This window comes from Trichoderma citrinoviride (genome assembly GCF_003025115.1).
Source record: "Trichoderma citrinoviride strain TUCIM 6016 unplaced genomic scaffold BBK36scaffold_2, whole genome shotgun sequence".
Taxonomy (NCBI): domain Eukaryota; kingdom Fungi; phylum Ascomycota; class Sordariomycetes; order Hypocreales; family Hypocreaceae; genus Trichoderma; species Trichoderma citrinoviride.
The window spans coordinates 1,880,601-2,012,578 of record NW_020194710.1 but is presented as its reverse complement, the minus strand read 5'-3'; the positions used below and the strand labels follow the sequence as shown (position 1 = coordinate 2,012,578).

Sequence of the window (131,978 nt, the reverse complement as noted above, 5' to 3'; positions counted from 1 at the left end):
TTGCACAGGGCTCGGGCCGACGCTACCTGCCGTATGATCTCGAGGCGCTGCGTGTCTTCCTGGAGCATCAGCCGCAGGAGAATATCTTTGTGGCGTTCCAGGATAGTGAAGGGTTTGATAGTGGGTTGCTGTCTGATATCATTACCCTGCTTAGGTGCGTTCTTTTTTCTTTTCCCCCCATGAGAGGCTTCTATCTGGCTTGTCCTGTATTAACACGAGCACAGTTCATGGCGGCCGCAGATCCCTTTCACTCTCCTCTTCGGTATTGCTACGTCCATTGATCTACTGGAAAGTCGTCTGCTCAAGGCAGCGTGCCGGTTGATTTACGGCGCGCAGTTTGATTGTGTGCAGACGGAGACTATTCTGGAGAGCGTCTTCATGGGCGCTGTGGTCTCCAGCGATGTTCCCCTGAGGCTGGGGCCGCAAATCCTTCGGGGCATGCTTGACCGCCAACGAGATCAGATGGCGGGTATCCAGGCATTCATCAGCTCGTTGAAGGTATGTAACGATGATGACTGGAAGCCCTTCGGCTATGAATCTGACGAATTCTAGTACGTTTACATGTGCCATTTTTACGCCAACGCACTCAGTGTCTTAATGGCCCCCGAAACGGAAAAGGAGGAAAGAACCCTTCAATCTGGGCATCTCGAAGCGCTGCGGCATGTTCCCTCGTTCCGGCATGAGGTGGAGACGGCAGTTGAGCGTGCAACCGCCGATAGCCTTGAGCATGCGCGCTTGCTGCTAGAGGACGACGAGTATCTGCTCGCGCAAGCTCGGGCCAGTAATGAGCGTCGACAGGATTGGATGGATAACCACCTACGCTTACTCCTGGTCAGGGAGGCCGCCGGAGCAATTCAGCCCCCATTCTCACGGGCGTACGTCGATTCACTCTCTGCGGCTTATCCCGCGTCTGGAAATGGCAGCTTGACGGAACACATCCGACGGATGGGCTCGGGCGCACTCGCCAGCATGCTACGTCGGGTCATCTCTATATTCAAGGAGGGAGAATCGAGCGTCCAGCTGAAGCCTGCGTCAAAGGAGCGCGACACCTCCCTACTGAGCTTCCTGGAGGATACGCTCGCCCGCCTGGAGAAGCTGGACGCAGACGCAGAGAGCGCGGGCATGACGCTGCACACGAAATACAGCAGCCAGAGCAAAGTGATGCGGACAACCGTCATCGCGCAGCGCGTCCAGCTGAGCCGCGACTCGGCAGCCCTCCGCGACGAGGACAGGCAGTTGACGGCCATCGTGGACGCCGTGTCAGAGCGGCTGACGGCTCACTTCGGGCCAAGACGCCCCGAGAGGGAGCTCTTCTCGGAGGCGTGGCTGTACGACAGCAGGTCGCCTCTGCGGGACGTCATGGTGCCACGGCCGCGGGTGACGTTCAGGCGCAGCTTGGCGCGGCCGTACGACTACCTCTCCTGCGGCTGTTGCAGGGGCGGCGGAGACGACGATGCCGGTGCCGGTGCTGGTGCCGGTGCTGGTGCTGGTGCTGGTGCTGGTGGTGTTGTGCAGCCGACGCTTCCCGCCGTTTCGATCTTGTACCACTTGTATCTTGAGGCGGGGAGCCTGATCAACGTTGCTGATTTGTGGTCAGCGTTCTACGCGCTAGTGCGCGAGGAGAAGGAGGAGGAGAAGAAGAAGGGAGACGATGGTGTCGCGGGCGAGGGCGAGGATGACGAGGCTGATGGCGAGCAGAGGGAGGAGCTCCGGCGGCAAAAGGACGAGCGGAGGGCGCTGGTGCAGTTCTATCGCGGCTTGGCCGAGCTCAAGGCCATGGGGTTCGTCAAGAGCAGCAAGAAGAAGGCGGACCACATTGCAAAGGTGAGGTGGCTGTGAATTGAATGAGGGGAGTCTCCGCTGTGTTGTGTAAGTCAGTAGACGGGGGAGAAAGCTGTTGGGAAGACGGAAAGGATTCGGGCGCGGACGCCCAGGGGGCATCGTGTGGAGGAGAGTGAGGAAGACGATGGAATACGTCAAGCCGAGAAGGGGGGGAAGCAAAAGGATGCGGAATCATCAAATGACACATCGATTAAGGCGACTCTAAGTGAGGCTATATAGATTGAAGACATATTGAAACCCCCAAAACTCATTCTGGCGTGGCTTCATCCCCCTCACCACCCCTCCTCCTCCTCCCCTCCTCCTCTTCTTCCCTCCCCCCTCCAGCGCTTCACCAAGTCTCTTTCCTCTTTCCTTCAAGAAGTACCTTACCCAGAGAGAAGAGGAATGACCAAACCCCCCCCCCTCTCCGCCGGCGCATTCTCTAACATAAGGCGAAGGCCCTCACTTTTCGTTCTGTCGCCACGTGCGGCTGAATGGGTTAACAAAGGGGGTGAGGAATGAAAAAAAAAAAAATGAACAAAAATCGGTACTTGATCAGCTGAGCATTTCCCAAGCCTCTTTTTTTACCTTATACACACATGGCCACTTACACTACACAACCTATACACACTCGCTCGCTCGCTCGCTCAACCCATCCTTTCCTGTCTTGCGTCGCTATTTAAACTTATAGTACGGCGGTTGTTGGGTCCAAGTCATTCTGATTTCCGTACCGTCTGTTTTCTTCTTATTGAAGGGTGTGAACATGACCAAATCGGGAGTGTGATCACGGGCACGATTATTCCACGGGAATACATTTCCTGAAAGGGAGATTTCAAGTACTGATACCCTTTTACACACTCACATTATAAGCACGGAAATAGGTGTGAGTCGTATGAATCAAGTTTAGAGTAGAGCAGGGTTACCTACTCTAAGCTACCTTACTACTATGTCCTCACAGTGAAGAATAATAACCTTGTGACCGTTGGGAAAAGAACAGTTTGGGTACCGAAATGACAGCCAAGCCATTTCCACTGACTTTGACTCAAACGAAACACCCATCAAGCGAGACACGCCAAAAACTAAAAAATAAAAAGTTTGATTGGGAAAATACATAAGAGACAAGGGTATCGGACGTTTCATTGGGAAAATGTCTTGGTTTTTTTCTTTTTGGTGTTGCTCCTGTCTAATACTATCTACTAAGTGCATCGCACGTCAGTCACCTACATTGTCTCATGCTTGTTGGTCGGTGCAAGCGGTTATACTAAACACCGTAGCAGCAGCAGCAGCAGCAGTAACAGTAACAGTGACAGGTTGATGAAGAAAACATACCTTACCCTGATGCAGTATCAAGAAGCAGAAAGAAAGGGCAAGGTAGGGTATGTATGTAGGCAAGTAGGTAAGCAAATATTGGAAACAGTATATTACGTCAACTAATCAGCATATCCGTCACGCGGGTTCACTGAGCCTTGAAATAGGTATAAAGTAATAAGCGTAGAGTAACATTTTCGCTGTCAAGCAATGACACAGTCTACCGTTCACTGGACGGAATGAACGTGTAACGCAAAATACTACTCCAGGTAGGTTGTACTCGGTCAATCTCTCACCGACATCTTGGGAAAAAGCTGGGAAAATAGAAAACGAGACAAAGGCGGCAGGGATCAGAGTCGTATGGGACTGCGTAGTTTTGGTATGCAGTGCTACGCCCCGTGTCTTTGTTGGGTTGATACCCAAACGCCTCCTCCTGCAGAAGGGATTCCTCTTTATAAGCCCTCACTAATAAAGCAAGTCAATATGGCAAAAAAAGGCATCAAAGGAGGCGAATAGGAGGAAAGAAAAAGAAGATAATAAAACAGTATCAAGTCTATCTTACCGACAGAGACGGAATGCCTGACACAGAGGTGTCATTCTGTAACAAGAAGCGGCAGGTATGATGGCTTGTTACTATTTTTCGCTCATGGCGTAAAACATCCGGCAGGGTCCAGAGGCAAAAGAGGCTGAAAGCTGAAAAAGAAAGCCGCGGCGTGTAAGTACATCCAATGTAAGGGCGGCCGGTCCGGGCACACGGGACCGAGTGCCGCTGCCTGATGAGTGATCTGATTGATTGATTCATGTTGGTGATACCAGAGCATCGGGGTTGAATCACGTCTGGTGGACAACAGCGGAAATTCCTTGTACTCACAACCCAAGTCAGGTTGGCTGAGGGAGTAACAGTTGTTTGTCTCGGAGAGAACAAAGATGGACCAGGATCCAGCAAATTTGGGTGTCAAATTCTTTCTCGCTCGAACCTCTTCTTCCTCTCTTCTCCTCTCCTTCACCCAGGGGTCCCTTTTCCGAGCTGAAAACAAGCAAGCCCAGCTTTAATTGGAGGGGCCGGAAAATGAATCACATCACGATGCATCTTCATGTTGCTCTTGTTCCCTTAGCTCGGGTCACAGCACCAACCAACATGGGGGGAGAGCCTCTCGAGATATTGCCAGGTAGGAACACGGCGTTTGCTTCTCCGTTTCCAGAGTCGTATCGTAGACGGCCAAGTCACCCAGCAGGCGGGCACTTGCAAGGCGAAATTGGGCTTGCTGGTTCCACCGCGCTGGGGGGGATTTGAGACATGTAAGATTGAGAGATGGCCATGGGTAACAGTGGCATTGGGTACGGAGAAATCTCACCTTTGCGGCGCCCTACGTGTACGTGTACGTGCATCAACCCGGGTGCTGCAGCGTAGGAGTCGTTTAGGCGAGAGCGAGGTGACGCTTCTCCTGCGACTCTCCGGCCGAATGGTGCTTTGTTGATGGATGTCGTTGCGACCACGATTGCCACGTATGCTGTGTACAGTATGTATGAGAGCGGCCCTCCCAGAGGAGGTGAATCCAACCTGCAGATGAAACCGCAAGAGTTGTCACCTCGGAGCATGTCCCAGGACGGAAGTGCGGCTCAGGAGGAGACATCGTGAATGGCATCCAATGGAGGCGTCGACTGACTCAACTGAGCTCGATAATCAACAAGCCCAAAATGCCACCACAATGACTCTCAAACTCGCCCTGCAGCTTGCTGGACCCGGCCGTGGTCTATTTATTGTCTCTGCTAGTGCATGTCTCAAAGTGACACACGCAGAAGCTCTACGCAGGCCGGCTGAGCGGCTATGCCGTAGACAGTCCATGCAATGGAGCAGGCTGTCCAAAGGGTGATTCCCCTTTCAACTTCAAGCAGCCGTTTAGCAGTGGGCCGCGGTCTTCTGGAAGCAGAGAGAAAAAGGCAGACAAGCGGAATCCATGCCATTTCAGGCTGCGATGGAATTGGCGGAAGCCGATGGGATTTCACATTCGAGGTTGGAACAAAGGCCTGCCGGACAGTACACTACATGCGCTGTCGATCACGCTCCCCGGACCGGCTGTTGTCAATACATTAGACTCGACTTCTGTTGGTTTGCGAACGGCCGCTTGGGCTCGGCTAGAGCTTGCAGTAGTAACTGTAGACATGCACCCAACTCGGCAGCACGGAGCAGGCGGAATCCAAGCAATAGATTGGCCGCCAGTCACAGCGGCTTGCCTCTGCCCATTAGACATCTCCAAACCATCCGCAGGGAGAGTGCAATAGTCGTATGCAGGCCACCTTATATGCAAGTATTCGGGTCATGAAGTGGCGAGTGGCTGGCGGCTGGTAGTTCTGGCGTGTCTGGCGGCCACATGGCTGGCTGGACGGTCCAGACGCCCATGTGCCACCCGATCCTTTGATGGCATGGGCAAATTGCAGATCGTGCGCGCAAGGGCAGGCAGAGAGAAGTAGGGCACCAATTGTCTGCAAACATGTCGCCGGTTTGTGGCTTGAGCATCAGCATCGTGACCGAGTAAATGCCGTGTTAGTAAAACCCACGAACGAAGCCGATTTGCCGGAAAGGAGGCAAAAAGAAAGCACCGCGAGGGATCAAAGGGCGAGCAACAGGCCGAAAATAGGACGCTGATGGGATTTGTAAAAGTGCCGTCTCCGCCAGAGCATTCCAGCCCAGCCGCACCAGCGCGACTTGGGACCTGGCGCTGTCTCTCCTTCATGTACGAAGTCTCCATCTTGTCGTCTCGGGTGGCCGGACTCAGCCCGGGGCCTTTCTCGCTTTGCTTCCGCGTCCTTCAGGTGCTCTGTGCTGTGCTCAGCACTCGAGACGAGACGTGGGGCGGCTTCTGCCTCCGGTCTTGGATGGTTGGAGCCTCTGCCCGGAACCAGCATCGCCGGCTTCTGCTGCCCGCCCTGAACCCTTGTGTGTATTACAGGTTGTACGACAGTATGTACGAGTACGCCGTGCAGCGTCCAAGCCTCAAGGCACGAGGACAGGCGGATCCGGGACCGAAGCCTTTCGGCCCAACGTCGACGGAGACATGTTGGCGGTCTCGGGCATCCTCAAGGCTGTTGGGTTCCATAGCCGGTGTTGGCCAAGTGACGATATGCGAAGCCAGTACGAGAATGATATCGGCCATTGTTCGCTGGCAGCACGATGTTACCGCGGACGGAGCAGCGAATCTCCTGCTGTCATGCTCATGCACAGAGCCAAGTCGGTACTCGTACTCGTACGGTAGCATTCAACCATCATCCTTCGTCACGCTCTGTTTGTTCCTTGGGGCCTGCGCCCAGGGTTCTCTCCTCTTGGAGGGTCAGCTCTGGCTAGCAATGTCTCACTCTGGGCGTCGTCGCTGCGTCCGTCGCAAAGCTCAACCCCCCCATGGAGATTAACCCCCCAGACAAGGTAGCGTCCGACCGTCATTGTGGTAAAGGTTGGCTCGTAGTCGCAGAGCGCGTATGAGCAGTCGTATGTCATAGTTGGGTTTTCCGTACACGTACCAGGTAGCGGTTTCCAGGGCGTGTAGGTACGAAGTAGCATTGGACCGAGTACACATCAGCTCTCGTCAGCTTGCCGCACACTCGGAGACAAATCGACTGATGGGGAAAATCTGCATCTGGAGAGCACGGCGACAGGGGAATGCGGGACGAAGCCGCGGGAAATGGACCAGACGGCAGCAGTTTCTTTGTCGCAGCGCTGAGAGTCAGCGTTCCAGGTGGCCGCTTAGACGATTCAGGGCTCCATGTAGTGGTGTTCAGCCTGTAACTCAGTGGCCACCGTACCAGAGCAGCGGGCGGGGGGCCCCCTAAAGCGTCCCCAGAGATGCAGCACGCGAGCGGCGGCTCCGTCGCCATACAGGCCAGGTACCGGTATCGCTGGCGACGACACCAGCGCCGGCGCCTTGCCCAGAGCAGTAGCAGCTGCGTGGATGGTGGGGACGACAGACGCTGGTGATTGCGAGAATCGTGAGGCCTAGCAGAACGAGGCGCTTCCAATGGCATGGCGTGGCTGGCAGGCGGGCAGAGGCTGAGGGCCAGCTGCCAGGGCTGCCCGAATCCCGGCTCCAGACTCCGGCCTAGACGCCAGCGCTCCAGACTCCTGGGCTCGCTCATGGGACTACTGACACCCCCCGAGGCGGTATCAACCCCCGGAGGATGACGATGCAGTGCCAATCCCAAGGTGAGTCTAAGGCTGTACAAGTGAGCACATGTCGATTGCCCGCATAGACGGTATATAAACCAGGCATTGGGGCCGTTTGCCTGGGGAGTCGACTGCCCGTCCCAGCTGGGGTATATAAAGAAGGTGTAAGAGCTGACCTTGGAGTCCCTCACCTGCTTGCTGTTTGCTTGTCTCGCGCCCACGTACTGTTATACCGCATCACCAACTTGGAAGTTCAAAGTACCTAAGGTATCCTTTATTCCATATTCCTTTCGCCAGAGTCAGACAGCACCTGACCTCCTCGGATCCTCCGCCCCATCAGCAATCCGCACCAGCAGGAGCAGCCTCGTCGCCTCATCCAGCGCTCTTGCCGGTTGCCGCCGACAGGAAAACGGAAAGAGCTGCCAACCAGTCACTCAATCAATCCAAAGGGGAAGCTAGGACCTGCTGTGACGGCTGGCAACTGCCACTGATTTGACTGCTCTTGCTTGGTTGTCTCGCATCCGGTGCACGGCGGCTGCGGTGTGAATAAGGAAAGAGCCAACAACCGCAAGTGGCGCTCCTTCCATCTATAAGCAGCCAGGGGGGCTATATCCGCAGCTTTGCTTTCAGTCAGCCGCTTTCTCTCTTCTCTTTCATTTCTATTCCTCTTTCGTTTTCATACAAAGGGGTGGGAAGCCCGAGCTGAACAAGCCTCGTTCGCCTTGTCTCTGGACCTTGTCTTTGGCTCTTGAAACGGACTCGTACTTTGTGTGCACGCAAAACCACCAGCGTCACCCGGGCCAGACACTCCGCATTCACACAGCGCCCTTCCGAGAACGGTCAGTCTGAGCGCAAAAGCAAAGACGCAGCAACAACCGATCTCACATCGCGATCTGGGCATCGATCGAGCGCCTGAAACTCTCTCTTATTTAAAACAACCAGTTTCCCTGTTGTGCATCATTCCGGCAAACGTCTATTGGGTGTTGCATCGTCGGGTTGGGCATTTTGGCAGCGAATTCACACATTGTAACCACCATCACCATCAGCCTCAGCCAAGCCTCAAGGAACCGGCTGTCCAAGAGCACAAGGGAGGAAAAAGGACCAAGGAGAATCCACCAAGATACCTTCTTCACGAGATACTTCACCACACATCATGATGCATCATCGTCGCCTGCCTTCTCACCACCACAGCCAAAGCGCCCTTCGGCGCCGTCTCGCCAAGAACCCGGAGCTCGCTCATAAGCTACACCAGATGGCTCTGCCCCTGTCTCCTCTCGTCCAGCTCACAACCGGTGCCGTCCACCCTCACTTTCCGCGCACCGTGCTGCAGTTCTGGCTACTCACGGATGCTCAACTCGAGTCCCTCGCCCACTTCTACCACCAGCGCACTCCCTCTCCTTGGTCTCGACAATACCCCTGCCCGGTCAACTGGCGTTCTGACGCACCACTGGAAGAGAAGCGTCGCAAGATGGGCAGGTTCATTGGCCTGAGAGGCTGTGATAGCCCGACACTTATGCTCAAGACGGAGGAGCAAATTGCACGAGACGCCAGCAGAAACGCCGCCGCCGAGGACGCCTTGAGGCGAAAGATGAATCCCTTCTCTCAGCAGTGACGGACGGTGCCCGTCTTCTCTTTGTTTGCGACCCCAGACATGTGTTTTATCGTTTACCCACCATCGGTCTAGAATTGGCATTATGGTCCTGGAGTTATATGGTTTTATGGCGTTTGTTTGCTTTTAGTATTCACCATTGGATGAGGCGTTTACCTCGGAACGGCTGTTACTTGCATCTTAGATTGGCGACTTGAGACCGTCACCGGCCACCCCATACGTTGTTTGCGTACATATCATGTATATATCCTGGTGTCGAACTACAGGCTGCGTGGCCTGCAAAGTACGCTTACAGCATACAAGGAGCATCGGAGGGAGAGGTGGACTCATCATTGGTAGCGGTCGGCGTAGAACAACTTCAGCAATGATTTGGCATGATATAATCCCCTATTTTATTAAGACAATACAAGACAAATGCATCATCCTTCGCCTTCTCATCTGTGATAACCAGTCAAACGCCTTGGATTTTCTACCCATCAAGAAACCGCTGCACTTGCTGGCATGATGCAGATGCAGTTTCGGTGAACACAATTGCCCATTCGTCGTCCTGGCTGTCCCCTTCTCCCCCAGAATGTCGATATATGTACACTGGCACCATCTTGTGCCATACCTGCCCCCTCTTCCCTGAACTTATTCCTGATTGTCGCCGTTGTGGTCCACCTCTTGCGCTTTTATTTCTTGCCTCCCTTCTTGGAAGGGGAGTCAACTACCACGGCATCATCCTCGTGACCGTCCTTTGTTGAGCCCTTTTCTGATTCGTCAAGCTCCTTCATGAACTCGGCCTGGATCTGGCTCCGCTTCTTCAACCACCAAGCCTTCTCGGCCTCGGTCTGCGACTGAATCTCCTCAAGGCGCTGGCGGAGCTTGGTGTTGGCGGCGATTTCGTGCGCAGACTGGAAGATGATGGGGCCCCAGTTTGGTGCCAGGGCGTTGGCCTACAGTATCTGCGTTAGCGGTCTTTCTCCGGGGTATATACACATATATATATATATATATATATATATATATATATAGGAGTTGAAATGGCTTGATGACATATAGGCGCAAAGACTTACCTCGGTAACGACGTCTCTCAGCTCCTCCTCCATTTCCTTCTCCGCGCGTAGAAATCGCTGCCACAAGTCATCACCGACGCTTCCCCTCTGGAGCAGCGCTCCGCACGCCTGCTTCGCGGTCTTAATGTGGATCAGGCGCTCAATGTCCTCGACGGCGCGCCGGAGCAGGGCGGCTCGCAGGACGCCGTCGGGAACCTTGGGGGCCTTTTCGGAGCCCTCTTCGGGATCGAGATGCAGGAGGGAGAGGTAGATGTCGCGCTGGAGGTGAGGGCCGAACCAGGGCGCGAGGTTTGCGCTTTCAGCTGTGCGGGAGGTTGTTTGTTAGCGTTTGCGGCGATGCATGACGATATGGCGTTTTTGGAGGGGGAGGGAAGAAGAAGGGTTTGAGGGTTGCCGTACCGGCCTTCCGTCTTCGATAGATTGTGGAAAAGGTCATGAGGGCGCCGCCGAGGACGATGAGGTAGGCGAATGGAAGGGCAAGGCCCTTCCAGTCAATGTCGAGCATTTTGGTGTGATATACTGCTGAAAGGTCGTCTATCGCGGGATGCAAATATCGAAAAGAGAAGACTGGGCGTTGCTTTCCTCTCCGTCAACGAGCTGATTCTCTTAATAAACAAATCACACGTAAGAGAATAAAATGAGCGGACGAGAAGAAGCGCAGAAAAGAAACATGCAGTGCCGTGATCCCTGTCTGCGATGTCGAGGGTTGCAAGTTGACGCTCCCTGGCGATGGTAAAGAACAGAGTGCGCTGGCGCTCGACATAAGATTGCGGCTTATCGACACGTCGCACACATGCCACCGGTTTTCTTCTGGCCACATTGGCGGCAGCGCTTGCAAGGCTGTCGCGGGGACCGGAGGTACTTGGGTACGTACCGACCAACTGCCGCTTCCAGCCAGCAGAACTCGGAGCTGCGGGTCCAGTGGCATGGAAGCACCTGCACTGGCAGCTTCCAAGTTGTACCGAAGTACCGTGCCTTAGTAATCAAGCGGACCGATGAATCTTCCCCCTTCGTTGACAGAACGACAAGCCTGCTTACCTCAGCAATGTGGCGCCCGCTTCAGGCACACTGTGAATGACGCTCTTGCTTGACGTACCTACTTTGTGCTGCCACCAATTCCCGAGCTGGAGCTCTCATGATTCAATAAGCTTCAACCGCCTCTTTTTCGCCGTTCTTCTCTATGCTTGCGCAGCTTTGACGTGCAGCAGCGCGGCCTCTACGTGGATTCATAAACCCCGTTTCCGCTTTTTCTTCCTTCTTCTTTTTCTTTCTACTTCCTTTTTGGCTCTCCTCTACATCTCGAGTCACGTTTCTGCTTGATATATCACAGCTCCTGCCAAATCGCCTACATAAAGTTGACGTAGGCCCGGAATCTTCTCCCCACTCAACGAACCGCACAATAGCATCCGGTGCTGCAGCCACAGGTCGCCCGTCATGTTGATCAGACTGCGCGGGCCGGATGGCATGATTCGCCTGACGGTCGAGCCGACGACTACCTTTGGCGACTTGGGACAACAGGTGAGGGAGCCCCAGACAGGCATCGTTGATGCGTCTCTGCGGCGGGAGGAAGATGTTCTAACTGAATCTTGCTATAGCTACTCACTCACCTACCTTCGACCGTCGATCCCAAGACCATCGTTCTGTCCAACTCACCAACGGGCCGCGACGCCAAGAGACTGGGGGATATTATTCAGTTCCAGATCGGGCAGATCGGCCTCAAGTACGCCGTTGAACATGACCCTTCTCGTACGAGGCGGAGGGCCGGGATAGGCTGCTAACATATTGACTTACAGACATGGCGACTTGATATTCCTTAGCTACCAACACCAATCCGACGGCGGGGCCGCGAACGGCGATGACCCCGCGCCGGTAGTCTCTGCCAGGCTGAACGGCAAGCCGGTGCTGCCCACGGAGGACCACCCCATCAACCCCAAACCCGAAAGAATCTCGAAGCCATGGGAAACTGTAAAGCAATCGGCGCTAGATGACCGCCTAGACAAGCTGGATGGAAAGATCCCTCGGGGGCGGGGCAGGATGTGCCGACACGGACCCAAGGGCATGTGCGATTACTGCCAACCCATGGACCCTTTCGATCCGGGCTATCTGGCAGACAATGGCATCAAGTACCTTTCCTTCCACTCATATCTGCGCAAGATCAACGCTGCGACGAACAAGCCCGAGTCCGGAACGTCTTACATACCTCCTCTTGTCGAGCCGTACTTCCGAGTCAAGCGCGATTGTCCGTCCGGCCATCCGGCCTGGCCAGAAGGCATTTGCACAAGTTGCCAACCGAGCGCCATCACGCTGAACCCTCAACCTTTTCGAATGGTGGACCATGTCGAGTTCTCCAGCCCTTCCATTATTGACGGCTTTATTGACGCCTGGCGGAAGACTGGCTCGCAGCGACTGGGCTACCTCTACGGTCGATACGCAGAGTACACCAAAGTGCCACTGGGAGTGAAGGCCGTTGTGGAGGCCATCTATGAGCCACCACAGGTCGATGAACTTGACGGCATCACCATGAACGCTTGGGAGAACCAGAAGGAGGTTGACCACATTGCCAAGCTCTGCGGGCTGGAGCCTGTAGGCGTTATCTGGACCGACTTACTCGACTCCGGCCGTGGCGACGGATCCGTTGTCTGCAAGCGCCACCTCGAATCATACTACCTATCATCTCTCGAGATTTGCTTCTCCTCCAGACTACAAGCCCAGTACCCTAAGCCGTCAAAGTGGAGTGACTCTGGCCAGTTCGGTTCCAACTTTGTCACATGCGTGATTACGGGCGATGAAGATGGAAATATTGCCATCTCAGCATATCAGATGTCTAACGAGGCTGTCGAGATGGTGCGAGCTGACATTGTGGAGCCGTCAGCAGACCCCAACTCCATGCTTGTCCGCGAAGAGGAGGAAGACGACGGCTCCGTCAGTCGCACGAGATACATCCCTGAAGTATTCTACAGCAAGATCAACGAGTATGGAGCCAAAGTACAGCAGAACGCCAAGCCGGCGTTTCCCGTCGAATACCTCTTCGTCACCTTGACACACGGCTTTCCCGAAGAGTCCAAGCCCTTATTCACCCAGACAGGGTTCCCTATCGAGAATCGCGAGTACATTGGCGAAAGTCAAGAGCACTCTGCTCTGGCGCGAGCCCTGAATCTGCGACCAGGCCAGAAGCCTAGTGATAACGGCCAAGAAGTGTCAAACTTTCATATTCTCTGCTTCATCCATCACCTCGGAGTTCTTTCAAAGGTTTGCCCCTCTTTGCAGTTTCCTCTCCGCTCTGCATCTCTCAAGTACAGCCCTTACTAACCGTGATCTTTACGCCTGCTGTAGGAAGAGGAGGCCCTTCTCTGTCGCGTTGCAACCCAGCATGACCTCGCCGACTCGTTCCAGCTCCGCTCTACGGGAGGCTGGCAGACACTACAAGTCATCCTGAACTCGACTGGTGAGCGAATCCCCAAGCGTCCACGAGAGGGCGGTGGAGGTCTGCCAATGACCTCATCATCGGTTGCGCCGCCTCCATCGTCTTCGCCGTCTTCACCTCATCACAATACCCCTTCTGTTGTCAGTGAGCGGGATGAACCACTTGCTAAACGGTTTGCTGCCTTCAGGCTGAACGAGCGTCGTTCCGCGACCCCGAGCAATCCTTTGCCGCCGCCGCCGCCGCCTCCCTGAGCGTCCAACTGTGAGTTTGAAGAGAGCGATTCAACGTTGATTGCTGTTCTCCCTGAAAGACGGGGCAGTACTTGCAAGGGGAGTTGGGGAGACTGGGCTTAGATTCGTGTATATCTGGGTGGAATGGATCTTGAGCAGAATTCCAAATCATGTATAATGGATCAGAATGGTTTGATATGGGGATCGGGCAGGCGGCAATATTGCTTAGGGATAGCGCGGGCATAGATTCGGAATAAGATACAGTTAATACCATTTGGGACGACGCGTAAAGGAGTACATACAGAGTTGCGGTGCTATATATCATGGCTTCATCCCCTCATATCGGTGTACTACCCATTACTCTCGCTGTCAAGGCTACGGGGATGCGATTCTTTAAAGGGTTCTGTAAGAGGATGGCTGGCCCGCACTCAGACTTGGCTATCTAATATTCCAAGACTATTGCGTTAGGTGAAAGGAAGAAGCTGGATTCACTATGGCCCGTTTACTAGCATTTATATTATATGGCGAGATTAGAGATATATACCTAGCGATAGTAGCAGAAAGTAAAGGTCTTATCTTCTATTCAGGCCAGTGGTAATAGATTTCAAACGACGACTGTTGTCCCTGGGCAATGATTATTGCCCTCTATGGACAGAAGATGTCTCTTCTTATAGGGGCAATTGTCTCGATAACGGTCATCGAGACAGAGTAGCTCAGCCAGACGACGGATATTGGCCTCCATGGCCCTTACCTATGACGACCGTAGTCCAGTTAGTCTAAGAACCAAGCTTCCTTTCACACACATCATCGTCTCTTTGTGACAATTGGTAGTAGATTGCTAGGCTGCTGGATAGCCAAGTTGGGGTACTAGCTACGCAGCCACTGCTAAGAAATATGGCTGTGCAATGCCTACGGCACGCAAACCCATCTTGACACCTATAAGAAGTCTCAAGATGCACACCAAGGCCGCTGTCGCAGCCGAGGCCCTTGATTCCCCTGAGTCTGGTGGTTCCCTTGGGGCTGATGGTATCGCTGAGTCTGGTGACTCCTCTGAGGCTTTGCTTCCCCCAAGTTTCCTGCCTCTGCATACTCGCACAAAGACGATATCTGCCAGGACACCGGGCTACATAATGACACTGCTAAGGTTATGTTATGGAGTTACTTCTATTCTTCAAAGATGTTGTCGCTGTTATGCTGGACCAGGGCACAACGCCTTCTGAGCGAGGCCAGCAGCTCGAGCTTGATGCCTCGAGTGGACGCCGGCCTTATAGACTTGATATTCAAGGTCGTGGTGTCTGAAACAGCTACCTTGATAGTTATCGTATCTATCATACGCGTATGTAGGTGGCCTGTATATCGAGGCATCAAGCTGCCAGCTGACTGGTCTCGTGCCACTAGAAAGTCTCATCTGAAAGAGCTTTTCCTTCGCTTCTTCCTCTTCTTCTCTTTTCTTTTTCATCTTGCTTTCCGTTCAGAAGCTTCCAACAAACATGTTGCCATCTCAAAGCCCGTCTCCTGACTACATATATGAAGAGTCCATCACTAGTGGTGAGTTGAACATTCTTTATGTGCACGATACTATAATGTCTAATATTAACACTCTTCCAGACGCAGTTTCAGACGCAGTTCCAGACGCAGTTCCAGACGCGGTTCCAGACGACCCCAAAGAGTCCATAGAGGATGCAGAAAACCTGGCTCGCGCAGACCTCTTTCCATGGGTAGACCAACACTCCAACGTCATCACACGCCACGTAGGAAAGGCACTCATTAGAGCACACCAGGAGGAATCCAAGACCTGGACTTGGGAGATGAACTTCGAGTTCAGGCACATTGCTCCAACACTCAATTTCTCCATCTATGCGCAGACGGGAATCATCACCAGTCACAGGATCGGCAAGAATGTGAGGAAGAATGGCGCCACCTGGGTTCACTTTTGGTTCCTGCGCGTCATGTTTGGCCCGCAAGCGTGCTCGAGACAGCCCTGGTTTGCAGAGCTGGCTGAGAAGCATCCTTGGATTCTCAACGAGGCTCCCGGGGGCGTGGTCCCTTGGAGTGCAAGGGCCATTATTGAGTCTGGGCAGGAGGATTGGGTGCCTGTAACGCCGATAATGGAAACCCCCATCTTCCATACTATCACAAGGCCGAAGCGAGAGGCTGCCGAGAGCATCTCAAACCCACGACCGAACAAGACGCCTAGAGCATCTGTTCCATACTCAAAGGAGACGGCCGGAGTGTCGGACGAGACGGATGTGTGGACACAGCTTGATGACGTTGACCTCTGGGAGCCTCTCAACATGAAGTCTCCATCGAAATCGGACGAACAGTTAGAGGAGCTCAAAGTGAAGCACGAAGCGTTGCAATCGGCACACGAAGCTCTTTTCGAGAAGCACAGGACGCTGGAGGGCAAGTACAAGAAGCAGGAGAAGAAGCTGGAGAAACTCTGCACGCGGCTGATTCAGCTTGGGAGCTTGGTGAAGCAGCAGAACGGGGTTTGAGTATGGGATATGCATTGGGATGGGACAGAAGGGTTACAGATGGTTTCTCGGGATGCTTACACGATACCATTTTGCTATCTAAGCTAAGACAACAGATATTAAGTTTGCAAATACCATTACATGTGCAGAGGCGGATGATGGGCTGAGAGAGACTTGAGGAAACGGCGATGAGACCGAGCCAGGGGGCCGCTCATATAGAGGGCTGGTCTGGTGGAAGGCCTTGCGGTGGAGCTTGCGACCACCCGAAATTTGCGGCAAGAGTCGTAGTATTGGAATTGCCGTCTGTTGAAATGCTCGAGGTAAACTTGACGCTGTTTGTTTGACATTCGAGTCGCAAGTTGCTAGTAGGTCTTTACCTGCGTCACCGAGCTCTGGACGTTGGATTGGAGCCGAACCTACTCGCCCAGCGAAAGGTCCCCAAGCTATGGCAATTAAAGTGGAAGGAATCGGGCGACGTCTGGATGCCATCGACACCAAACTTGAGCAGGGCGTCACCCGTCTTACGACCAGCATAGAACACGCCAACGACCGGGTGTCCCAGGCCATTGACATACTGGTGACCCAGCCCTCCCGCCTAGGCCAATCATCCATTATTAAACGGATAGTTATATCAGTAATTTGGGCACCAAAGCCGTCCCAGGACTTGGTCGCGTTGTGCGTTTCTTCTCTAAGTTTGATAGAGAGGTCCTTCGAGAACGTAGATAGCCTAAAGGTCTTGCTGGCTAACGTCTTTCAGGCAGAATGATGGGGAAGATACATCCGCCCATTCGGGGAGTAACTCAGTTTCGTCCACATCGGATAAGAACCTGGCATAGAACGGATTGATAATGTGCGTGAGCATTGTTCTGATAGATGCCGTGGTATGGAGAGGGAGCGTCTTTTTAACTGAGACTGACATGGCGTGGGAGGAATCGCTGTTGATGTGATACCAAACGGTGAGATGACATGACTAGAGAGTAAGGGGATCGGATGGATAGGTGTATTGCTCTATGTAGGCGAGATAATCGGGCTTTTCTGTAAAAATAAGGATATTTCAGCAAGAAGGAAGGAAGTAGTGAAGCAACAAAGACAATTGCACTCTGCTCTTCTATTGCAATGGTCCGTTGGCGTGTTCTCCAGGGCAATGATATACAAATCGTAAAGATGAAAAGCGAACAATATCCTTCCTAACAAGATGATACTCTACAAGCGCGTCCCACAGTGGTTTCCGTCGCCCTTCACGCATTCTCCAGCATAGCAACCTTTTCCTGTAGCACTTTGATCTCGTGAGTCATCGCCACCAGGACAGCCATCATCTGGGTCTCAAGGGCATCAACCCGTTGCTCGAGCCTGTGAATGGCATTTGCCGACGTCTTAGGCTTTGCCGAAGTAGTTGCTGGAGACTGGAGTCTTTGAATCATGCTCTCAAAGGTGTCTTGTTTCGTGTCCTGCCTTTTAATAGACATCGTCGGAGTCGGACCTGATGGGCCACGCTTTGTCCCCCCTGAGAGGGCAGAGGAGACGCTGGCGTCCTCCTCGGCGTCTGCGTCGTTAATCACAGTGGGGACCGACAGTTGCGAGCTCTGTGGCTGTGAGACAGTTTGTATTGAGGCGTAGGGGGCAGCAGTCACTGTCGCTATAGGGGCCCTGGTGATTGGCGTCGAGAAGATGAGCTTGGCTGTTGTAAAGGCTTGGGTATGTCGCGATCCTGGCTTGTCAAGCGTCATGTGGTCGGGCACCTGCTGTGTATCTGGATGAACCTGGGTATCTACAGTCACCGCCGCTGGTATTGTGACTGGGAGAGCCGATGCCGTGGTTGGCGCGGTCGAGGCGACTGTATCCTGCTCTTTCTTGCGGTAGATTGTTGGCGTGTTTTTCAACTTGGGCCAGGCTTTACGGTATGCCTCTCCTTCGGGCGTATCTGTGTTGTATCGTATCGGAAGGACTGTGTTTGGAAACACTTTCAGATAGTCATCCGTGTGGTCTTCCAACACCGTCGGGAGGTTTCTCTCTCTGATGGCCGCCAAATATGACATAGGAAGCCTTTTGTATAGTGCATTCAGGATGAGAAAGTCTGGCCACGAGAAGCCGTCTCTCCGATGAAGACGATGGTGACCCGCGCATTCTCGACTGGATTTCGTGTGTGCGAATTCTCTGTCAATGACAAGCTGCCTCATCACCCTCTGCGACTTTGCGTCCAACTGTGATGCCTGGCTCCAGTATGCCTGCACACACGCAACAGCGTCCGCGAAGATTTCGTCGTCTTCGTGTAGCCATAGGTCGGCAATCGTCAGCTCTTGGATTGCTAGCTGGGAGGCCATGTTGCTGGTAGACGAAACCGGCCAAGTCCGACGACGCGCTGCAGGAAAGACTTTTGCTGTGACGTGGAGAGAAAAGAGGAGAAAACAGATGAAGACAAACGAAAAAGAAGCGTTTACTCTTTTGTTATTGTCGCCCGTTGTCGCCCCAGTTGCCCATCATCTCGTCGCCAGCTGCCCGCCACCCGATGCCAGCTGTGCGCCATGTCCTGGTTCAGTCGCAGCCGCAAGATGGCTATCACGGAGATTGCTGACTTGGAAACGCAATATTTTGGCTCCAGTGTTCCTGGGATGGTGCTCGTGGACATTGCTCAGCGCGAGATAGTATAGCAACAGGAGGGCGAGGGTAGTTAGGGGCTCGACCGAGGACTGATTCCCGAGACTGCTCAAGTGACGGCTCCTGTCCGCATACTTTCGCTGAGTGCGTGAGGCTGCGTGAGATGTTGGACCATTCGGATCATATGTAGTCCTCTCTACCCACGAGCTATGTAGTATATCGTTACCAATGCAGATTTCGTGTTTGGAAGGCATATACTCGATAACATGCAGGGTAAAGAAATGACCGGACGACGGTAAACAGGAGCAGTCTGAAAGTGTCCAGGTGAGAGAATGGTATCCTAAGATGCATCTCATCTGCTATATGTCTTACCCAGGCCGATCAGGTAAAAAGTTGGAGAAAGAAGTAAAGAAAGGAGAGCAATTGGCCATGATCAGGCGATGGAGGTCGCGCGGCTCCATGGCTCGGTAGCACCTAAAACAGCTGCATGACCATCATTGGTGACAATATCGATCATGGCATGGCATCGACGTCGTGGAAAAATAGAATCTAGAAGAGTATATGCATACTCTCTGCTGATGATCCTAATATGCAGCATCTGGAACTATGGCACTTCCAGATATTGTCTGATGTCTTCGGGGTAGGAAACAGGCCATTCTTACTATAGCCGCGATACGGAGCAACGCTTTAAGTTGCAAGCCGTTGAAGGGAAACATCGATTCCACGTTGATGAAAGAAGACGATACATCTACATCTATTTGATATTATGAAACTCATAGGGAACTGTTCAATTGAGAATACTTGGGTTCGAGTTGTACTTCCAACAAGCCTGCATTATATGCAGGTATGTGGTGTCATAGATTCAGGTACTTGTAGCCTGTAAGAGCAACCCTGTAGAAGAAAGCATTACAGCATAAAGTATACACTTGCCGAGGCATTGGGGTGATTCGAACCAGAAATCAAGGTGCAACGCAAGTTGATCCGTAAACTGATCCATCGTCAGAGTCATGACCAGTCGTGCAGAGGTTCGACTCATCCGTGTTTGCGATACCGGAGCTGCGCTGAAGTGAGGTGCAAAGAGACGCAGACGGGCCAGCGGCAGCTACGGTTGAATTGATCTGGGCGATGGCCCGTGCAGTCGCCGATTCAGACAGGGATGCGGTTGATGCAGCGCGAGATTGGCTCCAGCCTAGCTCCGGTGTCTGAGCCGGGATCCTGCTGGGGCTGATAGTAGTACATAGCAATAGACTGGTATGGACTGCGATGAGAGAGACGGCGAGAGGCTAACGGCCAGAACGCGGCGACGCTCATTGGCGGGCTCAGACATGGCTGGGATGGCATCAGGCAGATCCAATGACATTAGTCTGCTCAACTAGTAATAACAGGTTGAACCAAGATTGGGCCAACGGCTAGGGTTGGAGGCTGTCACCCCGTGGTGATGTTCGCACAACACCAATCTCGCAGCCACCATGTTGGTGTATACAAACCTGCTTCTACGAGTCGACGATTAGACTACTAGGACTCAATGGACGATGCCAATGCTTTGACAAGCCCACGATTCTTGCAATTGATATCATAACATGAGTTCGCGTGCGTCAATAAAGGAAGATACTAACATGTTTGCTCCCCTGAGTGGCGTCCTGCAGTGTCGTGCTTCCTGCTACTATGCTCCCCACAACGTCATGAAATTTTTCTCCTGGGTCACATCTGATGGAGCCCGCATCAGAATCCATCTCGGATTGGATCTGCTCCACAAGCTTCTGCCGGGGTTCGACTTGTTCTTGGGTCTTTATCTCTGGCCAGAATAGGCTCATAGCAAGAGAAAGAGAGAAAAAAAGCTGGGGGACGCTCCGATTGATCGTTATCTAATCGGTGACTCGTTGCGCTCCAGAAATCGGCGGCCGCTCTGCTTTTTGTTTGGCCCGATCCTGCTAAAGCCCGTGCAACCTCTTAAACCCCCACCAAGGTGTAAACATTTTTCTCACGACACCCGTCGCCGAGCTTCCTCTTCCTTTTCTTTTTCCCTTCTTTTCAAGCTCACAAACCGGTCAATTGGGAAACCTGGAACAAGGGCCCGGCTGCTCGTTGGACGGAGCAACTCTCGCATTGATCAGCTCGCAATGCCCGCGACAATGTCTTCAGCCGCGCTGGCCGCTGCCCGGGCGCCGGCTCTGCTCCGGAGCGGCGCCCGACTCCCGCGAACGCTCCCGACTCGTCTCTTCACCACAGCCGCTCTGCGCACTCAGGCCAGGGCCTCATTGCCGGCCAAGGCGACCAAGAGGCTGGGCACGATCTCCGTCTTCCGACCGTATTCTGCGACTACGCAGGCGGCGCCCAACCCCAAGGCCTATCTCGACAGCGGCGTCATCAAGCCCAAGGTGAACGTCGATGTCAAGAAGGTCCTGGTTATTGGCAGCGGTGGTCTGGCCATTGGACAGGCCGGTGAATTCGACTACTCCGGTGGGTTTTACTCCCTTTCCTGTATCATTCTAATCGGCGCCTTGGTGCTCAAGCTGGAGCCTCGCTTCTTGGCTCTGTCAACAGGCAGCCGGTAACACGATATGAGGATTTACTGACGAGACCACACTTTACAGGTTCACAAGCTCTGAAAGCCCTTAAAGAGGCAGGCGTCTCTTCCGTTCTCATCAATCCTAACATTGCCACGATTCAAACCAACCATTCGCTTGCGGATGAAGTCTACTACCTCCCCGTCACCCCCGAATATGTCAGCTATGTCATCGAGAAAGAGAAATGCGACGCCATTTTCCTCAGCTTTGGTTAGAGATTCTCTCATTCTCGCAATTTTATATATGCCATGCTAACATATATTGCGAATAGGTGGCCAGACTGCCCTCAACCTGGGTGTGCAGATGCAGCGACAGGGTCTCTTTGAGAAGTACGGCGTCAAGGTCCTCGGCACCAGCGTGAGGACCCTCGAGGTCAGCGAGGACCGAGATCTTTTCGCAAAGGCGCTTGAGGAGATCAACATCCCCATTGCCAAGTCGATCGCTGTCAGCACCGTCGACGAAGCTCTCGATGCTGCCTCAAAAATCGGATACCCCATCATTGTCCGCGCTGCCTATGCCCTGGGTGGTCTGGGTTCCGGCTTTGCCAACAACGAGGAGGAGCTTCGCAACATGGCCGCTCGGTCTCTCACTCTTTCCCCGCAAATCCTGGTGGAGAAGTCACTCAAGGGCTGGAAGGAGGTCGAGTATGAAGTTGTCCGAGACGCCAACAACAACTGCATTACTGTTTGCAACATGGAGAACTTCGACCCCCTGGGCATCCACACCGGTGATTCTATTGTCGTCGCTCCCAGTCAAACCCTGAGCGACGAAGAGTACCACATGCTTAGAACCGCGGCTATTAAGATCGTCCGGCACCTGGGGGTTGTCGGGGAGTGCAATGTTCAATACGCCTTGCAGCCAGACGGCCTGGATTACCGTGTTATCGAGGTCAACGCCCGTCTTTCGCGATCTTCTGCCCTTGCTTCTAAAGCTACCGGATATCCTCTTGCCTACACTGCTGCCAAAATCGGCCTGGGACACAGCCTGCCCGAGCTTCCCAACGCTGTGACCAAGACCACCACCGCCAACTTTGAGCCCTCTCTCGACTACATTGTCACCAAGATCCCTCGATGGGATCTCTCCAAATTCCAGCACGTGAAGCGCGACATTGGAAGTGCCATGAAATCGGTGGGAGAGGTGATGGCCATCGGCCGAACCTTTGAAGAGTCTTTCCAGAAGGCCATCCGTCAAGTTGACCCCAGGTTCGTCGGCTTCCAGGGCGACAAGTTTGACGACCTCGACTACGAGCTCCAAAACCCCACCGATCGCCGATGGCTCGCTGTCGGACAGGCCATGCTGCACGAGAACTACTCCGTTGACAAGGTGCACGAGTTGACCAAGATTGACAAGTGGTTCCTGTACAAGCTGCAGAACCTTGTTGACTGCACCCGTGAGCTCGAAGCTGCCGGTAGCCTCGATGCGCTGCAGAAGGAGCAGATCTTGAAGGCGAAGAAGATGGGCTTCTCCGACCGACAGATCGCAAATGCTGTCAAGAGCACCGAAGACGAAGTCCGAGCCCGTCGTTTGAGCTTCAACATTCGCCCCTGGGTCAAGAAGATCGATACTCTGGCTGCAGAATTCCCCGCCGACACAAACTACCTCTACACCACCTACAATGGCTCCTCCCACGACGTCACCTTTGAGGACAAGGGCATTGTGATCCTTGGCAGCGGTGTCTATCGCATTGGTAGCTCAGTAGAGTTTGATTGGTGTGCTGTTGGCGCTACTCAGGCACTGCGCGAGATGGGTGAGAAGACGGTCATGATCAACTGTAAGTCCACCGCCCTTGAACCCTTCTTCCCACCTCCAAAACACCAAAACAACACAGCACGACCCCCAATAACATCAAAAATTGCTAATTCGACGTTCCAGACAACCCAGAGACGTACAGTACCGATTTCGACACTGCCGATAAGCTTTATTTCGAAGAGTTGAGCTATGAGCGTGTCATGGATATCTACGAGCTTGAGTCCGCCAAGGGCGTTGTGGTCTCGGTGGGAGGCCAGCTCCCGCAGAACATCGCACTCCGCCTGCAGGAAACTGGCGGCGCCAATGTTCTGGGAACTGATCCCAAGGACATCGACAAGGCTGAGGACCGTCAAAAGTTCTCGGAGATCCTCGACAGCATCGGCGTCGACCAGCCTGCGTGGAAGGAACTCACCTCGGTTGAGGAGGCTGAAAAGTTTGCTGAGCAAGTGGGCTACCCCGTTCTGGTTCGTCCCAGTTACGTCCTGTCCGGAGCTGCCATGACCGTCATCCGCAGCCAGGAGGACCTCAAGGAGAAGCTCGAGGCTGCGGCCAACGTCTCCCCCGACCACCCCGTTGTCATCACCAAGTTCATCGAGGGCGCGCAGGAAATCGATGTCGATGGTGTTGCCTCCGAGGGCAACCTGATCGTCCACGCCGTCAGTGAACACGTTGAACAGGCTGGTGTCCACTCCGGCGACGCTACCCTGGTTCTGCCCCCTGTCAACCTCGATGCCACCACCATGGACCGCCTCAAGGAGATTGCCCAGAAGGTCGCCAAGGCCTGGAAGATCACCGGTCCCTTCAACATGCAGATCATCAAGGCCGAGAACCCCGAGGGTGGTGAGCCTCTGCTCAAGGTCATTGAGTGCAACCTGCGTGCTTCCCGATCGTTCCCCTTTGTCAGCAAGGTTCTCGGCAAGAACTTCATCGATGTCGCCACCAAGGCCCTCGTTGGCAAGAATGTCCCTGAGCCTACCGACCTGATGGCCGTCAAGCGCGACTACGTTGCCACCAAGGTTCCCCAGTTCTCGTGGACCCGTCTCGCTGGCGCCGACCCCTTCTTGGGCGTCGAGATGGCTTCCACTGGTGAGATTGCTTGCTTTGGCAAGGACCTCGTCGAGGCCTACTGGACTTCCCTGCAGTCCACCATGAACTTCCGCATCCCCGAGCCTGGCGAGGGTCTGCTCTTCGGTGGTGAGCTGAACAAGCCCTGGTTGACCCAGGTCGTCGACTACCTGGCTCCTCTCGGCTACACTCTGTACGCCGCCAGCAACGACGTCAAGAAGTTCATCGAGTCCAGCTCAAAACACAACGTCAAGGTGGAGGTGATTGAGTTCCCCACCGACGACAAGCGTGCCCTCCGTGAGGTGTTCAAGAAGTACGACATCCGCGGCGTCTTCAACCTGGCTCTTGCCCGTGGCAAGACCACTTCGGATGTCGACTACGTGATGCGCCGAAACGCCGTCGACTTTGGCGTGCCCCTGTTCATGGAGCCCCAGGTAAGCCATTTTCACTCCATATTGTCTACATTTTATCTTTTCAAAGATAACATCTGTACTGATATTTTTCAAACTAGACCGCTATCCTGTTCGCTCAGTGCATGAGCGAGAAGCTCCCTCGCCCCGAGGGCATCCCCTCGGAGGTCCGCGCCTGGTCTGACTTCATCGGCGGCAAGCCCCTGTAAAATTATATATACCCTTGTATACAAATAATCCCCGTTTTCTACTTTGTTTCTGTAATAAAGCCTTGAGGTGACGACTCTTTTCTACGTCACCTATATGCAAATAGGCATGGTGGAGAGGGAGGGGGTGGGTAGGTAGGGAAAAATGGACGGCTGGGTAAGCGGGAAGAGAGAAGAAAAAAAAATATAGGATAACTAGGCGTTCTCTTTCACATTAGAAAAGCTTGTCTTTACAGAAGATTATAAACTGTTTTCACAACTGGTGATTATCGCCGTCTGTTGTTTATTTGAGCATGCAATGTTCTGTCGACGACGACGTCCAGCTACGAGTCGAGGCACGACAAGTTGCACAACAGTGATAAGCGAAATCTAATAATCAGGACTAGACAGCGGATAATATGCAATAGGCTATAAAGGATATGTATTAGTTCTATGTAGATATATATATACATCTCAGTCTACTTAGTTCTACTTATATTACTTATATTACTCTGTACATAAATCTAGATATTTTATTTCATATATTATTAAATATCCATCTATATATTAAATTAACTTTCTACTATAGTATACTTACATTAGTATTACCTACCTCTCTTCTCTTTCTAGTTCTTTTCTCCCTCCTGCTTCCTTATCAAGTGGTACTGTCTAGACTGAGACAACTGACTTCATAAGAATGACTGGGCTCTATTGTGTCTTGGGCGGTTACATGTATGCTTCCAGCCCGGTTCGACGTTACACTTTATACTTTACACTACAACGACATGGAGAGATGGATGCTGATTCTGGCCTCAAACTTTATGCCCCTTTAGACTAAAAGGCAGCCTCACTCCAGCCTTTGGACCTTACGACGTTTTTACCTTTTCTTCCTGCCATCTTTCACGCATACATAACCGACTTGTTCTCCCCCCTACATCCAATGTCCTCCTCCTTTCTCCTCAGCATAAACTTCACAAGACGCATCAATATCACAAAAGCTCCTCCAACCGGCCAAGTTCCAAGCACAAACAAACAAACCTCCACAATGTCAACCCGCCTAGACGCAGTCGCCCTAACAAAGCTCTTCAAGAAGGCCTACTCCGACCTGCGCCGCGCAAGGCGGGTCTACCTACGCGAGGCCAAAGCCCTGGAGAACCAGACGGACGACAGGCGGCAGCTCTCCCGAGGACTACGCAAGGTGGCGCACGAGGTGGTGAAGATGTCGGAACATCTACTTCGCCTGCGGGAGCTCGCGAGGGACTGCGGGATTGACTGTGGGGTGATGCCTGAGGACATGGAGCGTCTTGGTTTGGAGCTTGAGGATGACTTTCTGCGGTTGTTGAGGGAGGATCGGGAGGTGCATTGTCGGAAGTATAGGGTTGGAGTTGAGCAGACCACGGCGGAGGTCTCTCAGGGGAGGGAATAGGCTGACTAGGCATGGATATTGACTTGAAGAGGGAAGTATTGAAGGACTCTTTCTACGGTTTGCGTTGGGTATGCGGCGACCCTGCTGCTGTGATGGATAGGAGAGGATGAACTATGGGACATGGGATCGTCACTTTGTTTAGTTCTACGGATACGCATGGTTATGACGCATTGTTTCGAGTTGATAGTGATACCAACAATGATACAAAGCCGTCATGTATGTAAGGATGAAAATGGCATTGCGTGCTGATTGCAGAGTGTTGTCCCATACGTACCTTAGTTCGGAATGTATTCACGAGTTCCAATGCTGCTCCAAACCCCTTATCTCAAAAACCCAACACCATGGCTCCAGTTACTTCTAGGAATGCGAGAAGTCTACATACAGCAGAACGATAACAATGGCATAGTAGTTTTCATTTCACATTGACCAGAATTAAATACAAAGTAACCTCACACGCGCTGCTTTATGGTCTGCCACCATGCATCATATCACCCAATATTTACTGAGCCGTGAAAGCAATGGCCTACGCAACACTCGACAAGGAATAGGGTAATAAGGCCGATCTGGAGCTCGGTATGTGTACAATTACAAGCCTCGTGTTGGTCTGCACGATCTTCATGGAGCAATTCCACGTCGCCACCTTCTCCCTTACCCATGTCGGGAGTCAAGGGAGAGAAACGTGCTTTAGCTTCCGCTGGGGCGGGTGCTCCCGACCCCTTTTCTCCGGAAGTGTGTTGCTTTAAAGACTGCAGTTAGCTCCAGTACCATGGAATGCACTTCATTTTACCTTCCAGGGCAGATGTATGTCGATTCCTACTTGGAAGCCGATTCCCTCTTCACAATACCAGGCACCAACGCGGGATCAAATTCTCCCGTCTGAATCATATAGAATTCTCAGCGCCAGGCTCCAGACCCTTCTCATTCGGCGACGATCCTCTACTAGCAGCAAACCCGCATTGGCTTCTGGTTCATCTTCATCCAGTCTACGTTCCATCAGGTGTGTTGTTTGCGAGTTGGTCGAGAGCTGCCCTCCTCGCCCAGTTCCGACAACAGGCATGAAGATCCCCAGAGCAGCGGACCGTTTCGCCCGAGACAAAGGACATTGATCTTATCAAATCATGGAATCTTCAATTATAAGAAGAGATTCCCTTCAGTCTCTGCCAAGCGGCCGGCAGAAGTGACCCTCTGTGCTTCTTATCTGGACTGGCATCACGGCGCCTCCAGTTTCTTTGTGATTTTGTTCATTCTTCTCTGAGTCTTGGCTTTCATCATAAGATTCAAGATGAAGCTGAGCACATCCTTGATTCTCGTCGCTGCTCTTGCGGGGACCTCAGTGGCAGCGCCTACCAGGTCTTCTGCTCTACAGGCTCGACAGCCGGAGTCTGACTCTCTGACGTTGTTGGCTTCTCATCTTTCGACGGGTCAACTCACTCAGTCCGATCGCGAACTCCTGAACAGGCTTCTGGTGACGGCTTCCCTCAGCAAACGCGATGAAGCGGGCACATTCAGTGATATCGGTGGCACCATCGGCAGCAATCTGGGAACGGGCATCGGCGCCATCATCGATACAATCTTCGGCCTCTTCAATGGCGTGTTGAACAGTGCCGCCAATAGTGCCTCTGGCGGTGCCCAGGGCAATGGCACTGGACTCAATCTTCCTCTGAACGGCACTACTGCCGGCTCCTCAGGAGGCGCAGTGCCCAGTCTGAGCCAGTTGCTGAGCAACCTCGGCATCGACGCCCAGGGAAACATCAATCTGAATGTCATCATCAACAGGCTGGGAATCACTCCCACGAATCTCCCCGACATCTTCAGACAGCTCGGTGCTGACTCGAACGGCGTTGTGCCTTTGAGCTCCCTGCTGCAGAGGCTTGGCCTTGGCAGCAACATTGGAAGCTTGGACTTGAGCAACGTCCTGGGCAATGCCGGAGGATCAGGTGGCAATGGCACTCTCAACTTGAACAGCCTTCTCAGGGGGCTTGGACTCAACAACAACGCCATTTTAAGCCTTCTCAGAAGCCTCGGTGCTGATCAGAACGGCAACATCTCAGCGGCCGGCCTGCTCAGAGGTCTTGGCCTCACAGGCCAAGGAGATGTTAACCTTGGCTCGATCCTCCAGGGCCTCAATGGAGCTGCTAGCAGGGCGGGCGTAGACCTGAGCGGCGTCTTGAATGGCCTCACTGGCATTCTCAACGGCCTCGCCAGTGCTGTCCCCAGTGGCACAACGACAAACACACCTGCTCCTGCGGGCAGCAATGCCGCGACAGCCATTCCGGGCCTGAATAATGTTACCAACAGTGTTGCGGAAGGCATTTACAGGGGATTGTTGGGAGGGCTGGACAACGCAACGATCCAGGACCTCATCGGCATCATCCGGAACGCCAGGGGCAACCCGCAAATTGCTACTATCAACATCGAGCTGTACGCTTCCTTGCACGGCCTCGACCCTAACCTGATCTTCCAGAGCCTGAAGAACGTCATGGCTCTCGGCACCTCAGACGACAGCCTCGGCAGCGTGCTCAAGGATTCAAACGGGCTCTTGGGCGGCCTCATAAACGCTCTCGACGGCTTGAACACCGGCAGAGAGGGTCTTCCTTCGCTCAGCCCGCCGGGTATTCTGGGCGGACTCGTGCCCGGAACACTTACAAACGTCACCAATGGCACTGGCACCGTTACCAACGGCACCGCCACCACCCCCCCGAGACTGACCACACAGGAGCTCCAGCAGCTGCTCGACTTTGTCCGGAACGCCACCAGCCAGGACCTTGTTACGCAAGTCGTCAGCCAATTTGCTGCCTCGCACGGTTTCGATCCCGTCCAGCTTGCTCGTCTTCTGCAGACTCTCTTGGACTCCGGCAACACTGTCAGCGGCAACAACGGTACCTCGAACGGCAATGCCCCTCCCAACGTGGCACCTGTTCTGAACGGAACCCTTGGTAACTTGACCAGCATTCTCGGAGGCCTTGCCAACGGCACCAATGGCGGCATCAACCCGGGCGGCGGTGCTCCTGGTTCTCTGCTCCCGAACCTCGGTGGGCTGAACGGCACTCTCCCGAATTTGACCAGCCTTCTCAACGGAAGCCTTGCAAACCCCGGGGCCCTCGGCGGCCTTGGTGGTCTGGGTGGTCTGGGTGGCCTCGGTGGCCTCGGTGGTCTAGGTAGTGGCCTCGGTGGTCTAGGTAGTGGCCTCGGTGGTCTGGGTGGCCTCGGCGGCTTGACTGGTGGTTTGGGTGGACTTGGACTTTCACCCCTGCTTCGTCTATACCTCCAACGAATCTTGTCACTCCTGGGCGGAGGCGGACTCGGTGGTCTTGGTGGCCTTGGAGGATTGGGAGGCCTTGGGGGGCTGGGAGGCCTGGGCCCTCTCGCCAACTTGACGGGAACCCCCCTAGCTGGGAACAATTCGACGGGGGGTCTTGGTAACTTGACCTCCAATCCTGCTGCCCTCCTTGCTGGACTTTTGGGTGCTCTTCCTGCCGGAAGCCTAGCAAACCTGACTGGAGCCCTTGGCAACCTGACGGGGCCTCTTGGTTCTCTGCCTGCCGGAGGACTAGGCAACTTGACTGGACTTCCCACTGGAGCCCTCGGAAACCTGACTGGGGCCCTTGGAAACCTGACAGGAGGTCTCGGCTCTCTCCCACCTGGAGGTCTGGGCAACTTGACTGGGCTTCCCACCACTGGAGCCCCTGGCAACCTGACGGGACCTATTGGTTCTCTCCCCGGAGGCCTAGGCAATCTGACTGGACTCCCCACTGGAGCCCTGGGCAACCTGACGGGAGGCCCCGGCGGTCTCCCGGCTGGAGGTCTTGGAAACTTGACCGGAGCCCTCGACCCCCTCGTCGGCAACCTGACAGGCGCCGCTGGCAACCTCACCAACACGATCGGCAACCTCACCGGCGGCGGTCTTCCGGCCACTCCAGGAACCGCTGCACCAGGGAACCTGACATCAGCTATTTCTGGTGTTAGCTCCAACCTGGGCTCAGCTGCCTCTGATATTGGTTCAGCGGCCTCCGATCTGACCTCAGCTGCCTCGGGGTTGAACAATATCGCGTCCGGTTTGGGTACTGCAGCGGCCAACCTGGGATCTGCTGCCAACGGTCTCGGATCGAGCGCTCCTGGAGCAGGATCGGCCACTCCCGGCGCAGGTACAGGTGTCCCTGGCCTCGGATCACCACTCGGCGGCCTCGCTGGCTCAGGCCTTGGAACTGGCCTGAATCTGGGATCCATCATCGCCGGCCTAGGCTCGACACTCTCCGGCGTCGGCTCAGGCATTTCCGGACTCGGCGGGGCACTCGGGGGCGCGGGATCCCCCGCTGCCGGCTCAGCCCTACCCGCCGCTGTCCTCGGATCTGCTCTGGCCGGTGCTGCTGCGGCCCCTGCCGCCGCCCTGGGGGCCTTGATCAACTCGACGCTCGGCCTGCTCCCGTCCGTCGCCCTGAACGCGACCCTCTCCGCAGAGCTCGGCGGGCTTCTCAACTCCACAGCCCCCCTCGGATTGGGCCTGGGCGCCAACCTCGGCCTCGGCGGTGGCCTCCTCAACACCACAGCCCCGGCCCTTGGATTGGGCCTGGGGGCCAACCTCGGCCTCGGCGGCGGACTCCTCAACACCACAGCCCCAGCAGCCCTCAAACTGGCCGCAGCAGCTCCTCAATCCAACGGGACAAAACTCGTCTTCCATCCCAGCGAGTCTGAGGAGGAGAGCTCTTCCCGGTCGAACGTCAGACGGTCTCGCGCTGCGCGAGGCAGGGCTGCGATTCGCAAGGGCAACGCTGGAGCGGCTTAAATCACATTTGACGTTACTTTCGTCACTTTCAGTAGCTCATGTCGACTGTCAAAACGGGGAATTTCAATGCTATGAGGAGAAGAAAACCAAAAGGTCCATCGCCGAAAGCCCCCCTTCGCAAGAGATCATGGCCAATGGTTGGAACCATGACAAAGACCAAGTTTCACTTCCGCCCTTCTAAGTCGGCCGAGAAGATGACGGATAATGTTGAAGAGGTTTCATTGGCAACGGCTACTCTTTTTTTTTTCTGTAATATTAATATTTTCGGGTGGTTTGCTATGTACCTTGTGCCGTATGGGATTCACTGAATACGAGATACTGTGATTTGCTTTCCTTCGAAATCCTCGGATTCCCCTCCTCACTATCTAATTTGTAAGTATGACCGTGAATGCAAGTACACGCGCTGCTTCACGCATACAGCATGTATCGATCACCATGGCTCTAGATCAGCTGTTCACGTCGTAATCTGTGGGAGAGCATCTCTTCTCCTTTGCTACCGACTTGTTAGAAGTCCGTCCGTAAGAGCGCCATGGAGCAACCCCATCCCCGAGCCTAACAAGCTGCGTGTTTCTTCATTATCCTAAGCAGTTTGTTCAATATAGAACCAAATCACCTCAGCGTCTCGCAGATACACTTGTTCTTAATAGCAGAACGAACCATTGCAACGCCCGTCAAATCCCCATCCGCCATCTCAATAACGCCGCACCCATTCACTAACGCCCCTTTCAAGAGTCCAACGACCGACTCACAGTAACTCGCAAGACCACCACAACCTACACCTCCTTGCATCCATTGCAAAAAGCGCTGAGGAATACATGTTCTTCGACCCTTCTTCAGAACACAATGGCGTTCACAGAACCAAAGCGCACGTCGCCTCCCGTATTGAACAGCATCTCTGTGCATCTGTTTGCAAATCAAACCGACTTTATAAGACGCACGGGCATGCCGGCCAAAGGCACCAGCCTTACCATCAAGTCTATTTGCACCCTCACCCAAGTTCATCTATGAATGAAATCAGACTGGTGCTGCCGATAGAAAGGATGTGCGAACAAATCATCAAATACGACTGCGGCCACATGTGTCGTCGCATGATCCCCAGCATCCAACGAGAGCCCAAGCACCACCATTCACTCACTTGCTTCTCTGCCCTCTCCCTCCATTCCTACGGACCAGAGCGCCATGAGACACCAAAGTTCGAGCGGCGCGCTACTCTCTGCCCAAAGTGCGAAGCAAAGGGTGAAGACGGCGAAGTATATGTCAACGGTACCAGGCGGGCAAGCGCTCCCCAGGTCGGGACAAGGCAGGAATCCAAGTTGGTGCGGCAGGGCGAGAAGACCACGGCCACCAAGGTGAGTGCCGGCATCGGCCGTTCAGTATCAAATCCTGTGAGACCTCCTCTTCCCCGTCTGAGGCGAGTTCGAGATACGGGCAACAGCTCACTGCGCAACGAGTATCATCGTCTCGAGCCACTTCTTGACCCACGTCCTGCGCCACGCCCCGAACCACGAACTGCATCACGTCCTGAATCTCACCCTGGGCCACATCCTGCATCTCGTCTCGAAACACTCCGAAATCCTGGTTTTGAGGCTCGCCGCGGTCGAAAACACCGCCCAGAGGACATAGTCACCCAAGATGTCGACTTGGACTGGTTTGCGGCCTCCATGGTTCCGCTATGTGAGAGGTCTCCAACAAGCCCTACCAGCTTCACAGGTCTGCTGGAGTACAATCAGCGCAACCACAATATGTCGACCCTATCGCTTGGTAGGCTCAGCCGATCAACTTCGGTACTGAAGATGCTCCAAAAGGGTCTCCAAAGACAGCCCTCGATGGAATCATTTGTCTGCGCATCAGCAAAAGAGGTGGAAAGAGGCGAAGAATGAGAATTGAGTTTTGATGATTTTTTTTTTGTTCAGAGCCTATGGCTGGTAAATGTTACAAAAGTTGTTAATCAAACAAAATGGCATACCGTACTTTTTTCGTATTGCCCGCCACATCCTTGATACATTGTGTGATATGAGTCCAGATGCAGTGCACTTCTCCATTGTAGATAGGTAGCTTTCGAGGCACCGTTGCTGCTTGCAATCGCTGTAGAAATGAAAAACTTTTTTGGCGGCTTTAGCCCATCTGGCACTGCAGATGATTGAGAGCGCTTGCTTGCAGTATCAAGATTCTCCGCTAAAATCAGTTAATGAGATGGGTGGCTTGTAGATTGGAGGTCGACGTGGTGTGAGATTTAGTCGTTTCGGTCATGTTTTTGATCTTATCCGGTCCCGGGTACAGCGCCAAGTCCGTTGGTTGAATGGTAAACTGTGAGTTGTTGTGGTGGTTTGAGAGAAAACATTTTCAAGCCTCGAGCATTGACCAAGGAATGGGAGCTGCCACTCAAAGCCAGAGCCTTTGGCTTTAGGCCATGCTGGATCAGTTGGCCTTGCCGTTCTTCGACGCCTTCTGAAACTTGGCAATTTCCTTCGAAACGGCCTTCTCAACACGGGCATGGAGCTCACGTCGGTATCCAAGCTTAAAGAGCATCTCGAGCCAGACAAACATGGGGGCCAGGAAGATGGCCTGGATGAGGTTGTCCACCAAGGCGGGGGCGCGGCCCTCGAAAACACCGTGACCAATAAACTGTATGATCCAACAAACGATGTGAACTCCAAGGGCAACCTGGAAGGTCGTGGTGGGATCACTGAGGTGCCATGAGTTGACAACAGCGGTGCTGCCGAGACAGAAGGCGGCCAACACGAAGCCCGCCACCGGCTCTAATAGCAGGTAAAGTGCTGCATACAGGATGGCGGCGATGGTGCCCAGGTTGAGGTCCAGGTACGGGACGGTGAGCCAGCTAGGCAAGTGAATGAGTGTGCCCGTATACGTGGCCTATTGCAGAGAGTAAGTAGAAAAGGAGGATGTCAGAAATACCAGCTAGCTGAACACTGTTGAGTTGACAAGGGCCCTGAACGTACCAGAGTGAAACCTGATACAAGGAGGAGCGGCACGCAGATCATGTGAATGGCCACATTGACCGGATTATGGTGATAGGCGCCATACTGAGAAGGGGGTTCTACAGTCAGCTAGAAAGGACACAACAGGCGCAGGAGAGGCGAGATGTGCTCACAAACGTCAAGTGCCTTTCCAGATCCAGAGACATCTTCACGCGGGAGAAAGGAGGCGAGAGGACCAGGCCGGGAAGCGCTCAACAAAATGCGGATAGCCAAGTCCTGCCGCCAGTCCAGTCGGAAGAATTGGCGCGACCAGCCGGCACGTGAGTGAAGAAAAAGCAATCGGACACGGTGGCACGGCAGAGAGGCGCGGGAGAGGCGACGCGAATAGGCGCAGGGCAGTGCTATCGAGGTTGAAGCGTCGAGGAGAGCCGGTCCGGCATGGGAGAAGGAAGGGAAGAAAAGCTGGAAGCGACAGGAGATGCGATGCAAGAGGTCAGGAGGATGGTGGAAACGTCGCGGCGCCGGAAGCGCTGAAAGCTGTGCTGTGCGGGCCACTGAAGGCCGCTGTGGAGGAATGCGCTGATGGTCCCCCGAAGCGGTGGGGATTTGGCGATTGAGCAGCTGGAGCCTCGGGTCAATCCTCTCCACTGCCGCCGCGCGCCTGGGGCCCTGGAGGTCAGCAGCGTGCAGACACGGTGAGAGGGACGGGATTCAGAGCACGGTGTTATTAGGGGATTGATGCATATCAACTGTATGTACAATGACACGATGCGACGCTCGAAAAGGGGTGTCTCTTGACCGTAACTCAACCGTCTCGTGTTCAGCGTCTGCTGGTGTTGCGGCTCTTGGGTTGCCATGGAACACCGTGGACGTTACTCGAATCAGGCGTGAAGCCATGAAGCAGGCCTATAGTTTGAACGAGTCTCCATACCAAGTGGGCGGCGTCATGGTCAAGTCATTCATGTTTACTTGTACTTTGCTCTGCTTCCACGGTAACGATGCTGCGCAGTAATTGATTGAATCGGATTCTACGGAGTATCATTGTCGATTCCGCTCATCTCAATCTCATGGACCTTACATAACGGGCTGCATATGTACATACAGCTTGTGCTACCCTACCTTCAGATCACCTCCGACAATATCACGGCATTCACCAGGCCTTTCCTTCCTCTTCATCCGTCCAATCAAACATGTGATGGACCCCTACTTTGACTTGTTATGCGGAGTAAATAGGCTCTGCGTCCTCCCCCAATCCCGACTGCAGCGCAATCGCACAAATGACCTCAGGCTGCTGTTTTCCGCTGCTCTGTCCAATGCTGCCGATGAGTGTCAAGGCTGCGCCAATGCACTGCAACTGCAGCCTTACCTAATCAGCTCAGCCGCATGAGGAACCGCCGCACAGACCACCTGCGAAAGCCTTAGCGCCGGCTCTGGAGAAATTCCCAGCCAGAGCATCGCAGCCTCGTCGCGTTCCATCTTCTTCCACCTCAGCGCCAGCTCCTTCAGTCCAGCCGAGGCAGCAACGCACACCCGAAAGCGCAGAGATTCAGCCCTGTGCGTGTTGCGTCTGCTTCGACGGCCCTCACCTCTGATCGTCCCGTTATCGGCCTCACGCCTCGTCGCCGGCCTCGCTCCGCCCTCTCTCTCTCCGCCGACTTCGATTGCCTCTCCTTTGTCTTGACCGATTGACCACCTGATATCCCCTGCCGCGCGCGTGCGCTCACGCGAGTTCGAGATACGCCTTCATATGGGAACTTGAAGCTATATCCTGAGAGGCTCACCTGTCGCTTTCCGCCCCAAGCCCTCGATCGCCTGTTCCCGCCGTTTCCCTGGAGCCGTTGTTGCCACGAAACCTTCTCTCTCGCTGCCCATCATGTTCTTCCTCTACAACATGGAGCGCAGGGTCACCCTGCATCCGTCCTACTTTGGCCGCAACATGCACGAGCTCGTGACCAGCAAGCTGCTGAAAGACGTCGAAGGCACCTGCGCCGGCAGCTACTACATCATCTCCATCATGGACACGTTTGACATTTCCGAGGGCCGCATCTTGCCAGGCAATGGACTTGCAGAGTTCACCGTTGGCTACCGTGCCGTCGTGTGGCGGCCATTCAAAGGAGAGACGGTAAGGCGAATTCTGCGCCCGTTGTGGGAAGCAGTTGTCTGACCCTGATCAGGTTGATGCCGTTGTCTACTCCATCAATCCGCAGGGTTTCTTCGCCCAGGCTGGTCCGCTCAGGCTCTTCGTGTCTGCCCATGTGCGTTCCTCTCCACCCACGATCCGAGATGGCTACTTGGAGCTTTGCTGATCTGCAGGACTGCAGCTGATACCCAGCGATATCAAATGGGATCCCAACGCGACGCCCCCTCAATTCACCAACAATGAAGACACCGTCATCGAGCCGGGCACGCATGTGCGTGTCAAGATCATCGGCACGCGAACAGAAGTCGGCGAAATGTGGGCCATTGGAAGCATCAAGGAGGACTACCTAGGGTATGGCGCATGATGGGACTGTTCACGACGAATGGTCTGCTAACGCTGATGAACAGATGCCTCCAAGACTAATGGATTATAAACATCCATTCATCCCCCAAGCCTTACAGCGATCAAGCGCAGGATTGAGTGCGCCTACGCTCATATGTGGCCAGAGCAACAATAGCCGCCGACATTGCAGTCTCATCACCAGCTCCCCGGTGCGCCTTGATTTCGCACGAGTTCAGCCAAAGGAGATTGGGTAACACCCCCTTTGGAGCTTCGAATAAAAGCAGAAAAAGATCTCAAACAGACAAAGATCACAACCAGCTATGCGTGCTTGAGGACTTTTGACTTTTTCAAGGTTCTCTCTTTTTTTTTCGATAGAATAACCGGACAGGCAGTCTGTTTTTCCCACCGAGTATTAGATTCTGAGATTGGACTCGATCATAATCAACGGATGGCTTCTTTTGTTGGCGTATGGGAATGGGAAAATAAATGAACGAAAACCCGGAACCAGAGTCGTTTCTACATGTACCGAAAGACCGATCCAATCTGATAGACCAATGGATATCACCTGATTTTTGCTCGCTCTCTGGCCATACTCGTACGCGCTGACGAGACTCCGTCTCTCTCGAGTCTGACACCCATTGCCAGTCAGACAATTACGAATACTTAGGCTAGAAGTTGCAAGCCGGAGATTTCAGCAGATAATCACCAACCATAATCACCAACCATAAGCAGCCAATCGATCAGTCCTTGATACCTCGGGATTACCAGTGACAGCTGTCGGTAGATGGAAGCCCCGTGTCTCTCGTTATTCCCCCACATGCATGCATCTTGGCCCCTCCGCCGCTCTCCCCGCACTGTCCTTGCCTAGGTAGTACTACAACATCCGCAACGGAAACCCATGACCCTCTCGGTGTAAGTCTCACTCGACCCGAATATCCCACAAAGGGTGCCATTTCACACATCCAGGCAAATCAACTCTGAGCAGCCCTTACACGGAGAAAACGAATTTCCCCGGTCCCCTCTGACGTACCGGCCCCTCTCACCCACTCTCACCCCGATCCCTGTTACACCTACTGAACCCCCTCTCTCTGTTTTCAAGCACGTACTACTCAATCAGGCATGACATACAGCTTCTTAAGAGCCGCCGCAGCCCCTCGCCTGATACTCCGGAACCGGCCAGCCTTTCAGTTCAGCAACCCCTTCAAAATGTCCTACATCGCAGCGGGAGCGACGTCCGGCGGCGCGCAGGCGACAGTCCGCGACGGCAACAAGCTCAAGGCGCTGTTCGACGCGAACAAGCCTGCTCTGGGCGGGTGGCAGATGATTCCCGGGGCGACCATTTCGAGGCTCTTGGCTCAGTCGGGCGTGGATTGGGTGGTGGTGGATTGCGAGCATGGAAGCATGGATGGTGCGTTTTTTCTTTTCGTTGACTTTGAGGTGGTGATGATGATGATGGTGATGCGAGTTCTTGAGATGGGAGATTGGTGAGCTGACGCGGTGTACATTGGATGCTTGGGGGTTGGGCAGATCGGGCGATGCATGAGGCGGTTCCTGCTATTGCGGCCTTGGGAGTGTCTCCTGTTGTCAGGATTCCGGGCATGGAGCCTTGGATGGTGAAGAGTGAGTTCTCATGTATATCCCCATCAATGTGTGAGACCCTTGTAAAAAGCTGATGTATGGGATTTTAGGAGCTTTGGACACGGGAGCACACGGCGTACGTGCTTTAGCCAGTTCATCATCGTCTTTTGCAAACCGAAATCTGAAAGCTACTTTGACTCGCTGTAGATGCTAACAACGATACTCAGGTCCTTGTTCCCCTGCTGCGTACCGTCCAAGAGGCCAAGGACCTCGTCCAGGCCTCCAAGTTCCCCCCTTGGGGAAAGCGAGGCTTTGGATCGCCCTACTCTGCTAAACAGTTCGGACGCACCATCAGCTCTTCCGACTACCTGGAGCAAGCCAACGAGTCCGTCCTGACCATGGTCCAGATCGAGACCAAGGAGGCTCTCGAGGCGGTCGATGAGATTGCTGCGGTTGAAGGCATCGACGTGCTCTTCGTTGGGCCTTTTGATCTAGGTGAGTCAACCAACTCTCCATTTCAACATGGCAAGATACATATTGTTGACTTGGGTAATCTACAGGCAACAACATCGGCCACCGCATCACCATGGAAGGCATCCCCACACAACTCGAAGAAGCCCTCGTCAAGATCCAAGCCGCCGCCAAAAAGGCCGGCAAGAAGAGCGGAATCTACACCCTCGACCCCTCGCACGCCAAGCTGTGCCAGCAGCAAGGCTTCGACATGGTGCATGTCGTCACGGACTACATGGGCATCGAGGAGATTGCGAAGCAGTCTCTCGCCGTGGCTAGGAGTTAGATAGAAAGGAAGCAATGCTGTTTTATTATCGGCTCATGTCTTATGAAAGGGTGGTAAATTAGAACGATAAAGAAAGAGATGGACACAGAGAGAACTATAAGCCTTCCACTTGATCCATCTTGGCTTCGACTTGGTCTTCCGTGAAACGGTGCATTAGTTTGACGGCTTGGCTGACCTTGTTGATGTCTTCTTCGCCGGCCTCTGCTTTGCTGATGTGGACCTGTAACACAACCGGTCAACTTTGTTCTTTATCTTATCTTAAGTTCTAGCAGTACACTTACAACAGGGATATCGAAATCGTACAAATTCCTCCACTGCTTAGACTCCTCCTTTGCCAAGTTCACCTCCGTGTAGAGAAACGGCCGCTTGTCCCAAACGTTGGAAAGCACGCCCTTGGCCTGCGTACAGAGACCGCAGTCGTCTCTGGAGAATAAAGTGATCCTGCAGGCTTGCAGGAGACGTCTAGTTGCGAACATTCTCAGCTACTTGTATACAAAGTGAGAGATACCTAGTCGTCACATTGATATAATATTGAGCGATGAGTTCTCAACGCTCGAATCCTGAAAATTGAGTGGAAGAGCCAGTTATTACAGAGGCGTGTCAAGGTGGGCTGATATGATGACTAAGCTGGGGGTAAGCCAAGCTCGATGCTTCGTGTAAGTTGGCGAGGTGAGCAGGGCTTTCTGCCTCTGTGACATGGCCGATATACATCGACATCTGTTTTGCGTATAGCATCAATTCAAACGAGGAGACCTGGGCTAGAGATTCAGGAGTACTTATGATCAGGTTATGCTGGTGAACCAACCTACTTGTAGCTTCAGTAGCTGTCATTGAGTCCCCTGTGGGATCAGACGCCCCAGCTATTATATGCAGCATGTTTGCGCCAGCAATCCCCTTTATTCTATAACTACAAGCTTTTCTTAAGTGTCTTCGAAATTGTGAATGCTTAGCATAGGTAAGGTATGGTAGGTAAAGGTAGGTTCAGTCGAGCTTCCTCAATCCAGTTTACGAGTCAATGCCCGCCCAAATCGCGATTCCCCGATCCAGCCAGCTCCAGCATCCCCGAACCCCGCATCGAAATAGGAAAGCGGTGAGGCCACACAGCTCCGTCATCCTCACAGTTCTAGAAGATCCCATCGGTCTAATACCCACACTCAACTCACCCATGGGCTTTCAACTGTTTTGCCCTTTTTTCACCCATCTCCCCTTTCTCATGTTGCACGATAGTATTATACGCTCCTTATAGTACCAGCCCGTTCAACTCTCCCAGCTACTGCTCTCATTCACAATGGCGCAAAAGTGTGTCCGCCAGGGCTGCGGCAAAGAGTTCACTGACCCGAACGAGAAGTGCCAATATCACCCTGGTCCACCCATCTTTCACGAGGGGCAGAAAGGTACGATATGTGCTTTCAAGCTCCCCTTCTGTGCCGTTTCGTGATACCTACAACAAACAGGGCCCCCCTCTTTTACTTCAATTCTCTACCCTTAAATGTAATAGCTGAATTGACCATGTCCTAGGATGGAAGTGCTGCAAGCCGCGAGTCCTAACCTTTGACGAATTCATGGAAATCCCCCCCTGCACAACCGGCACACATTCCACCACCGAGAAGCCCCCGCCCGTCGAGGAGAAGCCGCAGCAGTTCGACGAGGCCGCCCTCGCGCAGAAGATCTCAGAAGCCAGCGTGTCCGCCGCCGCCCCGACGCGGAAGCCGATCCAGCCCGCGCAGCACGTGCCCACGCCCCCCCCTCCGCCGCCCGACTCCGAGGACGACGACCCGAGCTTGGAGATTCCGGACGGGGCCGAGTGCCGCCGCAAGGCGTGCAGCGCAAAGTACAAGAAGGGAGCCGCGAGGGAGGGCGAGAAGTGCGTGCACCACCCCGGCGTGCCCATCTTCCACGAGGGCAGCAAGGGGTATTCGTGCTGCAAGAGGAGGGTGCTGGAGTTTGACCAGTTTATGAAGATTGAAGGGTGCAAGACAAAGGACAAGCACCTGTTTGTCGGCAGTGGGAAGAAGGACAAGGCTGAATCAGGCGGCGAAGAGATACTCGACACAGTCCGGTAAGTTTTAACTCTGCCAGCCTATGGTTGAATAATGAGAGCAACACCCGCCTGACCTTGGTGTTCCAGACACGACTTCTACCAGACCCCCACACAGGTCATCGCATCGCTCTTCCTGAAGAAGATCAACAAGGAGACGTCAAAGGTCGACATCAAGGAAAAGGAAATCGACCTCGACCTCACGACCAGCGACCCGACACCGAAGCGATACACGGCGACCTTTCCGCTGTACGGGACGGTCAACCCAGAAACCTCGTCGTTCAAGGTCCTCGGCACGAAGCTGGAGCTGGTTCTCGTCAAGGCGGACGGGGCTTCTTGGCCGGTGCTGCGAAGCGACGAGCAGCTGACGGGCGAAATTCTGCAGATTGGTCGGGCGGGTAAAGTGTAGCTAAGGGAGGGTGGTTAGGGGTCTATAGCAAAATATACATGTGAAAGAGATGATATCATAGGAGCCGCAGTGGTTAACGCTGAGATGGCTGCGTTTCTAGGTACTCAACTTTGGGTGTAAAGACTCAGATTGGCTGCTGGTTCAAGCTTATTACTAGCAGGTTCAGTCCCAACGGCAGCACATCCTTCAGCCAACCACCAAACCAACAATCCGAATAAATCCGCCAACTACAGCATGAGCTCATATGCAATGACACCAGTAGCATCAGCTTGGAAAAGGGCTGATTGATAGTCGGTGCTCTCGGGCCATTGATAAGCAACCCTGTCCGCGAATGTCACCAAATTCAGGTACGTAAACACGGCCTTGCCCCCCCGCAGCCTCTCACTGGCTCCCCACCAGTCTTGGCGCTTGTGCGATAAAGCAGAATCGCGAATGTTATCTCTCTCTCTCTCTCTATGTATTCCTCCCATGTCAGGTAAAGTATGACGAAATGGAGGGCCGCAGCTGAAAAGCAGCAAGAGTCAGAGAGAGAGAGAGAGGGCTGCTGATAACGGGGTCTCTGCCACATGCTCTTCCATGTGTCCTTTGCCTCGTTTATCCCGCTAGTGCCACCCGTTCCAACAATGCCAATCGACTGACTTTCCGCCCGTGAGCAGCCATGTGGCGCATTCGTTTTGGGCAACCCGTTTCTCTCCTCGGCTTATCGCTCAGACGGTGATGCTATAAAGATTGACGCGGCGCCACTTTGGGTCCCTCGAGATGTAGATTGTGAAAGACAACTTCGACGTCCAGCTCTATCTTCTAGCTTACCTTGTCTTCATACAGTGGGTTGAAGCTGTACAGCTTTCAGAAACAGTCGGATCGCGCTTCCAGAATCCCCGTCGACTCATATTCTCTCATACGAGGAACGGCGAGAGACACGTGCAACGCCTCCCTCATGGCTACTGAAGTATCCCACGGTCGCGGCGGCGCGGGCAACATCGATGTGGACGACACCAAGTACGTCGACGGCGAGGTGGTGCGAACCGGAGTCGTGGGCAGCCATGGTGATGGCGCCTTCAGCGCCGGCCGAGGCGGTGCGTTTACTCTGAGATGCGAATCTTGCGATTTCCTTCCCACTCGTCCCCCATCATCTTCATGAGGGGAGTTTCGGCTAAGATAATGGTTGCTTGTAACAGGCCTCGGCAACATTGCGGACGTAGGAACTGCGCCGAAGCATCGAAACGACACCGACGTCGTGCCCGAAGCTGCTGTTCGCTCGAGCCAGGATGTGCAAGGATACCACACGGGCCGGGGCGGCGTAGGCAACGAGCATCGTGTTAACGAGCCGGCTCATGCGAAGCCTCGCCCTGTGGCGCCGATTGGTCTGGCGGACAAGCTCAAGTCGAAGCTGTTTGGCGCATTCAAGCACTGAGCGACTGAAACGGAAATTGAAGTCGTCGCGGCCAGAGGAAAGAGAAAAGATCTCCCGGCAGGGGTGTTGCAATGTTTGGTTATGAATTCGACGGTGGCCCTTGTTGGAGAACACATGATATCCCGTAGTTGAGTTTCGATTTCGTCGCACTTGTATATCGCTCTCACGATGCTGTCACTCGGATATGATGACATCCAAGATAATAAAGCGGAATAAAACCCCTTGAGTCAAGTTGCGCCACACCCACTCCTCTAGACGGACGTGCAAGGTGTAGATCCAGCAAGGTGTGAACGGATCGATGCTGTAAAAAGAATCGTACATATCTGGAAGACTTGTCGAAGAAACAGTGTAACATAGCGTCCTGGTCCTTTGGCGCAACCATCCACTGCGTGTCTTTCAATGTTACTTCTTTGGTCCAATTCGAACCGTTTGTACTGGACTGTACTGGTAAGTCATCGCAATCACAGAATGAGATCCTGGCAGCACCCAAAGCTCTCATCACGCCACCACCAAGAAAAGACGGGCGGGATCGTCGCCCGTCCATCTTGCCCATGTCGACGTTGCTTTCACACCGTCTCCCCCACTTGGGCCGCCGTCAAACGCAGCAGCTTGATCTCATGCGCGCCAATCTCGGGAATAATCGCAACCAGAAACGAGGCGGACTTGTTCGACTTCTTGATTCAACGCCTCTTGCAGAGAACATGTTTGACCTCAGCTGACCTGCGAAGTCGCAAAAAAAAGGCGCGTTAACCCAGCCAGCTGGAGAGCAGCAGAACGGCGTAGCATCAGCTAAAATGGGTCACTGACGCAGAGAGCTCTCCACCCGATCAATGCTAAATCGCCTTCAGGTTAGTTTCTCGAAAAGAAGAAGGGCTAAACCAGGTCCATATTTAGAAGTGTAGATAGGCTCAAGCAGGACGGTCGGCAAACGAGAGGCGTTCTTCAACCGTTAGGGCGGCCCCGGAGCGAATAAGCGAAGGGCAGCATATGCAAGAGAAAGAGGGGGGATGTGATCGAGCTGCTTCATCGTGCAGCAGGCACATAAAGGGTTGCATCTCGCCCGTCGGGAGCACGAGGATGTGCCTGAGATCCTTCGGTTGGGCCTGCTACTGTTGAGATATGAGCTTGTCTGAAGGCATATCATCTCGTATTAGTCGAACCACGGTGTGTTTCTATTGAGCCTGATCGCCCACCCTCTGGCCGGCACCGCCCTGTTCGTCAGCAAAAGGCAGCAGCCAGTCGAGAAACAGCTGATGCTGCTCCGACCCTCGAACAAGCAAACACCAAGCGAATCTCACCGATCTTGACGCACGGATGCGAGCTCCAGCCTCTGGCCGGTTCATGATCGTTTTATTTCGTGTCCACAGCGAATTGCGGCAACGGCGCGGGGTGCATTAGCAGGCACAGGCACAGACCGCTTCCGGCTGGACTGGAGCCAATCACGTGGGTCAGCCTGTCACTGTGCTGTCACTGCCTGGCCGCGGTCAGACCACGACCATGACGCCACATCGCCCGGAGCTCCAAGGACGGCGCTTCTGGTCAGGGCTTTCCATCCTGTCCAAGCGATCCTACGCGACCTCGTCCTTCGAGGCCGACGACGAGCACTCCTCCGGCGACGACGAGATGAGCCTGCGCGACAGCTTCGACAGCGACGTGCGGCCGGGCGTGCCGGCGTACGCGGGCCACGATGCCCGACCGACCAGCAAGAAGGAGATCTGGGGGTGGTACAGTTACGGCTTCGCGGCCGAGACGTATGTCATTTGCGGCATTGGTGAGTCTTTGCTTTCGTGTTACGGTGCTGGTTTGTTTGATGAGTCTTGCTGTGTAATGACCGAGGATCAATTGGTTATGCCTTCATCATATGTTGGGGCTGTCAGGTCGTGACCCTTTTGAAAGTGAAAAGTCGTCGGCTAATATCATCCACAACAGCCTCCTTCATCCCAATCCTCCTAGAGACACTTGCTCGGGAGAATGGCGTTCTCCTGTCCGACCCGGACAAGCCGTGCGGCTCCAGCGACAGCAAATCTGAGGATGACGGCCAGTGTGTCGTCTATGTATTGGGCATCCAGATCAACACGGCGAGCTTTGCCATGTATACCTTTTCCGCCAGCGTCTTGCTGCAGGCACTGTTGGTCGTCAGCATCAGCTGCGCTGCCGACCATGGCAATTATCGAAAGCGGCTGCTTCTCGGCTTTGCCTGGCTGGGTGGCATCTCCGTCATGGCCTTCATCTTCATCAGCAAGGCCACGTATCTGCTCGGCGCCGTGTTGACAATCATCTCCAATACGTCCTTTGGCGCATCGTTTGTCCTGCTCAACTCCTTTCTCCCGCTTCTGGTTCGAAACCATCCGAACGTGATGGAAGCATACGTATCGGAAGGGCCTGACTCGGCGGATGGGCCCTTTGATTCCCGATATATAGATTCAACTGATGACCTGGAAGAGGCCATGGTCAATTCCACTTCGGGCCTGCTGCCTCCTGACGATCGGCATCAAAGGTATGGGCTGAAGCGAGTCGCAACCCATGAGGAGATTACTTCCAAGGAGCTTCAGCTCTCCACCCATATATCCTCTTTGGGCATCGGTATCGGCTACAGTGCTGCCTTGTTTGTGCAGTGCGCCTCCATCGCTATCCTTATTGCCATGAAGAACACGACCTGGTCCCAGAGGGTTGTGCTGTTCATTATCGGAGCCTGGTGGTCTGTATTCACCATCCCCGCTGCGCTGTGGCTGAGGCCAAGGCCGGGGCCTGCTCTGGTGATTAACGGGCGAAAAGACGGCGCTTCTTGGTGGGTATACCTGAAGTATGCATGGAAGTCTCTGTTTCGCACGATCCAGCTGGCAAGGCGTCTGTTGGACATTACCCTCTTTCTCGGTGGCTGGTTCCTCCTTTCGGATGCTATTGCCACAACGTCTTCTACTGCCGTCCTGTTCGCCAAGACCTCGCTCCACATGAAGCCATGGGCCTTGGGCATGATCAATGTCATCGCTACCATGGCTGGAATCTTTGGTGCCTTTGGCTGGGCCTGGATATCTCGGGCATTCAACCTGAAACCTCATCAGACAATCCTCGTCTGCATTGGGCTGTTTGAGCTCATCCCTATTTACGGCCTCCTGGGTTACCTGCCGTTTATCAAGCGATGGGGTGTTGTCGGACTGCAGCAGCCTTGGGAGATGTATCCCTTGGCCGCCGTGTATGGCCTCGTCATGGGCGGTCTGAGCAGCTACTGCCGCTCGCTTTTTGGCGAACTGATCCCGCCGGGATCTGAAGCCGCCTTTTACGCTCTGTATGCCATTACCGACAAAGGATCCAGCGTCTTCGGCCCTGCGATAGTGGGAGCCATCATCGATAAGACTGGAAGTATCAGACCTGCGTTTTGGTTCCTCGGCGCACTCGTTGGCCTCCCCGCTCCTCTCATCTACTTCATCAACGTTGAGCGTGGCAAGAGAGAGGGTGAGAAGCTCGCTGAAACCATTGAGGGATTCGACCCCGAGGATCATGCGGAGGATGAGCAAGTCGACGCAGAAGCGACTCGCGGGATACTAGCAGACTATGAGGCCACGGAGGGCAACGGCGACGCCTCCCATCGGCGGTGAGACTTTGATTTGATTTTTGGTTAGCAGCTGCACTTGGCTGCAGGGGCCAATACGCTTGTCTTTCTTGTTGCTGTTCCCGAATGGTTAGGGAAGTGTCAACAACCTGCTATGCATAGCGTAGGCGTTTTGTTTGGTCAGTGAGCTCTGGGTGTTGCCTTGGATTTTGAGACTTTGACTGGAAGCTTCTCGGCCAGTGTTTCGTTTGGAGCTTAGGGAGTGTTTTGATCAGGGCTATGCAGTAATAATATGATGATTTCCATTACCTATTCTCTATTCGCTGAGGAGCATTATTCACTTGTTGGCGCATGATGTGACGCCCCTATACAAACTGCCTTGACTGATCCAGCATCTGCGTCAACATAGCAGATCTGTCCTTAGTTCAAGCAAGCGACGCTCTATCTAGCAGCATGCCTTGGAGCAGGCATGTTCTCCCAAATGCCCTCGTAGTGACATTCTGGTCCGGGGATACCTTGCACTTGACAGGATCCAACCGCAGCACTATTCTGTTCAATGGACTGCGAATAGGATCTAGGCCACGCGGCTAATCAAGCCCCCCCCCCACCCCCCAGGCCGCTAAAAGGAACTTGATTGCAGTGAGGCTAGTGACTCGATTACAGTGGGGTTTCACGTTGGTTGTTCCCTCTTGCGCGTTCAGTCCGTCTCCCAGGCTATTTTTCGCTGCTTTTTCGCGTTGTACGGATTGATAGTGCCAGTGCGAGGTACCGTGTCACTGTAAGCGCCCGGGCAGGTACACCAGGCCGTTTCTTTTCTCTGTCGTTCTTAAGACGGCCTTTCTTATCTTCCTCCTCTCTGTGAGGTTGTTATTCTGTCCAGTAAAACACGTTGGATAGAAATCACGAGGGGCCAAGAGAGAAGAGAGCCATCGCCGGGCAGTCTCTTGAGCATCCTCCTCTTCTTTCATTGTTCTCTCTTCTCGCTTCTTTTCAGCCACAGCCTCCGCCGTGCAGGGACCGACTGCTGGCCTCTCGCCAATTTACGCTGCTGTCGAAACAAACAAACCCACTTCTGTTCGGTAAGCCGGAAATCAGAGAGCCCAGAAAAATCCGAGCCAAAGTCGCAGAAGAGAGAAAAAAAAAAAAGAAGAACGATCCATTGATTCAATTTCTGGCTTCTTGCACGACTCCCTGTCTATCCTCAATCTTGCTCCCTCATCAACTCGAAACCCCCCTTGTTCGCCCCCGGATTGCGGTGGCTTGACGCCCGCTCAGCTCCAGCCTGCGCCTCTTTTTTTCGCCAAAGGCACCGAGAGCCTTGTGCTGTCATCGACGAGTCGGTGCATAAGGAATCCCACCTTATCTCGTTGCTCCCCCGATCTCCCAGGGCCCGTGCCGCCGTTGCAGAACTGCCTGTGTGACCTATTTTATCGGCGGCGCTTGTGTTTACATACAGATCCGACCGAAGCCGAACGCACAATCAACAGCCGCGCCCCTCCCACAAGCTGCTTCGTGCGGTGCCGTCTTCTCGCCCTCTGTCAAGCGAGGCAGCAAGCTCGGTCGACAAAAGAGTCGCTGCGCCCTGAAGACGACCGCCGGCCGCCGGGAATCCCACGACTGTCGCGACGCTCCCCGCTTGCGCGACACCGCAGGCGCGCTGCCCACGGCCTGCGATGAGTTCCAAGCCCAAGAAGCGCTCTCGCCCTGCCGCGGATGGCGCCGCCAGTAATAACAATACCGACGGTGCCGTCGCGGACGAGAATCGTGCCGACTGTCCCTTCACTGTTACCGTCGTCTCAGAGCCGGAGCGCAGCGAGAGGGACGCACCCAAGTCGAAGAAGCGGAAGCACGACAAGTCCGAGGAGGATACAAACAAGAAGGTCCAGACGCAGAACGCAGTCTTCCATCCCGAGGGCAAGTTTAGGACAAGCCAATCGCTCAAGCTCTACTACGCCGTGGAACCCCGCAAGCAATGGCTCGACATGACACGGTACAACAGCTTCGTCCGTAAGTTCCATCCTTTCCGCATTCACTGTATTCTTCCTTCCTTAGGCCGATGGATTCATCTCTGACTGAACATGAATCTCTGCAGTCAACGGCGTCAAATATTATACCGAAGACTTTGTCTATGTGGCGAACGAGGCAACCATGGAACGACAAAACTCCCTCCCCGCCGGCGCTACCAAGGTTGCCAAGAAGGCCGATTACTGGGTGGCTCGGATATTGGAGGTTCGGGCCTCGGACGAGCATCACGTATACGCCCGCGTCTACTGGATGTACTGGCCCGAGGAGCTGCCGCTGGGTACTCTGGATGGCAAGAAACAAATCGCCGGTCGTCAGCCATACCATGGGCAGCACGAGCTGATCGCCTCCAACCACAGTGAGCATTCCGAGACGCCCTCGAGTGCATTCTTGTTTCGCTAACGGTTGAGCAGTGGACATCATCAATGTTGTCAGTGTGGTCATGGGGGTTAATGTCAAACAGTGGATAGAATCAAACGACGATGATATCCAAGAGTCTCTGTATTGGAGACAGGCGTTCAACTGTAGAACGTCGGAGCTATCGGTAAGTACCTACTGTGATGACCGTCCGGTCCGTTCCGTTATCAAAGTTGGTTGATATTGACATGTTCAAACAGTCAGTTGCCCTTGTCTGCAAGTGCAAGACTCCCGCCAATCCCGACAAAACGCTCGTTGGCTGCTCGAACAAGGAGTGCGAGGAATGGATGCACTACGAATGCCTGCTCGACGATGTCCTCTCACGAGTGTACGATCGACTGGGGACCGATATCCCCCATAAGTCGGGAGAACCAGTCATTAAGGAAGAGACGAAAGAGGACACCAAGGAGGAGCCAAAGGAGGCAGCCAAGGGAGACCTGCCGTACCGCCTGCTGAGCCCGTCGGTCGAGGGAGAAGACAGAAAGTCTCCCATTGTCGCCAGTACCGAGATAAAAGACCAGGTGCTTGTGAAGCATCGAGATGACGAGTCGTCCAAAGACACAGAAACGCCAACACCGGCACCGCCCAACGGCTCGGACAAGTCTTCAAAAACAGCCCCGGCTAAGAAAGGCAAGCGGAAGAAGTCGTCTAAGAAGCCTTGGGAGGGCCTCTTCGAAGCCACTCTGAAGATGAACGAAGGCCCGACCGTCTGGCAAATAACGGATCTAAGGGACCTCGAGGGGGGAGACAAACAGTGGACAGAACAGGCATATTGCCTGCTCTGCGACACTGTGATTGAGTGATTGGCGAGGCGGCGGCCTATGCACAACCATGCTCTTCTCTGGTGCTGTTATGCATTGGACAATAATTTTGTTTATGTCAGTATCATCTGTCTTATGGATGAGGGCAGTGGTGTTACTTTGCTTTCCTCCTCCTCAGGCTATCTATCTTGTTTACCTGAGCAATCGTCTATGTTAACATAATGTAAAGAAAGCAGCAAGCAAATGCTCAAGACAAAAGAAGAAGCGAAGGAGAAGAAAAGAAAAGAAAAGAAGAAGAGCAGCAGAAACGAGCCGGTATAGGTGACACAGCTCTGAAGAAGCAAGAATGAATAAAGGAACTGGCGGGGCGTTCTTGGGCAATTTGCGTTAAGGTACGGTTCGGGCCGGGCTACATGGTCAAGGTCAGGGGCAGGGGCGGAAACAAATGCTGGTCTGTCTGATATTCTCCCTTGACTAGAAGGGTCTTGGAAAAGGGGCGCTTGGTAGTTTAGGATTTGAGACTTGTGTGCTTTCGATTCTTCTTGGATTTGCGTCCTTGGTTGATTGAGGTTTAGGGGGGGGGCTTTATTGAGGGAGCGTTTGCGGATTCTTGCCTTCTTCTCCGTCTTGTTTTTTCTATGCCCAAGAAAGGTAGATTGCAGAAATAATGTATGACTTGTGAGAAGGGTTGAATGAGAATTTGAAAGTCTTTATGATTTGTGCTTGCATAGACTTTTAATAGATGCCTCGAAAGACGCTCATGTCGTGGACTTAAGGAAATACGTTCACATATCGTCCATTCAATCGTACCTAGGTAGGTAAGACGCTACTGCTCTCAAGCACCAACAGCTCGTGGAGCTCCATGACCTTGGCGGGGTCAGTCCAAAGCAGCTCCTATTCCGTTAGCAGTTTGAGCCCCAGAGAGCTGCCGCTAGCCGGCGTCTTACAGGCCCGTTGCTGGTGACGTGACCCCCTGGGCGACCCGACCCCTACCATGGAGTTCGAAACCCCGCGACCTTTGGACAGCATCTTGGGCTTCACGCCGCTTGACCGACCTCTGCCTCGAACATCGACAACCACTCACAACTCCTTCAATCACCACTTGAGGCTGCGTCCACCGCAGCGAACCGGCAATTGCAATGGCTGCGGATCCCTTTGACTCGGCGCTGTGAGCTTTCCTCCCCTTATCCCCTCCCGTCCTCTCCTCCTCTTCTCATCCCCCTCCATGCCACGCATCCCCCCCCTGATGCTTCTCTCAAAGAACCTTTGCCCTGTCACCATCCCAACCGCCCTTCCCCTCCCCCCCCAAATTTCCGACTCACACCTGAACAATTCCAACTAACTCGTCCACTTCTCCCCTGTCCAGCGACCTCCTCCGCCGCCTGAACCCGAAACACACGAGCGAGCACCTCAACGCAATCATCTCCCTGGCCCCGGACCTGACCGAGGACCTCCTCTCGTCCGTGGACCAGCCCCTCACCGTCAAGCGCTGCAAGCAGACGGGCCGCGACTACCTGCTCTGCGACTACAACCGCGACGGCGACAGCTACCGCTCCCCGTGGAGCAACCAGTTCGACCCGCCGCTGGACGAGGGCGGCGTGGGCGGCGTCGGGCCCGGCGGCAGCGAGGGCGCCGGCGAGGGCGCCATCCCCAACGAGCGGGTGCGCAAGATGGAGGTCAAGGCCAACGAGGCCTTTGACATTTACCGGGAGCTGTACTACGAGGGCGGCGTGAGCAGCGTCTATCTGTGGAACCTGGATGACGGGTTTGCGGGCGTGGTGTTGGTTAAGAAAGGTGCGTTTTCGTTTGCCCTATTGTGTTCCGTCCCTGCATGGGATATATATACATACGTTGGTTGTATGAAATTGTTCTTGTTGTGGTGAAACTGACTGTGATTTTTTTTTTCTGTGCTTCGCAGCTGCCACCCCCGGCACCAACACCGAAGGCGTCTGGGACTCGATCCACGTCTTCGAGGCCATCGAGCGCGGCCGCACGACGCACTACAAGCTCACCTCCACCGTCATCCTGTCCCTGTCGACCAACGTCGAGGGCACCGTCGGCGACATGGACCTCAGCGGCAACATGACGCGCCAGGTCGAGCAGGACCTGCCCGTCGAGAACGACGACAGCCACATTGCAAACGTCGGCCGCCTCGTCGAGGACATGGAGCTCAAGATGCGCAACCTGCTGCAGGACGTCTACTTTGGCAAGGCCAAGGACGTGGTGGGCGACCTGCGGAGCGTGGGCAGCCTGAGCGACGGGGCGAAGGAGAGGGAGACGCAGAGGGAGCTGATTGGGAGCATGAAGCGGTGATGATGGGGGGTTACAGCTATGTATAGATTTGGGAGAGAGAGAGTTTTTTTTTTTCGTCTTTTTAGAAAGAGCTGAGCTTGAATTGAAGCGTTCATGTTCCCTCTGTTGGAAGCCAACATGGGTTCCTTTGTCTCCTTGTATCGAGAGGTGGAATAAGTGAGCGGGGCTTGTGATGTCTGTGCCTTATCTGTTCTCGGGAGTGTATCCAGGCTTTGAACGTTGAGGCCAGGCGTAGTTATTTGTATCAAAAGCAGCATGTGCAGTCTTTGGGAAGATTACCGAGCCATACATGGTAGAGTCGAGCTATCTTTGTATCTTCTCCTCAGATGAAAGAACATCACAAATGCTCTATCAATGGGCTCTGTACTATGGTCCAAAAGACATGCAGAAGAAGAAAAGGTGGGTTAAAAAAAAGGCAAAAACTATATATATATATGATATTAGTTCTTGATCATTCTTACCAAAAGGAAGGGAATTGTCTCTTCGGAGTTCATTGACCTAAGACTTGTATATACGACCACCCCCCCCCCCCCCCCCCCCCTCCCTCTTTTATTAAAGCCGCCGTTTCTATTTGGTGCTTCTCCTGAGAGCCAAGGTATCTGGCATTCAAACCTTGCTTGAGTCGAAACCAAGGTTCATCACTGGAAGTTGATGCATGCCGAGCATGAGGGATCATCACATTTCATGCCTTACCACTTTTACGTCCCAATAGGAACCCGAATCAAACTACTTGTGCCTACTTTGATACTATTTTGATTCAGATATATTCTTGGCAACATATGAATGGTCCATGCCCCTCGCGTCACATTCAAGTCAAAGAGCATGCCACCAACGAGGTAGCTAGTAGTTCCTATTTCTAACGATACCTTCTTGTAGGACAGACTTCTCTGCTTTGCTCCTCTCCTCTTCTCCATGGAAAACAGTCCACTCGCAATAACCAACAGCACAACCCTACAAGCCTACACCAAATATAACTACATACTACTACACAATGCTATCTATAGTCCCCCCAACACCGTAACATCAACCCATACAGCCACACACAAAAGACGTAACCCCTGCGCTGTAACTCAGGCCATACTTGCCGTCAGCATTCGGCAATGCGTACATGTAGTAGTAGTAGGATCATCTTAGTATATGCAAGCAATGCTTCCCAATGACGAAGAATGGGGGAAAAAAAAAACCTGGCTGAGTCATAAAGAGTCGACAGTATTCCTGGCTTGCCAATATGAAGCCAAAAAGGCCCGGCACATTGCATGCCGAGCGTGTTGCGTGCCTTACAAGAGCCGACATCTCGCACACGCGGAGTCTACGTCGCTATCGCGGACAGAGTCCTCCCCGTACAATCACTTGTACGGAGCACCACAACTCCGCGCGTGGGTAGTATTTTGATAGGCAGAATAATCTTAATCATGATAGTCATTACTTTTAGCTGTATTTCCTATATCTCCGCGTATTTCCTATATCTCCGCCTAACAAGTTGGCCAAGATCATATGCAGATAGTAGTATGTATTTAGGACTGTTTGTTGATCAGTATTCAGTCGGAGATCATCAGATTGTGCCTGATTTTCAATCTTCCCACCGAGGCCCATGCCCGCTGGGCCCGCGGACAATACCCTGTTGCGGATAGACACGAACGGAGCGGAGTGCAGCGGATTTCCGGCATATCCTAGACTTGCGATATCCAGATGCTGTCATATTCTATGACTTACAGCATGTTCAGACCGAGTCCAAAGAGAGAAAACTCCAGAGATTGCCTTGGTATGCGATGGAACCGAGATGGAAATATACCCGACGCATACTCTTCGTAGGAACCAAAAACCCCCTTGTCCACATCGCTCCCCTGGACGCAAAAATCCGACGCAACTCGAGGCTGGGCCCCCCGTGACGATGGGCGGTAGATTGCTTGCTGCACCTGGGCGGATCCCTTGCGATGCTGCTCTTATGCTCATTCGCAGAATCTCTGGGGTGGTCAAATGCTGCTCAAAAAATGCAACATCGTCACAAGGAGGCCCATTTTCTGCGGCTGATGCTAGCGTGCCGGTTTGATTCAATCAAAGCGACCAAGTGGCCCCCTGATAGAGTGTGCCAAAGGTATTCCACACACTTCAAGGATGAGGGCGATCCGTCTTGTTGGGGAGGGATATCTTTGCTTTTACCCGTAAAGGCACTGTCCTTTTCCTTGACCTCTTGCACTTGCAACACCTGGGCACGACTTATGGTGAGTCAGGTGATGATGGTGATACTGCCGAGGAACCCCAAGGTAAGCTCAGTCGTTCAACCTCATCATACGTACACACGCAGAGCTCCGCTTCCTTGAGCGTGCTCACCCTTGCTCACCCTCGCTCACCTCGGTCTAGACGTGCAGGCAGAGCGGAGCTGACAAAAAGCCCTGACGGTGAAACATGTCAAAGCAGCATGGCGTTGCTGTCCATGACTCGGCATTGGATGTCCGTATGCTGCATTGGTAGCGTGCGGTAAGGAGCACAAAAAAGGAATTGGCAATTCCAGCCTCGGAGGATCTGTACTGGCGAGCCGTCCTCGCCTACCAAGTACATGTCCGAGTAGTACCGCGAGGTGGTGGCAGTAACGACATCCTTGCCGGTCACCTACATATTGACCTGCAGCAACCCATACTCGGCAGACATGATGTGCAGATTACTTTAATATGAGTTAGTACTTTTCTTTCGTGTCCAACAAGTACCATATGCAAGCTAGCACCTACCATATTCTGTAATCATTGCGTCTGCGATTAGAATGCGTCTCCCTGCTCCGAAGACCATGTATTGCTGTCTTAGACACGGCACGCTTTGGCAAGAGGCGAACAGCCGCGCAGGGCTACCTCCTGCATGTGGCAGTCGAGAAAGCGAGTGTTTGGCCTGGTACACGTCCGTACAAGTACAGAGGAGAGGCGCATCCAAGTCGTGGGTGTGGGTCTTATTGGATTCGACTGCTCCCTGTCCCTCGTAATTAAAAAGCAGGCAGGCGGGTGGGTTGATTGTTTGCTTGTTTGTAAGCCACGGGTTTCTCAACTGCGTTCAGTTGGATTCTGTAGACACAAGGGACATGCACTTCGGCTCCGAGTCATGTTGCAATGACGGGCTTCACCCTCCGAGTATATACCCCACGATCTGGGCGTTGGAGGGGGAGGAAGAGAGCGCATGAAGAGGAAAGCTCATACTACGTCGAACCGTCTTCAAGCCTGTGTGACAAAAATGCGGTCAGCTTTTGTTGTGTCTTAGACGTCGAGTCATTGGCTGAGGTGCTCTTTTCTAGAACGACGCTTGGAACAATATGCAGCAAACCCCGCACCCCACGTCTCGTCCAGTGCCTTATTGGCATAAAACAGCGTCAAGTACATGAGCCATATGCGTCCTCATCTCTCGGAGGTTGTCAAGGGAGATGGGCTGGTGTATCGGCGAACGTCTTCTTGGCCGATTCTGGGCCAAGATTACAAGGTAAAAGGCACAAGAGTACACCCATGAGCCTAGCATCTGCTGTTCATGGCCCCCATTCGGAGCGGTTCGTCCCACCTGAAGGCTGCACATGGCGCAACAAGAGTCCCACTGGCCTAGTGTCACAAGGGCAGAGGCCAAAAGCGATGGCTTCCAAGGTGGTGGCGCCACTCATTGTTCCGGTCGGGCGGCGGCGTCGGGTCGGGTCGCAGATTGGATTGCAGAAAGCACGCTGAACATGGCAGCCACCGAGGGGTTCGCAGACGGGGTCTCAGTATCCGTCCGTGTTAGTGAAGACATGGGCATGGAGTCCGATTTTGTCTTGTGAGCACGAGAGTACTATGTCCTAATAAGGCATATTGAAGCCGGAATTGCAAGCCAACGACCGAGGAGCCCTGACGGCAATGACGAAACGGCAACGGCATGAGCCATGGATGTTCAAGGCGCTATTGCAACTGTCATGTAGGAGTTGGCAAGCATTATTTGATGGTGGTGGCGCCGCGACGCGTGCAATGACTTGACACGCATAATGGCTGAGTCGCCGCACCAACCCGCGGGAGCTGGCACGACCTGCGGCCAACTTGTGCCATTTTTAGCTCCCACATGAAGAGCAGAGACATGATACTCGTACATGATGCGAGGGAGGGACCAGACAATCCGCTAGGCTTGGCGATGAGGACGAGAGCCAGAGGGCGAGAGCCAGAAGAGCCAGAGTCTTGATAGTCAAGACATGAGATGGAGACTCGGCCGACTGTCTGGCAAATAACAACAGCCCGCTTAGCCCGCCACAGCGGTGGGGATATCAGGCAGGGATACTGGGACCTGGCAGCGGTTAGCCGCTTCGAAACTCAGCACGTCTATCCACGTCCATGTGCATACTCGTACAGTGCTGGACAGGCCCTGTCCTCTTGTCTGGTAGGACCAGCGTAACACATCCGTCGTCGTACAGATGAGTCCTTGGTTTTGGGCTGCAGGCTTTCGTCCACCGCAGCTGTCAGTTGTTTGCTGGGGCGAGTCTCTGTGCGGGCAGCCGGCCTGGAGACGCAGCAGAGAGGGGGCGAGAAACCAGCGACTGGGATTGGAGCCTTGGTCATGGGCCGGGTGCTGCTCCAGGGCCTCGAAGCCATCGCCAGTCAATCAGCACTGTGTCGTGTCGTCTTCCGCTCCCTGTCTCGCCGGCCAGTCACAGCCCATGCGTGCCTGGATGGTGCCTGGAGCTCTCCCGCAAAGTCTCGGTACTTCGTATGGTGACCTGCTGGGCAGCGCGGGCAGTGTCGCACTCGCAGAGATGACAACCTGCATCCGGGCTCCATGTTGCAGTTGAGATTGATGGAAGCAGACGAGCCCGGTCGAGCTTCGGCTAACGTCCCCGTCCCCAGGGCCTGACCTCGCACTTGCGGTTTAGTGGACGGTAGCACCTGTGGCACCTGTAATAACTGACATGCTCCCCATGAGCGCATCCAATGTACTCGCTCCTCCTTGCCTGAGACATCGTCACTGCCTCGTTCCTTTCTACCACTCTGACAAGGCGCACTGTACCTCAATACTACAATCCTCCGCGACAGCTGCCGGTAGAGCAAAAATAACACGGCATGACAAACCGCCGTCTTCGCGATTCTGGCGGTGGAACAAGGGCAGCATTGATCTTGTCCGCCGTCTGTGGTGGGGGTCTCTTCCAGGTTCTCTTTTTTTGAGGGGGGCCTCTTTTTGCGTGGATGCATTGCATGCGCCGGATTCTTCAAGGCGGCGGCAAAACCCCTCCATGGCCCGGTCTCTCCATACAAGCGACCTTGCCTGGCCTTGACAATCCACCCGTCCCATCCACTCCGTCTCAGGCACCTGCTTGGCTTGTGTCTGTTGTCTCTCTTGACTCTTGACTCTTGACTCTGCCCGTCTCTTTCGTCTGCGAGATACAAAAGAAAAATACCCCGAGTTTGCCTTTTGTCTCCTGCCTCTCGCTTCGGCTCCCGCTTCAGCTTCCCCGGCACAGTGCGCCGCTGCCCTGTCCTTGCTGGCATTTTGTTCTTCTTCGTTCTGCTCTGCCCTTTGCATTGCTTTACCTCTTGCCTCTTGTCCTGCTCAGCTGTACGAGTCCTCTGCTCTGCTTGTTGTGGTTGCTGCTCGTTTTCGCTCTCCGGCAGTTTTGCGTGGGTGATCCGGGTCCCTGGACCGAACCACCTCCTCAAAAGGCTTACAGCTTACCCGTAGCCTTTTAGTACCCAAGGCAGCCTTCGACCTCCCTCTTTCTCTTCCCTCACCCTCTCTTTTCTGCCCCCCTCTCTTCCTTCCTCCCCCCAACTCTTTTCCCCTCTTCCTCCTACTTCCTCGTCTGCCCCGAGCTTGAGAAAGCTGTGCACAGCTCACGGCATCTCCTACGTCGCCCGACGCTGGAATAACTTGACCCCCTTCGGCACTTCCTTAGCGAAGCTGCTCCCTCCCGGCTCGAATATAGACCGACAAAGGCGTCTTCATCGCAGAAACGCAGTCGCTCGCTCGACATCGTGGCCCGCCACTACGCATCCTGACAACCTTGCTACTATACAGCCCCCGCCTCCTTGCACGCGATAGCAGCAGCTTCGAAAATGGCTGACGAGAAGCCGTCGGTCCTCATCATTGGCGGCTTGGGCTATATCGGCCGCTTCCTTGCCCAGCACATCCACAAGAACAATCTTGCCTCAGAAGTCCGAATCGTCGACAAGGTCCTGCCCCAGCTCGCCTGGCTGGCGCCTGAATTCTCGGAAGCATGCGCCCAGAGCAAGTTCATGCAGGCCGACGCTAGCAAGCCGGGTACGTAGCTGTCCTTTACCATCCCCATCCTCCTCTGCCCTCCGCGAATGGCCGTCACTAACAAGCCTTGTGTGCTGCTATGAATAGAGGCTCTAGTCAAAGTGTTCGACCGACCCGACGGCAAGCAGTGGGACTATGTCTTCAACTGCGGTGGCGAGACGCGATACTCCCAGGAAGACGAGGTTTACAAGCTCAGGTCCTTGGACCTTTCCCTTGCGGTTGGCCAGGAGGCTGCCAAGCGCAAAGTCAAAGTCTTTGTCGAGCTAAGCACGGGCATGGTATACAAGTCAGATTCAGTTCCCAGCAAGGAGGGAGACAAGTTGAAGCCATGGAGCAAGATTGCCGTCTTCAAGCTGCAGGCAGAGGAGGCACTAGCCAAGATCGAAGGGTAAGCTACACTTGGACCGTTCCTTACCCCAAGCCCTATGAGTCTGACAATGTCGTGTCTACAGGCTCAACCTCGTCATTGTCCGCCTTCCTCATGTGTACGGCCCCTACGCTTCTCAATGGGTAGCGACAGCCCTATGCATGGCACGCGTTTACCAGCACATCGAGGGCGAAATGAAGTGGCTGTGGACCAAAGATTTGCGCACCAACACTGCGCATATCCACGATGTATCCCGAGCCCTCTGGGACATTGCCGCCTGGTACGACGCCGGCAAGCCCAACTGGGACGAGAGCGAGATGGGCAAGGTGCCCGTATTCAATGTGGTGGACAAGGGCGCCACCACGCAGGGCACCATTGCTGACATTATTGGCGAAATCTTCAAAATCGAGACGGGCTTCCAGGGTCAGCTGATCAGCACTTTCGCGAGGATGAACCTCGACAGCGTGGTCGACGATGTCAACGACGAGATCCTCGGCCCCTGGGCTGATCTGCTATCCGACGCCGGCATCACACGGCCAGGCCCGCTGACGCCGTTCATGGAGAAGGAGCTTCTCAAGGACACCGACCTCAGCATGGATGGCAGCAGGTTGGAAGAGATTGTGGGTTTCAAGTACGAGAAACCCGTCATCACCAAAGAGCTTGTTGAAGAGGTCATTGAGAGCTACAAGCAGATGAAGTGGTGGCCATGAGGAGAGTTGAGCGAAACCCCACGCGAGGCCTGGAGCGTGATACAACAAAAGCATGACCGAATCGATGTCGAACTCCTCTCGACACATATGCATACTTGAAAAAGCAAGCGGCCAATTGACGCCCACGCACACCTCGTGGTTGAACAGCTTGCAGACGGGGGCGGATGGCCCTTGGAAGTAAGGAAACACCAGGCGTGGTAATCTTGGGATCTACGGAAATGCCGATTGAGGATTTGAACGAGCCAGCGAGCAATTTCTGAAACTCTGTATCATTAGATATCCACACGGTTCCGAAAGAGTAGCACGATATCCGCCCGGGAGTTGAGTTCAAACGCAGATGCAGGGCTTGTCCTTTTTCTTTGTCCCCCCCCTTTTTTTTTTTTTTTTTTTTTGGTTTTTTCATGTTCACGTTCCCGTATACTCCTGATTCCCTTTCTTGTTTCCAATTTCGTTTCTGTACTATCAAGGGCCTGGTGGAATGCGAATAATGGGATGCGGTCTGTGGTCTGCGGTTGTGTGGCCTGGTTGCGAGTCTCTGTGGAGGCATGCTGTTTACCCTGCTGTACACGAATCTAGTAACTGGAGAATAGTTGTCCCTAATATAACTTTAGGACCTCTGACTTGATTCACCGATGCATTAGTACCGTAAGTAAAGGGTTGCTCGGCGAAGTGAACAACCTCGACCGTCAAGAGAGCGGAGTGCAACCCATATGCAGGGGCTTGGCTATTGTCAATGGTAGACAATGACGAGCTGGAGAACCCCAATTCGTCAATCAAGGAGTACCATGTTCAATTCCGAGCAGAAAGGCGCCAGTCGAAATGGGGGAGGAGATGTGCAGTTAAGTTCAAGTTGTGAAGCCGAGCCGTCAATCACTCAGCTTTACGAGGTGCCCATAGGTGAGATGAGGTGAGGTACGGAGTTTTAGAGGGGGGGTGTGTCACAGGGCGTGGGTTTCGGTGCTTTTACGGAACTGGGAACTAGCAGAAGTCGCGCCTCGGAAGCTGGGTGAGCTCTTGCGACTTTGCTCAACAGGCTTGTGATAGTCGTGCATTTAATCCGTGCCGTCTCCCGCCCTCCTTCACTCTCTTCTACTTGTCAGCGTCAACCCCCAACAACTCATTTTGCTTTCTTACACCTTTTTCGCCCTCTCCTGTGTCTTTCCAGATCGTCATAGAAGTGTTACATCTAGACAATTCACGAAGGAAACCTGCAATCATGGCCGCTCCGTCGAACAAGACTACCAAGAACCTTAATGGTCGCTGGACTATGGTATGTACTACGACAATGATGTTTGTTGGGCGCCGCTTTCGTCTGCCTGTCCTTTGAAGGGTCTGCCAATTTTCTCGAGAGGGGAGGACCGGGGATTTATGTGGTTGCTTTACCCCTCCCCCGCCATGACAAGAGCTGCAATGCCTTTCCTGTCAATCGCATCGCAGCATTGATTTGCGAGCTTCTCGGAAGACGATGGCTCTCGTTGCTGAATGAGCTGCCACTGAGCATCATGGCTGGCTTAAGGCGATCCGATGATTTGACTGCGCAGTGCATTTTCCTCTTCTATCCTTTATCCTTCGGGCCGTGCTTTGACCATATCATACCCGCACATCTACTGACGCTGAACAACACAACAGAACAAGACCCTCTCCGACTCGTCGGAGCCGGTCCTCGCCCTGCAGGGCATCGGATTCCTCACGCGCAAGGCAATCGGCCTGGCCACCATCACCATCGAGGTGCGCCAGTACGAGGGCCCGCCGAAGCCGCCCAACACGGCGACGGACACCGTGACGCACATCGACATTGTCCAGTCGGCGTCGAAGCTGTCGAGCACGCAGGAGAACCGGTGCTTGGACGGCTTCACACGCGGGCACACGGACTGGCTGTTTGGCACGGTCGAGGGCTCGAGTCGGTGGGTCTCGCTGGACGAGGTGACAGACGAGTTCCTCAAGAAGGGGTGGGAGGTCGAGGGCGAGGGCAAGAGCTTCATTACCAACGTGGCCAAGAACGCGGAGAGGGGGTGGGTTGCGGAGCAGGTCTGGGGGTTCCAGATTGTGGACGGGGAGAGGAGGTATTGCCGGCATGTTGTTGTGACCAAGGGGGAGGAGAGGGCGCAGATTCGGCTGGTGTATGACTTTGATGGGGAGTTGGACGAGTGAGTGGTTTTATATAAGGAGAGCTTGGAGCTTGCTACTTCGGGCTTACAAGATGAAGAGAGAGCTTGAAATATAATAAAGATACAGAACATTATCAGATAGCCTTCCTTTAGATTGTTCAAAGACCAGATTGATGCGATATATGTTGAATCCTACGCCTTGGATAAATGTTCTCTGCATGTGATCCATACGGTTGTGTAGCAGAATAGATCTCGCATCCACCACACTTTTGCGAACGAGTTCCTGGCTCTCAATTGTATGCGCAAGCCAACGAAGGAACTCGAGACTTGCGCGTATGTTGAATAGGGCCAAATAACCTTCCAAACGCCGTCTAGGGCCGAAAAAGCGCATTTCCAACTATGCCCCCCGCTAACCGCAGATATCATGCCCCCGAATCTTTTGCACCAGACTTGTTCCTTGCCTCTTCGTCATCCACAAAGCAGACCCAGTCATCTAAGCAGGCCTCCTCTTGACAAACTCCTCCAAATCCTGCACCGTGGCAACACCCAGCACGAACCGCCTATTCTCGTCCGTGATGACCGCAAACTCCTCCTGCCACTGCCCGTCGGGCTTGTCGCCGCGGAAGAAGGCCTCGAGCTCCTCGAGGGGCGTCTGCATGGTGATGACGCGATAGGTGCGGCCCTTGCGCTGGAAGCGCGTCATGGCGGCGGAGAGGGGGTCCTCGGGCTTGACGCGACCGGCCTCGAGGAGGGACTGCAGGTGCGGGATGGAGATGTAGCCGAGGAGGGCGCGGGTTTCGGAGTCGACGACGGTGAGGTGGGTGTATTCGCGCTCGAAGGCGGAGAGGAGGGCGAGGGAGATTGCGTCGGAGGGGTTGAGGGAGAGGGCTGCGGGGGGATCGAGGTCTTCGACTGTGGCCTGTGGGAAGTTTTGAGTGAGTCAGCCTGGGGGGGATCTTTCTCGATTTGGAGGTGCCGTTGGGATTTGCGCTTGAAAACGTACGCCTCGATATCTTGAGGACCAGGACGTGGAGAAGGGAGCGGCTGTTGTTGTTGCTGAGCCGGCCGCGGCGGGCTGATGCGTCAATGTGGTGGCCATGGCTCGATCCCTGCTGGTTTGAGTTGCGTATTTCGAAGCCAAGTTGCGATGGTGTTGCCGGAGTAGGTGGTGATAGTGGACTTGACTCTTGGGGTTGAAGGAGTTGTTCGACTCCGACGCTCGCAGAGATGGGCAAATTGATAGGCTCGATTGAGCCACCGCGGGGTGTGTGATTAGCTCAGCATGGACTGGCGGGGTTGTAAGAACTGGTCGAACTTACGGAGCGACACATGTGATGATAGTGATGCTGTAGGATACGTGAACCGTCTTATCGCAAGGGTTGCGGTTGTAAATTCCGTACATCTTCATTAACTGTCTGCGACGGTGATTGTGTTGTATACACAATAGTAATTCATATCAAAGCCTAGTCACGGCAAATTAATACATTGCTTGTCATATGAAGCCTAAATTGATTATTGAATACCGCTTACCGGCAGGCCGTTCCGTTATCGCATAGAAACCGGGTCAAGACACGACTGGATCAGGTAGTAGTCATCTCAATCCCATTCTCATCCACCTGACCCGTCCATCTAACGTATGAGTCTTTTTCTCAATTCCATCCTCATCTGCCTTACCTATCTATCTAATGCATGAGCCTTTTTCAACAATATTGGGTCGCCTTGCAAGAACCTGCTTTTTTATCTCCGGACAATCCCGCCTCGTTCGCATTGACTTTCGGCATTCCTGGGAAGGGAAGTGGAGCAGCTTTGCAGCTTCAGCCGGTCCGTGCGGCTCCACGATCGATTTCATCGGCTTCCAAAGATGATGCACGCAGCTTGCCGACTGCTTCCGGTCTGCAGTTTCATCTTTATCATGGTATGAATGAACGGGTAGATGCATTACCTTGGGGAAGAATAGAAGCAATTAGAAAAGAGTTGTTTAAGGTCATGAATCAGCTGTGTGTCAATTCATACCTACTTAGATAGTACCTATAGGTAAAACGAAGCTCACTTCACACTCGATCCGACAACCGCAGTGTTCATGAAATGCCGGCTTGATAGCGGTTCCCTTCGAACATGGACATTGGTGGGGCAAGTCGCTACTTGTGCCGCGGCGCCCCAGCCCGCAGCGGCCCCGTACCTCCCTGCCGTGTTCCGGTACTGCGACTTTCAGCTACGGAACAGTGCAGAGAGCTTTCAACCTGGCAGTTCGCAGGTTGCTGCCATCGGTGATGGCTCCTGACGCCCGGTGATGTCACTGTTTCCGCTTCTCTCAGCCCGCGGAACCAGGCGACCGCGGGCTATGTCCGGAAGGATGCACCAAGCAGTGAGGCACAGGCACCTTCCAGCCATTTCCTTGCTGCGACATTTATATCCGTCGAGCCCGTCTGCGCGATCCTTCTCGATTGCCTCACTTTCTGCCCCCCATTTGAATCTGGTCTTGAGATCGCGAGCTTCGCAGCGCAGGCATTGTCGCGTGCCCATTCTGATAGTGGCAGGTCCAACTCTGTAAGTTCCTCCCCATTGACCGGAAGCAGCTGCTCTGGAGCTTCCTATTGCGCCGACTGCCTCTCCACGACACCCCTCGTGAGCTACAGCGGGCATGATTGCTCATGAGCACGCCGTCTCTCCTCGTTCACAAGCCCCTAGCCACGTCACGATCCTACATACCTTGTACAGTCAAGACTTGCAGTATCCTAACCATCTCAGTCAATTTTCCAGGCAACACTCAGATTTCGGATACCTCGGTCGCCAGTCCACCTCATTATGGCACATCTCTATCCGAAGGCGGATGCCCTAAGGGGCTCCTTCTTCAGCCCATCGGCCACGAGCCCTAACTCACAGATGAAGGCGACGCCTCTCCAGGCTCGTCCCGAGCTCTACGGCGCCTACTCAGTCGTAGACAACGCCAAAGATAAGGCCGCGAAGCTGAGCAACGAGGCTACCAGGGAGTTCGAGAAGGCCAGCTCCGCAGCCCAGGCCAAGGCTGGAAAGATTGAGCTCTATTCCGGAAAGTATTATGCGGCGTGTACCTTCGGAGGTCTCATGGCATGCGTAAGTGACGGAGCATCATGCACCATTGTCCGGGAGTTCCTCCATAAGGGCTGACACGTCTTCACCAGGGTCTCACGCACACTGCTGTAACTCCTCTCGATTTCGTCAAGACTCGCCGCCAGGTCGACTCGAAACTCTACAAGAGCAACTTTGAAGCATGGGGAAAGATCTACCGCGCTCAGGGCCTCCGCGGCATCTTCACTGGCTGGAGCCCAACCTTGTTCGGTTACTCGGCCCAAGGCGCCTTCAAGTATGGTTGGTATGAGTACTTCAAAAAGACATATTCCGACCTTGCTGGTCCAGAAGCTGCCCACACGTACAAGACCGGTCTCTATCTCGCTGCCTCAGCCTCGGCTGAGTTCTTGGCCGACATTGCCCTCTGCCCCATGGAAGCTGTCAAGGTCCGAATGCAAGGAGGCTCGCCCAACCCGTACACCGGCGCCATTGATGGATTCACCAAGATCACTGCAAAGGAGGGCTACGCTGGTCTCTACAAGGGTCTTTACCCCCTGTGGGGCCGCCAGATCCCCTACACCATGATGAAGTTTGCCTCGTTCGAAACCATTGTTGAGATGATCTATGACCGCCTTCCTGGAGACAAGAGTGAGTACAGCAAGGCTGCCCAGACCGGCGTCTCCTTCACTGGTGGTTACCTCGCCGGTATTCTCTGCGCTATCGTTTCCCACCCGGCAGATGTCATGGTCAGCAAGCTCAACTCGGTGCGCGAGCCCGGCGAGGCCTTCGGATCTGCCATGGGTCGTATCTACAAGGACATTGGCTTCGTCGGTCTGTGGAACGGCTTGCCTATGCGTATCGTCATGATTGGCACCTTGACCGGTCTCCAGTGGATGATCTACGTAAGTCTCTCTTTCGGAATACGACGGGAGAGTTGTCGACGCTGTACTGACCTTGTAATAGGACTACTTCAAGATCTTCATGGGCTTGCCCACCACTGGTGGTCCCGCGCCGCCGCCAGAGAAGAAATAGAGGATAGATGGATGAAGATGTTGGTGGGCGGAGGTCTCTTATTGTGCTCTGTGTTCCTATTTGTATTATTGCAACGAGCTGAATTTATGGTCAACCCATTCTTGGAAAGTAAATTGCGCTTTGTAAGTGGCACCTCAGTTGAAAGCTGTACAGATCTTCGGAGTAAAGCATCACGTAGTTTTGCAAAAAACACCGGAAGAAATGCCGCGGATAATATAATAACGGCTGACACGCTAATGTGAGTGAAGCGTCCGCCTTGTAGAATATTGAATCGTTGGACCAATGCTCTTGGCAAAGCCACAGCCAAGGCGGCACTGGATATCCGAGGAGATATGTCCGATTGGTCTTTGGATATCGCCCTTCCAACTTACTGTACGGAGTATTCTTCTTTCATCCGACAGAGTGTAGGAGCACCTTTATATTCATTAAAGTAGAGCAGAGTGGCGAGAGCCTTGTATCTGGTTTAGAGCTGTCCTACGTGTTAAGTCCGCGGCCAGCCTTGAATGCCCGACACGGTTTCGTTTCGTTTCGGTCACAGGCATGGCAGTTGTGTGAAGTAGTAGTTCCCTGTGCCGCTCCACAAAAACAGAACGGGCGACAGATGGAGAAAGTGATGGGCAAGAGAAAGGGCCGACTCGGCTAGGGAATTGGCGAAAAAAAAATAAGAGAAATGACATGCATGCGTGCGAATAAGTTTGAGAGGAGGGGGGGGGAAAGTGCCAAGAGATGTTGGTTGGTTTTGGGGGGGGGGGTTTAGGGGGGGCGGTTGGTGGTGATGTTGGTGTTGGGCGAGCGGGTAAAGTAGGTACTCTGTAGAAACTTGGCCTTTTTGGCTGTTGGTGGTTCAATACCTGGTAGGCTGAAGCGATGTTATCTTTTTACAAAAGCGGATGGGGCTCGGTGTGCGTTTCTTAGAGAGCTAGATCTGGATGCCGACAATCGTGAATGGAGGACTTGTCAAAGTGTGTTTGATTCCGAGCCGGATGGCACTGTTGGGTTGCAGCAGAGATACGGCGTAACGGGAGGACGGACAGGGGGCAGAGACGTGCTGGTGGGGGATTCTATGATAATACTACTACCAAGTACTACTGCTGTGATTAGGTACGTTTCCTGTTTATTGGGCTGTCGTCGCATTATCGATCTGTGGGGTGACGTCCTGTGGAGCAGAGATATTCTATAGATAGGTGTCTAGGTAAGTAGTAGGTAAGTACCCAGCAAATAGTGAGGGCTGGTGGTGTTGTGGTTTGGCAAGAGGCGAGTGCTGCGGCTGTGGTTGTATGTATCAATGTCAGGGTAATACTACAATGATGGATGATGGGGGTTTGCGTGACGGTCGACCTTCGCCTTGCAGTTATACTGTATGGACTGCTGAAGCTGCAAAACGGGGCTTGCAGCCGAGAAAGGATTCGTCTCCAAGGTGGAGTGGATGGATGGATGCAGGTGATTGATGATCCGATGAAAAGAAGCGCGGAGGACGAACTGAAAGGGGTCCGGTTTCTCGTTTATTTTGGGGGGGGGGAACGGAGAAAACGGCACATGACCTCGAGCTGCAAAAGCCTAATGGGCTGCTAGCTTCTGCTGGGAACTGGATGAGTTGAGTATTGAGTCCAGCTACTCGAGGTTGTCTCTGAGCTGGAGACCTTTGATGGGAGTACTATGTATGTATGTTCTGTTTCGAGTGCCCACGCACAACAAGTGGAAACAGATGCACGGACTGGGAATCTGCAGGACCTCGACCTGAGCTACCGTTTACTGCAAGGGATTTTAAGCGCTCAAATGATAGAATCAACATGGATTGCTTGCGAAACTTGTCCTTGTAGTACTACCTAGTAGTAGTATGTCGAAGTATCAGGAGTTGCATCGCAAAGGTCCTGTTAGTGCCTGGGCCACGTTATTCTTCCTGGGCTGCAAGGCAGGGGGTTGGTTCGTCTTCTCCACAGCACCATAACAGCGAAGAGAGCGAGGAACGGCTGTTGATTCGTTGCGGCTGTTTGTTGAAGATGCCTTGCGCGTAACTCTTTTGACTACGAGAACTTGTGATTCTATTCTTATTAGCGAGTAAGCCCGAACTGGTTTGATGGATGATGCGGGGAAGAAGGGACACGGCGATGATCAGATGAGCAGCAAAGGACGAGGCGAGATTCCGCCGCCGCTGCTCGTGCAAGGCAAGAGAACCTGATGGCGAGCTGGTGCTGGATAATTCCGTCCATTTCCCTGGGGAGCTAAAGGGCGAATGTGTCCACCACTATATACATTCCTGTATGATAGGATCAGTGCAGTGGTACCCGAGTCCTAGTAGCAGAATGCAAGCCTGCGATGCTCCGCAGATAAGTAGGCAATCTATTGCTGCAGTCAAATGGCCATGAGGCACAGGTGCATTTTCCACAAGCAGCCGCCTCGTTCTCATTTTCTGCTTCGGGTCTCGCGAGATGGGCGGAGGCGGAAACTGGTCGCTGCTCGGCTGGCGTCATGTTCTTTTTGGGTCCTCAACCACAACTCGGCCAGTAGTAATGTCCAACTTTCTTCCCGCCCTTCTTCGTCTCTCCTTGTAATTTTTCTTCATCCATTGTTTTTGCGTGGTGCGGCAACAATAACGGGGGGATGTGGCACCCAATATGGTCCGCTGACGAACGAGGCGTTGCCCAACCCGAGGAACAAGGAGAAGGAAACGAAGTCGAGTGGCGAGTGTGTTTTTGGTAGAATGGACTTTCTTTTTCCTGCTTCCCCTCTCTCTGACTGGGCGAGTTGAAGAAAGCTGGTGCATTAGTGCCCTGGAGCAAGCCGTGCCATACAGACTCCATCCCGAGCCCAGACAAGAGCCACAACGGCTGCATGGTGTGCATAGCGTCGCATGCAGGAGAGGGAAGGGAAGATGGCCTTGCCGCGTGGCTCAATTACCCCGGATACATCATACGACAAAGCTGCGTTGCATGCACCCGGTCTGGTCCCAGTCCAGCTGGATGGGCCCGGTCTGGTCTGGCCTGGTCTCTTTGTTTTTTTGCCTCCCCTGGGTGCGTGTTGCTGGCTCTCCACCGTTCGTTCAGTGGTGTTGAATGCTTGTTTCGGAGTTTGCTGCTGCTTGCTGCAGAGAAACTGGGGGTCCTGGAGGTGATGGGTTGACTTGAGGTGCAATGCCGGCAGCTTGTGGTGAACCTACGGGAAATACGAACAGGCCAGTGACGAGAGTGAATCTTCGCTTTGTTAGCCACTAAGTACTATTCTAGGTACTAGGTAATATTAGAAGCCCGTCCATGATGGAGTATCACTGAATGACAAATCCGATCCAGATCTAAGCAAACGCACCAACTCGAGTGTACATAGATATTCACTTGCGCATGTCAGTCGTCCGAGGCACAATGGAGGATTACAAACCGCCGGTGCTGGACTGACTCGAGGTTTCACAGACAGCCCAGGTCCTGCAGCGTTCAAGTCCCCTGATCCAACCGTCATCATTGCAGTGTCACCGTCTGTTCAGCTGCGCAACAAGAAAGACCGATTGCAACCGAAAAGCCACTTCCGGTCGGGCTGAACAAACTTGCCATCATCAGTAACCATCTTTCTTCGCTTTCTTTCCCATCTCGTCTCGTCTGCGTTCGCTCCCCCACAGCGCGCGTGTTCCGAGCAGTCGCCGCTCTAGCGCAGCGCCAGAACAAGCCAGGCCTCTGCTAGTCGTCCAACGCCTTGCCTGTTTGTCCGCTGGCCGCTGCCTTAACTCGGCGCTAGCATCCTTCTGGCAGAGACGTCTCGACTTCTCTGATAGTAGTAGTATTAAATCCGTCAAGTCCATTTGACCCTTGTTACCACTGTACGCACGAGTGCTGCGACTTGTGCCGCCATCGAACAAAGTGCTGGTGGCCGTCTCTGTGGTACCAGTACCGTATGCGCCACAGGTGCAAGCGCAAAGTACCCCGACGACAGCCCCGGGCCCTGCAAGCGGCCTTTTCCCCCACCGGCCCACCCTCCCAGGCTGGGGAGCCCCGAAGGAACCTGGAAAGTGCCTGGAACTTGTTGCGGGCTTTGCGCCTGTTGCCAGCGCGGTGCGGCGCTGTGCTGGGGGTTCCAGAAGCCAAACTGCTGCTCCAGCGTCTTCCAGCCCGGGCCATGTCCGCGTCCAGACGCAACGCAACGCATCCATCGCTTCTCTGCCTTCTTTTCCCTTCAATCCCCCAACTTCCTCTCCAGCTGCTCGACCCTGCGCCTCTGCATTTCCCTGCTGTTTCTTCTCCTCTCTTCTTTCTTGCGACTCGGTGCGGCGTCCTTGTCTGTCCTCCGCTCGTTTCCTGGTTCCCTCGTTGGCGGCGCCGATCCGGAGCTGCTCTTCCCTCCTACGTCGTCTCTCGCGCACCGAAGCAGCGCCTCCTCGGTGCCGTGCCGCAGCCTCGCCTCACAGTTCGCCCATCATACGAAAGACTCGGAGATAGACTACCTCAAAAACCCGACCAGACGTTCTTCCGACTCACTTTCTCTCGTTGACCAACCACCACCTCTGGCCATTGATGCGCTTGCGTGGGCCGTTCTCCTCGTCCGCCGCCTGCATACGTCGAATGAATACCCTCGCCTACCGTTTTCGAATCTGTTGAGCGGCTGTTGCGCGGCTCTGGCTGCTGCATCTTCTTGTCCTTCCTCCCCTTTGTCTATAATACGCCCCTTATACTATATCCCGACGTCCAGCATTGCGCGAATATACCGACACCATGGCCGGGTTCTTTAACAAGATTCGAAATGCGAGCACGGTATTATCCCCCTTCCACCCACAGACGGTCGCGTTCCTCTCGTCCGCGGCAACTCCCGGCGTCGATTGCCATGTTCCGAACAGACCCTAGCATGTCCCGCGTCAAGAAACCCGTAGTCGCTGACAAAGCCTCTCTGCAGCCCTCGACAGCGCAAACCACCAAAGAACTGGTGTCGAAGAAGAAGGATGAGATCGTCCCGGAGTTGACCCCGCTTGAGAAGATGCTGCAGAATGCGGGCCCCTTGCGAGAAGATGCAACTGACAAGTTCTTCGGTTTCGAAAACGTACGTTGATCATTCCATCCCAACTGCGGATTAGGCCCCCCCCCCCCTGTCTGTGTCACTGTCACCATGCTAACGTCGAGTCGTAGTTTGGAAACACCTGGTTCGCCTCATCCCGTAGACCCAATCGGCACAGAACTGCAGTTCACTAACTGGAATCCGTTTAGCTACTGTAACTCCATCGTACAGGCTCTGTTCTACTCCGACCTGTTCCGAGAAAGCGTCATCAACTACCCATCGCTCTCGCCCTCAGACACCCCCAATGGCAACCGGCCAAAGGTCAACGTCACTCTCCGGCCGCCCATGAACCCCGCCCTGGCGAACCCCCAGCAGCAGACCAAGAAAGGCATCAGTGCCAAGGAGGCGATGAAGCAGAAGCAGACGTTGGGCGCTGGGCAGCCGGCGCCTGGACAGCCCGCCGTCAAGCCCGAGGATAAGCCAGACACCCCCGAGTATAAGAAGAAGCAGGCCATGCTCAAGGGCCCTATCCTGGAACTGGCACAAGAGAATGCCATGCCTTACGGCATGGACGAGTGTACCTTTACCGGCCTCAAAGACATCTTCCTGGCAGTCCTCCAGAGCAACACCCGAACGGGCGTCTTGAGCCCTCAGCGCTTCCTCGAGATATTCAAACGCGACAACGAAATGTTTCGAAACTCGATGCACCAGGATGCTCACGAATTCTACGGCCTCGTCTTAAACGATGTCATTGCCAACGTCGAGGCAAATGCGAGGAAGATCCAGGAACGCCTCGAAGTCAATGGTCAAAGTGATCTTACGCAGTCGGTGGAAAACGCCTTGGGATCAGCGTTGATAAATAATGCGACAGGCTACCGCACTCCCGGGACTGGGTGGGTTCACGACATCTTTGAGGGCGTGTTGACCTCAGAAACGAAGTGCTTGACTTGCGAGACGGCATCGCAAAGAGACGAGACCTTCCTCGACCTCTCCATCGATCTGGAAGAACACTCATCTGTGACATCCTGCCTGCGGAAATTCTCAGCTGAGGAGATGCTCTGCGAGCGGAACAAGTTCCACTGCGACCATTGCGGTGGCCTGCAGGAGGCCGAAAAGCGTATGAAGGTTAAGCGGCTACCCAAGGTACTGACTCTGCATCTCAAGCGCTTCAAGTACACCGAAGACTACAGCCGCCTCCAGAAGCTCTTCCACCGTGTCGTATACCCCTACCACCTGCGCATGTTCAATACAACGGAAGACGCAGAGGATCCCGACAGGATGTACGAGCTCTATGCGGTTGTTGTCCACATCGGCGGCAACGCGTACCATGGCCACTACGTCTCCATCATCAAGACTCCCGACCGTGGCTGGGTTCTGTTCGACGATGAAATGGTTGAGCCCGTAGACAAACACTTTGTGCGCAATTTCTTTGGTGACAAGCCCGGTATGGCCACTGCCTACGTTCTCTTTTATCAGGAAACCACCTTTGAGAAGGTTCGAGAAGAGCAAGAGAGGGAAGGCATGGAAGAAGTGAAGCTCGCGACGCAGGCGGCCAATGTCGCACAAGACGAGAACGGGGACAAGGCGGAACCGGCTCCCCTGAAGCGGCAAGTGACGCAGCCCGTCATAATGCCGGAACACGAGTCTCTGGCGAATCTTGCACATGCTGCCACTGCTCCTGGGTTGGCACACGCACCCATGTCACCAACTGTCGAGACGCCAGTGGCGAGCGACTTACCCTTTGCAGGCCCATCGAGCTCGGGTCTGACAACATCGAGTACGGCTAAAATAGTATCCAAGTCAAAAGAAGACTTGAAGAGAGAAAAGAAGGAGCGTGAAGCTGCGGAAAAGGCAGCCAAACAAGCCGAGAAAGAGAGGGAGAAGCTCAAAGAGAAGCAGCTGAAAGAAGACGAAAAGAAGCGCAGAGACGACCAGGTTAAGGCCATGCAAGCGCGGAGGAACGAGCATGAGGAGCTGCAGAAAGCACTCGAGGCTAGCAAGAGGTCTGCGGCCCAAGAAGAAGCCGTAAGGAAGAAGGAGGAAGGCGGATCCACGAGCTTCCTCGACCGATCGAAAAAGGGTAGCAAGTCCATGTCGAAGCGGAGCTTCAGCTTCTTCAGAGACAAGAATGGACCGCCACTGCCAGACACTCCCGCGAATGGAGATGCTCCAGAAAAGGAGAAGAAGGGGCGCATGAGCATGGGCTTGGGGAGGAAGAAGAGCACGTCTTTTCTTTCATAAACGGGGTTAAGGCGGCTTGATTTGGATTTTGTTGATTCTCAAAAGATGTTTGCCAGGCGAGAGAGAGACGGGCAGACAACAACGCAACCGGATTGGATTGCGATGACGGCGTATGGCGAATTCGTATGTACGACTGATGATGGGAAACATTGCATCTACAGCCTTAATTCGAGGGAAACTTCTTCGACACCCAGGCATGAAAGACGGAGCTAGCATTTCTACACCTCAGGCAGCGGATGGCAGCGGTAACACCGGCTCAACGGGGTGGGGTGGCTTTTTATCGCGTCCGTTTGGCTCGAGGGGTATCAATATCCAGCTCACCATGGCGAGCTGATGCGTTTGTTGCTTTCTTCTCTTAATTCATCACCATTCTTACTTCGACATGGGGTGTCTTGATTCTTAATTCTTCTCTTGTGCATGATTCCCTTGTTCAAAGCTGTATCATACAATTCGCTCTTCTGTAGCTAGACGAGATAATACTAGGTATCATACAAAGGAGGCTACATGTAAGGGGGATTTCCGAGCCGACTATCCAATATACTACTTCTGTGGATGTTAGCATGGCTCGTTCGCGGGAGAAGTTCAATTCCAAAGAAACCAGGGATTGATAGCCGAAAGGTAACGAGGAGTATCTCCAGTTGTCTAAGACGATTTGTCTGCCCGACGAACATTATAAGTGCATGTTGCTGCTGGTAAGCACCCGGTCGTCCAGTTGCGGGGGATGGTTGTGCCGTTCCGACACAGCTTGTGTTCTAGGGGAGCAGCTCCGGACTTCATCTCACCTGAACAACAACCCCTGGACAGAGCAATGAGACAAGTGTCTGTTCTCACCACATTATATCGGCATATTCATCACTCAAGGGCTCGATTTGCTGCTTCTACTCATCATAAGCAGCGAGCTTGATATCGTGCACGCGTCCGAAAGGAAAGGTCGGGCACTACATTTCCCGTGTATTATGCTATATAGCAAGGCATCTAAGCCCAACACTGGTTCATACAACGATGCATGACCATCAACTCAATTAAACCAACATGGAACTCATAGGCAAGCACCAGTCTATCACGCTGTAACCCCCGCAGATACCACCATATAACCCATTTCACTAACCAGAGAAACCACCACAGACATGCTCCTCTTCGCAGTGCCCCTCCTGCACCTCCTCTGCGCCCCCTACACCAAAGTCGAAGAGTCCTTCAACCTGCAGGCCACGCACGACATCCTCGCCTACGGCACGCCCACGCGCGGCGACGTCGGCGCCCGGCTGGCCTCGACGTACGACCACTTCAGCTTCCCCGGCGCCGTGCCGCGGACGTTTGTCGGGCCGGTGCTCCTCGCGGGCGTGAGCCAGCCGCTGGTCGCGCTGGCGTCGGGGTCCACGCACGCGCAGCTCGTCGTCAGGGCGGTGCTGGGCTGCTTCAACGCCGCGTGCCTGGCGGTGTTCGCGGGGGCCGTGAGGGGCGCGTTTGGGAGGGGGGCGGGCAGGTGGTGGGTTCTGTTGAGCGTGAGCCAGTTCCATCTGATGTTCTATCTGAGTAGGACGTTGCCGAACATGTTTGCCTTTGGGCTGAGTGAGTTTTACCCTTCCCACCCCCTTTTTTCCTCTTGTATAAAGTCTTGTACCTCACATCAAAATCCCACAACCTATATGTCTTTCCACCATGTTCTTCCTGGAGCTCAGTTTTCATGAGATATACTCATCCTCAAGCGGGCACAGCAACCCTGGCATCCGCATTCCTCCTCCCTAAAAACGACGACCCCAAAAAGTCCCAGATCCGCCGCCGCCAAGCCATCGGCCTCCTCGTCTTCGCGACCGCAATCTTCCGCTCCGAGCTCGCCATCCTCCTCGCCGCCACGGGGCTGCACCTCCTGGCCCGGTCGCAGCTCGGCCTGCGCGAGCTCGTGGCCGTGTTCCTCGCCGCCTTTGCCGTCGCGCTGGCCGTCTCCGTGCCGCTCGACTCGTACTTTTGGCAGCGGCCGCTGATGTGGCCGGAGCTCGCGGGCTTCTACTACAACGCCGTGCTGGGGTCGTCGTCCAACTGGGGCGTCTCGCCGTGGCACTACTACTTTTCGTCGGCGCTGCCGCGGCTGCTGCTCAACCCGCTGTGCTTTCCGCTCGTTGGGCTGGCGCTCTACCAGCCGGGGACTTCGCGCCGAGTGCAGGACCTCGTCGTTCCGTCTCTGGTCTTTGTCGCCGTATACTCCATCCAGCCGCACAAGGAGACGCGCTTCATCTTCTATGCTGTCCCTCCGCTTACCGCCGCCGCAGCCGTAGGCGCCGACTTTGTCTCTGCCCGCCGGTCCAAGTCCATCTTCTACGGCCTCGCCACCCTTGCCATCGCCCTTTCTGTCCTCGCTTCCTTTGCGTCCAGCACGCTCATGCTGCTCCTCTCATCGCTCAACTATCCCGGCGGTGACGCCGTCTCACAGCTCTACGCCCTCACGGCGAACGTCACCTCGTCAGCTCCCCAGCTGTTCGTCCACGCGGACGTCCTCACATGCATGACCGGACTCACCCTCTTTGGCCAAAACCTCCGCAACTCCCCCTTCGGCCACGGCCTTCTCGGCTCTTCTCTTCCATCGTCATCATCGTCAACTCCCCCAGCTCTCGTCTTTGACAAGACGGAATCAGACGAGGAACTGCTCCGGCCAGAATTTTGGTCCCAGTTCGACTACATCCTCATGGAAGATCCCTCCTTCGCCCTCGGGACATGGGACACCATTGGTCAGATCCACGGCTACGACGGGATAGAAATCCTACGCCCTGGCCAAATGACAACCACAGCATCATCATCAGCATCCTCGCAGCAGCAAGATGGAAAAGGAGAAGGAAAAGAAGAAGAAGAAGGAGAAGAAGCTCATCATAGGATCCTCGGCCACGGGGCCACTGTTGCTGCCGTGAGGGATACGGTGAGGAAGTATACCGGAGGATGGTGGATTGGCCCGCGGATGTCGCCACGGATACACATCATGAAGCAAGTCCGACAGTCAGACGACAACTGATGTAAAACTCGAAGTGAGGAGAGAGTGTGTGTGTGAAAATCTTGGCAGGGGCTTAGAGCAGATAAAGTCTTGTTGCCTCGCGTACTTTTCTCATATTGAAGAAAAAAGGCAACTTTTCCAAGTTTCCGATTTATAATGGAAGTTCATGTTCGGATAATAAGTAGTGGAAAATAGCCGCAAGGAAAAAAAAGCAAAGAAAAAAAAAAGCAGATATATTTCCAAAAGTCTCAGACAAAATAATGTTGTTGAATCCCTCAAGTGAAAAGGTGAGTCAATTATCTCTTGTTTTCTTACTGCTTCTTTTTCCTTTCCTGTTTGAGTTTGATTCCCAGCTTTCATTTCTCCCATAAGCCTGCCTGCCTCCCTCTCCCCCCATGAACGAAATGCCACCCAGTCACTCGTCATTTCACTCACTTCACTCACTCAATCTCAAGCAACAAGACAACCCACAGCACACACACACACACACAACAACCACTGCAATATCAAGCAAGTCAGAACAGGAGAAAGACCAGTTTCCCTTGAGACGCTTCCGCAAAGGAAACCAAGTTGTGTCTTCTTATAACAAAATGCAATGACCAAAAAACGATCCAGCTCCTCCTCCCCCTTTCCCCCCCCAAAGAAGAGGTTATACAAATGACTCATAACAATATATGTAAGAGGTATAGTAATATAGTAAAATCGGGAAAAAAAACACACAGCAGCTGCTTCCTAAGCGCGCGCATCGAAACACACGTCCGTTTCCCTTCTCCTCTCCTGGAAGGAGTTATAAACCCAAACGGAGTTGTACAGAAAACAAAAGAGTAAAACAAAAAACAAACAACTTTCGCCGCAGTGACTGCGCCAACGCAGAATCTCTGATATGTATGATCCTTCCCGACCATGATTGATCCACAATGCAATGAGTAAAGGGGTAAAACAAAGAAAAATGGAGAGAGCCAGGAGAGATATCCAAAAACCCCTCTTCTCAACTCCGCCAACTCGCCGCTTCTTTGCCTGCTCCAAGCCCGCGGAACGGCTCCCAATTAAAGTCCCAATAATATAAGGCAAGGCATTCATCTGCTGTATGACAGTTTCGTAAAGTACCGCTGAGCAACTTGTTACTCGTGCTCAGTTTCGCTTCCATCCTCCACCACCTCCTCGACTTCCAGCTCGTCGTCATATTCGACACCGTTCTCAGTCTCCCCGTTGCTGCTGGTTTCAGTGTCGTCGAGCTCGCCATACTTCTGCTTGTAGCGGTCCAGCTCCTCCTTCTGTTTCAGGAAATAGTCGAATACCGCAGCCATGGGAGCACGAAGCTGGTTCAGCTCTCGGAGGGCGCCGCCTCCAATAGCAAGATGGCGCATCGTCAGGGTCGACACACAAGTCTATATTCATGTTAAATAATCAAAGCCCGACATCAACCAAGCATTTATGCCAAAAGAGTCACACAAAGCTTACCTCTATCCGGCTCACTTGATGTTCCATAAAGTTGATCAAGAAGCGTTCAGTGACTTCACCACCCCGAGTCTTCATGCGCTCCAGGAGTTCCGTTTCCGGCGGCTGAAGCCCGGGGCCCCTGACTTCCTCCAAAGTGCTGCACAGCATCTCAAGGCGCAGGCTGACTCGCCACAAGGACCATATCATATCGGGATCAAACGGCAGCTCGCCAGCGGCCATGACCGAGGTCGGCTTGTCCGCCAACAGATCTTGGCGCTCATGCTGTAGATGATATTCGATGCGGCCAGTCAAGGCATGCGGATACAGCGAATAGACCACCTCCGGGTTTTCCAAACCCTTGAGCTTCTTCTCTCCCATCTCCTTGACTTCGAATCCCTGCGAAGTCAGAGATCGCAGATCTTTGCGTATGGCAGTCGCAAGTGACACGTCGTCGAAGGAGGCTTCCGAGCCGGTGGACACGTTTCGGTCCGTGTCCTGGAAGTTCTCCAGACAGCGCTGGATTTCGGAGATGAAGTCTGATGACACAGTGATCTGGCCACCATCAGCAACAGCTGAGATTCGCGATGCCTTGTTGACCATGGGCCCAAAATAGTCCATGCGGCGGGTGACGGGGTCTGTTTCGGACACGCAGTCTCCGTAATGAATACCCATGCGAACAGACAGGCCCTTGAAGATGAGCGCATTTTCCTTGTCGTGGATTGGCTGACACGACATGGAATTGAGGACCTCTGACGGCCAAGGGACTTCGAGGAGTTCCATCTGAACCGCGAAGCACCAGAGGAGAGCCGAAGTCGCCGTGGGAAATGACACCATGAAGGCATCGCCTTCCGTCTTGACCTCGTACCCTCCGATCCGGCGTAGCTGTCGCCGCATGACCTCGTTGTGCAGCTTGATTGCTGAGCGCATCGCATTGGGATACATCTCCCAAAGAGTCGTGGAGTTCTTGATATCTGTAAAGACAATGGAGACGTTGCCAGTCGGAGCGGGGATTTCCGCCTCGAGGCGGTTGAGGGAAGAGTCGAGGACGTCTGCCTTGCCCTTCCGTCCCCTCCTCGTGGAAAGGAGATAAGGAGCCTCTGCGGGCACGCCCGAAGGGTACAGAGACATACTCGTGCCACGATGGAGGCGAGACCGCTCCACTCTCCTCTTCAGGTCAACGACGCTGATCATCATGACCATGATCTTTCCGGATGCGCCGTATGCCATCGCGATGTCGCGGAGCTTCTGGGCGGCACGCATGAGATCCTGGCGCTCAGCTCGCGCGATATCAGTAACGAGGCCGGGTGGCAGATACTCCCACAGCTCGCTCGTAGCCATGACGATGATGTCGTCGTTCTCTCGGATGGTCATGTTGGTTACATGAGGCGCAGCCATTACGGCAGGCATCATATCGACATATCCAAAGGCTCGTGAGACCTGCAGCACATCGTTGAGTCGGCCATTGCGCGATACCCACCCACCGGCTTCGCGGATCCTCGATCGTTCCGAGGGCTCTGCGGGATCGTGTTTCCGGGTCAGGATGTGGTGCTTGCTGTCGGTCTTGATAACCATGGCTTGCACATCTCCGACGTTTGCGACGTATAGCTCCGTGCCCTGAAGGTACAGGACGGTGGCGACTCCTCCAGAGTTCAAGTCCTCCCTACTAAGAATAACAGGCTGAGAGACACCCCGATGCGACTTCTTCTTCCTATCTTCCGAGTACTGGACGGCAACCGTCACGAGTTCTTTGTTCAGGGCCAAAAATGCCCTTCGGAGCGCGTCGACAGGCGTCTCGTTTTGGCGCGTCTTCAGAGCCTTGAGTTCCTGGGCAAAGATGTGTCCGAAATTCTCGTGAAGATACTTGGCAATCTTGGATCCGCTGTTTGACAATGCCTGGCCGTCAAAGAGGCCCAGCAGCATCTCCGTCTCGGAAGAGTTGAAGCGCGGAACGACAAGGTCAACGGTCGACAGGTGCTCGTTCTTACCCAGAGTGTCGGCCATACCATATGGCAGATGGCCTGCCAGCGAGCCAGATGTTCTGACTCGCCTGTCTTCGCTTTGATCCGGGATGCTGGGCTGAGTCAGAGTTACATCCATCAGTCCCAGTATCCTCAGGTTGGTCAGTCGGTTGAAGTCGGTGTACTCCTCCCTATTCACAGCGCCGGGGCCATCGATACCGCCCCATGCCGTCTGTTTGATCTCGAGTCGTTTGTTTCCCGAAAGGTTGAGATACCTCAAGTTGGGATTCAGGTTCCAGTTCCAATCATATGGAACATTAGCAATGTTGTACTTGAGCGAGTTATTACCGCAGTCCAGAACCGCAAGCTTCTTCGCTCTTGAGATGTCGGCCGGCAGATTCGTGAATTTGTTGCCATTGATGTACAGGGTTTGGAGAAGACTGGTTTCTTCCAAGTCATCTGCCGGGAGGCTGGTCAAGACGTTTCCGGAGAGATACAGCTCCACCAGCTGCGGCCAGCTCTTCATTGATCTCTGGGGCATATCGCTGATTTCCCAGTTGTACGACAGATTGAGAACCCGGAGCTCGGCAAGAAGAGTGATCTGGTCAAACACGTCATCATCGAGTCGGTTGTCCGCAAGGTAGAGATTCCGCAACGATCCAGCAAATGTGTTGGTCAATCTCGACGACAAGCCCGAGTCCTTCCTCAATGACTGAGTCGAAGTGGAGACCGTGTTCTGCGACTGTGAGGTTCCTCTAGACATGACAGACGTCTTACGTCCGCCCTTTCCATAGACGGATACGACTGAACTCTTTCGGTCAGCTCCGGGTATATTGGGCGATGGGCCCACGCTCAGCAAAGTGGTGCTAGATGCCTGGCTGGGCCGTCGCTCCTCTCCCAATTCGTCAGAGCTGCCGGAGGTAGAAAGCGTGCCCAATGGAGCCGACTTGCCATTGGTCGAGGGAGGACCCTGCTCCTCGCCGGGCAGCCTTGGGGCCCTTGACGCAGCCTTGGGGAAACTTTCCAGCATGTTGGAAGAGGCATTGAAAGTCTCCAGCTTATTGGCCCACCAAATCTCCATGGGCAGCTTGGAAATGTTGTTGTCTCGGACATCGAGGACCCTCAGCTCCGTCAGGCAGCCAATCTGGGGCGGTAGTTCGCCAACCGAGTTGTGCGCGATGCTGAAATGTTCTAGACGGCTCAGCATGCCGATCTGGGGCGGCAGCGAGACGAAATGGTTCTTGTCGAGGATGAGGCGTTCCAGGTTTGGCATGTTGGAGAATGCGGAGTCGATACTCGCCAGCTGACCTTGCGAAAGGTTGAGCGTCTTGAGGGTCGGGAGCGGCTCCAGGATTTCGAACTTGTTGAGCGGATTCGAGTTCAGCTTGAGTTGTCGAATGCGCTCAAACTTGCCGACAAAGGCCGAGATGTGGTTGTGAGCGGCGTACAAGATCTCCAGCTTGGGCAGTTCTGATATAACGTCGATGTTGGTGATGTAGTTGTACTTGATGTCGAGCTCGCGCAAGCTAATGAGGCCACGGAAATTGTGTGGGACGCCTCCGCTGAGATGGTTGTTGGTGATGAGCAACTTCTCCAGGCTCTTGAGCTGGCCAATCTCCTCCGGCAGCTCGGCGATGGAATTGAAGCTGAGATCCAAATCGACCAGGCTGCGCAGGTCGCATAAGAAGGGCGGGAACGTTTCCAAGAAGTTGGAGGAGATGTTCAAGCTCCTGAGTGCTTGGTATGCGCCAAAGTAAGGAGGCAGGTGCGTCAATCGGTTGTTAGCAAGATTCATTCTCAGCAGCCCCGTCAGCGCGTTTAGTTCGGCGTTGTCCAGCTGTTCTAGTCGATTGTTCGCGGCGTCCAGATATGTCAGCCTCGCGGCCCGGCCAAGGCTGAGGGGCAGTTTTCTTGCTTCATTGTTATTAAACTTGATATCTCGGAGGTTCTTGCAGGATTGGATAAAGTCCCTGGGCACATCCAGAGACAGGTTACGGGAAAGATTCAGGGAAATGATATCGTTAGCCTTGAGGTAGAGAGAGATGGGGATGGTGACGAGATTGCGACCGGAAAGGTCGACGTAGTTGACCTTTTGCGTGGCCTTGATGCCCAGGTCCGCAGTCTTTGAGTGGAAGTCGCTCTCCCGAGCAGACAGGAACATGAAACGGCACAGGTAGCCGTTGTCCTCCCGACCCAGATCCTCTATCCTGTCCTTTTCCTCGTAGCCGACCTGCTGCAAGAGGCGTTTTTGTATGAGTAGCGGCCGCTCGCCTGGCGTCAGGACGCGGATGAGATCGTGCTTCTTCATGATGATGTGGTAGTTTTCGAGGCCATCAACAACATATGTCTTCTTAATCACTTGGGATATGACCTCGGCAACTGTGGCATCCAGAGACATGGAGTGTGTCGAAAAGGTCCCGTCCGATCGAAAGATGCGAATGAAGTAGGGCGTCAGCTTCTCCTCGGGCCGTGGGGGGCTCGTGAGCTCTTCCACCTCGGGCTGCTGTATCGTGGTGTCCTCGGTGCCTCGGCGGACGGCCCAGCTATCAGGGGCATCCCAGCTTCCTCCCTTCGGCGGTGAAACTGCCGAATCCACGGGGTCAGGGTCGATGTTATTCACGAAGGACGTGTCCATGGGGGTCAATGGGGGTGGCTTGGCCAGAATACCTTCCATATCGTTCAAGTTGGTGTCGAGATGGTGGATGTGGCCAGATTCCGCGCGGTCGGTCGGCCCGATGGTGTCGTCGCAGTCGTTGGGTCGAGGGGGTCGCTGTTTCTTGGAAAATGGAAAGGTGTTCTTGAAGGTCGCGCGAGGCGCCGTCAGCGACCGGGTTTCCGAGGCATCGGACACGTCTCCAGAGCCCAGGACGAAGGTGGAAGGGAAGGCGGATGGTGACAGCTCGGGGCGCGTCAAGTCTGTCTTGGAAGACTTTGCCTGCAAAGACCTGGTAGACTGAGGAAGATCCTTCAACTTGGAGCCGCCGGTGGCGCCATCGTCCTTGTCCTTGTGCTGCCGTCGCAGGCGGCCGATGAAGCCAAGCTTGCCATGGTGGCCAGGGGAAGCGTGTCCCTCGGCCTGGCCAGACCTGGAGTAGGGCCCGTGTCCGCTGCCAACGCTCGGCGTCGGGCTCTGGGCTCTGGAGCGCGAGCTGCTGAAGAGCGTGCCGGCCATGCCCCCTCGGTCGCGCGGATAGGAACTGCTCGTGGAGTCTTCGCGGGTGGTGGTCGGCCGCAGGCTCCTGGGATCATCGATGCTCTTGTTATGGCGGTGATGGTGGCCGGGGAGGTGGACGATGCCGGGGCGCGACGACGACGACGACTTGGGCGGCACCTGAGGCGCGCCATCCGACATGTATCGTTCCCGATCGGGGCCCGTCATGATGTCTCTGACTGGTGCCTCTCCATATCGCGCAATGTCCTAGAGAGAAAGACGAGCAGGTTAGATTCCGTGTCACGATGAATTGCAGGCGAAACCGATTTCCAATTTCGACCCCCACTATTCGTGGATCGCAGGCGGCCCCATAACGAAAAAAGAAGTGGACCAGGAGGTGAGGCAAACAAGAGAGCTTACGCCGTTTCGGGAAAAGGGAGGCAGGGACATTTAGAGGATTGAAATATTACAGACGAGTAAAAAAAAAAAAAAAAAGATCATGAAGAAGAAAGGAAAGAAGGAAAACAATGTGCAAAAGGGGTGGGGAGAGGGGGGATGATGAAGAGATGGAGGTCGAGATCAAGGAGGTGGGGAGGGGAAATAGAGGAGAAGAAGAGAGATGGATCAGAAACACAAGGCGGACTTACATTGTTATCCTGATACAAAAAGGGCACTACTTCAGGGGCCGGAACTGGGGTCCTGGGCCGTGACGAAGCAGGCGAGGCATCCCTGGTATGATCGGTGGCATTAGAGTAGTTGCGATCGCGGTGCGTTGGGCGAGTGTGACTGTAGGAGCGCGATCGCTGGTCCTTGCCCATATATGAGTTTGGGAGGCTGCTCTCGGAGCTGTCGCGCCCAGGAAACTCCTCGCCAAAGAAGCCCTGCAGTTTGCGAAGGCCGCCACGGGGACCGCTAGCCTTGGAGCCAGTACTGCTAGCCGTCGTGGTGACACTAGCAGCAGATGGCCGTCGGCCGTCTGTGTAGTAGAGCTGCTCGGGAGAGTCTTGCAGACCCAGCGACGAGCTGGCGCCGGTGCGAGATCCCATGCCGTGCAGCCCGGGGGAGAACTGCGAGAAGATGGACATGTTGTCGGCAGACTCGTCGACGAGGCTCGGAGGATAATTGGGGTTTGGGTGGCCTCGCGGCGGATCGAGCACGGCTAGGTCGCGGCGGTAGTTGGTGAGGTCGCTCAGGCGCCGGCCTCCCTCTCTGGACGACGAGGGCGTCATGGCGGCGCCGCGAGTGGTGCCGGTCGAGGTGGGCGAGATCTGGAGGTCGTCATCTCGTGAGAGGCTCCTACACACAGCCGCAACGGCGCAGGGGCCCGCGTTAGACATTGCTTTCTGCTTGCCGGTGGATGGAGAGCAAAGAGGCGACGGGAAGGGCGGGCGGGCGGCACGAGGCTCGCCAGGACAAAGGAAGACGGGCTGGCGGAGGGAGAGGAGAGCAGCGAAGCTGGCAAACATGAACTTACTTGTGATGATGAGGTGTGGGAGAGTCCGTGTCGAGCTGGCCTGGGCCGATGCCGATGCCTATTCCCATTCCTACGCCTGCGCCTATGTCGGTACCTGCATCTTGACCTGCGTTTGCGTTTGCGTTTGCGTTTGCGTTTGCGCCAGCACCAGCACTGGATCCGGCGCCGGCGCCGTTGCGCAAAGCAGCATCGGTTGAAGCCGCGGTCGGGGTCGAGGGCTTGGCCGTGATGGAGGAGCGGGTGCTGCTGTTGCTGGCGCTGGTGCCGGAGCTGATGCGAAACGCAGCGTCCTTCTCCGTCATTGTCGACGACAGCTCCAGGCCACTACCATGCGATGCAAGAGAACCGGTGCTGGAGTGGTGGCGAGGCGCATTCACGTCATGCTTGGGCTCGACGCCGTGCCGAAGGAGCTGCCTGTCTTATCTCGCGGTCGTGCTGCTGCGATTTCCCGTCGTCTTGTCTGCGGTTGTCGGGCCCGGCCAGAGCAAAGAGAATTTTCGACGTCTGTCCGGCGGGCGAAGTATGACGAGGGGCTGGATGGAGAGCTGGGGGATTGCCGGCTGCGGCGCGGGATTATCCAAGTACAAAAAGTCACAGGCAGAGAAGCAGAGTGGCAGAGAGGCAGAGGCAGAGGCAGAGGCTTGACCAGACCAGCGGCTTTCCCAGCCCCAGAGCCGGTTTGGCAGGGCTGAACAGTTTGCTGCTTAGCTCTGAGGGGGTGTGAGGGGGTGGCCGGAGGGCCATTGGGCGGTTGAACTTGATCAAGTCCAATCGAGGCGAGGCGGAGGCTCGGTGGCAGAAAGCGGACAGGCACACGAACCGCACCAAAAGTCTCACGCATACGATACGCACACGCACTCGACAGCTCGCTTTACTACAGCAGCATGACATTCGTACAGTACCTAGACTACCTGCTGTCCATTCGGCCACATTTTCGTTTTTTTGCCAAGCATGTACCGCGCAGGTAATGTCGTAGCCGCCGGTACAACCCAAGATGCTCGAGGGCAGCGGTGCCGAATTTGTACAAAGCATCCGACGTCGAAACAATACTGAATACAGCAACAGCGACAACTTGGCGCGTTTGTATGGCCTTGGCCAACGCTCTCGCTAGACTGGACGCAGGCTCAGACTCGCACGCAATTCAAATTGAATCGAATCACATGTGCCACCGATAGTCCCTCGCGTGTCCCATGGCTTGCACAGGGGGGTGTACTTTAAAGCTACCTTGTTTTCTCGAGTCTCTGCGGACAGCTAAAGTACCGGCGGAGGTATATCACTATCACCCACCGCGAGAACAGTTATTTTCCCTATCACAATTTTTTGGCGGCAAGCCACGATGAGGGGAAGCTCTTTTTTTTTTTCCTTCGCCTGTCTGCGTTTTCCCACTGAGAGGGGCCGGACCGAACAGCTTTTACCTCTGGCAGCACTCCATAATAATACTCCATAGCACGACTCCATCTGCTCCATATTCCGTGCTTGTCGTAGCTTAAGAGGCATGGCCATGTACGAGTACTGTAGCATGACGCTGCCCAATCGATTAGCGTCCAGGGTTCTTCTGCTAAGCACGGCATATGTACATACGGACAAGCCCGGCAGTACTTTATCATTATTACATGCGTTTGAGTGATTCGCACAGCTGCAGCTCAGCGCCCTCGTCCTTGTCTGGTCTCGGGGCACTTTCCGCTCAAGTCAGTCAGTCAGTCAGTCGGCGGTACACACCAAGTACCAAAGCAACATGACATGGAAAGGTGAGACTCCAGATTTCGTTAGACGCAATCGACGGGAGCACGGCGCAGAGACAGCCCGTCAGCCGCGTGCGTATGATGCGCGCGAGCAGAGAAGGGAGGGAGGGAGGGGGGGTGGTCAAGGCTTGCCACAAAAGCTGGAGGAGCTTGGGATGAATCGAATCAGATGGCAGCGAAATACTGCTGCCTGTCAGACTGTTGTCTGGAGTTGACTACTACTTAGTGCACACAGAGCAGCTGCGCATCACCATCCAGGAGCCGGAATGGTGTTACCACTGCTTTCTGATGGCAATAAAGCTTTTGATGAGTACAAACAGTCTTTTTAGGCACCAGTCAATCAATTGCTTTGTCTGTCTTGTCCCTCGTATTTCGCAACGGTTTCAAGCTGCCATTGCCGGGACGCAGCACAAAGAGTCGCGGATGGCAGAGCGGTCAGATGGGGGGATGGGGGTGTGTGTCTAAGCTGTCCAGTGTGTGTACCGTAGGTACATACATGTAAGTGAGGTGGTGAAGTGCAGCAGCTGCATGCGTCCACCAGAGCAGCAGCCGTCACACAACGCAGGCAACGACAAACGAAGAGGCAAGACTCGAGATTGGTCCTGGTTACGAGACACCCTCATTTCCACTGGTTTCTTTTTCTTCCTGTCCGGTTCCCTCTCGTTGCTTCATTACGGCGCCTTTTCCAAACGGTCCATCGGCAGCCCGGGATTGCGGACTAGCGCCAGCATCCAATGGCGTGGCACCTGCATGGGCGCCAATCAAACGGGATCGCCCCAACCCGAATTGCTGGCCTTTTTTAGGTGCCTTAGCTTGGGGAAAGTTCCTATACTGGACGGGCTCAAAATCAAGATGCCTTGTCCAACTTGCAGTTCTTGCTTGCCTCGTCCAATGTGCCGCATCTGCCCGGTGCATCTACCAAGACAAAGAGCGGGCAGTAGACTTGATTTACATACTAGCTTCACGACACCTTTCTGGGGTAATAGGTACCTAGCCAGCAGTCAATCCAGCCAATGAACTCCTTTATCCACTCATCAATCCAACAAGCTGTCATAAGGTATAGGTAGCTCGAGGTACTCGCGAAGCTCGGGCTGAATACGGCAAAATGACGTTCTCCCCGCTCGGGGCGGCGGATCACGGCACCCGCAAATGGGCTGCCGCTCCAAAGTGGGCGTATTCCGCGGCTACGGCACTTTCCAGCATGGGGCCTGCCACACCACAAAGTCCGAGTACCTTGCAACCTTCATCTCTCCCGCAGTGCTGGGAGGTACAGGTACAGAGGCCGCCGTTACCCGTCCAGCGATTTCTGTCTTTGCTCTCTTTTGTTTGATCCTTTGTTAGCCGCTGCTGCCCCTCTCCATCTCATCGCTTTCGAGTCGAGCTGCTGGCTTGATGTTGATGCCGTGGTCACGCTGTCTTCATATCACAAACTCGATCGGTATACAAAGTACTGCTCTACCTTATGTTGCATTCTCACCCCCTTGGGAATCGAGGGGCGCTGACAGGTCGCGCACCTCGCCGTGGCCGCCAATAACCCGCTTTGCCGGGGTTCAGGGTCAGCTATATGTACATATGTTACATATAACGGCCGCGGATACGGGCCAGGGCTGGCTAATACTAGGTAATGTCACGGAACACCTTCATCTTCATTCATGCCGCTTGCCTTGTGCTTATGTCAAAGTAGGTCACAGTAAGATTTGACGGCGGCCGCGGCAGGCAGTTGCTGATTGACACTAATCCGCCATCACCATAACGTTCCATCACCTCTGTCGTTGATGACCGCAAGCATGAGCGGCATCGCCCGTATCGGGAGGCTTGCGGCGGAATGCTACTTCGGGTAGATAGACTTCCCTCTCATCCGGATGGCTATAACTGTCAGAATTGCATGCCAACTTACGTCGTAGCACGACTCTGCGTCACTTCAGCTGCCTCAAAGCACTGGCTGCCGGCGCTCATGCACTGCTGCACGCAAACATTTCCCTTTCGCGCTCTCCGCACCCCCAGCGTCTCATAATGCTGGTAGCTGAGGTGCCGTAATCTCGCTGTTGGGCATGGAGCCTCGAGTCCTCTTCTCCTCACGCAGCCGAGCCGCTAACACGGTAATGTCCTGGACAAGGCACACCTGAAGCTGCTATGATCGAGGTCAGCTCGGTACACCAAGCTGAGAGGAATCGAGTCCTTCAGCTTCATCCATTAGGGGATAGTAGTACATGTCGACGGGATGCCCTGGCTCGGCGCCTAATAGACTATCAGTTGCCTTTACACCTGCGTCTTTTGCAGAAGCACATGTCAGTCGCCTGACTGCTTGTGTCATGGCAGCGTGCAAGATAAGCGGGAGTCTGAGCAGTCCCACGGTCTGCAAGTAAAGCCGAAGATCAAGCCACTTGCACGGCCTCCTATGTAATTGCTGCATGGACGAGGACGAAAGCAAGGTGATTCAAATCAACTGTCATGAGAGGCAAACACTCTACTGGGCAGTTGGCCGGTGGCGGTCGCTTGTTTCAAGGTCCTCCCACCCCCTTCATCCTTGGAGAACAAGGAACGGAACAAGCCTGAAACAGCCAAAATGTCGACATCGAGTCAGTCGCATCAGCCTACCGACGAGATCGATCACTGCTGCATGGCCGCACTGACATTGGCGCATGAAAAGGCCTTTGTTTCGTGCGGAGGATTAGTAGTACAGTACATGTGCCTTGTACTACCTAGTACTCTGGTGCACGGATGGAGGCCAAAATAGAACTTGAAGCCGCTGCTGTGCGTTGGTCCAGCGTGGAGATTACATGCTGCTATTTTGAGAACGTCGAAGCTGGCTAGCTGGAGGCCAGATGTTGTTATTCGTAGGTACAAAGTAATTACTAACACGATGACATCCAGTTTCCGGATAAAGTCGTCTTGTTTCAGGACCAGCCATTGTCCTCGTCATCTCGCCACAAGACGCACAAAGCATTGCCTTCAGTTTGGTGTTGGTACGTACAGTATCCGTTCATCACGACTGCCAGATCTTGCAGCCATTTTCCCATACTAGCACCACGGAGTAGCTCGGCGCAAGATGCGGGGAGTTATCCGGCGCGTTCCCTCGTGGACTTGCCGCTTCGTCGACTGCTTCGCGGCTGGAAATACGGACAACTTGCACGGATTTAGCTGCCTGATAGCATCAATTCTGCGTCCCTGATATCAGTAAAATCCACGAATAATACAAGCCGTCTGCTGCGAAATGATGAAAGTGCCTCCACTATATGAGGAGAGCGAGGGCGTAGTGCTCTTACAAACAGTGGATTCCGGTCCCCGCGAATCCCCCCGCTATTGATACCGCTACGGCTGCGGTCGGTTTCTTCAACTCTGCAAGAACGAAGCATAGAATGTCCTTGTGTGAACCTTTTCTCATGCTCTTGATATTTCATATCCCATCATTGCATTGAATTAGTTTACAATCAACTTTCCTGTGAAAAGGTGGCGGCCATGGGCTCAACCACGGAACAGCTGCAAACCTGGTGGAAGGAGAGTTCGGTATATCAAATCTACCCGGCATCCTTCCAAGACACCACAGGTTCCGGAACCGGCGACCTCAAGGGCATCATTTCTCGCGTAGACTATCTCAAGGGCCTCGGCGTCGATATAGTATGGCTGTCGCCCATATTTGAGAGTCCCCAGAAAGACATGGTTCGTCTGATATTTCCTACCCTCAAGAGGCTTACCCTACATGTTCCTGAATTGCCATCTCGAGTTAATGTGCTCTAACCAACAGCTGCGTAGGGATATGACATCAGCGACTACAAGAAGATTGATCCCATCTACGGAGACATCAGCGATGTAGATACCCTAAAGGACAAGCTGCATGCACGAGGGATGAAGCTCGTCCTTGACCTGGTTGTGAATCACACGAGCGATCAGCACGAGTGGTTCAAGGAATCACAAAAGTCAAAGGACAACCCCTTCAGAGACTGGTACATCTGGCGTCCTCCCAAATACGATGCTCAGGGCAATCGACAGCCCCCAAACAACTGGGAGAGCCACTTCCAAGGTACGTCTATCATGATGACAGAAGCGTCACCCACTATGATGACGCGAAGTGATACACAGCTGGATCCTGACAATGCTACAAAACTCAAGGCAGCGCCTGGGAATACGACCCGCAAACAGACGAATACTACCTCCGCCTCTTCTGCAGAGAACAGCCGGACCTCAACTGGGAAAACCCAGCAGTGCGCCAAGCCGTCCACGATGTCATGCGCTTCTGGCTCGACAGAGGAATCGACGGCTTCCGAATGGACGTGATCAACTTCATCAGCAAGGACCAGCGCTTCCCGGACTCTGACAAACCGGTCTTGAAAGGCCACGAGTACTACGCCTGCGGACCCAGATGCCATGAATACTTGGCGGAACTGGGGGCTATCCTCAAGGAGTACGATGCGTTCAACGTGGGAGAGATGCCGTGTGTGCAGGACACGAATGAACTGATCAAGGCTGTCGGTGCGGACCGCGGCGAGCTCAACATGATTTTCCACTTTGAACAGTAGGTCCTTTCAAGAAGTCTTCGAGGAGCACCCCAGCACGATATATCCAAGCCATGAAACAGGTATGAAGCTAACCCCCAAAACCCAGCATGGATCTCGACTACGGCCCGAAAGGAAAGTTCTCCCCAGGGACATACAGCCTCGCCAAGCTCAAGACGGTCGTCAACAAGTGGCAAAAGTTCATGTACGAAAACAACGGCTGGAACGCCCTGTACCTGGAGAACCACGACCAGCCGCGCGTCATCAGCCGCTTCCTATACGACGACCCCGAGCACCGCGAGGCCAGCGCAAAGCTCATTGCCGTGTTCCATGTGTTCCAGGCGGGGACGCCGTTTATATACCAAGGGCAGGAGATTGGTATGACGAATGTGCCCAAGGAGTGGCCCATTGAGGAGTATAAAGATGTCGACTGCCTCAATCACTGGAAGTAAGTTGTTGGTAACGCATGAGCATCACAAAGAGCCCAGCCGAGTACATGTACTGATGCTGTCATGCTCTGCATAGCTTATACAAGGACACCGCCGACGAAGAGACCAAAAAGCTCGTCAAAGCAGAGTACCAAAAGAAATCCCGCGACAACGCCCGCACGCCGATGCAATGGGACTCGGCCCCGCAAGCAGGCTTCACCACCAGCAACACCCCCTGGATGCGCGTCAACGACAACTACAAGGCCGTCAACGCCGCCTCCCAGACGGGCAACCCGCGGTCCGTCTACCACACGTACCGCCGAGTGCTGCAGACGCGCAAAGAGCACAAGGACCTGTTCGTGTACGGCAGCTTCGAGCTCGTCGACGAGCCTCACGACAAGGTGTTTGCGTATAGGAGGAGGGCGGCAGATGGATCGGTGGCGGCGCTTGTGGTGTGCAATTTCTCGCTTGAGGAGGTGGAGTGGGAGACTGCTGCTGGCGACGTCCCGAAGGAGGTGCTTTTTAGCACGCATGAAAGATCGCTGGATGAGGTGAGTGGTGGGAAGATGTCGTTGGCTGGGCTTGAGGCGGTTGCGGTGCTTCTTTGAGATCCATGCCTGATGGTCTTGGTTCGACTGATGAGTTGGTCTGCTGCCATGGACTGACATAGACAATTCCCTTACGATCCTTTTGTTTCATCCAAATAGATGGGAATCATATAGAGAAGGTCAACGATCTTTAACGACCCTCGTAGACCTGAGAGTGCAAATATACACTTATCTAGTACCTGTTTCCTCGAGACGTTCAAGAGTGAAGCTACGAGTGTGGCTTATACCCTCCCTAACTGACGTTGCTACGGCTATGGAAACTCTAATTCCGTTCCCGTCTCTCTACCTTATTGCCCCGCACGGTATCCTTGCCTTGTAAAACCCGTGGCTGTCTGCTGTCTCTGTGAGCCCGAAGATACGCTCGCTTCACTTCCAGCGTTCGCGAACCATTTCTCACTGTTTCCCCCATTCAAACACCCTAGACGTACCATGTCTACAATGAGTACATACGAGGCCTTCAAAGCCAACTTCTCCGCCGCCGAAACTGCAGACGAGCACTTCCAACGATGCTGGGCCGAGCAGGCTTGCGGAGGGTGCCTCAACGGCAAAGGCTGCAGTTGGTGTCCATATGTGAGTTTCCCCCTGTACAAGAAAGGAAAAAAACTACAAGGTCACATATCTCTCCAACGAATGATGTTGATAAAACTGGGGCATAGACATGGTCATGCGTTCCAAATGAATCCGCAATCCCAATGCTGGCACCGGCCTTCCACAAGAACATCTGTCCGCATCCCGACGAGAGGTGGGAGCTCAGGACGAGGCCTCTCGGATGCGGAGTGTCCTCTGGCACGGCGCTGGCAATCGTGGCGACCGTGTTGGCAACGTTGACGGTCGTCTTGATCGTCGCGGCGGCGGTGCTGACGGTCCGGAGGATACGGAACTCGGGACAGAAGGTGATGGGTTGGGAATGGGCGTCTCGGTGGAAGAAGCGCGTCTGGTTCCAACGACGAGGCGGCAGAGCTGGTGATGCTGAGCGAGATCCGTTGCTATCCCCACAGCTGGAGGGCGCGCCTGAAAATATCTCATGAGGGCGCCGTGTGTCTTTTTACTTGGATGACGCTTCCCCCCCATCCTCATCACAAGAATGCAACTTTGAGTTTTCATCGAAAGTACGCGTAACGCACGCCCCAGCAGTTTCAGCCAGAGCTGACCGGCGGAATTATGGCCACCTCATCCGCCTCCTGAATCACAGGGCCCTCCTCGCCCTCATCCGGCACGTCTACATAGTCCAGGTTGACCGTCACCAGACACGAATCGAGGATCTTGGCCCGGAAGCCGGGATACCGCGTCTCCAGCTCGGCGAAGAGCTTTGAAAGGGGCAGCGGCGCGGGCAAGCTCTCCGCGTCTCGCCCGGTGAAGGAGCCGGCGCTGGCGAAGTAGAGGATGCTGAAGTGGCCGCGCGGGGGTTTGGGCGCGGATGATGTCATGACGGGCTTCTAGATGGAGGACTACGTGAAGAAAGAGAGAGAGAAGAATTGAGGCCAAGGGTGAGAGTGAAAGAAAGTATGATTATTGGAACTCTAGCTGCTGCTTTGTTTTCGGGTTTGTTAGCGTAGATGCTTCTCTACACCAAATGCCAACGACAAAATTTTGTGAGAGAAAATTCTAGGATCAGAGATCTTGGTGATAAAATATTACATCAAAGAAGTTCAGGTAATACATGCTGTTTATTTTTGACATCATCTAGAAAGTAGGATGATTGGCGAGCTGCAAAAAGAAAAAAGTTCTTGCACTTACAACATCCTGTATGGCGAACAATGTGTATCTTGTTCTGGAAGAAGAATCGTGGGTTGACGAAGAAGAGAGAGAAGGAAAAAAAAAGAGGTGCGGTTCAGAGAGGCTTTAAATAGTCATCGCCAGTGTCTCCACAAGGCGGCTCCAGAAACATTCAACCCAATGGAATCTAGCGGGCGCTACTAACAGTTGGAGCAATGCAAAATAAGGTAACCTCTTTTCAGGAGCTTGAATTGGTAGCTTTCAGCTTCCATGCAGAGAGAGCTTCTCATAATCTTGGGTATCATTTCCTCGCAGTGTCAAGTGGTAACAAACAAGTACTAGTAGTAGCACAAACTGCATCTATGACAACTTCTCTAGTCGCTGCTCCAGGTCCTTGACCCAGCCTTCCATGACCTCTACGTTCGTCTTCATGACCTTGTCGCCGTTGCTCACAGTTTCTTCCAGCTTCTCGATGCCTTCCTTCCACAGCTTGACTTCTGCTGTGATCTCTGCCTGCTGCTTCTCGATCTGGTCCAGTGTCTGGCTTGCCGTTGCGGCGTCGGCGTGGATCGCTCGGAGTGATCGCAGGCGGTCGAGAAGAGGAGGCAGTATAGGCGTCAGGTTCTCGATGGCAGGCAGGATCGCGTACAGGGCGTTGATCTTGGCCTCCTGTTCCGAAGTGTCCGCCGGCGGCGATCCGGCGTGCTTGCCCAGCTCCTCCCGCAGAGCCTTTGCCTTCTCGCGAGACTCGTTCAACTTGTCCTGCTCAGTGGCCAGTGCTCGTACCCGACGACTGATGGTGTCCAGGTTGGCAGTCGAGGCCTGCGACAGCGTCGAGATCTGCTTCTCCAGGGAGTCCAGCGTGGGAAGGATGGCCCGAGGGAGCCCGCCCTCGCCGGCCTCTGTTATGGACGAGGAGCTGATGCCGAGGCTTCTCTCCAAGATCAGCAGCCTGCGGTCGAAGTCCGCTGCCTTGGCGAGAGCATGGGTCTGCTCATACGTCGGCGCATAGGTGATGGTATACGTAGGCCCAGCTTCGAGCGATTCCGCGACGGGCTCGTCCGCGCCAGAAGCTGTCGGCTCGATCTTCTGAATGCTCGTGATGCCAGAGCGCCTGGATAGGTCATCCAGCGTCTGGCTTAGGGACTCCAGCCTCGTGTCGCCTTGAGCGCCATCAGCCTCGCCGGCTGCAGCACCCTTTCGCTTGGCGTATTCGTCCTTGGTTTCTTCCACCTCTCGCTTCAGACGAGCAATCTTGCGCTCCAGGCTTTCCACGTCGTCATCGTCCGAAAGGTCTCCCAGCTCTTCTGTCCCGTCCTGCAGTATCCGCTGGCGGCGGCTGGAGGCCTTGTACGATCGTCGCTTGCCGTCGACGCGATCTGAAAAGTCGGCTCCGCTGATGTCAATGGTGGCAGGGGAAAAGCGAGAGCGTGCTTCGTCAATGCGCAGTCTCGACCGCGAGATGTTCTGTGTCTCGTCGTCTTCTCCGTAGAACTCATCGTCGGAATGGGTCCGAGCCGCGGTTGTCTGTTGATTTCGTTAGTCGCTAGTCGATATTTACGAACGCTGGCTAGCCATAGTTGTTACCGGAACCGTCGAGTTGTCGTCTGTGAGCTCTGGGGTCTCGTAGATGTCTGGCGCGGAGTCCTGGGAGTGTCAGACGTGAAGCTGCGGTGTGTTTGACGCAGGGGGGCATACGAGATCTGGCAGCGCCGCATATTTGCGGTTGAGCGCCATTGCGAGTGTGGGATGGATCTGATTCGTAGCAGGCCTGCAGAGGCGTGGCCAGTCCAGAGCCGTGAGTGGTCTCTGTCGAGAGATCGAGCTTGCAAGATGAGAGCTTTCCAAGCTTGACAGTCAAGATCCGGGCTGTTGCTTCCAGGGGTCACCTCCCTGCAAGTACAGGCGCTGACAGCCTTGCAGCTGGTGCTATCGCGGGGCGCTAGGTAGACTAGGCCTTCAGGTTCCAATGTACTTTTGGAGGGAACCTTCAATGTTCTGCTCTGATAATTACTCGCTTGCAACAAGACCAAAATAGCACCGTATAATGACATAACGTTGTGATTCTCAAACGACCATATCTACCTGTTATATCAGCTGCTTGCTTCGTTCTGTGGGCAGCTGCCGTCTCCTGCCATTGCTGTCCAGGCAAAGGAACCCCGCAAAGGCGATATCCCAGCTTTATAGCGATGTGGCCGCCCACAGAAACTCACTCAGCCTGAACTGCCCAACTCGAACTAAAAGACGCCATCCCACCTCCGTGTCGTAACAACGCACGCGTCGTCCAAGACGCGCCCAGTGTAACATCCGCCGGCCACGACTCCAACTGCCGAGCAACGCAATTGGCTGCTGGGACTCTGCTCAATTCTACACAAGTACCGAGGCGGGCGGTCCGGCAGCGTCAAGTCAGGCCTGGAGGCATAGTAGCAATACTACCCTGGCCATTGGGCGTGTCCGGGCATAAAAAACAAAAACAGTCGGTGGCTTGTTTCGAGGCCACGTCCATCTTCGGAGCTGCCCTCTCTGGAGCACAGAGAGAGAGGGAAGCGGCATCATGGGTTCGCAGCCGACGAGACGAGTGGGCTTGAGCTCTCGCAACGTGCCGCAGCCTCTGCTCAAGTCGGTCAGGTCTAGGAACGGATCAACGACAGCAACGGCAGCGAAAACAACAACGGCACCCGAGCCGGAGTCCAAGGCTCGAAGTCGGCGCTCTTCGCTCAAGATTCCTGACCCTGTTCCTCACGACGATGACGACGATGACGAAGATATTACCGCACCGCCTCTCGCCTCTAGCGACCTTGAAAACAGCGACGACGAAGACGACGAGAATGCCGAACCCGCAGAAACCAAATCGGAACCCGACCAGCTCTTTGGCGACAGCTCGGATACAGACGGTCCTGCCCGAGGCGCCATCCCGTCCACAATTTTCAAATCTTTAGGCCGCGAAGGTGGAAGACAAGGCCGTCAAGCTACAGGTCGAGACACAAACACAGCGGAAGAATCCGAGGAGGAAGCGCAGCCAGGGACGAGGAAGAGGAAGAGGAAGTCGGACCCTTCCAACGACAAGAGCAACGTCAAAAAGAACGCCTTCATCGACCCGCCTGTACTGCCTTCACGCTCGGCCAGCCATCTCACCGACGACCTCGGCTTCATTAAGCAAGCCAAGGTGAAGGCCACCTTTGGCAAGAAGAACGCCACTTTCCAGGCGAACCGGAAACCCAGAGGTTCGCACAATGAATCCCATCCTTCAGGTTTCATGCCACAAATGACTGACATTGCCCCTTCTCAGACGAGTTGCCAAAACTCTTTAAAACTCCTGTTCCCCCGCTCCCTGGCCATTCGGTTCGAAAAAGCTCCCAGTTCATCGTGGCCAGTAGCCCTGAGCCTTCTCCCATCAGACGTCCCAGACGCTTAATAGAAGTCCCGCCCGAGAACAACTTTGACACCGAAGACGATGCCGATGCCCCGGCATTCAGCTTCGAATCCATCCCAGAGGAAGTCGACTTTTCTCCCAAGCTCGCTTCAAGATTCAAGAGAAAACCCAACCCCTTACTTTCTAGAAAAAAGCCGATAGGGGGGAGGAAGAAGGAGGGGGAGAAGGAGGAAGAGGAAGAGGAAGAGCCAAAGCTAAAGTCATCATCGCCGCCAGCACCCAGCTTCGTGATGCCCGCACAGCCCTCGGATTTCGTCTTCGCAGAAAACGCCAACGGTGACGCGGCCAACGACGGTAACCTGTCCGATTCCAGCAGCAGCAGCCTCAGCTCCCTCGGCTCCGTCTTCTCCAACAAGAGCAGCGAAAAGGACACCAGCGCACCATGCCCCTGGTGCGGCGCAACCGTCGACTCCAAGCAACTCGCCGACTTCTCAAAGGGCAAGCGCCTCAACGTGGAACGACAGCAACGGTTCTGCACCTCGCACAAGCAGAAGTCGGCCATAGCAACCTGGGAATCCAACTCGTACCCGCAAGTCGAATGGGCCACGCTCGAAGCCCGCTTCGCCAAGCACCGCGACCACCTCCTCGCCATCATCAACGGCGAGGCCTCGCACTACCGCACCGCCCTCGCGGACAAGGTCGCGCTCGGCCAGGAGCGCACCGCCAAGAAGCAGGGCAACATGATACCCGGCTACTACGGCCCGCGCGGCTTCAACGTCATGACGGACTACCTCGTCCGCGAGTTCAGCGACATGCTCATGAAGAAGGCCGCCCGCGACAAAGTCATCGCCGGGAGGGGCGTGCCCATGTTCATCGAGTCGGTGCTGGTGGCGGAGCTGGGCGTGCAGCTCATCATGGAGGACATGAGCGTCTCGCCGGAAAAGGCCAGGCGGATCCTCGAAGAGAGCAAGGACCTGGGAGGTTTGGTGCATCCGGAGGTGCGTTGATGGGGGTAATGAAATGGGCTGATTTTGATGATGGAGTGTGTTCTTTTCCTTTGTGGTATAAGAGGGAAGGAGGAGAAACGGTCCGTTGTAGCGAGTGTATGAATGATGTTATGAAATCGTTGAAGCGATCTTTGTCCGCCGTCAAGCTCGGTAATTCGTGGGAGCTCGTGTACAGATCCCGCCCTTGGTACATTAGGATAACTTGAGAGTAGTATAACTTGAGAGTAGTACTTTGGTTGTCAAACGAGATACCTAGCAGTTGATGATGGATGCCCCTGCAGCACGATGATAACAGCTAAGCAGCTTGAGATGGACTGGTGATTCATAGTATGATAATAGCCAAGACATAAGAATAGGCAGATCTGTTCGGTTAACCCTATTGCAATGATTCCAAACAGAAGCAATAACAAGATATAAGCCATCTTTCTTGAATCTGTGCGCCATAAACCAAAAGACTCGAGAGCATAAGATATATCCAGCACATTACTTTCCACCTTGAGTGTTAACAAGTATCAATATTGAGGCTGATGGATGCCCCATCCCATCAAGCGCTTTACTCAAGTTCCACCTGGCGAGACCGGCGGACCTGCTGCTTCAAGTGCCTCAAGGTTGCCCTCTTCCGCCTCGCGCCTTGACCCTGGCCTTGATCAGAGTCACCGTCACGAAGCGTCTCCAAGACCATCAGGTCTGCCAGAAACCGACGCAGCCGCAAGCCAGTTTTGTTTCGCACAAAGGCGTCGACTTCCTCGTCACAGGCTGCGGACGCAGCAATATGCAGGCCCCGGAGTACATCTCGATCGGTAACGCGGCCGTCGTCACCTTGACGGTCGTCTTCCGAGGTCGGAACGCTCTCTCGAATCGATGACGTTCTCACGGGGACATTCGGCGGTGCATTGGCCTGGTTGGAGACGCCGCGGCCACCACGGCAGCACACGCCAATATGATCAGGATCGAAACTTGGACGAGGCTGTGTAGGCTTGATGTCTCTGTTTAATTTCTCAGTCGGTAGACTCTGGTACTGTCTTTGATAGCTCTGGCCTCCCTTTGAACGGAGAGGGCGGACACGAAGATCGTCAGTCGTCTGCGCTCTTTTGCCATGCTGTCGCACGCAATAATGCTCGTGTGAGCTCCCTTTACCGTCGTAATCTCCGCCACGGTAGCCTTGGCCGGTTGCTGGTTCTCTATAGAGGCAGAATTCACATACTCCCCTATCTGCATCTCTTGGGCCAATGCTCTTGTGACGCGGGCTTCGCGGGATGGAATCGGCCCTGGGTCGAGCACCGTTTTCTCGACCACTGCGCTTAGATATTCTGAGAGGCGTGGGCTTGGGAGGTGGTGTTGGAGGCAAATCCCGGGACACCCTCGATGCGGTGTCTCCATTCGCAGTAGACCCGTCATCCTTGGCGAAGCAGGGAAACCAACGCCGTTTATGCTTCTTCTTCTTTTCTTTGGCGGGCCGCCGCTTCTGCTTCGGAACAGGTGCTTCGTCAATCAGCGCAAATCTCCATTCGTCCATGTCCTGTGAGGCGGCAAACGATATCTCGCTTCCTGAGCTCTCGCTGGAATATTTGTCCTTGGTGCCGTCGAAGCCCGGCACCTTTGAATGCTTGCCGCGAGAGGGATTGGTACGTCCTTGTCGTGGCTTTGATGAGATGAGCCTTGCGATAAACGCGGGAAACCCGCGTTTCTGATCCTTTGATGTTACTGCTAGTCCTGCTGCCTTGAATTCCGGACGAAAGGGCATCAGTTCAGATACTGTATGTAGCGATATACTAGACTTTGTTGGTGTTGATGGCGGATGCTCGCGTGTCCATGGATGCCTGGGTCTTGGAGGGTGCCCATGTCGTCTTTCCGCGCGATTAATCGACGGAAGGGGCTTGTCATGCATACGTGAATAATTTCCGTGTCGGCTGAGCGGCGCCTCTCTAGACGTTTGTGAACCTCGCTTTTCTTGATTGTTCTTTGCTATGGCGTTGAATAGTCTGAGCTGTTGGCAGACGCTTCGCGAAATGGCTTCCACAAGAGCAGAGTCGATGGAGGTGTGTTTTGAAGTGCTCGCAAAGTCGGCCGCACCATCGAGGAGCAAACTATGCGAGGACCTTGGGCTTCTATATGCGCACACGTGCGATCTCCGCCTGGCGTTGGGAGATGAGAAGTTGACATTCGCGAGGCTTGTTGGCAACCGGGGTTTTGGCACTGCTGGTGCAGGGCTTGGTAAAGGATTCGCAGTCGCAGTAATAGGGGCAGCTACGTGTCCAGGCACGCCCAAAGGTCTGATCACCGGAGGCAGTGGAAAAGAATCCAAATCGACGGACGGTTCAGAAGGCTCCCAAGCGTTGTCCATAGAGGATGCCTCATCAGCAGACTTCACAGTGGCTTTTTGGTATGAAGTCGTCCCGTCGTATGTCGAGCGAAGGTCCGGCTGAGCGTAATGAGTGGCGTCCAGAGGTGGAATGTGTGCCCCGCGAGACGGCACTTCTGCATAGTGCTGCTCAGAAGCCCGCCGAACATCACTGCTATACACCGACCCAGGAGACGTCGGTGGAGAGGATGGTCTGCCGATCGGAGTGGGCACCCGGCTGTTTCGTCTAGAGAGAATGACAACACGAGATTTTGGCCGCTGCCTTTGGAATGATGCCGTTGCAGCGCTGTCGCGGAATCGAAATCTGTTTCTATCAAGTAAATTAGAGGCGGCCTCGGGGATAGCTGCCAGTGTAGCCATTGAAATGAGAGTCCACGATAAAGAGAGCTTGACGCGCTGAAGCTACTGAAAAGTAAGTGAGGAGTAGTGAAGACGATAGTTGCTTGTTGCGATGGCTAAGAAGTTGCTTCGGTGGTGATCTAGGCATGGAACAGACGACATGTATCTGTGTTGTCATATTGACAAGGAGCTTTGAGAGGAGAAGGGCCATTGCGGCTGGAACACTAATGGAGACAGGAGCGACGAGATACGGATGAAGAAGGGCCCATGGACGGAGGAGCGAGCCGTAGAGCTGAGACTTGGTTGCTGTTGCCCGTGAATCCATCGCATATACCCGCGTAGTACATACTGCGGTGCTTGATGGCCGATGCCAGCGTGACGTAGTGCATGCGTATCTTGAAGTTGCCGAGGAGATGAAGGTTCAAGACAACGCTGCAGGCACGGAGGCACTGAGTAGGCGCGGGAGAGATGATTCGGCTACCTGATATCCTTGATACCAGGAGAGGAGTAGACGTCGAGCTGGCGATGGCCTTTGCGCAGCAGGAACTCGATGGCGGCAAAGTCGCGCTTCTCGATGGTTATATTGCGCGAGAACTCATCCCTGCAAGGAGATGATGAGCTTCAATATCCTCGAGAATGATGCGTCAAGATAAGCCGTATAAGATGGAGCTCCTCTTACCTCACAAACTTTTCAAAATGAGCTCGCGTGTCCTGTTCGTGATGTCAGTGAGACCGTGGAAGCAGAGAGACTCGAAGCTTTGCAGCTGCACACACCTGCGGCTTCTTCCTGCACTCGCGCAGGCACTGGCGGTACAGCGCCAGCACCTCCTTCTGCAAGCCTGACAGACGCATAATGAACGACGGTTGATTCCAGACACAATGGAGTCCTGTTCCAATGCTCCCGTCACACACACAGGCCCTGTTTACGCCGAGAATCTCCGCCGTTGACGAAAAGCTGCTGGTGAAAGGTGAAAGCTCCAGAAGCTGGCAAATCATCGGCTCATCGTTGGTGGAATATTTCCCGGCCAGTTCGACCCGCCAGCTGGGGAAAATCCGGAGAGCTTCAACGTGCTGCGTGGGGGTTCGGCGCCAAGCCGGAGACCGACAGAGAGAGTGCAGTGGAGGGTAAACGATGACCCGCGTCGATCTGGGGAGTTGCCGCGTTGCTACGGATGTCGATGAGCAGGGCGATGTCGGACAAAACAGCTTTGTTCCTTTAATAATACTAAGGTATTCTCCAGCAGCGTTGTGTTATTTTCTTCAGTTCAACTCCAGCTGTGTTGAGTGCTAGAGCGTTGTTGCGGGCAATACGAGTGTCCTTTATTCAGTCATCATGTCTGGCAGGTTTACCGTATGTACGATTTATAATACAGCTTCACACAAACCAAGACTAACACCGACAGCGTCTCATCCGCTTCCTGGCCAAAGACGGCCGCACATACTACGGCGATGCCATCCTGCCCCAAGGCGTCAGCGACGTTGCCAAAGTCCAGCGCGCTCGCATCATCGAGGGCGACGTCTTGGGCAAGTATCACGTAACGGACCAAGAAGTCGGCGTGCGGCTGCTGCTCTCGCCGCTGTCGCAGTCTCAAGTCGGGACGGTCCGATGCTTGGGGCTCAACTACGCCAAACACGCCAAAGAATCCAACCTGCCGGAGCCCAAGTATCCCGTGCTGTTCTACAAGCCCGTCACCTCTCTGTCCGGCCCCGTTGACCCCATCCCCGTCCCGTGGATGGCGCAGGAGGGCACTGGTCTGGACTACGAGTGCGAGCTCGTCATCGTCATTGGCAAGAGGTGCACAAATGTAACGGAGGCCGAGGCACTCGATTACGTGCTCGGATACTCCATTGGGAACGATGTCTCTCACCGGGACTGGCAAATCAAGCATGGGGGAGGCCAGTGGTCCCACGGCAAGGGCTTTGACGGCTGGGCGCCTTTTGGACCGGCCATTGTGACGGGTGATGCTGTCAAGGATCCCCAGAATCTGAAGATCTGGACCAAAGTGAACGGACAGACGGTTCAGGTATGTGACTTACACCGAAGGAAGCAAAGGTGATTGTGCGGCCAGGCTGACACTTGGACAAAGAACGGAAACACAGCAGACCAGATCTTTGGTGTGCGAAAGACGATATCTCTCCTCAGCCGCGGCGTGACTCTGATGCCTGGCGACGTCATCTTCACTGGTACTCCCGAGGGCGTGGGAATGGGTCGGAAGCCGCAAGTCTGGCTCAAGGACGGAGATGTCGTCGAGGTTGGCCTTGAGAATGTTGGCACGTGGTACGTAACTGAAGCTCTTCCCCTTGATCCTTGGGAACGTGATATCATCAGGGCGACGCTAACCATGGGCACCTTTGCCGTGCTTTGACATAGTACCAACAAGGTGGAGTTTGAGGCTCCCAAGGCTAAGATCTAGAGGGAGTCGTCTGGCGAGGCTATTCAGGTGTAAGGATGGCTTGCAAGGTGAAGCTCGGTGATGGAAGATGGTTTAGTCTATTACCTGTAGGTACCTTACTGACCTCATACGGATGACCGTGCGTTGATGATGGAGGTGTGGCTACACGATCACTGCCTGGCATGGACCATTAGAAGCTTGTTTAATATCGCCTATCAACACTTTTGGATGATCATATACCACAAGAGCCAAAGTTATGAATATAATACTAGGTAGTATGTGTGGCAGTGCTCTTTTGCCCAGAGAGCTCTCGGTTAGTGCCTCCAGGGCGCCCACGTGTAAGCCTTCAGTGGACGCCAGCCAACCGCCCGTGCGGCTGAGGCGCATTTCGTCCAGCTCTTGCGCAGCTCAACCTGGCACTTACACGTACGGGCACGATCAACCCACCATTCCGCAGCGGAATCATGCTCCATGCGATCACCTTTTGCGAGCCGGCCGTTTCTGCCGCTTTCCTAAATCAGCCTTATTGCTAGATTCAGGCTTCGTCGAAGCCCTGCAGCTTGTTCATGAACTGGCTGGGCGTCGAAGCGGCTACATGTAAACAGCAAGCGCGAAGCTTTCAAGACTTGGCATTGCTTTAGTAATTAGCAACATCACGGGCACTCTTCCATTCGCCTTGTGTTTCCAGGACAGCGATCCCGACGAAGGGAGACACCTTCTAGTCTATGTGCTCCGGCCAGTGGCTGAAGCAGCGCTAGCAGCTCAGCTGCGACGCCTCGCAACGAAGATTCGATGCTGCCTCTCCACTCTCTTGGATGTTTTCCACCAACTACCTTTGAACAACACACGGCGATGCTTCCCGAGGATGCAAAAGCGGAGGTGCGCGTCTTGACGTCCTACAGGCTGGGGCTTTGCTTAGAGAGATGCGTGTGCATGTGCTGGTTGCTCCTCCAGGCGAAGGGGGCGATTAGCTGGGCTCAAACGTGGTCGACGTGATGAGGGGCTGGGGCCCCGAGGAAGAGGCTGATTTGCTTGAGGTCAGGGTGCCTTGCTCGATTCACATGGATAGATAGGCAGTCCCTAGGTTCCGCGGCTCTTAATCAGGGTATCATGAGATGCATGGAGCACGATTTCATTTATAGCGTCCAGTCAGAGTGGTTGCAACTGGCTTGGAGCTGTTGAGTACTTTCTCTCAGATACATACCTTGACCAAGTTCATTCTTTGAGGAAGCTCCTTGGTGGTGAACATGCATATACATCTCTGCCGTTTTCTGCGGTGTGTAGGGGATTGTCTTTTCAAGTTACTCTCGGCTCCGCGCTCACGGCTGCTGCTCAAGGATCGCATCACCATGACTACATCCACCGTCGAGCTGCAAACTATCATGTCCGCTTCTCTCGGGCCAGAAGACTGCATCGACTTCTACGAGAACCCGTACACGGCTCTGGAGAAGCTTCAAGATGCTGGAAAAGTCAAGGAGATGGTTTCAAAGGTGATGAGAGAAACACCAGCCGATGGAAGCATCAACGACATCGACTGGCGTCAATACGAACCTCCCACGGCCCTCAGAAAGACGCCCAACGTCACATCGCAGATCCTCCTTAACATCATCTTCTCTTCGATCGAGAATGTCAAACGCCGAGTGGCTGAGGAGCAGCGTATAAAAGCGGAGGCCGCGGAGGAGGCTGCTCGTCGGACGGCGGAAGGGAAGCACAAGGCCAAGGGAAAGGAGCCGTATCTGCCCATTGTCATTGCATCCGAAGAACCGCCACTCGCCGAGCCATCAAGGACCAGTGCCAACGGCCCGGCACAGAGCTTGACCGCCCCGGGTGACCAGGGAGCACCAACCAAGGAGGAAAAGGTCGAGAAGCGTCGCAAGTTTGCTCTTCGCAGGCTGTTCCAGCGCAATCTGGACAGGGGTGAGAGCAGCGCGGCCGGGTGTGCTCGAGAAGCTCTTCGAAACAAAGTCGAGACCCAGATCCAGTCCGTTGATCCGAAATCGGCCGATCGCAAGGCGTTGGAGGCGATTGCTGCGCTCAGAAAGACCAGGCTGTTCAAGCCTGCGGATGCGAATGCCGTTGTGTAAGTTGGTTAGACGTTATTCAGAGTCTGTTCGTTGTCTGCTGGCTGACCATACCTCTTCTTCTTCTTCTTCTTGCCAGAGAATGCATTTCGTGCCTCGACGACGTCGCTGTGAAAGACACAGTCAAGGTTCCATGTCATAACTATTGCCGTGACTGTTTCGTTCGTTTGGTATCAGCAGCAGTTCAAAACGAGCAGCAGTGGCCGCCAAAGTGCTGCTTGAACCAGATCCCCTTCAAGACCGTTCTCAAGAACATCCCCGAAGAGCTCAAGAAGAGGTTCCGCGAAAGGTCGTCAGAATGGGGAATCCCCGTCAGCGAGCGGGTGTATTGTCACAACGCGGACTGCGGCGTCTGGATCAAACCCGGCCGCATCAGCCTCGTCAGGCGTCAGGCCCGCTGCGAGCATGGCCATGTCACCTGCATCATCTGTCGCGGCCAAGCACACGGCAACGACGAATGTCCCCAAGATCAAGACTTGCATCTGACCAAGTTGCTGGCAGAGGAAGAAGGTTGGAAGCACTGTTACTCTTGCCGTGCTTTGGTGGAACATAAAGAGGCCTGTCAACATATGACGTGCAGATGCGGTGCTCAATTCTGTTACGTCTGCGGCCTGCGGTGGAGGACATGCGGTTGTACGATGGAGCAGCTACACGCCATCAAGGATGCGGCCGAAGCCCGCAGGGCACAGAGGCTGGTGGATGAGCGGGCGGAGGCAGAGGAACTGCGCGAGATCCTCGCTCAGATTGAGGAGTTTGAGCGTCAGGAGGCTTGGAGGCTAGAGAGTGAACGGCTGGAGCAGGAAAGGCTGGAGTTGGAACGTTGGCAGGCTGAAGTCGAAGAGAGGCTCAGGGTAGAGCAGATTCGCCGCCAGGAGATTGGAATCAAGTACCAGCAGCTGCGCGAGATGCTGGAGGGACTTAACGAGCTCCAGCAGATCATGGCCGATTCGAAGCAAGACGAGAGCGCCCGAGATCTGGCCGTAGAAGCCGAATTGGCGAAGAAGCACCTCGAGGAGAAGCAGCAGGCCGAGCGCGAGAGTCTCGACTCGCTGTTGTCGATCAAGCTCAGAGCCAGGGAGGATCGATACGAGAAAGACTACGCTGCCCGAGCGGCCCTGGAGTATCAGCTGGTGGAGGATTACCTGGCGCAGCTCCGCAGCTTCTGGGCCGACAAAGCCGACGGGGGCGAGGAACGGGTAGTACAGGCAAGCATGCTGCCCTTGCGCCAGCGCATGGATCTGGCGCACCGGACGTGGCAGAGATGGAGGGACGACCAGTTGCAGCATTACCGGAGCAAGCTTGATGAGGAGCGGACTGTGAAGGAGGAGCTCATGTACAGCTCGAGGAAGAGAATGGACGCATTGCATGTGGACAAGGAGACGGAGCTGGCGAGGCGGATGGTGGCGGAGAAGAAGTGGATTGAAGAGGTGTTTCTGGAGAGGGAGCGGCTGCTTGTTGGGATGGAGCTTCAGGAGACGGAGGATGATGCGGATAGTTTGTTTGCTGCTTGAAAGAATGAGTAGAGGCGTAGTACCTGGAATGGGAATATGATCATGTAAAGTGCCAGCCTTGATGAAGCATCTTGGCGCCTCCTTGGTACCTGTGCTACGAAAAGTGTCGACTATTCAGGACTCTTCAACAGCTAGTCCATACACATCGTCGCCGCCTATTGTCCCTTGGGCCCCCATTCCAAAGACTATCGACTTCCTGTCAGAAGCATAAAAGTACATACTACTAGCTGCATAAGGGGGAGCCGGTTTTCGGGGCATTTGATGTGAAGTCCTCTCGCACCGCTCCCAACCCCAATCAGCTGGCGGTGGTTCGGGATGTTGACGCAATCCTCGTCTACATAGCCAATAGCAAAGAAACGGTCAACTACTGTTAGTCTTGCTGAGGATTTGTCAAGTCTAATGTGAGCAATACAACTACTCCTGCGCAAACGAGTCTGGGCACGGATAGGGAGATACACCCCCCTGTTTGGGTTCAATCGTACATGTGGGTGAGTTGACTGTGTATAAGCGTGGCTACCAACAACGGCAGTGCCTTGTCTCCTTTACGAGGGCTCTAGAAAGTCAATTTGAGAATGCGAGTAGTATCTCGGAAGTTTCTCAGGAAGTGTTCGTCTCCATCGAATAAGCCCTTCAACAGATAGACTTTGAGGGTGTGAGAAGGCGTTTCCGAGGCATGGTCGGTAGTTGCGAGAAGATTCAACGAGAGCTGCGTGTAAGCTATCAAGTCGTCTATCACTTCTGAGGACATTGCCGCAGTACTGTACTATTGGCTCTGTTGGATACGGAAGGGGGTGTAATTAAGGAAGTGACTACATGGATTCAGCATCCCCAAATCATAGATATAGAGTAACAAGCTTAACCGAATACACTCTGTTTACTAGTAATTGAAGTATATAGTAGCACGAGAAGAGTACAGGCAAGCATAGTAGCAGGACGACGCAGATGGTGACTATATTAATCCTTTATAGGAGATGACTTGCCCCTGTGCCTCACAGCATAATATATGTAGGCAATTTTGCGAGTGTCGGTGGCCTTCATGTTGGACACAATGGTGGTTCATGCCTTTCGGGATTGATGTCCGGAACAAACATCTATAGTCGCAAGACTGGGGCTGATCTAACCGTCTCTGCATCTCGTTCTCGGTTCCTTCCCATGATATCAATGCCATTTCCTCCTCTTGATAATACTACTGTATCACACCAATGTTGTCCATACATATAGCATCCAAGAACCATGGAAGTTGATGACGACGCCCTTGATGGCGCTCCAGTGCCGCCACAACGTGTCCGAGGCCACTAAAACGCGCCGCTTCCAGGCGTCTCACGCCATGAAGCAGGCGCTAAAACATGACTCCGGGTGCTAACGGTGTCAGCCCAGCCACTCAGAGGCCTCGACTCTCCCCGCATTGGGCATAGACGCGGGCCCGAATCTCCCCTTGTTTCCAGGTTCTCTTCTCTAACACGTACATCTCCAGATTCTCCTCGTCCAGCCTGTCGGGTTGGCGGCAATACTACTAGTAGTACCAACCTGCTTCCTGGACTTGGTACTAGTACTACTACCTGGTCAGCTCTTTTGAGGCGCTGCTCTACTCTTGATTTGCTCGCTTCCTTGGGACGGGAAGTGCCCGGCGTCTGATGGGATTTTGGGCCTCGATCTAGGGCGGCGGAAGCGGCCGGGCCAATGCTGCAGCCCGAGTCTGGCCAGGGCCGGCACTTCTTGGATCCGAGTCGGGGCAATTATTCAAGGCGCAAAGTGTATCAGCACAGAGGCGGCGGACCGTCGCGCGATGGGTTTGGCGCTTTGATGGGCATCGGATGCTCAAACAGGGTGTGAAACGGACGAGAAGGGGACTGGATATAGGTGAGGATGGTGGTGATGAGGTAGGTATCTTGGGACTCTGCGGTCGTGGCTCATCTGCAATCGGATATCTCCCCAGTGAAGCAATCGTGGGGAAAGAAAACAAGACCGAATACGACAAGTACTACTGCTGGCATCTGCACTTCAATGACATCAATGTCCTGGCAAGCATCGCATACCTTAGGATTCAATGCACCACAAGCGGGCGCTGGAAGAGCGGATGCAGACATGAGTCCATGCCCGCGGCTACCTGGAACACGGAGCATCAACGGGCCTCGACACGGAGCCTCTTCCTTCTCAATGCTGCCCTTTTGCTCTGGTTGGGGCCACGACAGGACACCTTTCCAGCACCAAGCAGGCAAGCGAGCGAACGAGATCCAGGAGACAACCGCTAGGCCCTCGGTGGCGGTGTTAGTCCTTACATGTGGCTTCTCGCAACTTTGCTTCCAACAGACAAGCCTTCGTCTTACCAAGTCCGGTGGGATACCGCTATGAAGCCCCTTGGACCCCCGTTTATGCAGCCGAAGCGGTCCCATCTGGGATCGCAGTCGTCTCAGCTGGTCGTGAGGGAGACTGCCGGCTTGGCTCCGAACGATTCAATGGTCAATGCGACATCCAATCTGGTACGCCATCCTCCGAACCGGGGCAAACGGCCCTCATTAGGAGCTCCCTACTGGCTTGGAGGACGGAGTCCTTGCAAGGGCATTGCTTGTCTTGTTCTCGACGAGTTGACACGACTATCGCTTTACACTTGTTCGAGGTAAGGTGCTTAGTCGTGGTGCCTGTTCTAGCTTATACGGGAATCGGAAAACGCACTGCAGCATTCAATGTTTCTATAAACAGATCTCGAGGCGTCAGCTTGCTGGTTAGGCAAGGCCAGGCTAATGCCTTTCCCAACTTCCAACCACACACCCCTCCCCAATCCCGTCCCCATGAAGCCCCCAATTACAGCCTATCCTCCCCAACCTTCAGTCTTGTCCGTACTCGTACTCCGAAGATGTGACGAAGCTCGTTCTCGTTCAAGCACGGAAACGGCGGAACCCGTCAGGGGCAGTGTAGCGCGAGCTCAGACTTGCAGCTTGGTTTAATGCCCGGCAAGCGTTTCGGGAACCTGGATGGACGAGGCGCGACCTTGGTCTCGATTGTCGGGCGCTATGCCGTGCTTCAGTCCCTCCTTGGGATAAGGCGGCCCGTGAGGAGTTGCTGACTATCCGCTGCTTGGACGATCAAGAACTGAGGACTTGTTGTTGGGATGCATATAAGAGCAGGACACCCTCATGTTTCTGGTTGAGGCTTGATATATCCCCCAAACCAAACAACCACAACCGACTCAAGTATCATCTCCGGCTACAAACAACATATTCCTCCATCTCGCCTTCCTCATCCTTTCAACAATTCTCTCCAAACGAAACGAGTTAAACAAACAACCGCCAAGATGCTCTTCTCAACTCTCGCCGTTGCTGCCTTGTCCGCTGTCGCCAGCGCAAAGACCATCCGCATCGACGTCGGAAAGAGCGGCTTCAACTTCTCGCCCAACGACATCAAGGCGGATAAGGGCGACATTCTAGGTATGTCACCAGCATGAACTATAGTGAATCAAGATTATGAACTAACAATATTTCTTCTAGAATTCCATTACTTTGCCATTAACCATTCCGTCGTTGCCGCCGACTTTGCGAAGCCGTGCCAGCCCAAGGCGTCGGGCGGCTTCTTCTCAGGCTTCTTTGCTACCGGGTCTGGCGAGAACGTGAGTCCCCCTATATAAGATATACACAATCTCTGGCGGATCTACAAGAAATACTGACACGCGCCGTCTGCAGAAAAACGTCTTCCAGGTCACGGTCAACGACACCAACCCCACGTGGTTCTACTGCTCCCAGCCCATCGGCAACCACTGCAGCGCCGGCATGGTCGGAGTCGTCAACGCCGGCACCGACAACACGCTGGCCGACTTCAAGTCCGCCGCCGAAAAGGTCAACTCCAACGAGTCACCCAGCGCCGGGCCCTTTGGCGGCCGCGTCTTGTCTGCCGCCGCTGCCAGCTCGGCCAGCGGCAGCGGCAGCAGCACTACCGGCACCAGCACCGGCACCGCTACCACTGGCGCCACTGCTGCTGCGACCACCACCAACGCTGCCAATTCCCTTGGCTCCGTCGGCGGCATGGCTCTGGCCGTTGTTGGTGCTGCCGTTGCTTTCGCCGTCTAGGTATGCTGGACTGAACTCCAGTGGATGGGTTGATTGGGTGAAGTTGTGAGTTATACGTCGACATGTACGATGAGTCAATGGTTGGTTTTCGGTGTTGGTTTCTTGTTGTTCATTTCTTCCCTCTCTTGTGCTTTCTTCTGCGAGAGGCAGCGTGCCGAGAAAAGCAAACAATAATGTCCTTTACCCCTGCTGCGAGACCTGGCCTCGCCTTCTGTTATTATACCAATTGGTCCAGGGAATATACATAGAGATGGGATTCGATATACGGATCATGTATGAGACTTGATGCTTCACATTCCCCTCAAGTGCCTAGTAGAGATGGTGGCTTAATCCAGTTTCCCAGCGATTGAAATGGTTCACAAGACCTTTGTTGAGACTTCGACATATTGTCCTAGAGAACTAATGTTGTGTTTCGATTTGTTTCAAAGACGTTGAATGAAACCGTTTCGCCTCGATGCAGCAGCCAAGCCTATATTAGTCTTGCTTTAAGCCCCGGACTGAGCGTTGATAGTGGGGCCGCAGTCCAGCCTCACCAGCATGCCGGAAAAAGCTTATTCATACACGTGCAACGACATGCCATCATTGTCTCCCATCAAAAAACTTGGACATGTGAATATCTCGAAAACTCACCCAACCAGCCATCATGGGTTCAATCGACAGAGACGAAGATGCACCACTACCCTCCTTGCAGCAGTACGTATCCTCCCCACGTCGAACCTCGACTCGACACGTTCCCGGCAGATGATGAGAAAAAAAAAAATATTCATGATTGCAGGGTATGTAAGTCTGATGCTCATGAGTGCTAACATGAAAACCCCAGTCCCCTCAAGATCTTTGATGCGGCGAGGAGGCAGGACCGGTTTCTATACGCCTGCGCGCCCATGGTGCGCTACAGCAAGGCAAGTTTCCCATCGTTACGCACAACTCCGGTTATCAAGTTGCTGTGTATAGGAATCACAAGCTGATGATGGGGGGACATGTTCACGAATTTGCGCAGCTCGCCTTTCGCCAGACCGTTCACAAATATGGCGTCGATCTATGCTGGACGCCAATGATTCTCGCCAAGGAGTTTAACAGGAACCAGTTCGCCAGAGACAGCGGTACGCCTTTTGCTCTCACCAAATCTATCACGAAGTTTTCCACGATGTAGCATGGAGACGCAGGGATAAATCTAGACCTGACCACAAAAACTGCCCAGACTTCACAATCTCAACAACCGGCATCCAACCCCCCACCATCGTCCAGTTCGGCGCAAACGTGCCCCTGGAACTCGCCCGCGCGGCGGCCCTCGTCGCGCCCTTTGCCTCGGGCGTCGACCTCAACTGCGGGTGCCCCCAGTCGTGGGCCTGCGCGGAGACGCTCGGCGCGGCGCTCATGAACAAGCGGGAGCTGGTGCACGACATGGTCGTCGAGACGAGGCAGCATCTCGCGCGGGACGGGTGGGCGGTCGGCTTGGAGAGGGATGTCGATAGTCCGAGGGGGAGGAGCGTGAGCGTCAAGATACGGGTTCACGATGATTTGAGGTGAGTTTTCTTCGAGAAAGAGGGCTCCTGATATGAGAAAGTTCTCATATACCAGCCATGAGAATTGAAAAAGCAATCTCACACAACTTTCGGTTCAAAAACTTTGTAACCCCGTCGAAAATTCACTCCCTTCTAATTTTAAAAAAACATGGTCCCAGGAGAACAATGGACTACCTCGACACCGTCATTGGACACCCCCAGAACCGCCTCGTCGACTGGATCACCATCCACCCTCGCACCCGCCACACCCCCTCCACCACACCCATCCGCACCGAAGCCCTCGAGATCCTCACCGAAAAGTACTCCCGCACGCTCCCCATCCTTCTCTCCGGCGACGTCTTTGATCTCGCCGCCCTCCCCATACGAGCAACAACCTCCTCCTCCTCCTCCTCCTCCTCTTCTTCTGACGTCCCCGATCTCGCCACTCTAACCCTCAAGGAAGACAACCCGCCAAACTCATCATCCACCCCATCTCCATCAAATCCAGCCCAACAACAACAACAACAACAGCCAAAGCCCAGCAACACAAACCTCGCCGGCTTCATGTCCGCCCGCGGCCTCCTCGCCAACCCGGCCCTCTTCGCCGGCCGCCCGCGCTGCCCCTGGGAGGCCGTCGAGACCTTCATGTGCAACGTCGCCCGCTGCCCGCTGCCCCTCAAGCTCGTCGTGCACCACGTCCAGGAGATGTGCGGGCCGGGCATGGGCGACGACAAGGCTGCGCTGCTGAGCAAGAAGGAGAGGGCGCGATTTTCCGAGATTACGAACATGGCGGATCTGATTGACTTCTTGGATGAAAAGATGGAGGAGCATACGGGGCGAAAGGGGGGCATGAGGAGGGACTTGTAGATATTAACCAAAAAAAACCTCTAAAGCAAGAAAAGCATGAAATAGGGGGATTTGAGGGGGAAAAAACGGAATAGGATAAAGGAGTTTATGATATAGTACCCCTTTTATATATTATAAACCGCTCAAGATGCCCTGTATGCCCACAGACCCCGAATCGTCCCGCTTCTGCACAAACGCCTTAAAGTCCGCCTTGCTCAGCTTCCCCCTGACGGAGCTCGACCCGGGCGCCAGCGTCCTGACCTTCTCCCGCAGCGCCTCCGGCCCGACGATGAAGAGCGACCCAATCTCCGTAAGCATCTCAATCGCCGTCTCGACGTCCTTGGCCAGCGGCCACGCCCGCAGCGTCGCCACGTACTTTGCAATGTCCTGCGTCACCATCAGCCCGCCCGTCGCGTTGACCTGGAAGCGCTTGAAGTGCTCAAACAGCTGCGCGTGCAGCACCTGGCCCAGCTCGCTGAAGAACTTGTCCGCGTTGTGCCCGTCGACGGCCTGCATCGCCTGCTGGCTCGCCCGCGCCAGGAACGTGCAGATGTGCAGGCACGTCGCCGTCTGCAGCGACTCCAGCTCGCCGTCCTTGGGCCGGAAGTCCTGCTTCTTCTGCGTGCCGAGCGACTTGATGACCCAGTTGACGATGACGTCGATGGAGATCTTCATGATGGCGTTGGTCTTCTTCTCGATGGTGTCGATGGCCATCTTCTTCTGCGCCTCCATGCTCTTGCGCACCGTCGTGTTGGATTCGGCGAGCCGGATGAGCACCGTGCTGATGAACCGTTCCATGAGGCCCGATATCGTCACGCCCGACCGGATCGGCGGCAGATACGACATATCGGGCTCCGTCTTTGAGTTCTCCAGAACGGTGGCTTGGTAGTGTGCTGCGTCCAGCGCAGTCTCGATGTAGACCTGGCCCATGTTTGTGAGCAGCAGGTTGAGCAGTATGTTGACGTCCTTTGGCGTGTCCAGCTGAGAGCCCAACTCGAGCACCCTCTGGACACTCTCCGCCAACCATTTCAGCATTCTCTTGGCGTTGGCCACTGACAGTATTCCGTCTTCGTCGGATACTTCAATCTCGTGGTCATCGTCCCTGTCCTGCAGGCCGGCAACCCGCAGCATCATCGCCTTTTGGGTGGCCGATAGGTCGGAGGACTCGAGACGCTCGAGGTAGGCGTCCTTGGCAGACTGTATGAGCTGCGTGCCTTGCTGGGCCAGAGATGCCATGAAGCTAGACGGTGCCTTCTTCCGCCTCGAATGGAATAGGTTGAACTTGAAGAGCAGCGAGCCGTACAATTCTTCCAAGCTCTTTCTTTCCCGGTCGATGTAGACGCTTCCCACGAGGAAGGGGACGAAGAGTTCGTCCAGCTGCTGGTCCAAGGCCTGTGCAATCTGCGCTGAGCAAGGCTCTGGATGCTCAGTCAAGCCGTGCATCTTCAAGTCTTCCACCAGGGAACCGATGTAACTCCTTGAAGAGTGCAGAGATCTGAGGAACGCCAGAGTAGAGACTGACTCGGCTTTGTCGAGGACCTTTTCCAGCCGTTGCTGTATGGACTGCTGGAATACGCGCTGGATGAACTTGATCAGCACCGTCTCGTAGTACGGGAACGCCCGCTTGATGATGAACGACTCCTCCTGCATCACGATCTTGACCTCGTCAATGAGTGACTGCAGGCTGGGCTCGATCCCAGGCGGCTCCGCATCCGGGTCAGCCAAAGCCTCCCACATCTCCCCGTCGGCTGCCATTTCGTCGCTCATCAGCTGATCCCTGTCGATGAAGAACTGATGCTGGTTCACAAAGATGGCAATGACACTGGCGCCTCCGTTGAAATCGTACAGCACTTTCGCGCATTCCCTCATGTCGTTGAAGTTCTGCCGCCTGTAGCTGTTGTTGAACTGCTGCAGCAGATCCTGCTCCAGCGTCTCGCAGAACTTCTCGAGAATCTCTCGCGTGTTTCGCGCCCTGTTGGTCAACGTGGCGAAACTGGCTATGCTAGCCCTGTTGCCGTTCCGTGTTCCCCAGGCCAGCGGGTCGAGCTGCTGGCTGATTCTCATGAGTTGACGGGCAATGACGGCACACCGCACCTTGTTCTCTGCGCCGCCTTGCCGCCTAATGTCTTCCAGCGACGACAGCAGTCCGGTCTCGCTGAGTTCCGTCCAGCAATTTATCAAGAAGATGGTGTCCTGTGCTCTTCTCCTCTTCTTGTCCAAGTCGTCCAGCTTCTCTCCAATCTGCACGGCGATGTTGCCTCCACTATCGGCCTTTCCGTCCGCACCGTTGGTGCTGTTTGGGTTTAATGATATATCCAGAGCTTCGAATGATTCCATGGTTTCGTCGAGCTTCCGGCCGAGGGTATCGAGCGTCTGGTCATGTTGGATTTCGGCTCGGCGCACTTGGGACAGGAGTTCGGACTCCTTCTCCTGAAGCTCGTCTCCGAGGACGGCAAGCTGAGACAAGGCATCTGGAAAAGGGTTTCTGTCAGCCAACGCTCTCCATTCTCCTTCTCTTCCGTCTCCTCGCCCCCCGGCGCCGCATTTCCCATACTTTCAAAGCTCCTGATCAGCGGCTTCGGGTCAAAGGTTGTGGATTGTGACGGCCCCGAGCGCCGGGCAGACGGCATGGCACTCTCCGCCAGACTGTCCACAAAGTCCCTGACTATGAAGTCCTTGTTGGAAAAGTCCTCGAGGGTGAAGTTGGGCCCCTTGGGGAAGATGCTCTTGGGCCCGCTGGACCGGTCCATGGTTGGCAAGCGGCAGGGCGAAGGCGCATCAGCGTGGCTACATGTATGTTGTCTGTCGATATGCCGCGATGCTTCGTACGAGGTGCATCTGCCGCGCTCAGTCGTGCGACAATCCCGCCGAGGCCCGAGTTGCCGCGTTGCGTCGTCGCGAAAACGCCCGTTCTGTCGCTTCAACTGCTGAATGTCCCCTAAGATGCAGCGCCTTACGTGACACCCCAGACTGGATGCTACAGAAGCTGTCCAGAGGCTATGATGCCTGAGCCCCGCCACGCCACAGCTTCCAGCGACCTTGCGACTGCGCCACACTGTAGCCGTGGCTGGTGCGACCACTCAGGAGAGAGGACACATGCAAATCCCGCCAAAATCAGGTTGCAGCTGCTTGGTGTTTGGTGCTAATTTGCTTCGCCGAGAGACAAGCAGCTCATCTGCTTCGCCTCTTCCCCCCCCAGCTTTCTCCATCCCCAGCAGATTTGCTGCATGGACACGTCGTCACTCTCTCGCCTCGATTCGCCATAGCGACTGCTGCCACAAGTTGAGTGCGCGCAGCTGGTGTCTTTTCCCCCAAGGCCGACGTATTACCTACCCAACTGCCTTACATCCTACCAACCGCGAACAACCTCATCACCACATCTCTGACGGCCTTTTCGCTCCGAAACCCTCCACTGCTCTCGGTCAGTCAGTCTTTCGAGACTGCCAAGATCCAGCATGCCCATGTCTATTCAGGATACAATGGCCTACAGGGCCGACGAGAGACATGGCCATGCTCTTCTTACCGAGGCCCAGCGACAGGCCATCTTCAAGGTACGAGCACTTTGCGACTGTTCCAGCTCAGCAGCAGCAGCATATCTGACCAGGCACAGGCTTCGCTTCCCGCCCCAATCGATGGACCAGCCACCGTGAACAGCAAGGGCGGACCGGTTCCGCGCAGATCCCGGCTTGGAGTCCGACGCTTTTTGAAGAATCAAGTCTTCGTCTTCGTTTTCGCCCTCATGCATGGCATCTTCTCCCTATACATCAAGTCACGGCAGACCTGGCACGGCGTGGCCTATCAGATCTCTTCGATACTATACTACCACCACGCGACGCCGCAGTACATCCGGCGGGACGTTGAGGGGCTGAGCAAGAAGCCCAAGCATCTCAGTGCGATCCTGAAGACCGAGGTCAACCACAGGGCGAAGACCGATGTTGACCGACTCATCGAAGAGACGGCCGAGCTTGCAACGTGGTGTGCTTGCGCAGAGATCCCAATGCTCTCCATCTACGAAAAGTCAGGTAGGAGCATCGCATTTCGGATAACGCTTACACGTATCAGAAGCTAACATGGCATGTACAGGAGTCCTGAAGAAGCACATGCCTCGTGTCTACGAAGCCGTCATACAAAAGTTCACCTTTTACTTTGGCACTGAACACCCAACCCTGTCTGTGACTTCCCCTCACAAGGACGACTTCCCCACGCGGATGCTCGAGGAGAGCAAGCACGGCCACCTACAGCTTCACCTCATCTCTTACCAGGACGGCCGAGAGTCCATCGTGGACCTCACCCGAACCCTTGCAGACATGTCACAGCGGGGCAAGATTTCCCCGCGAGACATCTCTCAAGAACTTGTCGATGCCGAACTCTCAGAGGGCATCCTCCCGGAACCGGACTTGCTGATCCTGTTCACCCCTTATGTCGAGCTGTCGGGCTATCCGCCGTGGCAGATTCGACTGACTGAGATCTTCTGCCTGCAAGACAACGAAACGTTTGGCTATCAGGTATTCCTGAGGGCTTTGAGGAAGTTCGCTTCCGCCCAGATGCGTCGCGGCAAATAGATCAACTCGAAGAAAAAGCCTCTACAGATATCCATTTCGTCTAGATTGGTGTATTATTATTATATTAATCTTTTGATGAGGGCTGCCACGGCATCATGGCACCGCTCGCTTTGTCCCAGCGATAGACGGGACCACTCCCGACATTATAGTTGTAATAATTTTCTGTCCCCCCTTTGACCATGGCCCTTCTGAAAGTAATGTTGATTCTGCCTCCGTCTTCTTGATTCTTTCCCGTGCGCTTCGGTATGGAATGGAGCCAGTTAGACTGCGTCTTCCCTCTCATGAGTATCATGTCGCCGCTGTTCAAGGGGAACTTTAGCGTAGGCGATTTAGAAGCTGACCTCTCGCCCTGATCTGGTGCGACCGGCTTGTGCTTCAAGAGAAAGTCTCGTCGTGCGCCCAACGAAAAGGAGGCGATGGCAGGATCCGGGCCAAGGAACCTCTCGTCATCGCTGTGGAACGAGATGCTATCCGCACCCGAAGAGTAGTAGTTGACCAGGCAGAAGTTGAACTTGCACCCCGTAGCCGCCTCGGTGGATTGACGAAGGTCATCGAGACACTTGGGGATAGGTCGAGGAGGGTATTTGTCGTAGCGTCTCTCTGACGGGACCTTTACGCCCGTGTTTGCGTCCACTACGACGCCTTCGTTGTCAAATTTCGACGTCTCGTCAAGACCAAAGACTGTGGTCCATCTATTTGTGGAATTATGCGTATTTAGCTGACGACCCGTTTGTTGCCCTGGAGCACCCCGAGCTGTTTTCTATGAAGAACTTGCCTTGGTGTGCGTATCTGCGTCGCAACCCCCCCGCGTCTTATCTGATACTCTACCTTGTAAAACGGGAGCTCTGCTCGCAAGAACTGGAAAAGTTGGCGCGCCAGATAATCCGGCACATAAGGTTCGAAGTAGAGAAGATCTAGGTCTGGTTCATTATTGATGGCCCGAGGAGGGCGAGCTGGGAGGGACGATAGCTCTCTGCTTATAGATGCGGGAAGTTGAGCAATTGGAAATGGGTATTCTGAATGATGGGTCTTGAGAATCTGCATAAGTTGTAAGTAAATCAACGGAGGGGAAAAAGAAAACACAATCATGTTTGGCACACGCAAAGCTCACGACTTCATCTTGCTCCTCTGGAATGCTTATGCCTTTGGCGACATCGCTACGGGACCGCTTTGGAGGAGGTCCAAAGAAGGCGTCAATGGTTCGTTTCTGTGACATCCTCTTCAGGTAGTACCGCGTACTTCTTATCAGATTCAACATGAGGAAAACAAGTATAGTAAAAAATAATTGAAGTTCGTTGTCAAAGATCCGAGGCGCGTTCACATGTCTCGTGACATCACCATCTCAGCCTTGTTCACCCCAGAGCTCGCGCCACAGCTTCCCAGCCCCACTCGACCCTGAGGATCTCCAAGATGTGGCGGTGCATCAATGTACGTACTCCGCACGCAAAATTTCAACCATCGCAGCCTTGCCAAACGCCCCCCGGTCACGAGTGAGTAACCTGTAAAGAAACGGCACATCTTTCTTGTCGACATGGAGGTAAGTGGTCAAATATTCTGACACCCAAATCATACAAAAACGAAGTATTAATCATGAGTCTCATGCGGAATGAATAATCAGGATTCGGATAAGCAAGTTCTGATGAATCTCTTCCGAGCCCCTGCCGCCGCCAGAGCTGCCAAAGTGCTCGATAGGTCGCTCTTCTCAAGAACGCTGCCAACGGCTGCGGCTTCAATAAGAGACAACAGGCTCATTTCAAAGTACCGCAAGCAGCTGGAGAAGACGAAAGAGGTCTTCTCGTTGGACAGGTTCGACGTCTGTGCCGCGGATCCGGATCCTGCTCTTGCCGCACAGGGGAAGAAGTGTCTTGTGTTGAAGCCGCATATCAAACCTGATGGTATGTTTTTTTGCAAGCCATATAGGGATGGTCTTTTTTCTCTTTTTTTCGTCCTTATAAGGAAACTGAAATGCTAATTTATATATCAAGTGCCGGAGACATGGAGCCCCGTGCTGCAGGAGGCTTCGAAGTTGGGGGACTTGAAGATTGTCCCTTATGATGTGCACATTGGCTACGATCTATGGAGTTACCGTACGAGACGCTTTCCATCATTCCTGGCGTGGTAGATGAAGACAGATACTAACTCGGGTGAACAGTTGATGTCATGAGATCAATACTACCGGAAGACTTACACGGAGAGATCCCCGTTGGCTTCAACACCGCAGGCCATGTCGGTGAGTCAACTCCCCCCTTTCTTGATATCGCCTCGCTGAACTAAGCTCACAACAAATCATCAAAAGCCCATCTCAACATACGAGGACAATACCTTCCCTACAAGCACATCATCGCCCAGGTCATCATGGACAAGAACCCCACCATCCGGACCGTCATCAACAAGGTGGACAACGTCGGCACAGAAAGCGAGTACCGGACCTTCAGCTACGAAGTCCTGGCCGGACCCGACGACATGCTCGTCGAAGTCAGCGAGGCCGGCTGCACATTCAACTTCGATTACTCAAAAGTCTACTGGAATACGAAGCTCGGCACGGAGCACCAGCGGATCGTCAGCTTGTTCAAGCCTGGCGAGGTCGTTGTCGATGTCATGGCCGGCATCGGGCCGTTTGCCGCTCCTGCGGGCAAGAAGGGCGTCTTTGTCTGGGCCAACGACAAGAACCCCGAGAGTTACAAGTATCTTACCGATGTGATCAAGCGGAACAAGGTAAGGGCAAAAGCTGTTCCTCCCCCTCCTCGCTTTCTCCCCTGTCGTTTACTAAAACCAAACGCACGACGCAAAAGGTCTCAGAGTTTGTCAAGCCCTTCAACTACGACGGACACGACTTCATCAAGAAGGGAACCGACCTGGTCCTGGAAGCATCCCGGCGAGGCGACTGCGCCCTCGTCCCCCAGAAAGCATCAAGGAGCGCTCCGGGCCCCCGTCCGGAACCCATCCGGATCCCCGTCCCGCCCACCGTCTCACACTTTGTGATGAACCTTCCCGCCTCCGCCATTGAGTTCCTGCACAACTTCCGCGGCCTGTACGAGGGCCACGAGGAGCTCTTCGCCCCCCACACCGAGACCAAGCTCCCGCTCGTCCACGTCCACTGCTTCGCCGTCAAGGCGGACGACGCGACTCCCCTGGACGACATCTGCCAGCGCATTCACAAGGAGATTGGGGTGCTCCTTACGCCGGGCAACGATGTGGAAAAGGACGGCCAGGTGCTCATCCACGAGGTCAGGGACGTTGCTCCCGCAAAGCGGATGTTTTGCGCGAGCTTCCGTCTTCCGCCAGAAGTCGCTTTTGCTCCGCGATCTTAGGACCGATCTCCCCCCCCCCCCCCCCCCCACCCCCCCCTCCCCCCCCCCCCCCCCCCCCCAAATTGCATCCGATTGCCCCAAGCTGTCCGAGTTCTCTGGAACGCAACCGGCCCTACAGTACGTGGAGGGGCGCCAAAACGCCGCCGTACAAAACTGCTTCGGCTGAACAAGAGAGGAAGACGTACCTCGTACTCGATACACACGAGCTCATCTCTCAATGCCCTCGCACGGAGTACCTGTGGTTCTACTACTATAGATCGACAGCCGCAGAAGGATGAGAACAAAGGAGGGAGGGGGAAAGCGGATATGAACCTTATCTTGCGAACGAGGTTGCGGGTATAGGAGGGCGCCGCCATGACGACAAAAGCGTGAGGCCGCACTGCCGTAACGAGTCTAAACAAACAAGCCCCGTCTCCTGTTTTTCTTTGCATCAGGAGCTTGTTTTTCTTGTTTGTGGAAAGATAAGCTGGCTGGTTCCAGTTGTTGTTTCTTTTTCCATGTGTCAGTCGAAATCCATGATAATGCAAGATTCTTCTTCTCTTCACCCTGCATGTCCGATAACCGGTCGAGAACCAGTTGTTTTCTTTCTCCCCAGGGTTTGTGAGTGACGAAGCGGCTCGTTGCCAAACAGCAACCAAGGAGCTAGTAGTACAAAGCCCATGTCATCCTCTTCTCTCCTGGATGCAGCGGAAAGCATAATCTTTGCAAAATTACTTGACAGCGTAAGGATGCTTCATTTTGAGCGCTTTCTTTGCCTTTGCACTGGCTTCCATCATTTTCTATTGTCCGAGTTCTGCACTAAGGGGGGTCGACGGGAGACGATTTCCTGGCACCTCCATCGTCTTTCTTCACCGACAAGTCGCATTGTTGCCGAGGTTAGAATGTAAGGTAGAGCTCCTATTTACCAGCTGCTTTGTCGCCCTTTTCTGGATCCCACTTATCAGGGCTATGCATGGCGCGATGATTTCTCTTCTTGGGACGAGTCAAGGAAGCTTGTTTACTTGGAGAAGATGCTTCCGGCTGTCGCGGCCGTCGTCAGGGCACGGAGGCTTACTAGTACTACTTACTTCAGCCATGCGAAGAGGAAGCTCTTCGATCGAGTGATAGATGCTAAAAATAAGAATAATGAAAAATGAGCAAAGAATTGGGTCAAAAGCGAAATGCCAGTGACTAGACCTTCGTCATGGACTCAATGGAACGAGCAAGCTCTACCTCTTGCACGAATTGCCGCGGCTCGAGACTCAGCTCAAACTCACGACAATCATCCGGGTCTCTTCTCTCCCCGCCACCACTTCGCGTTGAACTTGAAAATGAAGAAAGCCATTGATATCAAGGAATCGACATAGATAGCAGCCTGTTACTCTACTCGACAGCAAGAACGCCATCATCCATCGTTCTTGTCCGCATCGTAATCTCAAGCCCCTCCGCAAGCCACTCACCCGCACAGTTATCTCCATCTTGTCTCTCTCCCTCTCCCTCTCCGCATGCCATTGCTCTCCATGCTCCCCCACCGAAAGCAAACACCCACAAAAACAGCGTCTTTCGCCACCCGCTTGTGTTTAGTTCGATGCACTTCTGCAAGCAATAAAGAGCTTCAAGGGGGACAGAGCACGTTTGCGTGAAATAAAGATACGCCGCTACTCGTACGGAATCAATTGCTCGATGAGAGAGAGAAAAGCGTGAAACGAAATAGGGATCGAAAAAATGCGGTATAATCTCATTTAAGTCATCCGTTTCCTTCTGCGAGGACAAGGAGGCGCGATTCTGGGCTTGAGCACATCACAGCTCAGGAAGCCAATTCGTCGGATCGGCTAATGAAGCATCTGCTATTGCACCATACCTCGTCGTACGACTGAGTGCTCCGTATGATCATTAAGATCCGGAGACTGTCGCAGTACCTGTACTCCTCACCAAAGAAAGAAGAGGAGAAAGAAGGAGCAAAGATCTTTCGACCACGAGTCAACGACACGGTAGCAAGAAAAGCAAAAAGCTTGCTTCTGCGCTCTCCATCAGGATTGGTGGCATCTCCTAAACTTCCCACCCCCGGAGGCTCCCCGGCGCGTACGTGCAGCTTGCATACGAAGTACGAACGGCGAGTCAATCAATAATCTGTATGCAGTCTTAGATGAAGGAAAATCGGCACGGAACAACATCCTGAGGAGACTTGAATCTTGAGGAAGAAACGGGACCGATGTCCAAGGAAGCGAAAGCAGGTTTTGCTGCCGCATTTCGTCGTATCCCTCCCTTCGAGCACGGATCAAGCAGGAGAGAGATAACAAGCAAAGGAAAAGCCACCCTTGCAGAGTAGTAATTCTTTTGTAGTAATCCTTTCCCCCTTCTCCCCTCGCTTGGCGGTTATCTGTCTGACGGCGCAAAGGTCCATTCTGCACAACATGCAGCGCAGCCGGGGTTCGAGATAAGGTGCCGTGCCTAGCTTGCAATAACGAGAAGCAAGATAGGGAACAAAACACCCCGGATTTGCAAATAGTACGAGTGCTGCACACCGCAGTTAATATATCTCTGCTCTGACCGGCTGCACAATGCAAGGGCTAGTGTGTTCTCGTGTAGCACACATCTACAGCCAGGAGGTTGCATTGTATCATAGCCTCAGTCGACGTTTGCAGCTGCCTTGTCTCGTGGACAGGCGACATGCAGGGAAGAACCGGCCATCAAGGCTTTGTCCCACCACCAAGGACGGGATACTACTTACCTATTCCGTAGGTACCTAGGTAGGCACTTCGTAAAATGATACGTGATATGCTATCAAGACATTTGATACCGACAGAGCCAACGCAGACCCAGGGGAAGCCGAAAGTCTATCGTCAGTTAAGGTAGTAGACCATCACTCCACTCCGTCTCAACCAGCTTTTCACACAAAGGTAAGTACGGAACGGGGATGCGGCCGAGCCGGGCGGCACCTACACAAGTTCCATAGATAGCTTCCTTGTCCGTACCTCTGTAGACACTCTTGTGACAAAAGGCAAACTTCACAGTGACATGTCTGGCTGGTGCCATTGGGCCCAATGCAGCCGATATCACTTGTCAAACGGCCCCATCTCAGGCCTTGAACAACAGGGATCCGGAAAAACAGAACCGAGATGTGAAATATGATGAGGGCAAACCATGTGCTGGCAGAGCGTAATAGCTTACTTCGAGGCTGTCTTGACGAAATACTTTGTCAACATGAGCCAAAGTATAAATAGACCGGTACCTAGTAATAGTAATCAATGACCAGGCGGCATCGAGGAAAGAGAACCAGGGATGTGCGGCAGACGAGGGGATATGCATCGCAGCTGGCAGTATTCCGTATATCCGCATCTCTCTCAGCGAAACGACAGAGTATCAGGCCCTAGATTGGCTCACATGATAGATGACTGTGCCTTGGAGGTGCGCCAGCCCTTTGGAGTAATGGTGTTGACATGGTGGTGTGTTGGAGCATGATGCCTCGTACTGCTAGGTACTAAGGTATGTAGTCTGTGCCTGTTACCGACTTGTGTCAGCACGAGTATTGACCTTCGCTTTGCAGGTGAAGCTCCCAGCTTGTCAAGAATTCTGCATGCCCCTCTTTCTCGACGAGGTTCATCAGTGCTGGCAGTGGGGCAAGAAAGAGGCGGGTCGAGCAGCAGGCAGGCCGTACAGTAGCTCAGTCGTGATGCAACAGGCATCTTGCTGCAGTACAGTAGAGCTGTGCGGGGAGGGTGTACAAGTAGACCTCGTCGTTGCATAGCAGCGATTTTTCACCGTCTCATCCGTTTAATGTTCCGGCAGAGGGCGTGGTACCATTCTGTCTTGCATCTCCGGACCACTCAACGCCCCCCTTTCCGTAGTCTTTGTGCCGTGATTGAGTGCCATCCTGCGGGGGGGTTGGAATCGCTTATGGTCCAGTTGCCCCTCTTTCGACGTCTCACGATTCATACATTACATCCGTGAAATCCTGTCCATGGACAGCAACGGTGTTTGTGTTGGTGCTCAAGACGTGAAGCTTGCAAGCAAAGGGGTCAATGATGAGCCGTAAAATATCTCCCGTCATGTCATAACGACAGGTGTCGGAAAGACTGTAAACTCAGAGTGCAATGGCAACTGCAGTATTATCAAGTTAGAGGCCAGTAGTTCAGCTTTCGGAACTTTTTCAAGTGAGATGTAGCAGGGTTGTATCGAGCATCAACGGGGAGCGCGCCCGGCGGGGTCTGTTACCGTAGGTTAAAGCGGCTCTCGCTGCGTTGACTTCCGAGACTTCATGATTTCAACTCCTCGGGCTGGTAGCAGTCGCCGATGTTTGCCACCACGCTACAGCTGCAGCTCTGTGATCAGGTGTTTGGTTACAGAAACATAGCTGTGCGAGGGAAACGATGCAGCTGCCGATATGGACGCATCCAAGGCATCCTTGACGGCTGCACACAGGCTCGACTCGTGGATCCCCCCCGGTGGGAGCAGGGGAGCAGCCAGGGCGTCGTGAATTTGTGGGGGAAACAGGCTTCGGTGCCGCATGAACAGGGGGCTGTGCGCTAGCCATGCCACCACGATGCAGCTTGATAGGCCGTTGACGACTGCAGTGGTGACCTGGCCGTCCAGAAGTTATTCCCAAAGCAAGGAAAGCTTCTGAGCAAGCGTCTGCTTGACCGTATGATGCCGTCTCGAGGTGGGCAAGGCGTGATTGGCCGCGCAAAGTTCGTAGCAGTGGCCCTGGAGTGCCAATCAGACAGGAGGAATTATCCTGATTCCAGTAGCTCCGTTACAGCTACATATCGCTTGCATCACCATTAGGTATCTGTCGTTTGAGAGGGGAAGCCCGTGTCGAAGCGGTGTCCAGGTAGACAAATAAGATGTAAGCTAGGACGGGAGAGAAATGACGGTAGAGGAGAAGAAGGATTCTCAGCCGGTTCTCGTGATGAAGCTGTAACGGAAGAGTAGTGTCACCCAGGTACTAGTGCGTAATGAAGTGTAAGACGGCGGGCCTTGCAAAGCATAATATACAAGTACGAACATGTTAGGTAATTGGAGCCAAAGTGTTGCTCTTAGATCTGAAAGATGCTTGTTCCAGACAGGGGTTGGCATGGGAAGTGGAAGAACTCGAGATGTTGAATCAGGCTGGCCTGGATATCAAGGCCAATTCGTGGTTCGGCGACAACTCGTGCAAGGTAGCTCTTTCCTCAGCAAGTTTGGAGAGGCGTATAAACGAAACGTACAGCGGCAAGTGCTATTTGCTGCATTACATAATCTACTTATCTATCGACATCAGAGCTGAACCTTTGATTTTACATTCAGGGTGGGATCGTGACAAATATTGCCTGTACCTTAATTCCTCGCAAATCACTGTCAAAATCGGGTGCACTTGATATCCGAGACACGCACCTCGACAACGTTGCGGGAGACGCCGATATCGTCACCAATACAGAATTCAAAGGCACCATGTGGATGGGTCAGCCGCGACAGGGGTGCTTCGTATGGCAAACCCAGAGTTCAGGTTCACCAGCCACAGAGAGCGATGATCCTCCACACGATGCCGATCTTGAGATATAACAAGGTGCAATTAGTGCCTCCGACTGAACGGGCTTCCACGGGAGCCAATGGGTGCGGATCAGATGGGATGGATCATGGGCCAATATCGCCGGGACTTTGGACTTCAACCTATCCCAGCACGCACTGTCCCTCGCGGATCTCGATGGGACGTCCCAATGATCGGATCAACAGTCAACTCGAGAGCTTTGCCAGCATCACTCTCATCATCGATTTGGACATGTGCATTCTATACCAGAGACTTGATTTGAGAAGCTTTCTGAGTATAACTTCCCCGCCTCGGTTCGATCCTGTTAGCCAACATCAACCTATGGGAAGGGGAAAGAGAGAGGAATGAGACGAAAGCGAGAAGCCACCAAGCCACAGCCAAAAGTACAACTACAGCCGCCGCGGCGTTCCCCTTTGGCGTGGTCGACGGACCTCGACGGGAACGGGAGAAGTCGGATTCTGAGACGGCGGCAAACGGTCTTTCCTTTGGTGGCTGAAGCCTCAAAAGTGAGGAAAACAGGGGACCAGCAGCCACAACTGGATCGGGTGGTATTCCTAAGATAGTAGTCGTGATTGCGTGAGAGATTTGAAGTGCCTTCTTCGATGCGTAAGCCGATTTCATCATGTCGGAAGGATGTAAGTTGCTTCTGCCCTGAATCGAACTGCCGGAGCTGAAGAGGGCGTCGACAAGCTTTGCACCAGCTACTGCCTCCTGCATAAGCCTTCTGCCAAGCAGGTCTCAGGTTCAGTTGAAATCGGGGAATATTATCGTCTTCTTGTTCTCCTAGAACCCCTACCAACCTTAGCGTACTCCAGCTTTTTGCGCAAGCTAATCTGGAGATTTCTGAACTAGAGAAATCCGGAGGCTTTAGCATTGATAATGGAGCTTTGAACGGACCTTTGCTGGCCCCGCGTGCGGATAAGCGTCCTGCGATAGTTTTCAGCTCCATTTACTAATCCTGGGAAGCAGTACGAGTTTCGAGCATTGCTCCATATCGTATCTTCAACACCCGCAATCGTCAATGGCGGTGCTTTGTGGATAGTCAATGGGAAATGCCCCCCCAATCTTGGTGGATGGACGCCATGCCCGGCCTTCTCCCCGAGCCGGGGCCGAAGGAAAGGAATGTTCGGTTGCGGCGAAATATCTCACCAGCAAGGCCCCTGTCTGGGCAGCTTTGGGGTCTTCTTCCCTTGGTCCACGGGCGATCATAAAGCCTCGGCCTTTTGACTTACTCGAAGCCAGCCGCCACACAGCCGGATGACGAATCAGAAGTCGTCAAGGCCCAGGAGTCGCAATGCAACTCTTTGTTATTCTCAGGTCCGGCCCGCTGGCTACTTCGCCCCTCCGCTCACCAGCAGAGTACCAAGGGGCGAAATAGCTGTGGGAGGTACGACTAATAGTCAGATTTAGTGAGAAGTTACTCCGTATAAGAGGCAAGAAAGAGAAAAAGTTTTTTCCTTCAGCTTCCTTGTCATGCATACAAAAGCACCGACTCGTATTCTTATTAGAAGCCTCATGAGCGTGTGAGATTTTACCAAAGTTTGTCGCATTCTCCATGAAGGAAGAGTTGGCAGCTCTCCTTGCATGCACGGCTTTGATGGCGTCCCCCAAGGCTGAGAGAAGCCATTGCCGCGGATAAGTCAATGTACGAAGTACGGAGTAGCCATGAGAGGAGCCACACACGGCCCCGTTCCGTCACCCTGCTCTCCCGTCAAGCATCAATGTCCAATCTTTGGCTGCAAGATGAGAGGAGCAGAGTGTGCAGGGATAGTGACAGATTTTTTTCCCTCTCTGCTTGTCTCCCGCCCCAGGCCCACCACCTCCGGATGCCCGCCCATGCGGCAGCGGCAAAGGTCAGACGGGAACTCCAGAAAAGCAACAAAATAAAGAACATGTGAGAAAGTATCGAGAAGCCAGCAAAAAAAGAAAAATGAAAAAGGAGAAATGAAACCTTCAAAGGTCTCGACTCTTTGATCAGCGGCTAACAATGTCCACTTGTTTCTCTTCGTACCAATGTCCATCCTCTTTCACGCCATGTGGCAGGTCAATCGACAAACTTCTCTCCCTCAAACAACCACCAACAAGAGAACCCCAATTCCGATCTCAGTGGAGGCGTTTACTACTACTACTACTACTACTACTACTACTACTACTACTACTACCGGTCCGATCTCGAGTTGGTGTACTCAGATTTGGTCCTGTCTTGTCTCTGGCTTCAATAGTTGATTATCTAGCGGTGTAAGTACTCTGTATATGTCTCGAGAAAGTAGCACTGTCCTGCTCCTCACATCAACGACACAGCTCGCACATGATACTGTAGTAGTTGGTAGCCGCTGGTCTCTTATCTTGCGACAGCTGTGGCTCTCGCAAGGGCTTACTGGTGCTACAGCACACACGATACCTATTATTACTCGTACAAGTCTAGTATCCAAGGCTTGCCAAGGTGGTATCACGGTGGGTTTTGGGAATTTTTCTCTCTGCAGCAGCTTTGCTTGTTTTCACATCAGGCAGGGCGACGACCGACGACCGACGACAAGGATGCTGTTCCGTGGCAGGGCAGCTGACCTTGACTCCATCCATTCCTGGGCGAGCACGAAATCGCGGCGAACAAGTGCCAAAAAAATCTCACCTGGGCATGGGACTTTGGGCAGCAGTGGAAATGCAACTCAAAATGAACCCTGAGGGCTTGTTAGCTCCTAGATAGGGCGCCCTGACCGAAGCACCGGGCCGTAGTACTACTACTACTACTACTAACGGGCGGAACATGACCTTGGGAGGTTTCGGGCCAATTTCCAGACTGCATTCTTTGTGAAGCTCTCGCGTACCTGTTTTGTTGTGATGCTCTCCTCTCCAGGCTATAGTTGTCCTCGGCTAGTAGTAGTAGGTAAGCAGGGAGATAATCTCTCTGCTACCTGACTGCTAGAAAGTTTCTCGTCCAGCGGTGAAACGATGCAGATCGCCAATCGCACTCGCAGCTAGCGAGCCGAGAAGCTGGCGTGCATACAGGTCGCCATGGCGTCTCTCGGACGGTACATGTACAAGCCGTGGCAGGGCAAGCAGGCAGCATTTGCGAGTCAACGGCCCCCCTGTCTGGATGGAGTGGGCGGCGGAATCCCAAAACTCCACAACGGTGGGACGAGATTGGACGAAATGCTCATGGCAGTAGGCCTTCTGTGCGCTTACACGGAGGGCTGTGATATCTGCGGTGATTCGTGCGAAGAGCTATATATGTATGAATCGGACATCAAAGGGCAGTCCAGCATGTCCATCACGAGGACTCCTGCTGCATACAGGTGAATGAAAGAGGTAGGTCAAGGCATGGGAAAGCCCTGTAGTACTACCCGATTCCCTACCTATCGGACAAGGGCCAGATACTACAGACGAGACATACACAACCGCCGTCTTTGTCTGTGCCAACCATGGGGCCGATGGGGGAAACGCTGTGGTCTGGTTGCATCGATTCGAGCCGGTGGCTTTCCCAAGTCGTGCTCGCACCTCATCGGCTCGGGTATGAAGCAATTGCATTGCATGCCTGCGTGTGCAACCCGCGGGCGGCTGCACTGTGCCTTGCCAGCCTCTGGAACAGGAAAACCGTGATTGAGAGAGTTTGCAATTTGCGCAGAGGGGAATTGTGAGCGTGAGCGTGAGGTGACATGACCATGGCGACAGACGTCGTCCATGCTCGTGCAGTTTCAGAATTGGTGACGGGACGGTGACGAGGTTCGCAGCTCCGCGTCCACGGCTGGACGCTTGAATATGCAGCTGCAATATGGAGGAGCTGGTCATATGGCAGCTTCTGGCTCAATAGATTCATGTACTTCATACCTCCCGTGCATGCGTTGGTGCAACATCCAGACCGAAGCTGCTCGTACTTGATGGGTGCCTCCAAATTATAGCCAGGGCCCGGGTCAGAGCCGCGAGATTGGTCGCCGCACCGGAACGAAGATACAAGACGGCACAGCGCCCAGTCGCATTGCGAGCAGGTACACCCACAGAGGCTCGAGCAGTGCCGCTGCGGTTGGGCTGGGTCTGAATCGATACAACATGCCGATGCGCGCGTGGGCCCAAGGATCAGGTCGTGGTGTGGTAGTATGTAGGGATGGACGATGTGGCAGCAGCAGTCGCAGTCTTTGAAGGTATCACTGCTAAGGCGGGCTTAGCAGCATTGTTTGCAGCATCAATTGGCTGTTGGTGAACATGCCGTGGCTGGCATGATTGCGGTCTGAAGTTGGCAAATGCGTGCCTTTCTGTATCGGATGCCTCGAGCTCTGCTTCGCTTGCTCGCCGGATGAATCCAATCCCTTCTCGCGTACGGCAGAGGTAAGGTATTCCCCGTCACCACAGTACCTGGCGCCGCATACCTCGCAGCGCCCAGGGCGCCGTATCCGTGACTTTGCCAGAACCAGCAGCACGCCACCTTCTCACCTCGTGCTGCCCGCGCTGGTGCAACGAGGAAAGAGGACTCGACGCTTGCCCGCCATGTCCGTCCCAGCGGCGGTACCTGTACATGGCCGTGTCGTGGCTTTGGGGTGGAGGCCCTGCCCTTCTGGAACTCGTGCTAGTGGCCCGCGCAAGAGCCATCCGGATTCCGTGAACAGCGCTGGAGGGAAGCCAAGGGCTCAGAGGGCCTAGCGCTGGGCTACCGTGGTGTGCTAGAACAGGCACAGTGCCGGCGTGAGGGTGCTGGTACTTCGCACTTGCACGCACGCTGTACCTTGTACTCCACCCGCCGCAGCGGCGAATCCGCACAAGAGGCGAAAACAGGGCAGCGGGACAGAGGAGAAAAAAAAAGTTTGGGCTAAGGCAGCGCGTGCGTGTACTGTATGAATGCGCGGTGCCTGGAAGTGAGGGCAGGGCAAAAGATGAAAAGTGAGAAGAGGGAGCGAACAGACCAGGGTGACAGCCGTGCGTGTGCGTGGCTCGGCAGTCGTACCGCATACGTGGGCATCGCAGCTTGTCTCTGGCCGCGGCCGGGTAGCGAGTACTCGGACAATGAGTGAGTGCCCTTGCGGTGCTCACTTCAGTGTCTGGTACGAGTACCTCAACTGGAACCCTGCTGGTCTGTGCTCCTGCTGGTCTGGCTCTCCGGCTCTTCCCAAAGCTGCTCCCAATTGGCGACCCTCCAGCGCTGGAACCTGGGAGCGCTAGCGGCCTGTGCGCTAAAATGCCATCGCCAGCAACCATCTGGCCGGGCCTCCGTTTTTCTGCGAGGCCCGTCAACCACTTATTACGCCTCCGGCTCCCCAGCTGCGATCCGCTCTGTCGCCGTCAGGTCTACTTTTCCTCGTCCAGATTTTCTTGCACTGTTCGTCCCCGATTGTGTTAGACCGGATCGGTTGCAACGAGTGTCTGCCCTCTGGCTCTCAGTTCTTATCTCGACGCTGACTCTGACCTGGACCCTTTCTCTCCTCCGCCCTCTTCTCGCTCACTTGCTCGATATCTTGCTCCTCCCTTTCTCCTCCTCTCTTAGGCTCTGGTCCCCTGCATCTGATCCCTCTCGCCGTCCTCTGTCCTGAGCCGAACTCTCGTTTCACCACTGCGGCTGCTACCCTCGCTCCACCCCGGACTCGCTGGCCACCTCCAATTTCACCAGCTCCAGAACGCTACGCCGGAACCCACAGCCGTTCGGCATCGCCATCTCCTGTCATCAAGTCACCTGGTCCAACAATTTGCCGGCACTGCCCTTTGGACGCCGTCTCGTGCATTTGGGAATCGAGTCTCCTCTTCTTCTTTTCTTCTTCTCGTCTTCTTCCATCCTCAATCGCTCTCGCCAGGCCCTGCCAGTTTCCTCCCTGGTCCGTGATCGGTAGCCCGTCTCTCCCGCGTGTACTTTGCCAGGAACAGAAACCGAGACTTCGTCTTATTTTTTTTGTTTTGTGTGGGTGCGCAGGTGACCTGAAAATCGGCTGCCACTACCGACCGAACCTGCAGCGCTGACGGCATCGTCCTCGCCCTCTCATTCGCCCACGCTCAGACACTTACACCACGCAATCCGGGCCCCGTCTCTCAACAAACAGCCGCCCGTGGCTGCTCAAGCAGGCTGCTGCTTCTCATGACTGTGTGATCTTGCAAGAGAAGGCTCTTGTGTTGTCGAGCCGCGCACGCACGTCGTTTCATTGTCTACAGACTTCACCATGACAGCCGTCCTCTCCAGCGACGACAGTTACTTCTCTGCTCCGATGCGGCGCTCTCACTCCCAGTCCAACCTGGGCAGCGGCTCATTGTCATCATATCACCACATGGCCGACCTGTCAAATCCATACGCTCATCCTCCTAACAAGTCCTTTTCCGACTCCGACCACTCCTCAGCGCCTTCGTCTCCTCGCACCGCCCACATCGAATCGGCAGACGTCTCTTACACATCTACTCCCTCCAGCAACCTCTCCGTTGCCTCCGATTTCGAGGAGACTCTGTCTATAGACGAGGCTCCCGAGGACCACTTCGGCCTGCCGCCCTTCACGGCCGACAAGCTCTACTTGCACCCGCAGATTCGCCCAGATGACAACCTGGAGCCTCCGCCGAGTCCTCGCACCGGGGACTCCTACAACGTCTCGCCTGTCGAACACACTAGCTCCGTCAGCACCTCACGGCCAGACAGCCCCCATCTCAGCGACCATGCTGAAGATGACACGGCTATTGCGACCAAGCCGTCCCGCCAAGTCGACTACCTGTCCCACGATTGGAGGGAAGAGGACATTTGGTCATCGTGGAGGTATATAATATCAAAAAGAGGAGAATTCCCCAACAGTGCCAGGCTGGAGAATGCTTCTTGGAGAACATGGATGAAGGCCAAGAACAACCTGAAGACGATATCTCCCGAGACACTTAACTGGTATGT

At 54.2% G+C, this 131,978-nt stretch overlaps 42 protein-coding genes across 42 annotated transcripts in view; 29 read left to right on the top strand and 13 right to left on the bottom strand.

Annotated features, from left to right (window-relative positions):
- Positions 1-1,839, top strand: part of BBK36DRAFT_1166082 (hypothetical protein) — a gene marked incomplete at both ends in the record, with an annotated part of 2,671 nt that extends 832 nt beyond the window's left edge. The window contains 4 exons of the mRNA XM_024894863.1: positions 1-154; positions 225-498; positions 553-1,611; positions 1,723-1,839. The exon at positions 1-154 is cut by the window's left edge and continues 221 nt beyond it. Coding sequence (XP_024753177.1) covers positions 1-154; positions 225-498; positions 553-1,611; positions 1,723-1,839 — 1,604 coding nt within the window. The remainder of the gene's footprint in view (positions 155-224; positions 499-552; positions 1,612-1,722) is intronic.
- Positions 1,840-8,441: 6,602 nt separating this feature from the next.
- BBK36DRAFT_1166081 (hypothetical protein) lies at positions 8,442-8,897 on the top strand (the record flags this gene model as incomplete). The annotated part of the gene is made up of 1 exon (XM_024894862.1): positions 8,442-8,897. The coding sequence occupies one exon, from the start codon at positions 8,442-8,444 to the stop codon at positions 8,895-8,897; it is 456 nt and encodes a 151-aa protein (XP_024753176.1).
- Positions 8,898-9,565: 668 nt separating this feature from the next.
- BBK36DRAFT_1188709 (hypothetical protein) lies at positions 9,566-10,461 on the bottom strand (the record flags this gene model as incomplete). The annotated part of the gene is made up of 3 exons (XM_024896588.1): positions 10,349-10,461; positions 9,950-10,251; positions 9,566-9,829 (listed from the first exon to the last, which is right to left on the bottom strand). Exons 1-3 carry the CDS (start codon positions 10,452-10,454, stop codon positions 9,566-9,568), a joined length of 672 nt encoding a protein of 223 aa, XP_024753175.1. The 5' UTR covers positions 10,455-10,461.
- A 734-nt stretch (positions 10,462-11,195) lies between these two features.
- Positions 11,196-13,670, top strand: BBK36DRAFT_1134350 (polyubiquitin-tagged protein recognition complex, Npl4 component). Its single transcript, XM_024892277.1, is given in 7 exon segments — positions 11,196-11,467; positions 11,535-11,537; positions 11,548-11,669; positions 11,743-13,199; positions 13,234-13,235; positions 13,286-13,394; positions 13,561-13,670. The coding sequence occupies 7 exon segments, from the start codon at positions 11,384-11,386 to the stop codon at positions 13,563-13,565; spliced, it is 1,782 nt and encodes a 593-aa protein (XP_024753174.1). The 5' UTR covers positions 11,196-11,383; the 3' UTR covers positions 13,566-13,670.
- Positions 13,671-15,093: 1,423 nt separating this feature from the next.
- BBK36DRAFT_1166077 (hypothetical protein) lies at positions 15,094-16,098 on the top strand (the record flags this gene model as incomplete). Its single annotated transcript, XM_024894861.1, has 2 exons — positions 15,094-15,151; positions 15,248-16,098. The coding sequence occupies 2 exons, from the start codon at positions 15,094-15,096 to the stop codon at positions 16,096-16,098; spliced, it is 909 nt and encodes a 302-aa protein (XP_024753173.1).
- A 1,991-nt stretch (positions 16,099-18,089) lies between these two features.
- On the bottom strand, positions 18,090-18,398 carry BBK36DRAFT_1110609 (hypothetical protein; the record flags this gene model as incomplete). Its single annotated transcript, XM_024889605.1, has 1 exon — positions 18,090-18,398. A coding segment is annotated over one exon (309 nt), but the record flags the coding sequence as incomplete, so codon positions are not given.
- Positions 18,399-20,437: 2,039 nt separating this feature from the next.
- On the top strand, positions 20,438-24,895 carry BBK36DRAFT_1134348 (carbamoyl-phosphate synthase, arginine-specific large chain). The gene is given in 8 exon segments (XM_024892276.1): positions 20,438-20,632; positions 20,687-21,132; positions 21,267-21,449; positions 21,511-23,010; positions 23,112-24,487; positions 24,565-24,693; positions 24,704-24,751; positions 24,801-24,895. 5 exon segments carry the CDS (start codon positions 20,805-20,807, stop codon positions 24,670-24,672), a joined length of 3,495 nt encoding a protein of 1,164 aa, XP_024753171.1. The 5' UTR covers positions 20,438-20,632; positions 20,687-20,804; the 3' UTR covers positions 24,673-24,693; positions 24,704-24,751; positions 24,801-24,895.
- Positions 24,896-27,356: 2,461 nt separating this feature from the next.
- On the top strand, positions 27,357-30,857 carry BBK36DRAFT_1166075 (hypothetical protein; the record flags this gene model as incomplete). The annotated part of the gene is made up of 2 exons (XM_024894860.1): positions 27,357-29,256; positions 29,467-30,857. 2 exons carry the CDS (start codon positions 27,357-27,359, stop codon positions 30,855-30,857), a joined length of 3,291 nt encoding a protein of 1,096 aa, XP_024753170.1.
- A 624-nt stretch (positions 30,858-31,481) lies between these two features.
- BBK36DRAFT_1188694 (hypothetical protein) lies at positions 31,482-32,750 on the top strand. Its single transcript, XM_024896587.1, has one exon. The coding sequence runs from the start codon at positions 31,673-31,675 to the stop codon at positions 32,735-32,737; it is 1,065 nt and encodes a 354-aa protein (XP_024753169.1). The 5' UTR covers positions 31,482-31,672; the 3' UTR covers positions 32,738-32,750.
- A 525-nt stretch (positions 32,751-33,275) lies between these two features.
- On the bottom strand, positions 33,276-34,008 carry BBK36DRAFT_151475 (ER membrane protein; the record flags this gene model as incomplete). The annotated part of the gene is made up of 3 exons (XM_024897591.1): positions 33,970-34,008; positions 33,818-33,901; positions 33,276-33,731 (listed from the first exon to the last, which is right to left on the bottom strand). The coding sequence occupies exons 1-3, from the start codon at positions 34,000-34,002 to the stop codon at positions 33,276-33,278; spliced, it is 573 nt and encodes a 190-aa protein (XP_024753168.1). The 5' UTR covers positions 34,003-34,008.
- Positions 34,009-35,669: 1,661 nt separating this feature from the next.
- BBK36DRAFT_1502 (hypothetical protein) lies at positions 35,670-36,359 on the top strand (the record flags this gene model as incomplete). Its single annotated transcript, XM_024897577.1, has 4 exons — positions 35,670-35,918; positions 35,971-36,051; positions 36,118-36,287; positions 36,344-36,359. 4 exons carry the CDS (start codon positions 35,670-35,672, stop codon positions 36,357-36,359), a joined length of 516 nt encoding a protein of 171 aa, XP_024753167.1.
- A 1,125-nt stretch (positions 36,360-37,484) lies between these two features.
- Positions 37,485-38,652, top strand: BBK36DRAFT_1110334 (Phosphoenolpyruvate/pyruvate domain-containing protein; the record flags this gene model as incomplete). The annotated part of the gene is made up of 5 exons (XM_024889573.1): positions 37,485-37,686; positions 37,806-37,898; positions 37,967-37,992; positions 38,084-38,351; positions 38,417-38,652. 5 exons carry the CDS (start codon positions 37,485-37,487, stop codon positions 38,650-38,652), a joined length of 825 nt encoding a protein of 274 aa, XP_024753166.1.
- Positions 38,653-38,746: 94 nt separating this feature from the next.
- On the bottom strand, positions 38,747-39,128 carry BBK36DRAFT_1110752 (hypothetical protein; the record flags this gene model as incomplete). Its single annotated transcript, XM_024889624.1, has 2 exons — positions 38,747-38,872; positions 38,934-39,128. 2 exons carry the CDS (start codon positions 39,126-39,128, stop codon positions 38,747-38,749), a joined length of 321 nt encoding a protein of 106 aa, XP_024753165.1.
- Positions 39,129-39,935: 807 nt separating this feature from the next.
- BBK36DRAFT_1134347 (chord-domain-containing protein) lies at positions 39,936-41,106 on the top strand. Its single transcript, XM_024892275.1, has 3 exons — positions 39,936-40,046; positions 40,171-40,711; positions 40,781-41,106. The coding sequence occupies exons 1-3, from the start codon at positions 39,941-39,943 to the stop codon at positions 41,097-41,099; spliced, it is 966 nt and encodes a 321-aa protein (XP_024753164.1). The 5' UTR covers positions 39,936-39,940; the 3' UTR covers positions 41,100-41,106.
- Positions 41,107-42,036: 930 nt separating this feature from the next.
- BBK36DRAFT_1166069 (hypothetical protein) lies at positions 42,037-42,513 on the top strand (the record flags this gene model as incomplete). Its single annotated transcript, XM_024894859.1, has 2 exons — positions 42,037-42,175; positions 42,278-42,513. The coding sequence occupies 2 exons, from the start codon at positions 42,037-42,039 to the stop codon at positions 42,511-42,513; spliced, it is 375 nt and encodes a 124-aa protein (XP_024753163.1).
- A 1,497-nt stretch (positions 42,514-44,010) lies between these two features.
- BBK36DRAFT_1156397 (MFS general substrate transporter) lies at positions 44,011-46,109 on the top strand (the record flags this gene model as incomplete). Its single annotated transcript, XM_024893923.1, has 2 exons — positions 44,011-44,284; positions 44,443-46,109. 2 exons carry the CDS (start codon positions 44,011-44,013, stop codon positions 46,107-46,109), a joined length of 1,941 nt encoding a protein of 646 aa, XP_024753162.1.
- A 1,627-nt stretch (positions 46,110-47,736) lies between these two features.
- BBK36DRAFT_1156396 (hypothetical protein) lies at positions 47,737-49,305 on the top strand (the record flags this gene model as incomplete). The annotated part of the gene is made up of 4 exons (XM_024893922.1): positions 47,737-48,070; positions 48,156-48,443; positions 48,499-48,629; positions 48,703-49,305. 4 exons carry the CDS (start codon positions 47,737-47,739, stop codon positions 49,303-49,305), a joined length of 1,356 nt encoding a protein of 451 aa, XP_024753161.1.
- A 1,097-nt stretch (positions 49,306-50,402) lies between these two features.
- BBK36DRAFT_1110550 (F-actin capping protein, beta subunit) lies at positions 50,403-51,576 on the top strand (the record flags this gene model as incomplete). The annotated part of the gene is made up of 4 exons (XM_024889598.1): positions 50,403-50,431; positions 50,630-50,870; positions 50,904-51,057; positions 51,182-51,576. The coding sequence occupies 4 exons, from the start codon at positions 50,403-50,405 to the stop codon at positions 51,574-51,576; spliced, it is 819 nt and encodes a 272-aa protein (XP_024753160.1).
- A 6,038-nt stretch (positions 51,577-57,614) lies between these two features.
- Positions 57,615-58,896, top strand: BBK36DRAFT_1166065 (NAD(P)-binding protein; the record flags this gene model as incomplete). Its single annotated transcript, XM_024894858.1, has 3 exons — positions 57,615-57,819; positions 57,907-58,207; positions 58,272-58,896. 3 exons carry the CDS (start codon positions 57,615-57,617, stop codon positions 58,894-58,896), a joined length of 1,131 nt encoding a protein of 376 aa, XP_024753159.1.
- A 1,216-nt stretch (positions 58,897-60,112) lies between these two features.
- BBK36DRAFT_17199 (hypothetical protein) lies at positions 60,113-61,047 on the top strand (the record flags this gene model as incomplete). The annotated part of the gene is made up of 2 exons (XM_024897838.1): positions 60,113-60,166; positions 60,526-61,047. The coding sequence occupies 2 exons, from the start codon at positions 60,113-60,115 to the stop codon at positions 61,045-61,047; spliced, it is 576 nt and encodes a 191-aa protein (XP_024753158.1).
- A 450-nt stretch (positions 61,048-61,497) lies between these two features.
- On the bottom strand, positions 61,498-62,103 carry BBK36DRAFT_1110293 (hypothetical protein; the record flags this gene model as incomplete). Its single annotated transcript, XM_024889568.1, has 2 exons — positions 61,498-61,923; positions 62,008-62,103. 2 exons carry the CDS (start codon positions 62,101-62,103, stop codon positions 61,498-61,500), a joined length of 522 nt encoding a protein of 173 aa, XP_024753157.1.
- Positions 62,104-63,809: 1,706 nt separating this feature from the next.
- On the top strand, positions 63,810-65,084 carry BBK36DRAFT_1166062 (mitochondrial carrier; the record flags this gene model as incomplete). The annotated part of the gene is made up of 3 exons (XM_024894857.1): positions 63,810-64,097; positions 64,166-64,954; positions 65,016-65,084. The coding sequence occupies 3 exons, from the start codon at positions 63,810-63,812 to the stop codon at positions 65,082-65,084; spliced, it is 1,146 nt and encodes a 381-aa protein (XP_024753156.1).
- A 4,158-nt stretch (positions 65,085-69,242) lies between these two features.
- Positions 69,243-69,694, bottom strand: BBK36DRAFT_1188648 (hypothetical protein; the record flags this gene model as incomplete). Its single annotated transcript, XM_024896586.1, has 3 exons — positions 69,243-69,462; positions 69,545-69,615; positions 69,647-69,694. The coding sequence occupies 3 exons, from the start codon at positions 69,692-69,694 to the stop codon at positions 69,243-69,245; spliced, it is 339 nt and encodes a 112-aa protein (XP_024753155.1).
- An 84-nt stretch (positions 69,695-69,778) lies between these two features.
- Positions 69,779-72,296, top strand: BBK36DRAFT_46694 (deubiquinating enzyme; the record flags this gene model as incomplete). The annotated part of the gene is made up of 3 exons (XM_024898110.1): positions 69,779-69,817; positions 69,957-70,100; positions 70,287-72,296. 3 exons carry the CDS (start codon positions 69,779-69,781, stop codon positions 72,294-72,296), a joined length of 2,193 nt encoding a protein of 730 aa, XP_024753154.1.
- Positions 72,297-73,423: 1,127 nt separating this feature from the next.
- BBK36DRAFT_1110138 (glycosyltransferase family 22 protein) lies at positions 73,424-75,297 on the top strand (the record flags this gene model as incomplete). The annotated part of the gene is made up of 2 exons (XM_024889548.1): positions 73,424-73,865; positions 74,012-75,297. The coding sequence occupies 2 exons, from the start codon at positions 73,424-73,426 to the stop codon at positions 75,295-75,297; spliced, it is 1,728 nt and encodes a 575-aa protein (XP_024753153.1).
- Positions 75,298-75,923: 626 nt separating this feature from the next.
- On the bottom strand, positions 75,924-83,700 carry BBK36DRAFT_1134346 (PP2C-domain-containing protein). The gene is given in 12 exon segments (XM_024892274.1): positions 75,924-75,975; positions 75,986-76,042; positions 76,331-76,360; positions 76,398-76,664; positions 76,738-76,863; positions 76,903-77,073; positions 77,104-77,232; positions 77,263-77,351; positions 77,385-81,750; positions 81,790-82,092; positions 82,473-83,121; positions 83,300-83,700. The coding sequence occupies 9 exon segments, from the start codon at positions 83,599-83,601 to the stop codon at positions 76,398-76,400; spliced, it is 6,402 nt and encodes a 2,133-aa protein (XP_024753152.1). The 5' UTR covers positions 83,602-83,700; the 3' UTR covers positions 75,924-75,975; positions 75,986-76,042; positions 76,331-76,360.
- A 4,800-nt stretch (positions 83,701-88,500) lies between these two features.
- On the top strand, positions 88,501-90,570 carry BBK36DRAFT_151423 (glycoside hydrolase family 13 protein; the record flags this gene model as incomplete). The annotated part of the gene is made up of 5 exons (XM_024897590.1): positions 88,501-88,701; positions 88,795-89,062; positions 89,152-89,554; positions 89,644-89,982; positions 90,060-90,570. 5 exons carry the CDS (start codon positions 88,501-88,503, stop codon positions 90,568-90,570), a joined length of 1,722 nt encoding a protein of 573 aa, XP_024753151.1.
- A 438-nt stretch (positions 90,571-91,008) lies between these two features.
- Positions 91,009-91,598, top strand: BBK36DRAFT_1109559 (hypothetical protein; the record flags this gene model as incomplete). The annotated part of the gene is made up of 2 exons (XM_024889492.1): positions 91,009-91,140; positions 91,227-91,598. 2 exons carry the CDS (start codon positions 91,009-91,011, stop codon positions 91,596-91,598), a joined length of 504 nt encoding a protein of 167 aa, XP_024753150.1.
- A 108-nt stretch (positions 91,599-91,706) lies between these two features.
- BBK36DRAFT_1109853 (hypothetical protein) lies at positions 91,707-91,997 on the bottom strand (the record flags this gene model as incomplete). Its single annotated transcript, XM_024889521.1, has 1 exon — positions 91,707-91,997. One exon carries the CDS (start codon positions 91,995-91,997, stop codon positions 91,707-91,709), a length of 291 nt encoding a protein of 96 aa, XP_024753149.1.
- Positions 91,998-92,646: 649 nt separating this feature from the next.
- On the bottom strand, positions 92,647-94,023 carry BBK36DRAFT_1166057 (hypothetical protein; the record flags this gene model as incomplete). The annotated part of the gene is made up of 3 exons (XM_024894856.1): positions 92,647-93,813; positions 93,874-93,933; positions 93,985-94,023. 3 exons carry the CDS (start codon positions 94,021-94,023, stop codon positions 92,647-92,649), a joined length of 1,266 nt encoding a protein of 421 aa, XP_024753148.1.
- An 817-nt stretch (positions 94,024-94,840) lies between these two features.
- On the top strand, positions 94,841-96,666 carry BBK36DRAFT_1110743 (hypothetical protein; the record flags this gene model as incomplete). Its single annotated transcript, XM_024889621.1, has 5 exons — positions 94,841-94,909; positions 95,009-95,331; positions 95,413-95,452; positions 95,581-95,918; positions 96,033-96,666. 5 exons carry the CDS (start codon positions 94,841-94,843, stop codon positions 96,664-96,666), a joined length of 1,404 nt encoding a protein of 467 aa, XP_024753147.1.
- A 553-nt stretch (positions 96,667-97,219) lies between these two features.
- Positions 97,220-97,540, bottom strand: BBK36DRAFT_1110022 (hypothetical protein; the record flags this gene model as incomplete). Its single annotated transcript, XM_024889535.1, has 1 exon — positions 97,220-97,540. A coding segment is annotated over one exon (321 nt), but the record flags the coding sequence as incomplete, so codon positions are not given.
- Positions 97,541-99,839: 2,299 nt separating this feature from the next.
- BBK36DRAFT_1188607 (hypothetical protein) lies at positions 99,840-100,219 on the bottom strand (the record flags this gene model as incomplete). Its single annotated transcript, XM_024896585.1, has 3 exons — positions 99,840-99,968; positions 100,047-100,078; positions 100,142-100,219. 3 exons carry the CDS (start codon positions 100,217-100,219, stop codon positions 99,845-99,847), a joined length of 234 nt encoding a protein of 77 aa, XP_024753145.1. The 3' UTR covers positions 99,840-99,844.
- Positions 100,220-100,700: 481 nt separating this feature from the next.
- Positions 100,701-101,781, top strand: BBK36DRAFT_1166054 (hypothetical protein; the record flags this gene model as incomplete). Its single annotated transcript, XM_024894855.1, has 4 exons — positions 100,701-100,718; positions 100,771-101,391; positions 101,455-101,645; positions 101,739-101,781. 4 exons carry the CDS (start codon positions 100,701-100,703, stop codon positions 101,779-101,781), a joined length of 873 nt encoding a protein of 290 aa, XP_024753144.1.
- A 1,328-nt stretch (positions 101,782-103,109) lies between these two features.
- Positions 103,110-105,352, top strand: BBK36DRAFT_1110025 (hypothetical protein; the record flags this gene model as incomplete). The annotated part of the gene is made up of 2 exons (XM_024889536.1): positions 103,110-103,840; positions 103,921-105,352. The coding sequence occupies 2 exons, from the start codon at positions 103,110-103,112 to the stop codon at positions 105,350-105,352; spliced, it is 2,163 nt and encodes a 720-aa protein (XP_024753143.1).
- Positions 105,353-108,647: 3,295 nt separating this feature from the next.
- On the top strand, positions 108,648-109,308 carry BBK36DRAFT_1106882 (Cupredoxin; the record flags this gene model as incomplete). The annotated part of the gene is made up of 3 exons (XM_024889216.1): positions 108,648-108,777; positions 108,838-108,956; positions 109,030-109,308. Coding segments are annotated over 3 exons (528 nt in total), but the record flags the coding sequence as incomplete, so codon positions are not given.
- A 748-nt stretch (positions 109,309-110,056) lies between these two features.
- On the top strand, positions 110,057-112,009 carry BBK36DRAFT_1134345 (FMN-linked oxidoreductase; the record flags this gene model as incomplete). Its single annotated transcript, XM_024892273.1, has 6 exons — positions 110,057-110,106; positions 110,234-110,312; positions 110,411-110,513; positions 110,612-110,936; positions 111,095-111,786; positions 111,894-112,009. 5 exons carry the CDS (start codon positions 110,057-110,059, stop codon positions 111,780-111,782), a joined length of 1,245 nt encoding a protein of 414 aa, XP_024753141.1. The 3' UTR covers positions 111,783-111,786; positions 111,894-112,009.
- On the bottom strand, positions 111,894-114,511 carry BBK36DRAFT_1110684 (exocyst, sec10 subunit; the record flags this gene model as incomplete). The annotated part of the gene is made up of 2 exons (XM_024889609.1): positions 111,894-114,232; positions 114,316-114,511. The coding sequence occupies 2 exons, from the start codon at positions 114,509-114,511 to the stop codon at positions 111,894-111,896; spliced, it is 2,535 nt and encodes an 844-aa protein (XP_024753140.1).
- Positions 114,512-115,216: 705 nt separating this feature from the next.
- Positions 115,217-116,323, top strand: BBK36DRAFT_1166049 (Undecaprenyl diphosphate synthase; the record flags this gene model as incomplete). The annotated part of the gene is made up of 3 exons (XM_024894854.1): positions 115,217-115,312; positions 115,372-115,783; positions 115,845-116,323. 3 exons carry the CDS (start codon positions 115,217-115,219, stop codon positions 116,321-116,323), a joined length of 987 nt encoding a protein of 328 aa, XP_024753139.1.
- A 64-nt stretch (positions 116,324-116,387) lies between these two features.
- Positions 116,388-117,539, bottom strand: BBK36DRAFT_1166048 (hypothetical protein; the record flags this gene model as incomplete). Its single annotated transcript, XM_024894853.1, has 3 exons — positions 116,388-117,015; positions 117,147-117,361; positions 117,435-117,539. 3 exons carry the CDS (start codon positions 117,537-117,539, stop codon positions 116,388-116,390), a joined length of 948 nt encoding a protein of 315 aa, XP_024753138.1.
- A 315-nt stretch (positions 117,540-117,854) lies between these two features.
- Positions 117,855-119,634, top strand: BBK36DRAFT_1156375 (hypothetical protein; the record flags this gene model as incomplete). The annotated part of the gene is made up of 6 exons (XM_024893921.1): positions 117,855-117,860; positions 117,942-118,218; positions 118,309-118,410; positions 118,476-118,553; positions 118,620-119,038; positions 119,116-119,634. 6 exons carry the CDS (start codon positions 117,855-117,857, stop codon positions 119,632-119,634), a joined length of 1,401 nt encoding a protein of 466 aa, XP_024753137.1.
- An 11,640-nt stretch (positions 119,635-131,274) lies between these two features.
- Positions 131,275-131,978, top strand: part of BBK36DRAFT_1188577 (hypothetical protein) — a gene marked incomplete at both ends in the record, with an annotated part of 1,808 nt that continues 1,104 nt past the window's right edge. Inside the window, one exon of the mRNA XM_024896584.1 lies at positions 131,275-131,972. Coding sequence (XP_024753136.1) covers positions 131,275-131,972 — 698 coding nt within the window. The remainder of the gene's footprint in view (positions 131,973-131,978) is intronic.

Bases quoted from the DNA above. Each gene is read 5' to 3' on its own strand.
- BBK36DRAFT_1134350 (XM_024892277.1), top strand. From the start codon at position 11,384: ATGTTGATCAGACTGCGCGGGCCGGATGGCATGATTCGCCTGACGGTC. The intron at 11,670-11,742 runs GTACGCCGTTGA...ATTGACTTACAG, and splicing joins ATCGGGCAGATCGGCCTCAA to ACATGGCGACTTGATATTCC.
- BBK36DRAFT_1134348 (XM_024892276.1), top strand. From the start codon at position 20,805: ATGTCTTCAGCCGCGCTGGCCGCTGCCCGGGCGCCGGCTCTGCTCCGG. The intron at 21,133-21,266 runs GTGGGTTTTACT...CACACTTTACAG, and splicing joins CGGTGAATTCGACTACTCCG to GTTCACAAGCTCTGAAAGCC. The intron at 23,011-23,111 runs GTAAGTCCACCG...TCGACGTTCCAG, and splicing joins GAAGACGGTCATGATCAACT to ACAACCCAGAGACGTACAGT.
- BBK36DRAFT_1188694 (XM_024896587.1), top strand. From the start codon at position 31,673: ATGTTCTTCGACCCTTCTTCAGAACACAATGGCGTTCACAGAACCAAA.
- BBK36DRAFT_1134347 (XM_024892275.1), top strand. From the start codon at position 39,941: ATGGCGCAAAAGTGTGTCCGCCAGGGCTGCGGCAAAGAGTTCACTGAC. The intron at 40,047-40,170 runs GTACGATATGTG...ACCATGTCCTAG, and splicing joins CTTTCACGAGGGGCAGAAAG to GATGGAAGTGCTGCAAGCCG. The intron at 40,712-40,780 runs GTAAGTTTTAAC...TTGGTGTTCCAG, and splicing joins GAGATACTCGACACAGTCCG to ACACGACTTCTACCAGACCC.
- BBK36DRAFT_1134346 (XM_024892274.1), bottom strand. From the start codon at position 83,601: ATGACGGAGAAGGACGCTGCGTTTCGCATCAGCTCCGGCACCAGCGCC. The intron at 77,352-77,384 runs GTATTCATTACG...TGTCCGAAACAG, and splicing joins GGGCCTGTCTGTTCGCATGG to ACCCCGTCACCCGCCGCATG. The intron at 77,074-77,103 runs GTCAAGGAGATG...AAGAAGCTCAAG, and splicing joins TGACTTCGCAGGGATTCGAA to GGTTTGGAAAACCCGGAGGT.